General features: G+C 40.3%; 1 protein-coding gene and 1 long non-coding RNA gene across 2 annotated transcripts; one reads left to right on the top strand and one right to left on the bottom strand.

Annotated features, from left to right (window-relative positions):
- Window positions 1-64,630: 64,630 nt before the first annotated feature.
- Window positions 64,631-126,041, top strand: cdh2 (cadherin 2, type 1, N-cadherin (neuronal)). Its single transcript, XM_032531611.1, has 16 exons — window positions 64,631-64,948; window positions 66,561-66,669; window positions 101,273-101,493; window positions 105,507-105,674; window positions 108,187-108,342; window positions 109,463-109,607; window positions 109,947-110,119; window positions 111,343-111,480; window positions 111,945-112,130; window positions 112,568-112,821; window positions 113,511-113,653; window positions 114,749-114,982; window positions 115,815-116,048; window positions 116,286-116,425; window positions 120,411-120,575; window positions 124,510-126,041. Exons 1-16 carry the CDS (start codon window positions 64,889-64,891, stop codon window positions 124,714-124,716), a joined length of 2,733 nt encoding a protein of 910 aa, XP_032387502.1. The 5' UTR covers window positions 64,631-64,888; the 3' UTR covers window positions 124,717-126,041.
- On the bottom strand, window positions 108,437-129,725 carry LOC116699166 (uncharacterized). The gene is made up of 3 exons (XR_004334386.1): window positions 129,631-129,725; window positions 113,448-113,453; window positions 108,437-108,449 (listed from the first exon to the last, which is right to left on the bottom strand). It is a non-coding gene; the product is annotated as an uncharacterized LOC116699166 (long non-coding RNA).
- Window positions 129,726-133,444: the final 3,719 nt, after the last annotated feature.

The following is a 133,444-nucleotide window of genomic DNA, read 5'->3' as shown; positions in this document are numbered from 1 at the left end:
TACTGAATATCTAATTATAACTCTCTAAATATAAATCTATGACTATCTATGTAGACAGATATAGATGAGAATGTGCGCTTCTGAAACCCCACAGAACGATTTATTTGAGTTAACAATAATTACAGAATGTAATCAATTGCAATGTACCAGGACATGTCTGGTCTTTCTCCTACTTAACCTTTGACCTGCTGTCTCTCTGGTATCTGGTCCGACGTCAGGAGCCTTCACTAACACTTTGGATTCTGACCACATGTTGTCTGATGCTGCTAATACACTCAGACTTAAGAACAGGACGTTTTGATTAGTAGTGACCTTATTAATTCATGATCAATGTGTTATCTTGCAGTGTGTCTGAACCTGCCAAGCCAACTCAACTCAAAGGAATTGAAAAGGATGTCAAAGCAGTAAAACATTTGACTTGAAAGCTGGCCAATACAAACCCTATCACCTCCTATCATATTTTTTTTATTCGCTACTTCCTTCTACTAATTTCCTTTGTAAAGATGCTGTGTTAAAGTTCTTTTTTAAAAGTATTTTGGTGTTATTTGTTAGTATTGTATTATTTGATAAGGAATCCATTAAATAGCTCCTATATATTTCCAAGTGCACATCTGGATGTGGCTAAAGGCTTGTCTTGTTTAACACATCATATTAAATTGAACATACGCCTAGAGCCAAGAGTATAAGACATCCTCATGTACAATGGCTATGATGAAGCTCCTTTTAACTTCTGTTCCCAATTCAATTTAACTGGCCAGTTGTATTGATGGGTAGCATTGATTGGAATATATCTATCATTAAGAGCTTCATTTTAAAATGGCATTCTTGGTACTTATAAGTACCCACCTTTGTCTACAAAACAGCTGGGCATTGATATTTCCCAGAGTATTGACAACATCAAAAGGTTCTCTGGTAGCTGAGATTGTGGGCAGTGCAGGTCATGGGAGTAAACAAAAGTCACTGTAATGGTTCTGGACCTATGTTTAGTGGATGGCTTTTTCATGACATAGCACATTATCGGAATTCATTTGTCCAAAAACAGATCCACTCTGCCAAATTATGCTCAATTAATCACCTCCTAAGTGCTCAGTGATTCAAAAAGGTCTGGTGTTGTACCCATTGACAGCTGTTTGAGAAACGGATAAAGATTGGGGGACCTTACCTTCCTATAGCTAGCTAGCAAGCTAAATCCTTGTAGAATAGTGACAAGAAAAATGGTCGTACAAATATCCATAAACAGATGTATAGGATCCACACAGCTGTCCAGGTCGTTGTAAATTAACTCACAGAAATAATATCTCTAAGTCATTTTTGTTTTTGATTGTGAAACTGCTAATGCTACAGCATTGTCCGTGTGGACAGAAAAAAATGATGTCAATGGGACAGACACATCACTTGTTACTGATGGGTTGTGGCTGGGCAATATGATGGACATTAAATTATCATATATCTTTGACCAAATACCTTAATATCGATATTGTAGAGTTGACAATTAGACTTTGACAAGATATTTACACACTCAAAATTGAGATAAATAATCATCAGTAATGTGGAAATAATGATTAGGTGGGTAAAGGCAAATAACAGAAAAGCTAGAACAGCCCAGTGAGTTGAGAAGATGACATCAATTAGGTCTAACTGTAATGCAGCATTTAAAACCAGGAAAAGACAAGACTTAGGTCATATTACGATATCACAATATTCAAAATCTAAGACGATATTTAGTCTCATATCATTAAAAAAAATCTGCTAACATGCACTCAATATGGGACAGAATGAATGAATTAAAACAAAATAGCAATTCAGTCTAATTATAAGACTGCAAATTGACCTGTGGTGAGTATGCAGCAAGATAATATTGTGGCATGTTGTTCTATGTGTATGTTCCACAAAGCTCCTCTGAACATCCCTGTTGCATTCAGCTGCTGTCTACTTGCGGCCTACATTTAGCTTGAATGGCTATTGTTCTCGTCTGACTTCTCTAACAACAAAGCAGGACTGCTGCCGACTGGATGCTTTTTAACGCCTTTTTTCTGTAAAAACTAGAAGCAAAGTGCATGGAAATCCCTGGGGTGTTTGTGGTCACAGCGTTTCTGAGATGCTAGAGGCATATCAGGCACTTGTCAACATAGCGAGTTCAAATCACTTACAGTAGATCACATGCTGCCTATTTTAACATTTAGTCAAGCAGTAAATGTATCGGCCTAACCTGCCTGCATGCATTAGACTTCACTTTTCTTTTTTTTTGAAAATCACTGTTGAAAAGCAGACTAAGAACACATGGAAGCCTTCTGCAACCTTCATCACTTTGAGCCATTTTCATTGCTTAGGAAATTAAATCACCTCCTTTCAAAGCTCTATAAACACACACATTTTCAATTGCTCATTATGATACATTTACTATCTGATGTCTTGTCCTTGGATATGCTTATTTTCTGAAATGTGCAAAGGATGTATTGGATTTTACACAAGACTGAACGTGAATATCAAATGTGATGAAATTGCAATCAAGTACAAACCTTGCTGGGAACACACGAACACACACACGAACACACACACACACACACACACACACACACACACACACACACACAAACAAACACACAAGTTGTTAGAGAATACTAACTAGAAGCATGGCATCTGTGGGTATCCAACATAATACAAAGACCTTATCCAAACCATCCTTGTTTCATCAAGCAGTTCTCCACAGATGGAAGAGAAGGCATTCTTATTTGTATCAAATGTAGAATGTCCAAAAATATCTCTTTTTGAAACCAGTTGGACAAAAAATGTGCATAAAGACCTTTTTTCTAATAACACACAGGTTTACAGTAAATTATTTCTTTTTAATTGTATAGGCAGGCAAACTGCAAGATTAATGGAAGTTTAACCCACAGGTGACAAGTGCCAAATCACCAAGTGGGTGAAGCCTCGGCTTCTCCAGACTGCAGTAATTGTTCTGGAAAATCACAAAAGATTGTTTTCATATTCAAAACATCGGAAAAATCATGAGTAGCAATGCACGCATGACCAAGAAGTGGAAAGCAGAAACAGTCAGCCTAACCCCCTTCAGTCCAAGAACACATGCAGTTTGGTATGGCAAAGCTATTAACATAAACACTGATAATGACTTCTCACTGAGAAACAGGGGCCCACAACATGTTTTCCACAATAGCTACACCATCCAATTATCTACAGATGTTAACTTCACGGAATGCTGGTTCACCACATCTGTTTGTTGGTGGGAGATCTCATTATAACATGCCTCTTTTAAACCCCAGCATCAAGCACTGCTTGGCACATTTTATTGCAGCGTGTTGAGCATTTACAACAAACAATCCTGACTGCTGTAAAAGTTTGCATGTTAGACTCGATGACTTCCAACAGTCAATAAAATTCTCCTCATCGCTGCCGATTACAATCGACAGTTTCCATGACGACCTATCCTCAATGTTGTATCACTCAGTATCACAGAGTCACAATGATTCTTTTTCCTAGACATTGTCTTTCAGTGTATGAAATTGAATATCTTTTTTTGTTAAAAGCTGCAGTTAGTTGCTAAAAAACATTTTTTGGTTTATTAAAAAGACATTTCAGTAATTGCTGCTATGTGGAAATAGTGATCACTACAGCTACAAAGTCAGACGGGGAAAAAGCATGAACAAAAACAACAAACTGTATGTTAAGAATAGGTGAAGAAGAATAAGAATTTGAAAAGTTGAACCAGGAAGCTGTTCTTTAACCCTGGGGGCCCTGAGGCCATTTTTACAGTTTAATTTCCGTCTGGATTTATTTTATAAAAAAGCTTGTAAAACATCAACCCTGTTGTCTACAGTCAAGATATGAACATCATTTTTTTTAGGACAAACTGGGTTATTAGAATATTTGGGTTGCAGTGAGGCCACTTGCATGTTAAAAATGGTTGTAGGGCCTTAAAGATAAATAAATAAATAAATAAATAAATAAATAAATAAATAAATGAATGAATCGTCCAGATATGTATTGATATCACAGACATAAGTAAAACCTAAGCCATTTTCCTTTCTAAAACACTTCTTATATGTCTTGGGGGTCACACTGTGAAGAAATAATCATTTTAACTTATACAGTTGACAAAATACATTTTTACATTTTTTCCAAAAAAGTCAAGACGTTTTCCTCTCATGACATTTACTTATGCCAATAATAACATAATAATGTCATATTTATTGATATTACATCCACAGCAATGTTATACAAGCAAATATGTGTCTAAATAGTGCACCATTTGGCCTTCCATAGAGTATATAGGCATTTTTGTCCCCTCTGGCCTTCCATACAAGAGGGGTGCCTTTATCTCCCATATATGGGCATGTACTTCCTGAAACAATAGACGGGAGAGACAGGGCAGAGATGGAGGAGCAGGCCAGCGGCAGAAATGAGCCAAAACGCGATGAATTATGGACATATAGTGAATCAAACATATAGTGAAAGGGAAGTTTGGGGTCCCCTACTGGAGCTGCTGCCCCCGCGACCCGATACCGGATAAGCGGATGAAGATGGATGGATGGATGAATCAATCTTGGATATAACAGTATGGACTTAAAGCCCAAAGAGGCTGAAGTTCCAGGCTGGATAGAAAATCCCCTGTAGAGGATAGAAAGACAGGGAAAAGACCGCGGTAAACGCGAAAACGCCAGGATTTAAACGAAACCGAAAGTGAGTAAATCGCTTGAATGTTTCAAAAGTTATTAAACTATGAATCAGAGGTACTTTTTTTACTCGTGGGCGAGTGTCTCGGGCTCAGAGGGTTAAACCGTGATTGGTGTAAACAATACGAAAATCATTTTGATTTACATGTTCATTGTCTCTTAAAATACTACTTCCAAACTTCTTTTGAGCAATGTTGCCACATTTCTAGATCCCAATAATTTACTTAGTGGCTAAATTGTTATTATTAACAATAGGATTGATAAACAAGTCTGAAAATAAGACCCATGTTGCAATAAACTATAATCATCCTTTCATTTTCTGTGGGATCACCAGTACTAGTATTCCTCTCACATTACAGTGATTCTGTTGAAATTTAATGTAAAGAAATATGTCATAATGGAGCATTAACTGGTATTCAGGGAAATCCCAAGAGCAAGTTTCACAATGCAGTGTAACGTTCCCTGTTTCCCGTAAAAGAATCACCCCTTGAAATGCAAGATGAGGTTCCCTATCCCCTGTGAAGAACGTTTAACACCATGGAAACATACCTACATCTCACTTAAATTACGGAAAATTGCCAAGTAGACATTCCCGCACGTCAAGGACACAGTTGGAGCACATGTGTGAAACCTCTTTTATTTCATTACACCATCAGGACATGCGATGTCAAGCGGAGGTCCCATGCTGATAATATAATTAGCTCCTTCCATGGCAGAAGCAAAAGCATAACATTGTGCTCCCCACGAGAAAGATGAGGAAATTGACAAGTAGCAAAACATTTCAGATACTTGTAAAGTCAGTGTAATTTTTAAAAGACCTCTCAACTTGTGATAGTGCAGATCTCAAAACAGAGCCGTAGAGAGTTCACGCTGCATTTTACACTCATTTTTAAGCAAATAAAAAGAAAAAACAAACTGAGGCCCCTCAGGTTAACACCATAAATCACTGTTGAGTTGGAGGTTTGTGATGAATTTAGATACAGTGTTTGCAAACGATGCCCTCCGTAACGATCTTGTAGGCACGGAGGCAGCGGAAACATGACCTTTAAAAGCTGCTTTAGTGAGCAATCCATTCTTGCACACACTGCAGTACCCAGCGTCCGTGTCCCCTGTAGAATTAGGTTGATTGAGCATGGCCTAAATTGGATCAACCATATCTTGCATGCTGGAACCCAGGGCCCGTTAAATCGCCTGGACTGTGAGGCAGCCAAATACTTGGCTGTTTAGACGGCGGGACAGATTCCAACCCAAAGCCTGGGAGAGTTATAAACCCATGGGTCTTTGGGACTGACTGCTGTCATATGGCATTGCTCATTTTAGACTTTTGCCATTGTGTAATATTATTGTGATGTTCATCAAACAAATGTATTCTGGAGCAGAATCTACAAAATCTGCTTCTACTTTAAAATACTATTTTTGGTCACTTGTCAAACAAATAGTATCACGAATAACACACCGGCAAAATTGGCAAAATTATGTGTCTGCATATGAGATTTAAGAAATGACTTAGTTCATTAGGATTGGACATCCACAGTGTAAGAGAAGATGGACAGCAGTCGTGTATCAAAAGCTTTCAGCTTAACCAGCCTCAAGAGTCACATTACATGAAAGAGAGACAAATTTACAGTCTTACTTGGTGCCACACTAACAACTGTCTGCACCAATAAAAAAGCTACTCATAACCTCCCGAAATGTAACCGCTGTAGAAGCTATTAGTATCAATCAGATCTCAGTGGCCATTTGAGAGGAAAATGAGGCCCAAATCAGCTCTGCAAAATAAAATTGATGAGAAATAAGATTTATTGCTGCTCTTAACACACCTCCTTTTGTCTGTTGCATTTTTTCGTTTCGCTCTCTCACTTCTCCGGCTCCTTTCCCAAGTGTGCCCGTGTGTATACGGCGTGCTAGGCCTGGGTTGGGCAGACAGTTGCACAGCTGGGGGCTGATACAGAGAGGGATGGCTGATGATCCAGGCTGCAGATGGAGATGTGCCATGGGAGATTAATCCCCAGCACAGTCAGGAAGCTCCTGAGATTTTAATTATGCCCCAAAAAGTAGAAAACAAGAAAAAGAAGTGAGGAATGTTGTCACATTAATAATTTATAGACAACAACAGAGAAATGTTTTTTTATTTAAGCTGAGGGACTGTCATTTCCCAGCTGCATGGGAATTTTGTCAGACCTGTCCTCACTATGACTGGTGGATGGTTATGGGGTAATGGCGGCATTCAGTAATAAGTGCGGGGGGGGGGGGGGAGGAGAAGACAGAACATCACAGGAGAAAGTGATGTGGTGTATTAGGGGATAATGGCTGTCTCCTTCTTTTTCTCTCAATATTGACACTGTCTGGGTTCCCAAAATATGACTCTCATTTGACAGGGACAAACAATTACGTAACAAGATATACTGAAGAGAAGATTTTGAAAGAGAATATTGATGTTGACCATGTTTGATCCCGCTTTGTTGAGTGCGTGTGTTGGATAGGTAGGTAACTACTGAGCACCGAGGCAGGTGTGCCAGCTACTTGTGATTAATTATGGAGGGGGAAAGATTTTTATGTAAAAAACAACAACAAAAAAAACTTGCCTTTAGCTGACACAGACTACTCTCCTCTTCACTTTATCTCTGATTAATTGTCAGAGATAAAGTGAAGAGTAACTTTGGGTCTTTAGAGAGTTTTGTTCGGAGATTAAAAAAAAGACAAATATGCTGTTATGATGTTCTGTAAATGGCAAAGATCTGAACGTAATGGTGCATAATATGATTTGCTATGCAAAATTTCATATTACAACCATATACAAGCAGCTAATGATAGTCATTCTAATTGTTTCCATTATATGCTGGCTGATTACATTTTATTAAAATTAAATGCAAAAAAAAATTAAATTGGAAGACACTATAGGCGGCACATTTCATCCACTTTCCCACTTTGCTGTTTGGGAAAGGTTTGTAGAAGTATATTGCCTCTTGATGACGGGTAAATGCATGAATAAGTGCTATTTTCAATCCAGCAATTTGGAATATTGGAGTGAGGTTTTCAAGTAAAAAAGGGCTGATTTGTTTTCCCGTTGAAAAGTCACACAGATGGCTGCCTATGGAAACACTCTTAGCATGCCTCCAGTCTTTGTGACTCTACTTGAACCTATTTAGTAAAATTAGTAATCTATTTGGTCAACTGCCGATAACAATTATCTTTATTGCGTTAATAAACCATCATAATTTAGTTATTTAGTTTAGTTAGGAGATATTACTCATTGTAAAGTATGTGCGTTGACTGCTGTGCAGCCTTCTGGATGATTTATTCCAAAGGGCAATCATGGCAATAATGCTGTAATGGACTGAAGACAAATAGACAAATAATGAGTCAATCAATAAATAACAAATGGGCATGAAATAAGCGCGCGCGCGCACCACACACACACACACACACACACACACAACACACACACCACACACACACACACACACACACACACACACACACACACACACACACACACACACACACACACACACACACACACACACACACACACACACACACACACACACACCACACACACACACACCACACGTGAATAAAGAAATCAGGACTTTGAAGTTGGAGCTGGCGGACTGCCCTGTCCTGTATTCAGCCGAATGACGTGCAGACTGACAAAAAGAGACAAAAAGAAGCTGTTTAGTGGGCCTGACTCATGCACTTACGCATCTCTGCCTAATAGGGGCCACCATTATTCAACAAAAAAAAAAGGATGAGACATAAGAACCAGTGTTGGCTTTCGAGTTACCGTGTGAACAAGTCATCCTCAACATCATCCCTTAAACATAACACTACTTGTCTGGTCTTGAAAAAAAAAAAATACTTGACAGGAAGTATGACCATCTAGCCTTTTTTAAATTTCTTTAAATGATGGAAAGGAACAAATTTGACCTAATTTCACAACTGCTTATACATTTTTATTTAGTAACATGTGAGCAGCATCAGGTTTGGTTGAGTGAAAAGACCAATTTAAGTTTTAATGAACATAATGTGAAGCTTAGCTCTACAGAGAAATAAACGATTTTTTGTTTTTTCTACATTCCAACTGACACAAAGCCAAGTGGTGTAGCTGGTTTGCAGAAAGGTATCAAAGCAAAGCAGCAGGAAGCATATCTTTATCCTTCTTGTCTTACCAATCCCTTCTGATCTCAACATGTAAAAGGTAGTGGCAATTCATTTGTTTGGTTGGGATGACAGAGGGGCTAAGGACTTGTTAAAGGTAGGCTCCAGAATTACAACTGGTTGAGGGGACAGGATCAGGAGCAAAGCGATTGGTATGGGAGATAAAGTAAAGGACCACTAGATTGGATAGGATGAGGAGTCTGCCGTACAGGCTGACAGAGGTGATGGAGTGCTGTGCTGTGTATGATGGGGGTGCATGTGTCATCTGCCCTGGCTTCTCTCTCCACAAGGAAAAACCATTACCGTGATCTATTCTTCCTCGCATTGGCACTCTTATTTCCCTGTCTCCAAAGGAAGGGTGTTAAGAGGCTGGGAGGTGGTGAACAAAGTTGCTACCTAAACACATTGCCAGCTGAGGATGGTTGCTTAGCACTGTGTTAAAGACACATTTGCCAAAAGGACAGAAACAGGACTAATATCGTGTCTCCATTTAATTTTTTATCGACATCAGTGCTGTCATCATTATCCTCTTCATCATTACCATCAAAGTCGTCCTCTGCTTGTTTTGAAATGTCGGTGAAAAACTTTTATTAATACTAATCTCTCCATATTTTGTCTTACTTTCCACAGCTAACATAATATGCACATTCCTACTAAAGCACAGTTGAACCTTGAATTTCTGAAGGATAAAAGCTGCTACAAATTATTGCTGGCATGTCTGACGGATAACAATCCAGCATTGAATAGTGCCCATGCAAGGATGCGTGTAAATGCCTTAAAGTCAAGGTATTGTGCGGGAGTATTAGTCAAGGGCAGCATATTGTTGAGCTGAAAGGAAAAGGGAAACAAAGCATTCCAACAACTGGGTCAGGCAGACGCACCCTACCAATGTAAATTAATCACCATCCGAAGTGACCAAAGAAACGATTCAGAAGCATATACTAAGACGCACACTATGAGTGCTAGTTCTGAGAGTTATTTTTAATTAGGCCAGTAATTTGCATAGCATTACCTGGTTGTAGACACAAAAGTAGCCAACATTACATTTACCTCTATTCCCTGCTGCTATATTTCATTGATGCCTCAATCAAAAGTGGAATAATTACTTTGCTTTGGTATTCAAGCCCTATCAACACTTAATCTACTGGGAGTTGTGTATCAAATAGTGCTTGGCATGATGATTCACTGGCTCTTGGCGGGTTACATGAACTGATAAATCCCTTACATTTCGTTGTAACCCCTTGCTCATGATCTGTTCTCTTTAGACTTCCAGCACCACTGTCCTGCCTCTGAGGAATGGTGGGATCAATCTGTGCAGCCCAAAAAGGCCCAAGGAGATCAGTCTGAACAATGCTCCACTACTCACTGTGAGGCCCAGAGAGCTTTGGGTGTGGATTCAAAACACTTCATGTGATACTGCAGCCCACAAGCAATTCCTTTGAACTGTCAGAAATGTACAGTACATCGCTGTATGTATTTGTCTTTCTTCTTTTTGCCTCACTGTTAGGGTTGTGCAATTATAACATGTTTTATCGAGATTACGATTTTTGGCTCCTAACAATAAAAAAAAAGAAAAAAAGAGTTGTTTTGCACATTAGGCAGAGTTTTTGCTATATACACTCATTCCACCGCTGAAGGAACGATTGCCGCCACTCCAAATTGTAATAAAGTCGTAATTACACAACTCTGCAGAGGTGTCTGCTCCACAAACAAAGTCTTTACAAACATATACACAACAACGCGAGTACAGCATTTTTCTCCTCACACAGTAGTGAACCCCTCAACGCCGGATTTACCATGAAAACACGGTGAAATATGACAGCTACAGTCTCTTGGAAAAGAGCGTTATATATGATTTTGACTTTGACAAATTACTGTTTATCAGAACCTAGATGATACAAGAAACCTACGTTAGCAAATGCTGCAACTCCCCTGCGGCAGGAGACGTATTCATGCGACGCGTTGTTCACTTACCGTTTAAAACGTTGTCCAGGTTAATGTTGATGCGTACCACCCAAAACCTACATTATAAAAAGCGTTGTAATTAGGGTTGGGCGGCAATACGGTATACCGCAGGGTTTTAAAAGGTTTTAAATACTGTCATTAAAAAAATGCAATGCACTTATATAGGAGTCAAGGATTAAATATTAAATATCACTTATTGAATGCCTAAAAATGCTTATGTGTGGTTCTAATCACATGACAGTGTGGAGGAGAAGGGGGGGGGAGTGACCTGGTCTCGAAGAAGAACAGGACTTCTGCAGTTTGGCAGCCTTTGGGGTTGCGCCCTAATGAGAAGGGAGAGGTGTTTCAGTATTAGTGTTTGATATTCAGTTTACAGTGTAGGCCCAAGCCAACAGTTTGGTGACGCCGTCTGAGCCTTACGCCACATACGTCAATACCGTATACCGAGGTAAAATAGGGAGGAGGTTTGACGGTATCAAAATTTGGATACTGCCCAACTCTAGTAATAATGTTTCCTCAACATATTGTTTTGTTGCTAAACTGTATATGAAATAATTAATGATGTTACTTCCCCTGTTTCAGGTAACACTTCATATTGTGTTTAGTGATGACAGTAGTTTTGGTCATAGTGCGTGAATATGTGATATGACATGGGAAACTATGTTATGCATCTCGAACTGTTCATTAGCCAGCCCCTGAGGATTGCATGGCCTTTTTTTGTAGATTGTTGCAGCTCAAAATCATTTTTCTCCATAATCAAACAGCCCTACTCTGTGGCCTTTACAATCTATTCTAACAATATTTTGACACGTTGAAGTAGCTTGTCCAATTTATAAATGGGAATAACATGGGAGGTATTTCTGAGGTATTTTCTTTTCATTTTTATATTCCTATTGCTTGTATTTGTCCTAGTGGTGGAGAATTGCAGACTCTCAATACATGGCTCCTAAAACAGGTCTATACCACTAAGAATATTATCTATGGTGAATGAAATTTACAAGTACGAGAATATTGGTAAACGCCACAAAATCTCATAAATCATGTCTAGGTGCCACTTCAAAATGAATCTGTTCAGATGAGGTCCATTGTCTCTCTCTTGTTGAGAGATCCTCTCTGCTTATGTGTACCACTGTTTTCACATTCTTTCATCACAGCATGTGGATCCCAGTGGGCCTCTCTGCTTTATTTTTCTTGGATAAAACACAGGTTTGCTGTTTATCTGGCCCATCAGCATCTGGCACTTATTATAGAGGGATGGGAGCGCAAGCTTGGATTATTAGGATTACTGGTGGATTGGTAGAAGGACGGGATTCATAGCAAGGTTAATAACAGCAAACTTTCCTTTTACCCGCATAACAGCAGATAGGCAGGCCTGCGGGCTTACCCTACATCAGAAACGTCTGAGCCTACCCCCCCCCCCCTTTTGGAATACAGTCCATGAGAAAAATCCCTCCAGCAATCTCCTCTGAAGCTGCCTGAGCGAAGGCTAACACACACAGAAGCATGATAACACAAAGAAAAAACAGGTGTAGGTTTTTGCATTAAAATGAAGATGACTAGATTCACAGCGATTCCTTTTAAAATAGAAACATCCCGCTGTTCGTTAAGCACATTTACAGCTTAAACATTTCACTGTTACATTCGTCCCATCTTGCTATGCTGTCAGCACGTTTATCTGTGAATCCGCCATGGTGTGTGCGTTTGTGTTGATGGTGTGTACTGTACTGTATGTGCTATTCCTCAAGGCAGATATAAAAGGACCACTAATCCAGAGCGACAGAGGAATAAACACAATCCCTAATCTCATTGATCCCTCACAAAACCATTCAATTATACTCCACCACTGAGTATGGCACCATGCACAGAGGGAGAGGTAATAAAGGTAACAATTTCTTTCCCTCATTACAGAACAAGAGACCCGGAACTCAAAGAAACATGAAAATGAAATACCGCACACGAGCAGATAGAAAGGCAGCTCTTTTAAAAAAAAAAAGGCCTTCCATTCTGCTTTATGACCATGAAAAGATAGCAGTGCGACAATGTGCTATATAACCAGCAGCAGTAATGCTTGGTGGTATCACTGGAGAGGAATGTAGTTACTGTTATCATGGGTGGGGGATAGTGGGTGGCAGGGCTAGAGAGGAGTACAGGGGGCGTAGGTGCTCTGTTTGAGAGTAAGCAGTTTTTTAAAAGAAAGGTCTTTAGGGTGAGGAGCGAAGAGAAGAAAAGAGACAACGGATGTAAGAGGAGAGGAGAGGAAAAATCTAGAAAGCTCTGCAGATACAAGCACCACTAAGTGACCCAGTTTAAGAGCCTAAAGCCTGCTACCTATTATCACAGGGGAAGCAAGTTATTTCTCCTGCCGCTTCAGCATGGAGGGCAGACCCTCTCTCATAGCAGTGTGACAGCTACAGGGTTGCTGCTGCCTGCTCATTGATTTAGGGGTTGTGTTTTTACCCTGTTCATTAGAGCTTTCTAAGCAATTGGAGTGCTTGTAGGTTTTGACATTTCAGCAAGTCACATCAAAGGCTTTGTCAATGGGGGGTGGTTGGAGGGGGGTGAAGCAGTGGGGGGTATGAGTGCTGTGAACCTCAAGCTGGAATTGGTAGCATGCACACATCCAAAAAAATGAATGAACAAGCATTCCTACGCACTCTTTTTCATATATTTCCCCTAAATCCACACATAAAGTACAATTCCACCTCTTGGACTGACAGTGACCTTTCAAAAAAACCGGTACAAGAACCTGTTCTGCCTCTGGACCTTGCAGTCCCTTTTCCCCCTGTAAAGCAAATGTTAGTTTTAGAAGTTAGTTTGATCGGGCCAACATTCAATGTGAAGGAGCTAGTTTGATGTATGGCACCAGATGCCCGCTGCCAGATGTTGTACAGGCTGACATGCAGGTCTGGCATGAGGCTAGTTTTCAGGGCTGGCCGTGAACTAATTAATCTACTCTCGCTCTGGTTTCACAGAAGGTCACACTAAAAATACGTGAGTTTGTGAATATATGAATGTCTGAGTTATGTGCGTGTGTGTGTACAAGTCTGGTATGAAATGCATATTTTTACAAAAGCTTTTGTGTCTGAGAATGTGGCCATTTCCAGGCATGGCTCACTATTAATGTGCGATTGTGCGAGCATATGCCTAGTATCCTCTTTGTGGGAGTATGTTATGGCCGAAGAGCATGTCTGCCAGTGAGAGGATAAATTGAAACAAGATGTGCTGGCCCCTAGCTCCTTTGAAGGTGTTCCACATCATACCTCTGATTCTGTGGAGGGTAGGAGTACTACCATAAAAGGACACTCTGTTTACCTTAACCTGCCAGCGTCTGCTTGCCAGATGTTCCAAAGTTTTTCTTTCATCTCCTCACACGAACCTTATTTTTATTTTTTTTAAAGCAAGTTTGTTGCATTTAGCACCGATGAGAAAGAAGAAAGATCAACTTTCTCCTGTTGGAGAGAGGAGAGGCTAAATTTGAACATTGTTTCATTTACTTTAGAAGGCTTGCGGAGATTGAAGGATTTGGCTGGAGAGGCAGAAAAGATCTCTCCTTCAGCCTCCCTGTACTGATAAAGACATTAATACTACAGAGACTAGAGGCTGGGACCTATAAACATGGCCTCCATTAAGTCCTCCACTTTGGCGAACTCATTTACACATGTCAGACTTTCTCTCAAAGTCCCAGTTATTCTAACAGAAGTGTTTTCTTTTGGATTTCTTACTAGCTGATTGCTGACAACAGTTAATAAGTATTTAACATAGTTTTCTTTTCATTCAGCACAAGGACATTGCGAAAAGAAAGTGGAAAATGAATGGACATATACAGTATCAATGACACATCCCTTAACCTGGTTTACATCCTGCATTAACATCACAATTTCTTTTCTAAGAGAAAACAGTTATGAAAAATAGCATCTCTTCAATAACTTATTTAGCGATGAGCTATAAGCCAATGAGTACAATGTGGAGTTGATTAGGGTTGTGTTTCGGGTCAGCGGCGTTATTCTCTTCTAAGATGTTGCATGCTGACTGCTCTCTTTTTAAAACATATTACAGAGCTGATGGTTTATGTTATGATGCGAGACTTGGGTTACTAATGTTGTGAAGAGGGGACTGACATTTTTTATCAAAATTTACAATGATCGCTTTTGAAATGAAGGAACATGTGGTTTGAGGTACTGTATCCTAAATATTCTCCATATACAGAAACACTGGCATAACCCAGTAGTAAAAGACAGAGGTTGTTAGTCGGGCTGTTATTTTATATGTTGGACAGAAAACCTATGTCAAAACACACGCAATCCTAATGTAGAACAGATATGCCGTAAAGCACATATTGATCAAATTCGGCCGAAGACGCAGTTTCACAGCATTTCTGCTCTTATCAGATTGGTTAAGATTGTTTGCCTTCCACACATGTCCTTGGTTTTAATCTAATCAAGAGGAACACTCATGGACCGATTATGCTGTAATTAATTCTTTTATAAAATTCTTAACCTTGAACCTCGAGTTTCATTTCAGCCATGGAAATGCACTGGCTGTTAAGACCAGTAATTACAGGTATGAGGACCTTAACTGGATCGAGAAAAAAATAAGAGTAGAAGGTCAAAAGCAGAATAAGTGTTTTGAGTGAATGAAGGTCTAACAAAAATGTAGGTAGCCATTTTTAAACTGGCCAGGGACAACAGGTGAAAATTAGCCTGCTGAGCTAACTCCGGCTCATTTACAGTTGCTTTGCTGTTGATTAATTTATTAAATGATTAATTAAATAAATAAATGAAATAAATAAATCAATAAAAAATTTCCTAGCATATACGTTTACTGTTTAACAGGAATGTGTTAATATGGAGTGGATTAATAGGCTGCCTTGAGGATAAGAAACAAGTTCTCTTCAAGTAGTGAAAATGAACTGGTAATCAGCCCCCATTAATAATGCATAACATCTTAACAAGGTGGGATGTTTGGGAGAGAAGGTAATAGTAAAATGTTTTCCTAAGCTGGACACGAATATTTGTGCTGTCTGGTGGAAAGGTTAATTATTTTATTATTATGCATACAGAGAAGATACTCCAAAGAAAGGAATGTCTGACTGTGATCATAAATAGTTCTGCTTCGATTTAAAAGATAATAATTACAAGCCACTGTTAAAAGGCATGTCAGCTTTTAGAGGATAATTGGCCACCCAAGTTTGCTTTTGAATTTTCACACAGTACTTGCTGCTGATTTCTCACCACATAGGTTCTATACAGTTGGTTAAAGGGTGGTAAGTTCATCCTAACTGAGCTACATAGGCTATATTTACATTGCGGCGTTTTGAGTCCAGTAGAAGCACTAATCTGCGTCTAAACCAACACGCCCAAACCACAAATCTCATGAAGATTCTCGTATACTGGGCGTGCGTGTGCCGGTGCAAACAGGAGACAGTATGTATACTCTGCCCAGTGCTGGTAGTCAGTGCCATATTAATTATCCATTGGCTGTGGATAGTAGTATTATGGTACCAAGCAAGCTGAGCCAGTACTAGAAGTTGGGGTTAAAACACTAAATAGATCACTGATTGGTCAAAGAGAATTGTATCTTGTGTGACACAGAAGGTACTGCACACAAAGGTGCAGTATGGACACACCAAGGTGAGTTCAAATAAAAAAAAAGAAAAAATGTAAATAAGAAATTTTACTCTCCTTTTGTCTTTAGTTTGTTTCGGATACCACCTAAAACCCCACTCTCACCTCCCCTCTTTTTGCCAGGATAAAAGTGACAATCTTTTCACAAGGCTGCTTGATTAGGCAGAGTGCAGTAGTCGCTGGGCCCTGCGGCTGTTGTCAGGCTTGTCTCTGCTCCACTGCCTCTGCTGGTGAGATTTATCCTGTTTGTTTTGGTACAGCAGCAACATGTTTCTCTTTCTGTGCAGATATGCACCTTCGCTTCCTTCGAAAGAAAAACAACATTTTCACAGAAGCAGAAGGAGAGCGGCGCTGAGGTGGGTACCTGCACTGCTTCCAGGAAAAGATTTTTCACTGGCAGATACAGTACATAACATATTTGGTGTTCCTTTATCTGCTCTGCTTTGAAGGCACTTCCGCACCTTTATTTATGTAAACATCGATTTACACAGTAACACCTCCTGTGTGATTTTACGGCACGTACGCAAAAGGCTCTGCACCTGTACATCCTGCTCAGAGATCTCAGCTAAGACCATGGCACTTTAACTTATTACAATGTGTGTGTGTGTGTGTGTGTGTGTGTGTGTGTGTGTGTGTGGTACAATTCAGGGGCAGTGGCTGGTCTTTCAAAGAGGGGAAGCTCATTTTCGGCCTACATCATAAAAATTGTCCATTTATTTTTACGTAAATTCTGCCCTACAGTCCTTTCCAAGAAAATGCTCTGTGACCCTGTCGTACCAACTAGGCGTCTTCTCCAGTGACTAGACCAGTGTCCAATGGCCAGCAGAGCTAGGCTGTTCAAACGGCCTTGGTAGGGGTAGGGGGTGGGGAATTGATACAGCATAGTATTGCGATACTTTAGTGGAAATACTGCAAGTGCCAAGTATCAATTTTTTATTATATACTGTATGTGTTGGTCAGTTTGTCTGCTCAACAATCCCATTTTGCAGCAATAAAATTGAAGTGATATAAACAAACAGAGAAATGTTTCTTTTTAGATAAAATAGATATTGACAAGGTTTCCTTTTGGGGACATCATTTGAAATTGGGAAAAAATAGAAGTTGGAAAGAGGTTATAAATTGCAACATATTGCCAAATATATATTGCCAAATTGCAATATGTTTAAAATCGCTATAATATTGTATTGTGGCATAAATATCATGATGATATTGTATCGGGAGGTATCTGGTGATTCCCACCCCTAGGTCTAGAGTTTGGGTCCATTGTCTTTAAACAGGAGAAGCTCCTTTCTACACCTGCAGATGTAGCTCCAATTGTTGCCAATGAGAAAAGTTTGTAAAGCTGAGGCATTGCACTGTCCAATGCCATGTCTTTAAGGAACACCTAGTTATCACACAGCTTTCCCCTGTTATCCTTCAAGTCCTGATCTGAATACAGGACTTGAAGTTCAGACCTCAGTCCCGCTGAATCAAAGTGATGGCCATAACTTTTCAGGACACTTTGGAAAGCCTCCTCTGGAAACACTTGTCTCATGTCATCCAATTTCCCTGGAGTGACTAATTCTAAGAATAGCATACAGACCTGTTACTTTTCCCAGCTTTTGCTAAATCAGTCTTAGGTGTTGATCTGCCCTGCTGTTTAATTCTAAGTTTCTTCTTGAAGGAAGACTTTCAAATGGCTTCTCCAAAATCAGGTCAACAATATTAGCATTTTCTGCCATAGTGGGCAGTTTGCTAGCTGGCTAGTTCTGCCCTACGACACTAGCCTAGCCAAGTCTTAAAGAAATCGCCTCTGGTCCGGGGTATTCACACATACGTACAAGGCTGAGGCTCCACCCACTTGGTGATTTGGCACTTGTCCCCTGTGGGTTAAACCCACATTAATCTTGTGGTTTGCCAGCCTCTACAATTTCCAAAAAACTAATTTTCAAATAACTTACTGTAAGCCTATGCCAATGTCATGTTATTAGAAAAAAAGGTCTTTGTGCACAATATTTGCCCAACTTATACCATTTTGTTGGCTTTCAAAAGGATATAATTTGGAGATTCTACATCTGACAGTGAGAATGCCTTCTATTTCATCTGTGGAGAACTGCTTGATGAAATATGGATGGTTTGGCTAAGGTGTTCCTTTTATGTTGGATACCCACAGATGCCATGCTCCTAGTTAGTATTATCTGACTCTTGAATGATTTGAAACGTACTCTGTGTGTGTATATGTGTGCAGGGACATTCACACATATATACGAGTTGCGACGGAACATGAATGAGTGTATGCCTGTAGTTTTTATTCATGTTCACATATAATATTGCGCACATAGTATTTTGCTCACTATATATGCAGTCTTAATTAAGCAGGACGTTCCGGTGAAGCTTGAATCCATAGTGTTATGCTTTTCACCTTCTCCGGTGACAACAGGTTATTAAAACAGTGTTTGAATTGTTGAGCTTCAATGGTTGCGGATGGCTGTGTGGAAGCCTGGTGTTTATTTAAATCAGCCACCGCAACAACAACAACAGAAAAAGAAAGAGAAACCAGCTAGCAAAGCATGATATTTGTTCTCATGCAGCTTATTTTGATGCAGAAGAATACAAACATGGTTTGAAAGGTGTCACTTACAGTGCACTGGCTGTTAAGCTGATTAACAATTCTCAAAGAAACATCTCAAATCACAATAAATGTGCCTTTACACCATACAAATTGGTAATATAACAATCTATTGAATTACAGATTTATAGACATAATTGGCTGAAAATAATGAAAAATCCTAACCTAGAGCTGTAGTGGCCCTGGTGACAGCTGGACCACAGGATTGCATAAAACATGTGTTAACTCAGCGGGTCTGCTTTTTAAATACATTTTGTTGAAAGAACGTCAAATATTATAAAAGGCTAAAGCTGTATTCAGCAAGTGGAGCATTCTCCCTACCTACAGTATCTGCCATTCTGTGCATTTGTATAAGGATGACAGTTTTGGTGTAGATTAGAGTAGAACAGATCGTTTAAAGCGTAACTCTCGCCAAAATGTAATCTTAGGGTCTTTTCATGATTGTACCGGAGTCAAACCTTAGTTTAAAAGCATAATTTTAAACTAGGTTTGAACTTAAACTTGGTGGGCAGAGCATATTAGCAGCGCATGTGCAACAATGTCTGGAAAATTATTTAAATTAAATGAGCTGATTTAACCATCGAGAGAAAAATATGCACTAGTCCAGAACCTTCTACCTGTATTTACTTTTTTTTTCCGCCTCAGACACATCTGACCAATAAGCTGAGTGAACGTTCTTTTGTGGTTTGAAGTGATGCATTTTGGTTCCCTTGGATTTTCCTCTGTGTTCCATGTTCATGAACTCATTAACAAATTCAGACCAGTTCAAATGAGCTACATGTGTAAAAATGCCCTAAAACACCCTTGAACAGAATTACAATGGTCCAGCCCTCTTTGTGATTCACATCACACACAGCTAGTGTCCCTCATTAATGGTGTCACCACGGCTTTTACAGTTGAACTGCCATATTACCAGTGTTACCTGTAGGCCAGTGCCTGCCTGCTTACTGTGCAGGGTCAATAAGCAGTTGAACATGAAGTTCAAGTTTCAGTTTCCTTACAATGCCACACTGATGAATATAAATGAGTCACTTTAATATGTGGCTCGTATCGGAAAGGACGGGTGTTATAGCCTCTTTGCATGCATTCACAAATCCAAGAAGGGAGACTGAGGAAGGAAAGTCGAAAGTCTTATTGCTCTGTGTGGCTGATCTTGCAAGGCTGACAGTCTGTGTCCACAGAGTGTGAACTGTCATGGCACAGAAAGCTTAGCAGCTGCTTGACGCTAATTGTGGGCCTCAGGTGAGATGGCAGCTGATGCTTTCTCAGACACCTGAACGCAAGCTGAAGTAAAGTCACCATCAGAGTACTGAAGTAAAACTCAGAAACCAACATTAAATGCAAACTTGTACCAGTCTACAGCAGAATGGAAGATTGAGCTTACTTTTGATCTATATAACCATCATATGACATCATATTAAAAAAATACTGTGACAGAATACTCTTATCTCCTGTTGAGTCCTGTTTTTGTTGTCATTATTCTTCTTTCCCTTATGTCTGCTAAAAGTGTTCATGCAACAAAAATCGTAAGAACAAAGTCACAAAAATTGGCAGATTACGGTTAAAGGTTTCACCCACTACTCCGGCACATAAAACACTCAAAGTGGCACTGTAACAATCTATTTTTCGTTTCCACTTGGTTTGGAGTATGGCTGTGCAATAAATCAAATTTGTATCCCTTTGCCAAGGATCATTTACAGACTTTGATCTTAAATTGTTTGAAGAAATTTTGATAAATGTCAATCCGTTTCAATTGTATGAGCCTGTAAATTTTTATCAAACTATGTCGTTTTCAAACATTTTCAACATCCTATATGCTGATTATGTGGCAATTCAAGCTTGTTGTATGTCTTAAAAGGCTTGTTGAGTTCAATCTGCTTGAACCCCTTGCACCACTGCTGCTTGCAGCTATATTTTGAGAAAACATTTCAATCCTACAGTCAGACCTTATAAATATTAAAATAACAAATGTGACAGCAAATGGTGGGAAATATGTTCCAAAATATAATTTGTCTCCACATTTGTTACACCAACAATGTATGGTAGCATATATACACATGCAGGTGTATCCTCTTGTCACACACAAACACACACATCATTCACTGACTACCATTTTGTCAACTAATGTTGTGTTGTTGCAAAATAAATGGAACCTGACAGAGCAGGGGGTTTGAGCAGAAGGCAAAATAAAATTGTTTGCTTTCAGATAAATACATTCAAAACAAATTGCATATGGCAAAGACTGTGATGAGCTTTCTAATCGAGTATGACCTCTCCTGTGTGTGTTTTTGTCTGTGTGAAAAAGAAAAGAACCAAGGAACAGAAAGCGAGAGGAGGAAATGATACTGTTTTGTATCCGCTACTCTGTTGCCCTGTGGCGATGACATGGTCTGTAGGAGTTTCTCCATTAGTACATGCTGACCTAATGTAATAAACATCCAGGGCTGATTCCTCCCAGACTATGGGTACTTTATCACAGATGATAAACCCTGTTCTGGTAAGGCTTGAGGGAGAGATACAGGAAGGAGGGTGGGGGTGGGGGGGGAGCTTAAAGGGTGAGCACAGCCATTACAAAGGGCAGAGACGGACTGTCATGCTTTTGAGTCAGCCCCAGACCGCCTTTCTCTCTCTCTGTCTGCATTCTGCTTCAGTTGTCAGAAAAATTGGCAAGCAGAGGGAATGAAAAAAAAAAAAAGCGGATCAAGTTGAGCAAGCTCCCAACTCAGAGGCCATGCTCAGGCTTTGGGGGAAAAAAAGTAAAAGGTCCTCCCACTTGACAAAACAAGTGGAGGAGAAAAAGGAGAGAGGGTTATTTTTAGATCAGCCTTACAGCTGTGAACATTTTATACTCCAACAAAAGGTTGTCAGTTTTGACTGCATTGGGATGAAGCATCTGAACACTAACCATATAAGGAATCATGAAAGGGCATAAACTGGTTTCTGTGGTTAAATTTAGCGTAAATATCAGTGTCTTTCCAGCGTATTGCACAACAGTTGTGGTCAAAACGGAAAAGTATTGGCCAGGGGTGGGTGGTTCTGTTCTGTCCACGGAGCAGCTAAACTTCAGTGTAAACTCTCCTTTCAATGAATGCTAAATGAACTGCTCATCTCTCCTTGGAATCGTTCACTTCAAAAACGGGAGCAAAAGGAAGGTGCGGTACACAGTGTGTGGTATCCGTCAGGAGGGAAGGTGTTTATTGTACTAGGGATTTTGCCAGTACGTGCAGAAGAAGAAAAAGGTTTAAAATCAAAATCACAAACCTGAGGCACAGCCTGAACTTTATACACACACACACACAAACACACACACCGTCTACTCAGCCTTTGAGCACTGTATCAATATAAAAACGCTCAGCCAAGACTGACCCTTAGTCTTGTAAAAACTAGCCAGGTGGGCTCAGTATAAAAGCAAAAGAGGATTTTGTGTCCCTGTGTTGCTACAGCAACACTGAGCTTTAGTGATTAATATACCTCCCACAGTGTGCTCTCAATTATCAGACAGCTTGTGAGAACTGTGGGAACCTCTGTAATTGGGTCAAGAACTGTAGTGTATTTTCACTCTTACTGTGTTAACTTACCTTAAGTCCACTCTCAAGAAGACATTAAATACATGAGTGTTTGAACTGGGTCATCCAAAGTAACTTGGCTGTGTCAATTTGTATTTCTCAATGCGATTGCACTGCCATTTCTTGCAGCTTCGTTTCAATACTGAAAGTAACATAATTCCATGGAAAGCAATGGCAAGTAATTCACACCACCGTAATGTGATGCTATGCACAACTGGTCTGAAACCAAAGGTGGTCACATTGGTAGGATTGTCAAAAGTCTATTCTAGTATCAAACTAGGGGCACACCAACAGTGTTGCTGCTCTGTACAATGACATTGGAATGGAATGGGAAAAAAAACATTTGTTGGGAGGTCAGCTTGGCAGTGATCCAGCTGACATCTGCTGACAAAGAGACTGGAGCTGACAGTTGACTTCCACACCAACACCTTGGGGTTCCCCATTTCCTGCGTCCTGTATATGATCATTGTACCTCATATATGATCATTGTACCTCATGAAATTGGGTTTGAATGTACAATGATGACGTGTGAAATAAAAACGAGAAACGATGAAATGAAACTTACTGATGGAACTTTTCAGCACCTAAATGTCCAGGAGTTCCTGGATCAGCATCCCACATTACATTCCTGGACCAACATTGCGATCAACCAATCACAGCCCTCTGACTTTACCAGTGTCCTGCCTCCTTTGGTCCTGTATCAACATAAGCAAATGATCTAGGATCACCATAACGATGGCAGGCCTGGATCAACACAAACAAATTACTCAGTATCACCATGGCGATGATGATGCTGGATCTACAAAAACAACATCAACAACCTAATTCAAATATTAGGCCTATACAAGAGTAAAATCATTTGACAGTGGTATTACATTATCACTTTACTTTTACAATGTATTCCCACTGTTAGTACATTTAATGACAGTGGTATTACATTATCACTTTACTACTACAATGTATGAACACTATTAGTACATTTGACCATCTAATGACATGGTATTATACATCTAAAAACTTTAAGAAAAATGGAAAAAAAATATGTCTTTACCTGAAGTTAGAAAAACTATTACTGACTAAATTGTGATAATGTTATAGAGAAGAGTACACTTTGCATTAAAGTGTCCTTATTAACCAAAGACACTTTAAAAACAACCATAAAGTTGAATTTATGTTCTTGTCAGCTGTCCTGACAGTGTTAAGGCAGCCGTATGAACGTCCCTTCAAATGAAGTGTTGCCTAACAGTTCAGTGCTTAGAACCAGCTAAAGGCTCCCCACTTGAGCCACAATTTTTACTTCAATTCTATCAAATCTGTCTCCATGCCGAGACAGCTGGGTGCACTCCCTGCCGATATATTTGCATTTTCATACATCTTCTGACAAATCCTGGGGGATACAGGCCATTAGGAACCTGGGCTAAAGGTACGATACATGAATGCTAAATGATCCGTTAAATAAAATCACCCTCCTCATTTTTCCTATCTGCGGAGCTTGGCAAGCCCTGTCCCACTGCTAGCGGTGACATATTGCTACAAATGTGAGTGAGTGGAACACATGTCTCACTGTCGCAATGTAGGGAAGGCAGTGCTTGTTGTCTATGTTGCTCTATGTTGTGATGCATTATCTCTTAATGTTACTGTGATCATTATATATGAAGCAAGTATGCTTTATGTTTGAAGAAATAAAAGGCTTTTTTTGTCCAACCTGTTATATGTCATATGCCGAAGCATCAGAGAATATCTTTAACTGCCTATTGCACATTTATTATTTACGGTTACATGATATAAAATCCTCTATTCCAGACTCAAGCAACACAAAACAAACATACATATTCACATCCCAACATATAATTATTTCATAAAAACACATTAATTTCATTATTACATTTTTTTACCATTTCATAAATAAAATAAGCTTTATAATTAGACTTTTAACAGGCAAAATGCATCCAACCTATTCTTAAAAGAATTAATTGAAGGGGAACACACAACTTCTTCTGGAAGCTAGTTCCATAGTTTAACTGCACGGTTGCTCATTTGTTATCACTATTCATGTGTTGTTTTTTTGTAGATATATAAAATGAACTTTAATTTAGAGCTGCTCATGACTTTAAAGAAAGATTTCACAAGAAAAAAAAAAACACAGGAGAAGAACTATTTGGTTTAGGCCTGATGCATCCCTGTGTGAATTCCATTTGCAAAAACTGTGAGGCTGCCCTTGTTTTCAATGTGTTCAGTGTTGGTTGCTGAACATCAATAATTAAAAGATTATGGAAATTACCTTTGGCAGGATAAGATTTTTTTTAACATGGATGCGATCTCCAATGACTTTTCTTCAATGCTGCTCTCAACTTAACTAACTTGGCATTTAACTTTACACATGCTTGCTCTCTCTCTCTCCCTCCCTCTGTTAACAGCTAGGCCTACCCATCTAACCACACATCAAAGCGCAGACTGTTAAAGTCCTGTGGTGAGTGCTCTTGAGGTTCAGCATAGTCCGCATCCACTGAGGTGTCTGTATGCGATGGAAGTTTAAAGAATCACCAGGACTTTCAAAACCTTAAAATCTTGTAAAAGTGGGATTATGATTTCTGATTCTCTTTTATACCACTGAGTATGACAGCGCTGTTGGCCTAATACCAATCAAAACATCTGACTGTTGAGTCAAAGGATAACTTCAGTCTCTAGGCGGTATCACAGCCTACGTCTGAAACTGGATTTGACAGAATTTCCACAGAATAAAGCTATTTTGACACTGCTGCCAATGGTTGATACAGAGCTGTATCAACCTGTGCGGGAGTTCGCTACAGGAAATGTCAAACCCATCACGGCTTGAGGTGACTTAGAAATTGTTTTGTATGCATACAAAAGTGCATATAAATGTAACTGTAAGACATTAGAACAGGGTGTAAGAAATGTACAGTAATCAGGTATGTTCGTATGAGGATGTGATATTTTCTTCTTGCAGCACATTTAAGTTATACAATTACATGGATGTTGACCATTATCATACAGCGCATACTGCACAAATAACAGTGCAGCCTTTTTAATTTTTCATGTACTTATTGTAATTATCTTGACATGGTGGGTATGAAAACGTACGCGGGTAAAACAAGAGAAACATGGGATATGTTAAAGCTGCTAGTGTGTGCGCCTCGAGGCTTGCATAATTTCCATCTCTTTTAAAATATTCAGTTTATTGTGTTTAATAACAATTATTCTGCCACCTACACACTGGCAAGAGACAAAAGAAGATATAATGTATTACATATAACATACATTTCTGCCTACGACACATAATACCACCCAAGCGCTATTAATGTGTCCTTTAGCTACTATTACTACTGTATAGCACATCATGGGTTTGTTTGATGGCACAGCATTTCATCAGCTGAATGAATTTGCCTGTATATTTAGACAGATTAAAATAGCCCAAAAACCTCAGAATGCCCTTCAGACCTTAAAAGTCCCTGGGAGTGGATTATATTTTTAATAACATGAGATATGTTTTCTCTCTTGGGGGAATTCGGAAAAGTAACAAAAAGATAAATGATCTCAAAGACACCACGGTTGGCTCACATATTTTTCATCTGGTTATCTTGGGTTCACCCGTTTGTTGCTCTTGTAGTGACCAGCAGAATGTGCGTTCAGTGTCTATCCATGCAGTGTTTCCTCTATGTTGATATGTTGATGGTGGCCCGCCATGGTGAAATTTCCCCCGCCATGTTAGAGGGAGGACGCACAACATGGTTTCCGGTATGTACACTATGCTCGCCGCTCCTTCTGATGTTCATGAAAAGTCATAAAGTCGTAATAACACAAATCAGCAGCGCCGTCTTCTCTACTGAACCCAAGCGAACTGTCATCCGCTCTCTCTCCTCGAGCAACTAGAACAGTGACAGGACGTCATCGCTCGTGAAGTCACGGCAAAGAAGCAAACCACAGGAGTACGGACTACTTGCCACTCAATCTTAGGCAAAGTGACAAACAGCGACTAAAGTCGCAACATGAAATCTGCACTCACACAGGTCCGTGAAATATGACAGCTACAGATTATTGGAAATAACATTGTGGACACTGAATTTGATGAATTTACTGGTCATCAGACCCCAGATGAGACAAGAAGCTAATGTTAGCGAACACTGCGGTCCCTCTGCCCCCCCGCTGCAGAAGACGCTGTATTCCTGCGACACGCTGTATTAACGTTAGCTAGCAGTTTTAAACCTGTTTTCCAGGTTAGTGGGGGTGCATACCGCTCAAAACCCACATGACAAACGTAGCTAGTAATGTCCACTCTGCGTTTTGCTTTGATAAACTGTGTCTTTTGCTGCCTGCTGTAAGATCGTTTTACAATAATAGCACGGTGAAGGGAAAATCACTACTTTACAGTATTATCTTAATAAATAATGTTATAGTGCAATGATGAAATGGATTTCCATCAGATCAAAACCCGATTAACTCACAACCAAAATAAAATGTAAATAATTCATTTATACTTCAAAATTAAGGTCTGTATCAGCACATCTGCCTACTAAAATTTAGTTTTATGGAGGAAAGTCTACATTTTTGACTCTTGTGTTAACATGTGGCTGTTTTGTTGCTCATATTTTATCTATTTGCTCAAGATTACAACTTCATTTTCTCCCCATCTCAAAATACAAAGTAAGTGTGCATGGGATAAAAAAAAAAAAAAAGAAACCCTTCCTTAGACTGTTACACTGTCCATAGTTTTCTTATCTTATTTAGGCCACATTATGCAACATGTTCCCAATCTCCATGCAGGGATTGTTAAAAAAAAGAAAAGAAAGTGTAATCTAATTTAGTCTAGGACAGTTAGGGGAAATTTGCAAGATGCATTGTACATAACCAGAAAATTCTCTTTTTTTATTAATATGAGGTAAGAACATGGTCTTTTAAGTTTATCAGTTAAACTCACAATATGTTGACAATTAAAAGTATTAGAAGGCGTCCCTCATGAATTTCAATTAAAACGGACCTTTTATCTACCATTAACTACACTGGGTACACCAAATCAATGGCTTAGTTAAAGAAAACAAAAAACAAACAGAGATATTGCGGGCAAAGTGTAGCGTAAATTACATCACTGAGCAGATTGTTTAGGGCTGCACAATTACAGTCAAAATGATAATCACATATCATTTAAATTATTTTTGATCAATATTGAGATCACGATTAATTATCACGATTATTTGCTCATTTGAACCAAAACAAATTTTATAGTCACATAGAATATTTATAACTGCTTTCACATTCATATTGTGCTATATTCCTCTTGTGCTGAAGTTGTATGTTGTACATACTGTACATACAGCTGCAACACATGTAAATTTAAATTATCTAAAATGAATAGCCTAGAATATAATTTTTTTTTAAAGATCTATGAGATAGCTCCTTCACTTGTTTTCAACAATCACTGATTAAAAGAGCTAGGGAGAGTGGGAGTGCGATGGACGTATGCCTCTCCACAGAGTGACAGCTGACTCATTATGAATGCGTCCAGAAGGCTCTATCTCACACGCTATTACTCTCCAAACTGAAGTTAGTTACGTTCAATAACGTCTTCAGTGTTTTTTGCTGTGGCCGCCGCAATAGCAGAGTTACCAGCGGAAACACTGGTACAAATACAGGTTTCGCTCTCATGCTTAACAATATACAGCTGTGTTAACAACAATTAATACTGTGGACAAAAGTCAGAAGTGTGGACTGGTGCTGATGCCACTGTGTCTCTCCATGCTGCTGGGAGCCGTGTGTGAGTGAATGGGGGAGGGCTGCATGGAGAGTAAGAAGAGAGATCCAAACACAGGCACGGCTAAAGAAATGGGTCAAGAAACACAAAATTAAACCATATCGATATATACAACATTGCTTTGTTTGTAGAGAGGCAGCGGATGCGAACCTGGGAACAATGTTAGTTGCACCCTAGAGCCCTGTGAGCTAACAGACGCTAACTAGCACTGGTCACTGCTGATGTCTGAAAAACAACACAGACGGGACAAAATGTTGCGTTTGCTAGTAAACTGGTAAACCTTGAGACCGACGTATGACCGACTGCTATCTGTTATGGAATTTTCCTCATGTTACTCTGTCTTCTGTGACTGTCTACATCTAGAAACTAAGCTGCGCGGTGCAGGGAACAACTCTGACTGGCTCATGATCAGACAGTGGTTTACGGAGCGGTGGATTGGCTTTGCAAAAAACCCGGAGCGTTCTATGAACGGAATTACACATTTAAAATATTGCTTGATTACGCAAATTTGATCGTGGGATGCCAAAATCGTAATCGTGATTACAATTTGATTCATTGTGCAGCCCTAAGACTGTTGCAAAAAAAACTAACAGCTTATAATCCCTGCTCATTAATTCACTACATTAAGACTTTCCATAAGCCAAAGGTATAACCTCTGAAGCTTTTCAGCTGAAAATCACATCTTAATTTTTTTTTCTGATGTCTCATCACACCCTAAATTAACACAGAGCAACTCACTTATTTGCATTATATTAATTTGTTATTCATAGGATACAGCAAATTGGCAGGAGGGTTTCCTCCTGTCTTCTTCAGCACTTACATCTCAAGTGCTGCAGATGTGTTTCACTTCTTGATTGAATTGACACTTTTTATTTAAATTTCTCTGATTTTGCCAGGTCTGTCATATTTGTTCACTCCTACCAGTATTTATACAGATAGCATTTTTTTTAAGGTGTTTCCATGCTTGCAGTTCAATGACCAGGGGGCTATGGTTTGTTCCATTTTGCATTAATAAAAATTCAGAGACTCAGCCAAGGAAGCTTAAACATTTTGTCTTCGATACTTACTCTCTTTTGATTCCAGAGATTGGACAGAGGGAACTGATGGCTTTTGCCAAAAATAAGATGTGCTTGTCATGACTCAGTACCAATAGAAATCACTCTGCTTAGGGCTGTCAGCCTTCACAACTAAATTATTGTGGCAATGGTGTTTAGCAGCGTTCACATGAAACACATTTTTTGCCTTTAGGAAAAAAAATGTTGAGCATTTAAGTAGCCTCTGAAGTTCCACATCTGATCCTCAGATTTATCAGAGCCATGAAAAGCCTGGTTTAAAATTAAAATCTATAATAACACAAGATTATATTTGCACTGTTGTATTTTGTATTTTTTTTAAAAGGTGCGAAAACATATCATCTCAGGCTCCATGTGCGCTTATTTGCGTCTGTTGGGTTGGTGTTAGGTTCACATCTTCATTATCCATTCTCTGAAAAATTGGTTTATGTGGAAAATTAGGTCTTGCCTTTTTATGTTTTATTGATGCAGATAAATACCACCTGAATTTAAAAAAATGCAATACAATTTAAGTACAGTGGGCAGGTGCCCATCTTTTTCCACAGTGATAATTCCTCACTTCATACACATCAGAGCATTGCCTCAGGGGACAGGGACAGGAAACACAGAGCCGGTGTAGTTCTTTTAGCGATGGCTCGAGAGAAGCTGAAAATGGCACATCAATCATGGCTTGTGTTTGGTGCAGTAATATGAAGCAGTAAATCACACAATGCTATCTCATGAGAGACTTCACACTTGTATACTAACAATATACAGAAAACGATTGCGGCGTTTATATATGCACTGTATATACACAAAAATGTTTTGAACTCAATAACTCATATCCTAGGGATCATCAGTCTAACGTCTGATATACAAATATTGTATAAGCACAAATAGAAGCCTGGAGTTTTATTTAAAGAAAATAATCACAACCACATTTGCCAGAAAAAAACGTTAACGACTAATTATTAGTGTATACACAACATCACAAGCAACAGCTTGCATGAAACATCCACATCTATTAAGAATAGTATATCATAAGAAATGTATTGGTAAGGTAACAAGTGAAATTAGGCATCATTTTCAGCTTTCATTTTTTTGTGCTGCGCGCAGATACTGCAAGTCTAACATATCAGTAAACTAGAAACATTGTTAAGAACTTTTGCCAATGCTTTAAATTTGCCAGACTGGGTAAACCCCGCCCATTCTACCCTGCAGCTCGGTCTGGAAACCTGCCCGTTTAATTCTCCTGCTTCGGTTTACAATTTTGCGGGAACCAATCACAAACTGGCTTATCTGCCTTTGCGCACTATTGGCGGGATTAACACGATGACAATAGAAGCTACAAGCAGCTACTTGTTTCCATTCAACGTGTCGGATAGCAAAGTGCAGCAACAGCAACTCGTTGATGCCGATGTCACTGCTGTTTTAAAAGATTTCCACAGCCAGTTTTCTCTTAAAACGAAACAGAAACAACGAGCTCTTGCGGCTTCCTTAGAATTTCATTCTTATCCAAATCCGAGCAATGGGTCTCATCAGCACTGACTCAGAGATAATTGAAATAGTCATCTCTGACTACTGGTTCTACAGACCAGTGGTTTAATATCTAATCAATCTGAATGAATGATGAGGTCCTGTCAGCTCTATTAGAAATAAAGACTTGACCATTACATTTTTAATTAACCCCAAGTACAACATATTGGAGAGCTGTCCCAGATGTCCCCATGTAGAACTCTGGGTAATAGAATGAAATGGCTTCACATATTCTAAATTTGAAATGATATTTAAAAGTGAATATCTTTGGCCAGACTAGAGCAGGGCTTGTACTACTTATCAAGTGATTAAGGCAATCTCTTTATTCGACTCCAGTTTCCATGGAGACGTGGCTTGATTTGACGAGCACAATGTGTGTATGTGTGTGTATATAATTTGCACAAAGGTCTGAAGTAGGAAGGAGATACAGCTTAAAGTAAACTCCCATTTTTTTACTGGGGGTTTATGCACATCCTTTATAACTAGACTTCAGGGTCCTTGTAACCATGGCAACCAGGATTAAATAGTGAACAAATCCACATACTTTTAATGTTAAAGGTAGAACATCAACATTAAAATAAAATAATGGTGTGTCCATATTTACCAAAAACACTAATTGATTGAAGCTAAACACAACCTGAATTAGGCACATGGCGTAAACGGCCCAAGGTGATAAATATTATTTGGTAAGCCTGTGGGATTTTTAGTGATATAAGTTTTCAGTGCTCTTTTACACTAAAAAAAACAACAACTTGGAGAGCTGCAGGGTGGAGAGTTTTGCCAGAGGCGAGTCTTGTTTGATGAATAATGCAGTCATCTATGATCAACAAAGATGCAGCAATCACAGTGTGCACGTATGTCACACTTGCTGTTAAAAGGCAGTGCCTCCTAAAACGTTGTCCATTACGGTTTTCACACACAGAGAAACAAAATACTAGAAATATATCAATCCAATTCAACACCATAATAGCCTGCAGCCTCAAAAGTTCAAACACTTCTGTGAAAGTGTCAACAAACACTCGTTATCAGTTTCGGCAAAGATAGATTTATTGCAAAGCTGTTGTATTAAATTGCACTGTATGAGGGTTTTTAGAGAAAGGGCTAATTCGTTTTTTTAGCTAGTTTAGTTAGCCTAAGTTTAAAAGAAACTAATCAAAAGGTCTTTTGTCATGAATGAAAGGTCAGTTTACACTCCTAAAAGTAAAGCATTTTAGGTTAGGCCTATGTACACACTCATGCAAACATTTTGAACATGCACGTAAATGCACCGGCTTGGTTAAGACTGCGAGACAAGGAGGGTTTGGGGACTGCCTGAGGAGATCTGAATTTGCTTGATCTTAACTGCGGTGTCCTACTACAGAGAATTCGTACATCATTATAGCCATTACTTATAATCATAGCCAATTTAAGCCGGAGCTAGAAGGCACGTGAGCCAGTCCATATCAACAAACATGGGCTCATCCACTGCAGCTGGTGGCAAAATCGTCGTCTGTGACCAGCCGCTTCTTGGCCACTTTCACAGGGTGATGTGGCTGCCTTTCATTTCCTCACTCCCCAGTGGGATCGTATTGTAAGGTGTAGACACGGTATTGTTTCAGAGGATGTGATTCATGACAAGGGATGACTGGTTGATGGTGTCACAGGTTAATGCCCATGTATGATGGATAGTGACAACGCTAGGTCAAATTTCCAAAGCTTAGAATGTCTTTGAAGAATGACACTTTGTGGCCCTGACTTCTGTCCACGCTAAAAGATCCAAGCTTAAAACTGTAGCTTTTCTTTATTTCGGTCAGGTGATATCTTCAAACATCACATGCTACCTTTAGTTGCCACAAAAGGAGCCAAGGGTAATTCTCTGAGCACATCCGTTCTTCCCATGTACATCTATTGCATTCATCTCTCAGGGTAGACACACAGCAGCAACAAAGCCCAGAGGTCATCTGCAGTTCAGTCTGCAATTAACTCTAGCAATTAATTGCTGATTTCAGAAGAATAAACTCTTCTGAAAAAATAAGGCACACTGTGGAATTTGGAAGGCTATGGTTTGATTGGCTTTCATGGTGGCTTAGGCTGAAATGGTAATGCATAATGGATAACACTGTGCATTAGTATGCCATTAGGTCCCCTTTTGCATATGGAGATGAGTATGTGTTTGGCAGGAATATATATATAATCAAATATGCCTTGTGTATTGAAATTACTGTAGAATAAGAGGGCTCTTATTGTATTACTTGTCCAGCCCGCCCATTAGTTATCCTTGACTTTCATACAAATTAATTTAGCCTTCAGCACCCAGAGGAAGACACATCTCTTCAGTATTCATTGCCTGCTGCATTTTGATTGTACAGTTTGTGTACAAGCACAGGTCAAAGGTGTAGGTCAGTTACGACCTCCAGCAGCCAAGTGAAATAAGCCCTGAGTGAACCTGGGTTTGATCTCTGGGGGGAAGAGAAGAACACTAGAAGTGTAGAGCGGACTGTCACAGTCAGCGCCGCAATACAAAAAGGAGAATGCAGCCTCTTTGGCTATTAGAGGGAAAAAGACTTTGAGGCAGAGCCATCCTTTTACAATTATCTCAATGTCTAGGCTTTTTACCAGAAGAAGAAAGGACACTGTTCATTAATTTAGACAGAAAAAAGTTTGCGGCCTGTGAACCATTTTAGAAATGACATAAAATCCAGCCGGCTCAAAGACAAGAGAATAGAAATGACAGGCTAATTAGTTTGGTTTCAGCCTGGTTCAGGATAGAAAGTACTGATGCTGTGCTGTGAACCACGGTGTAATGATGAGAGAGCTGGAGTGCGATTGCCTTGCGTGTGGCCTTGAGATCTAGAGGTTTGGGAAGGCGTGGGAGGAACAGCAGCCAAGATTTCTCCGTAGGACTTGACAATGTTTGTTTCACGATGTAATATTTGACATAATGAGCAAAAGTGTGAGTGTGTGTGTGTGTGTTCATTTGTACACGTCTGTGCGGGCTACTACTTTGTAGTAAGCATAGAGTGGGAAGGTGTTACCAAATGGGAAAAAGAAAACAAGCGCTCTGTCTGGTGCTCGGCACTACAACTTCGGCTGTCAACAATCCCTAATCACAGGAGACAGGCCCTATTAAAGGAAACAGACGGAGATGTCCGGCCTACACCAGAGCTCCCTCTGATTGCAAATCATTACTCTCCGTATGTTAAATGAAAAGATAGCTGAGCCCCGTCTCTCTTGTCAATGCAGGCCATTAGCCAGAGTAAATATGCAAGGCTGTGACATTTAGGCTAGCAAATAGGGTGTAATGTCAGAGCAAACTTAAGCGTGGGTAATTAGGAAAAAGAAAATGCAGGGAAATTAAATGAAAAATGATCAAATAACTTAATGTTTTCCTGTTCAATAGAGAGAAAAGAACTAAACCTAATTTAGCACCAACCTTTAGCAATGACTGACATTCTAATAAATACATATGTGTTAAGGATCTGGGATGTATAATCAAATTCACAAAAGGTCAAATAGGATTCACAGTACATATTTAATTTTTCACATAACGGCCCAGTGATCATTTATTAATATACTGTATACTGTACGTCTTTCATCATTTGTCACCTACTTTGCTACAATTTAATTATGACAATCGGTGGCCACTGGTTAGGACAGAAGAGTTACATACTGTATGTGGTTGCTAATAATACCTTGGTGTATTCCTGTCTTTAGTACAGAATCCCCAAGGCTGTCTTGGTGACAGTCAGATGTTAGTACAGGAGACAGCTGATCACTGAGATCATCATGGCATAGTTGAAAAGCATGATCCCAACCAATTCGTTAAAAAAAACGTACTAATGACTATCAATTATATTTATGTGAGTTATGAGTCAAAATAAAGCTTTTTTTTTTTCTGTGGTGCACATGGACATATGTGATTCTGTTGTTTTACATCAGATTAAATGTACAAACATATTGCATTCAGTTTTTCCCCAACGTTGATCGTTTTGTTTTTGGGGGGGGGGGGTTACACTACTCACAGTGTAAAATTAGTCATAACGTAGACTCGTTCGAGATGAGCTAGGTCTGCGCAGAATCGCTCACCGGTGATCGCCGAACAATGAATGCCGGTTAGATCCCGACTTGCTCTGACGTCATGCACACGTGGGCAACGATAACCTCACGAGATCAAGGCGGCCGCAGGTTTGAGATGCAGGCAGCGCAGTTGCTTTTCACCGACTGCAAGACTTAGGCGGACCCAGGGCATGCTGGGAAACGCCGGCCTCTCAGCTAATTGAACATCTGATTGGTTCAGAATCGAGTCAACATGATGATGTTTTATATAAACTTTTTAATGTTTTTGAATCTGAAAGATTTTAACTACTAAGTTCAGGGTTATTCTTTACAGAACACATGTTGTGTGGCTGATAGTGACTTTTAGAAGTCAGAGAGACTAAATCCGTGCAGATTACAGTCTGTTAATTAATATCAGCAACAGATTGCATGTAGAGCATTTTGAGAATTACTCTATCATAATTAAAACAACTGGAGACTGTGTACAAGCTGATATATGGGTTTGATAACATTTTATTAAATCGGAATCGGACCACAGCGTGTCTGTCACTTCCTGTTCAGCCTGAAGGCTGCAGGAATCGGCTGGAAACTGTCCGACTTGAGAGCAGCTTTTTGTCACCACCCCCGGCTGCTGCCGCCTGCTCTCCTCCACTTAACAGGCAAGGCGCAGTTCATCTTCCTTGTGGCTCCACTACTCCCCCCCCCCCCCCAAGGCGATGGTGGGGGGAAACAGTTGCACTGTTTTGAAAATGTACAGAACAGAGAGAGGGTGATAGCAAGAGACTGAGCCAGTTTTGATTGATTCCACAAACTTCTGGATAAATGAGGATTTAAAGATCTGGTAATCAGTCAACGAGGCTGTATCACACATACCCCTCACTGCTTCACAGCATACTGCCGATGGCATGCAGTTGTGCAAAAAGATGATTTTAATAATCAAGTAAAAAACACAGAGCCGACAGTGGCATATTGTATGGTTTAATGCAAAATGTCTCTTAACACACTAATGTGGAAAAACTAAACAATGTAAGTTAGAGGTATTACTGCATGTAAACATCATCAACTGCTATTGTAAATGAATAAAAATATATATATATTTGAGTGATTGAATCTGTATGATCAACAAAGAATTGTATTTTCCAAAAGGACCAAGATTGTGTCTGTCAATACCAGATGAAGTTAGTTTTCTCCTCTCTCGGTCAAGTCCTCCATTTAATCTGTAGAGAGCTTTTACTTTAAGTTAATGTGTGCTGTTGAAAGTGAGAGCGTATTGGTTTGTGTGTAAGTGTTTTTTGCTGCGATGCTGACCAAAGCTCAGCACCAGAGACCTCTCACACAACACATTTGAGGCCAGAGAAAGCCGTCTCTGACCACCGGTCAACTTTAAAGCCATTAAAACAAACAGCACGGTGAGAGATGCAGGGAGAATATTGACTCGTACTTTACCCAGGGGAAGGCAGAGCACAAGGAAAGAGAGGAATGTGAAAGGGAGCTGAAGAGGGGAGACACAGAATGTTTCCACCACCTGAAATAGTTGTGGTTGTAAGGCTTTTGGAGAAAAATAGTAATGATGGCTTCTCCTCTGGGAGAAAAATGCCAGCCACCTGTAAAACTCAGTCATTACAGCTTCTGGTAACAGAAGGATTTAGTCTATTCCATTACTCAGAGACTCTACCGTCCCACGCCATGTCTGCTCTTGTCACTCACTCCATCCCTCATATCCTTTAATGCTAGCTTTGCAGGATAAGCAATTTAGGAGGACAAAAAGGGCAGCCAGTGTTAATCCCGCAAAACTCCAAACTTTTAATTAGGACAAGCCACAAAAACAACAACAACAACATTAACAATAGAATACAAAACAATAAAAGGGTTATTATCATGAAGCCATAGTCTGGCTGCCAAAACGCCATAAAACTAATTACCGATGTCTGACAGCAGATGGTTTGGGGGTGGCGAGTAAAACTAGGCAGGTATATCATCAGAGTATATGAGAGTATATGTTTGTGTATGCATGTAAAAAAAAAAAAAAAAGAGGTGTTGATTCCAAACAGAGCCTTACAGTATTTGTAGTTTGCCTGAGCCTATGTCTTTATTGCAGCAACAATTTATTAGAGATTGACAGAAAAGTGGAAGGATTGACAGTTTCTTGTTAGAATTCAATTAAAGCACAGTGCTGGCACTTGCAGGATGTTCACCGAGCTCTAACAAGACAGACTTTTTCTATTATTTGGATAGGAGATGAGAGAGCAGACCTTACAGAACCACAGAGCGCCGACACGATGGGACACTCATGAACTTCAGACTTCCCTAACTGGTCTTGTCCAGCACATTTTAATTGCCTCCAGATGTTTTGGAAAGTGACCATGCCGGTTCAAGTAGAGGTAACAAGTTAATGAAAGGTCACTTAATGTGTCAGCTAAAAGGGAAGAACAAGTAAACATAGCCCAGGCAAAGCAAACACCCAGGGAGTGATTTCTAGTTGACATAAAACAGTTTGATGTACACTATGTCAAACTATTAGGCCCTGTCGTGGTGACTCATGCAGAACTCTTCTCTAATGGAGAAACATATTTGTGTATGTCAGAGTAGACAAACAACACATTGACAGGTTGGCAGACATTCTAACAAAGCAAGTGTGTCATGTAGTTTGACGCTGCAGAGACTTTATCTATCTTGCTTTTAAACGTCTGTCTTTCTTCCTTATATGGCCATGTCTGCAGATTGGAATAGGGCACTACTTATTGAATTTTAGGACTGATCCTTTAGACCCATTTAAGAGGCTGAACCTGGAACATGTTGAGGACACCACTTTATATTCCTGAAAGCATCATGGCTGCATTCCAAAAGCACTGGAATAAATGTAATTAACAATTACGGCCTGCCCTGCTTGACATCTCATTATTTGAGCTTTCCTGATGTCCTTCGCCTCTCCTCGCATCTTTTCCCCCCTGCCACGGATATGCTTTAGGCAGTCAAAACACACAATGATGGGGAGGGGGACAGACAGGAGTCTAAGGAAATGCTTGTGTTTAAGTACATTTTTGGCTTATGCTTCAAAACCGGGGGTTGAAAGAACTTCCAGCTAACAAGTGGATTAGAAAATCCATTTGTGAGCCCTGACACTGTGCTGCCTGCTGATATTCTGACATAAAAAGAGTAGGTGGATATGTGGTATGCACACATCAAACACACACACAAACATGGCTGTCTGCGGCAAGCCATTAGGTCCAGGTGAAGTGGCTGATGGATGATATCTCTGTCTGCCTCAAATCGTTCACATCCAGCTTAGTCCAGAGCGTGACTGGATGAGGTCTTGTAGAACTTTGCAAAGTCATAGAGTGAGCCAACTGTCTCTAGCTCACCTCTGAGCACGGTGACAGCAACATAGCTTTTATTCCTGTGTTACTGAAATTGCTTGAAGATCATGCTTAACATAATTATATGCTTGAATTTTACATCAAACGCATTCAAGGAGCAAAAATGGATCTAAGCAATGTGGGATGAACACGTAAAGACATGTCTTCACTATGCGTCGAAACACTCCGCCCATGAGACAAAGACACGAGATTGGGTTCACGAGACGAGATTTTAACACTATTTTAAATGAAGAAATATGACTGGAAAAATTGTCACAAAATGAAAAATGAGCACGATGAAAGGTTTTGCCTAGTGCTGTCAAACGATTAAAATAGTTAAGCGCAAATAATCGCATTAATGTCGCAATGAATCTATTCTAAATTGATTTCTTTTGTCCCATTATTTTTTCTCATTTTAATGCTCTTATCAACATGGAAAAGTGGATCGTCTTGCTTTGTAAAAATGTTTTTTTTTATTGAAAACAACATTGGCATATAGCCTACAGTAGAGTTCAATTTCACACGTAACATTCTCACTTGGAACAGTCATTTGTACTTTTATTTTTCACACGATGTAACACTGTCCATCGATAGAAGGATGATGGGGGGTGAGAGAATTGGCATCAGCTGTGTGCTTGGCCATCAAGTGGTGTTTCAGACTGGACGTGCTGCGATGAGAGCTTAGTTTACAACGACAAAACATACAAATCACTTTGGTCTTATCAATGGAACCATTTGGGAACTATTAAAAAGTAAACTTTCCATTCAGAGTCTTATTGGCATCCATTTCGGCGTCTCACGCTTGCCATCCACTCAAAACGTAACGTTACTACTCTTTGGCCTTTCTGGTCTAGCTAGATCCGGTGTGGTGTTGTAGTTTTTCTAACGATACTATTTGTTGCAACAGCGTGTGAAAAAACTACAAAGTTTGCTAGTCCAAAAAGAACATTAGTCTCACGGTAACACAAATTGACAATGTTAAAATGGGTTTGTGTTAACGCTGTTACACATTTAACTGACAGCACTTGATTTGCCTGAAACTCAAAAGGCTTCTCTCCTGTATAACTAACCTCGTCAGACCTTATAACCGCGGTGCCCTTCTCTCCTCCCAGACAACCTATCAAACCTAGTCAAAAAAGTATTGATTTCTTACACTGCACTATAACCAGTTTTCTTGTATTTGTATCTTATCATTATTTAGCCTTTTATTTCCATGACCGTTTTTTAATTGCCCTATAATGTTTTATGTAAAGCACTTTATATTGCCTTGTTGCTAAAAAGGTGCCAAAGAAATAAAGTTGCCTTGGCTTTCCTTACAACCTCCAGGCTGTCAGTCCGTCACCAGGGCATATGAACACTTCTGTCTTGTGCCTGTCAGTCCGTCACCAGGGCAATAGAGACATCCGTCTGTTGCGGAACGGTACGTTAACTGCTCGGCGATCTCTCTATTAATATATTGCAGCAAACGCTGTCTGCGTGAAGGTTGGAAAAGTGTAATCACACTTGTGTCCGCTCTACTTACATTGCCGTTCTCTCCGCCTGCACCGCACCTCTGCGTGTGTGTGTTTGTGTGTATATGTCGGAGCTCAGCCGCACTCTCTGTGAAACATGCAGACAGAGAAAATCTCTCTCTCTCTCTCTCTCTCTCTCCTCTCTCTCTCTCTCTCTCTCTCTCTCTCTCTCTCTCTCTCTCCTCTCTCTCTTCTCTCTCTCTCTCTCTCTCTCTCTCTCTCTCTCTCTCTCTCTCTCTCTCTCTCTCTCTCTCTCTCTCTCTCTCTCTCTCTCTCTCTCTCTCTCTCTCTCAAATTTGGCACCGATTGATTTAACGTGAATTGATCCAGAGTAGTACTTACGTAATTCTGTAACGCAATTGTGTACTCGTATTTTAACTTTTAATGTATATTATATTAATCCCACAAAAATTATAATGTTTTCACTCTGTTGTTATTACACATAGGCCTGAGTTACACACACGCTCAGTACCTATACATGCACCAATGGAGAGATGTCAGACCTGCCCATAGAAAGACGCCCCGAGCAGTTGGGGGTTCGGTGCCTTGCCCAAGAGCACATTGGAAGTGCCCAGGCACCTCTCCAGCAGTTAAACACCATACTTCGGTCCGTATTGGGAACTTGAACTATCGACCCTCCATATCCCAACCCAACTCCCTACGGACTGAGCTACTGCCACCTCGCGGTTTAAACCTGTGAGCTCTCGTCACACCTCTAGTCTTCACTCTTAGTTTGCATTTTCCACTCTTCTCATTCAACAGTCAAACATATGATCCAATGAGACAAACATGAGGACACTGTGTTGTCTATAGCAATTGGAATGCTAAAAGGCTATCTACCTGAAGTATATGCAGCTGAAGAAACACCTTGTCACTCACATTAAAGTCAGGCAAACACTGCTCACGGTCCTGGGCCATGTGCTTCAAAGCAAAATTATGCATGACTGATGAAACTCTTGCAAAATGAGTTTCAAGCACACTACATCAAGTTGACAGAAAGCAGTTCTAACATGGTCAAACAGAAGAGACTTCATCGCTCCCTACAAGCTCACTCTTTGATTTCAGGGCAATTCCACTTAAAAACTAAATTATTCAGTCTGTTTTGGAAAAATGTGTGCCTTAAGTGTAAGAAAGGCATGGGCATTCAAATGAGGCCACAACACATGGTGTGCATTGCGATTAAAGAACTGTTAAAGGAATTAAAAATCCCCGCCCCTTATAGCCCAGAAAGCTAGATAAAAATGTTTGCTGAAGCCCATTTTAGACCGCAGGAACTTTCCTCAGGCAATAGGAACCTTTTGAGAAACTCATTGCATTGCATGGGGGTGACAGTAGCTCAGTCTGTAGGGAGTTGGGTTGGGAACCGGAGGGTCACTGATTTATGTCCCCATATGGACCAGAGTATGGTGGTGGACCGGTAGCTGGAAAGGTGACAGTTCACCTCCTGGGCACTGCCAAGGTGTTCTTGAGCAAGGCACTGAAACCCAACTGCTCGGGGCGCCTTTCCATGGGCAGCCCCAAACTCTGACATCTCTCCATTTAGTGCATGTAGAGGTACTGAGCGTGTGTGTAATTCAGGCTTGTGTGTAATATTTACAGAATGTAAATTGGACCAATAAAAGGATACATTCATCTTAATCACCAGTATCTAAATTAAGTTTTACTTGTTTGGGGGGGGGGGTCCTTTCTGGGTGGGGTTCTTTCTGGGTGGGGTTTGCAGGGATGACCATTGCTTAATGGTTAAGCACACACATACCGCGCTGGTGCTTCATCATGTGTGCCACTTCATTCATAAAACAAGGACAAGATCTCATAACTCCAAATCCAAAATAAAAAGTTGGGTAAAGAGAAATGTAAACACAGTACTATTCAATAGTAAATGTAGTCCTTCACCGTGGTGCCATGCTGCAAATACTTGGGATGCATCAGCTTTACACCGTTCTGCTGTACGATATCAATGTTAACAGCTTGTTTGGATGTTAGACGTGTGGTGAGTGTGGCCCAGATAAGTAGGTAGGGGAGTATTTTTCTCTTGCTCTTACAGAAATCCCAGCTAAGGGAGAAAAAGAAGCTACACTTAGGAGAAATCAATACCAGCTTTCACCAAAGTAAAATGGATGACACGTCTGACCCGCTGAACTTGTTGGAACAAAAAAGTCACCAGATCATTATCCGAGCATTCGTGCAAGATGCTCACGACAGCAGCGAGAACAAGGACAGACCTTCAAGAGCAACTTGTTGAGGACACATAGACTACACTCAAAGGCAAAAAAAACGTAGCAGGTAACCAGCTAAGAAGATTGACCTCTTCACTTGTTATGTGTTAGCAAAGATAATACATATCATTGAATTAGAAGAAAATTGTATTCAAAAAGTGATAACAATAACGTCATTGACTCTCATCAGCTCTAGAGTAAATCATTTTGTTATGTGACATTGTGTTAGGACCTTTTTTCTTCATATTATGCTACTGCAGTATTTCCCAGATAGGGAGGAAATCAGACATCACAATATTCTTGACCAAATACCTCAATATCCATGTTGCGGCGATACTCTAGGGTTGACAACTGGTGCTTTAACAAAGTATCTTCACACTAAGATTTTAGATAAATACTCATCAGTAATATGGACATAATGTCTTAGTTGGTAAAAGGCAAATAACAGAACAGCTAAAACAGTCTGGTAAGTTCAGAAAGGTACATCACTTTACTAGGGTGGTTAGGCTGGTCTTATGTGTACGTGTTTTTCTTTTGTTTTTTGTGATGCATTGTATTTATGAGAGTTGTTAATGCTTCCTTTTGTTGTGAAGCACTTTGGGATCTTCATCTGAGAAAAGTGCTATACAAATAAATTTTACTTACTTACTTACTTACTTACTGTAATGCAGCCTTTAAAAACCAGTGAAAGACAACACTTGTGTCATATCACAATATTATGATATCCAAAATCCAAGACAATATCTAGTCCCGTATCACAATATCGATATAATATCAATATATTACCCAGCTCTACTTGGAGATATATAAAAATCCGAATTACATTTTCTCCAAACAACAATGTAATTTTATAGCACACAGACCAGCAGCCTTCAGCCCCTCCCCCTTAACTTGCGCACGGCGAGCATGTCAGGCGGCCATGCAGCCAGGCAGCCAGGCAGTCAGGCAGCCAGGCAGCCAGGCAGTCAGGCAGCCAGGCAGCCAGGCAGTCAGGCAGCCAGGCAGTCAGGCAGCCAGGCAGCCGGGCACATATTAGTAGCGCATTGGTAGTAGCATGCTGCTTGTGATGTTGTGGCTTCCAGTGGGATTTACTGTACTGATGAACCATAAAAACACCAAGCCCACACTGCTGTGAAAGCTCCCCGAACGTCATTTTGCACTGTCTAGTTGTTCACCTTCTCCGCAGTGTTTTCCACTTGAGCTCATCTATATTTTTTAATAGTTGCTAACCGAGCCTTCAGCTAACGTTCTCCAGTTAACGTTACCGCGATGCACGTACCCATTAACTGTAACGATATTTATGCACTCGGCCCAAATAAAACCCAACATTTTTATGACGTGTGCTACAAAAGTCTTAGACTACAATCCAGAGATGTTTGAATGACAAAAATGTGTCCCTGAGAACAGATTGAGAATTCAATGAATGCAACACGGACATGTCAAGCCGTCGTACAAAACAGCGTGTTTAACGTCATTAGGTAACCCCAAAACTTGGATTAAAACACTGACTAACAATGATCAATAACCAAAATGAACAAGAATTACCTTGGGATAGCCTTAGTGTAAAATATGATTTAACAGTAGTTGCACATAGTGTTGAAATGTATAATAACACGTGACTTACTGCATGGATCATAGTATGGGTTTGAGGCTAAGTTGACAACATTTGTTTCACTAGTTTTACTGAACTCAGCCATGATGGCATGATGCCGCGCCGTCGCATCCTGGGCACCCCCCCATCACAAGTAAAATCTCAACCTGTGGGGAACACTCTACTGTAATGCATTGCTGCCAGTCTTAATTGATTAGATGGAGCCTCTTCATGTACCTTTTACTAAAACATCCTCATTGTATTGATCAGGTGAAAATGTAGAATTGCCTTGCTTTTCTATGAGAGGAAAAATCACTCAGGGGAAACTGTCCTATAATTAAGAACCTGCCCAAAACCATTAAAATGCTCAGTAGCTCAGGCCTCTTTAGTTTGGAGAGCACGGCCTCCAATAGTCCATTACTTTGATCTACAGGTTACAGAGGAACAAAACTCAATACGCCAGTTTAGATGATGTTATGATCTATATCAAGTACAGCTCGGTGTTGGTTGGAAATCCATGACTTTTCTACAGTATATCAGCTGCAATTTCTCCTACGATGGTAAAAGTAGATAAAAATAGCTTGAGACTGTCACAGCGCATCAATTCAGTAATACAGCTGAGCGGCTCGATGGTGGAAGAATAAATGAATAGGAAGGCCCAACTCCAAACAGCTCCATCTAAATCTCCATAAAAGTATAACTACATCTCACTACATTTAAATTTCATTTGGATGTTTGCTGATGGTCTGCCATATCTCTAACATTAGACTGAGGTTCTTGAAAAGCAAGGATATATTGGCAGAGCTCTCTGTGCATATATAAATTGTATAATCAACCATGAGTGTAAAGTGCAGAGTCAAGATCTACAGTACACTGAGAAAAAATAAAAATGCCAACAAATTCCTACAACGACCAGGTTGACATTTTGCAATATACGATGCAGCCATTTACTCCCTTTTCCAACTAGTTTAACTGACAATTAAGCACAAGTCAGAGAGAAAGAATTTAAATATGTGAACTGTAAAATTAACTAGAGCCAGACCGAGCCAGGCTGACATCGATGCGAGTATTTGGTTAGTTAAAAATCCAATATGCCAATACATCAGCAGATATATATTTCAAAAACAAATCCAGAAACAACAAAACATAAACAGATTTCCCTAACATTAGTTATTTGCAGTTATTAATAGGTTTTCACTAAAGTAATTTGATAATAATTTGTTTTATTAACAGAACAGAGGAACATCAAAACATAATAAATTTCTGATAAATAAAATGTATAAAAATACTAACTTAAGATATGAAACTTAAAGTCCTTTGAAGAAAAACACAATAACAAAAAAAATAATTAGTGCTGCCAACAGTGACGTTGTAATCCGCCCTCTGGTGGACAAACTATGCAACGTCAACGCTCATAACATGGTCGACTATCCGTTTTTATTTTTTAAATATTCATTTATCAGACTCATTTATTTGTCATTATAAATAATTCTGATTAAGGAATATTTATTTTAAATATATATATTAAGATTTTTTTTTGTAAGCGGCCATTATAAATGCCGATACCAATAAATTGGGAAATGTCTAATTTCGGCCAATAATATCAGTCGGTCTCAAACGTTGACCTTTTCAGTCAACCTTATAAAGTTGATTTCTATTGACAGAATCCATGACCTCTTTTTGTAGCACTTGATCTATAATTTACAAGGCTACTGTTTATTAAAGAGGTAATTTTGTAGATAGGCGATTACGCCAACAATTGCACAAAAGGGAGGTTTCAGCATTTTGCATTTAATTAGGACCTTGAAACTGCCTATTCCTATTTAAAATATCCTCTTTATATCCTGACCAAACAGCTCTGTCCTTGGACAACACTGCAGTTGTGAAAGACGTTTCCAGATCTTTTATTTAAGTAGTAACAATACTACAGTGTAAAAATACCCTGTCACACAAGTAAAAATTCTCCATTCAAAACCTTACTTAAGTATAAATACAAAAGTATTAGCACCAAAATAAACCTAAAAGTAAAAGTCCTCATTGTGCAGAATGGCCCATTTCAGAACAATGTTTATTATATTACTGGAATATAATCAGTGATGCATTAATGAGAAGGTGGACCTATATTTAATGACTTTCTGTTATGGGTTAGCTAAGCCTGTATTAGTTGATTAACAATCAAAATCTGCAAGGTAACTAGTAACTACAGCTTTCAAATAAATGTTGTGTAAAAAGAATAATATTTGCCTCCAAAAATGGCATGTAGTAGAAGTCTAAAATAGCATAAAATGGAAATACTCAAGTAAAGTAAGAGTACCTTAGAATTGTACAGTAATTGAGCAAATATATTCAGTTGCATTCCCCCACTGCAGACTGCCTACTGGCTGTTAATCACACATGCACAGCTCAGTTTAGTCCATACACGTCAGGGGATAGAACGTATGATTGGGTTTCAATTTATACGCAGTTGTTGGGAGCGATATGTGCTTTACAGTATCATTTCCTCAAAAAACATTCCACTTAACAAATAGTATGTGTTCACACGTCAAAGCTGCTATGGGGTAAACATAGGTATTATGTGCTGCCATGTTATGTGATGCAAGTTACTTGCTTGATGACATACCTAACCTACCACTGGGTTCCGCTAGCATTTTGTGCTAACAACTGGAAGAGTTTCTTTTAAAAGTATATTACCTTCCAAACAGCGGAATCTATTTGTCAGTAAGGCTGCACAATTAATCACAATTTCATCAAAATTGCAATATGGACTAGTGCAATAACCAAATTGCACGGGGGCGCAATATTTGTCAGTGGTATTCATTTGCCCGTGGGAACACATGCCATACAGTCTTATTAGGAGTTCTGTACGTTTGTGCTTTGGGAGTCTACACCTGCCGGACATGAACTGAAAGCCTGACTTTGTTTCAATAGTGAATACTAAAGAACACTCCAGCGCCACCCATCTAGGACGTCTTCTGCCTTATATGCACCATGCTGCTCAAGTCCTTTTAAGATGGACCTACTCACAATGTGTAAATTCTGCATATTAGGTTAAGTCTTCAGTGTATCATTCAGTTAGATTGCTTGAAGTTAGATTTACATGAAAAGGATGAGAGGAAGAAACTGCAAATGTTTGCAAAAACCTTTTTAGTGACTCATTAAACCCATCAGTTATTCAGCGTTTCTCATATCATTTCTTCGAAAGATGTTTCAGTCTTCTTCCCTAGATTGGCTGTTGGATTGGTAACAAGTGTTGCAGAACCATCCTTCTGCTGACTGAAAGATGTCCAGAAATGTTATGGACATTCAGAAATAATAGCAATAATTACACAAAAAGCACTCAAAGTCTGCATACTTGTTCAAGGCTGCCGAATTCTGAACAGAATGTGTTAATATAAGAAAATTCACAATATATCATTGTTAACATTACGTCCTTGGTCGGATTAATAAGAAGAAAACAAGGACAATATGAGCAGATAGGAATAATAGGCAGCGTGCAGAGTCTCTGCAGACACACAAACGTGACACAGTGCCAGGGAGCTATAAGTAATGATTGAGTAGTATCATTTAGGCTAATGCTGTTTCGAGGGAGAATATCTTTCAGTACTGTGGTTTACATTAACCTCCTTCTTTGAATAACCATTGATTTTTGTGTATTTTTACAGCACATTTTCATTAAATTGCACACAATTTAACTAATTCTAAAATTAAGTGTTCAAAACCTATTGCTTGCGGTGTTTCTGCATACCAACAAGAATGCTGTTGACGTTCTAGGGGACACTCGCAGCAGCTGTACATTGATTTTGAAAATGAGAAAAGTGTCCAAGCGGATTTTGGTCGAATAATAGGAGAGTATTGGAGTCAAATTGTGCTAAATTAAGAATAAGATTACTGACTTTACGTATTACTGAAAGTGACACCTATGATATTGTATCATTACATTTCTACAATGTCTTATAACAGAATAGAACATCCTCCTCGCATTTTATCAGGCTGAGATACAGTCAACATGTGTAATGAAAATCCTTTTAAGCGCCAATATTATGAAAAAAAATCACTATTTCTGGGATTTGGGTGTTATTTTGTCTCTGGTGCTTCCACACGTATATAAACTTGTAAAAAATATATACATTCTGTTTTGAGTTAGATACAGGTTTCTGAATTTCCTCTGCCTTCAGTCTCCGGGTGAGCTGTTCAAACGCTCTACGGCTTTCTACGTAACTAGCCGAGACGAGGTGGCTAACCGTAGCATGCTAGCTCGTTCTCAATGGCAAAACACTGCTACAACACTAGTTCACCATAATCTCCAAAAGAACTACTTCCTTGTCCTTGTTCTGCAGGTATTCTACAAGTATCCCTCGTTTAGGAGAAGTCTCCCAGCTAATCCTGCCTCGTACTGACCAAAGTTAGAGAAAGAGTTATCTAGCTGATGTTATCATTACCTAGCTAATGCGCTTGTGCGACTCCCAACAAAGATAGTACAGAATTGAGATGTCTCACTCTGTAGCTAAAACAGAGACCTAAACACACAGGGTGAAAACAGCATCTGCAGCAATGTGCAGCACAACAAAAATATGGTGCTTTTTGAAAATAAAACCATGTAAACCTATTCTGGTACAACCTCAAAATACAGTTATAAACCTGAAAATGAGCATATTATGGGCGCTTTAATGTGTTCAGAAGTTAGTTTTCTACTTCTCCCACAGTTAGGATAAGCTCAAGTGATTTGTCTCTGCAATCCCCACCCTAATTCTGCAGCAGCAGTTTGAAAGACCTGCTTGGCCTCCAGTGCAGCAATACCATTATAATATCTGATTGCAGTTGTCTTAAAACGCAGGTATAATAAGTAGTAAATGATGCAGTTAGTCTCCCTACAGAGGGGAACGCCCTGACTGCTGCAATTCATTTGCAGAAACCCCTTGCGAGCTAATTATGTTCTCTTTCAGGGTAAAGTCATCTAAATCAATCAGCACAAAAACAATAGCATCTAACAAAGCCTTTCCCTGGGTAAATGCAATCCTTTTGATCCATTTAATATTTTTACACATAAATAGAGACCATAAAAAATACCCCTTTATCCCCCATCTAGTAAATGTTGAATACCTCCAAAGTCCTGCTCCAACTTTGAATAGAGAGGTTGGATCCTTTATTTACTACAAATTTAAAGTTCTGATTGAATGTGTCTTCTTTGAGAAAATGTAATCATATAACTTATTAGGGGAGTAGATTTCCCATGTCAGGTGAACAGCAATATCCTTTTCGTGATAGCTTCCTCTAGATCCCAACTGTCATTGCATGTGACAACAGCACCGGTACCCACATCTTAGTCTGAGCGCTTAGTTTTTTGTAATACCTTAATCAGCGCTGTTCAGTGACAGTTTGACACCAAAAGATGCACTGTTTTTCTTATCAAAAAGTCCTTTTCTACAATAGGCCTCCTGTTATTGTTCCCCATATCAGAATGGCTTTGATGATAATCACGCTCAACTAAATTTAGGCATCAAAATGCTTTGCTGCTCTTTTGAATACGCCACACATACCCATTAACTGCAATAAGTAGGGGAGGTGTGCAGTACAGTATCTCTCTTGTATCTAACTTTGGCCATCCACTCATTTTAAACATAATCTATTCCAATTACTGTGACATTTTATTAACCCTATTCAACTCTTTGTGAAAAAAAACATTTTAAACATAATCTTTTAATCTTTACTTTAGAATAATGAGAGGTCATAATTCCTAGTGCTGCATACACATTTTTAACCAGGGATCAAATGCAAAACTCTACAGAATTGTTAATTAGCTTCTTATTATGTTGTCTTTTGAGTGTAATGAGGATACTGTTCAGTGAGAACCGAAGTGAGGCATTTTCATATAATTCTTAAAATGGAAAATGCTTAAAATACCACTGCTGTTCTGTATGTATCATCTGCCTTTGGTGTTATTTTATGGTGGGTTATTGTTTTATAATTTCTGCCATGATATTAACGAGATCCAAAGAGCCTTTAAACATTTTTTTAACACATATTTACATACGTTTTTCATCTCTCTTTGCTGTTTTATCCGTCTGATGTGTCATGTTGGTTTCCCCTTGAATAGTTTAATATAGAGGCTGTATTATCAAATGAATACAGTAATGTGTCGCTATAAGGGCTACGCAGTTTCCAAAAATAGTCCAAAGATAGTCAGTGCCTTCAATGCCATCCAAACCGATCTAGTACTAGAAACACAACAAAGTCGAGCTCCTTCACATCACAGGAATCAAAACAGCAACAAGGCTGACTAAACATATAACGTTCACTGAAAGCAAAGAGATGTAGATAATGGTTGTGCACACATTTACTGCAAAGCAGCACAAGAATGTCAGCGGGGGGAAATAAAACAAAACTTTACTCACAAGAAAGAAAGGTCCCAGGATAACTAGCTAGCATTCCAGTCAATTAATGCACTTGCACGTAATGGGCTTTCAGCTAGGTCCGCATTTAGGCCAACAGCGACACCTTCCCAGTGTGAAGTAGCGAAATGACACCACGTCAATTTTCGGTAAACATCTGTCCGAACTTGTTGCACTTTACTTGCTTTGGCCACAACTTATTCCTCAGCAGCTGCAGTTCCTGGTGTACCTAAAGCTGTTGTAAGCTACTCGGTCGGAAAAACAATTATCTAATGTCAATTTTATGACGTTACCTAGCTAGCTAACTCAATTTCCGCTCGTATTAGCCATAGACATTTAAAGAGGCACTCACTCCACAATTTAATGCGCGTGCAGATTTGAGTCGCGCATGCGTCACTTTGGGGCGAGTGAAGCTGTGAGTTGCGCATGCGTCACTTTGCGACAAGAAGCGTACAAGATGCTAACACGACGCTTCTGTAATGTCAGTACAGTAAAAGTGGGCTTCCTTAACAAAGTTAGCAATCAAACTCAACAAAGGCTGTCAGTGAATGGCGTTTTGAGCTAACAGTAGCAATCAAACAATCAAAGATAGCTGACATGTTTTTGAAATGATTCCCCTCTTCTGTTATGGTTTGTAATGAAAGAAAAGTTTATTATTTCATGGATTTCACAAATTTCAGTTGGACAATTATTTTGTAAATTGTTTAAATCTGAGCATGCGTGACTCAAATCTGCACTCGACTTACATCGGGAAGTGACAAAAGTATTAGCTAAGTGCCGTTACATTAATTATCACACCAGTGCACAAAATCCGCACAATTTTAAGTTCTGCTCTGTCATTATACTGCACAAAACGAATTAGTTTAAAAACGTGCTAATTATTTATGCATCACAATTTATCTTTAATTTATGCTTAGATACTTAGATATTTTTGGGAGGCAAAAATGTTTTTGGAAGGTCTGCCCCTGAGGCTTCACCTACTTTGTATCTGTCACCAATTGTTTGAGTAGGCCTATATGAGCTGTCCAAATAAATTGTCACTTTTTGTTTAGTCTTCAAACTATCCGAACATCACTTTTCTTAATCCAACATTTAAAAGGAGACTCCATTTCCTCTGAAAACTGTGTTATTGTTGGTTGTATTACTGTACTTTGACTGCTTATTTATCTTGTTTTCACTCCCCTCTTGTCATCATGCTGAGCTAAAACACATGTGGCTGTTAGCAAGGGTAGTGCCAGGTCAGGCAGGATGTGTGACTGCTGGCCCAAGGCATTTTCAGAAAAAAAAGGCTTTTAGGCCAAGGCCTTTAGAGATATCTCTGGGTGAAACTGAATTACTGCCAGCACCACAGCAGCGTCTCACAATCACTGAAGTAGTTTCAGGCAGAACTTGAGTGAAAAATTCAGGCCTGTAAAGATATTCCATGTGTTACGTATTTGTTCAGTCTATCTGACTAAGATTACTTCTGACCTTTTGATTTTACATATTCCCAATAGCTTTACCATTTCAAGGAAGTAAAGAGTGATATGAGAATGATATCTGCTTTTGACATCTGGGGCTTGTGAGTATTTAAACTACAGAAAAGTAAATACACACTGCAAAGGAATGTGCTTACAGTATTTGTATTTGTATGCTTTGCTTCAACTTTCACTCTATTGCAGTGCAAAGATGAATGGCAAATGTTGTTGTAGTGTTGCAATGTTAAACTGTTTGTTTTCCAATAGGCCTAAAGTGAAGTCAGAGTCCAACTATTGTTATTCCCCAACTGTGAAATAACCACCTGCAAGTTTGCAGGGCAGTAAACTGCAGTGCTCCATCTCAGGGAGGTCCTATAGGCTAAAAGAGGCCAAACGTGGGGCAACCTAATTTCTCTATTTGTGGCATGTTTTACCAAGAGAGCCTGCAGGAATAATGTCAGCTGGTAAAATTTGACCCAGCAGAGATTGAGCACTCTTATTGATAGCAAACATTGGTATTATCTCTCATCTTCTGCTAAAGCTATGTTGAAAGCTACATGAGCAAAGCACATGTGCAAGACACATTTTAATCAAATAAATAAGCAAAGGGCATGTGTGCCTTCCAATTATGCTTTTATAATGTGTCCATTTAATGACCACATATAGTTGCAGAAATGTGCAGAGGTGCTAGAGGTATAATAGAGGTCCGTCAGTGAGACGGGGGTGATTATTGGAAGCAATGATGTTAGCTGCAACCATATGCTAATTCACCAGGTAATTTGTTATTGTGCCAGCATTAGATATATCCCATTTAACAGAGCGGTGGGGAGGAGCAAAACAGTAAACAACCACAGACCGTTGCATGCTCCGACGAGGCAGGATCATCAACAGATCAGCATGTTGATGGCACCTCGGACACATTCCCACTAACAAGGATACAAATATTTATTTAGTAAAATGTGCAAATCTTATTATTCTTGCTGTAACCTGCAACCCTGAAAAGTGCTTGGACTTGGGCTCGCATGGGTTGATGATTCCAGAGATGTTGGCGAATCAATACTGCTGACAACCCATTTTTCAATTTACCTCATATGTACTGTCAACAGATGTGTAGCTGTCGTCGCTATAGAAAATTTATTTTTTGATGAAATGCTGGTTAATGGACACTCATCTAGGCATTTAAAGACATACTTAAATAACTTATAAATTATATAAATTATAATTATATACATAAATACATACTGTGTGTGTGTATATATACACACAAGTATCATATAATAGGTTAGTAATATGCCACTGGAATTAGACTTTGTTTTGTTTGATAGCACAGCATTTGCAGATGGATATTTATGAAAATTGGTCTTCAGCCCAAATTCTCAACATCAATAAATCAAGACAACAAATTATTTTTGATATGATTGAGGAGCTCTGTGCCAATACACAGGCAGCAAGATGTTTCCACTCTGTTGGCAGGATTAATGGTAATCATAAACATGAGTACGGCCCATGAAGGACACTGGTAGGAGAAGCCTGTTTAAGATGTCAGTATTCACATAAGAAATTTAATTATCTATTATAAGATAACACGTTTTTCCCTACTTTGCATGCAGGGAGATAACACATTGTCCTTTCAAATTGTACAGTGGGAATACAAATTATATTAACATCATAATATTGCAAGGACAATTTTCAGCATCCTATTCATAGCATTTGTTATTTTTACCCAGCGGGCTGAATGCATCTCAGATGTCTGATGCATTTGAGAAGTAGAAGAAACACAGTAATGCATGACATATAAAGTGGGTTTCCACGATAGATTTTGCAAATCTTCAGCCCCATGTGTGGCCTATTTCTCCCAAATTCCCAGTCACAGTTGGAAAAGCACAATAAAGTTGTCCAGCCTTTAGACTCAAAGCTTTGGCAGGAGCCAGATGATGAAGATGATGATGATGACGACAGGAAGCCGCAAAGTTCATTTCTCTGCCTGTTTGACTAAGTGGCATCATCTCATCAGTGTATCAAATCATAAAAAATATTAATCAAATCAATCAATCTTTTAATTACTAACACAGGTTGTAAGAAGGTTCACAGCATATAGAACAGCATTTTCAAAGAATACAATTGAAGTGCATTAAACAAGCTACAAAAATAAATGTCTATTCCCTTTAGTTCATTGAATTCAGAAAGGTAATTGCAGCATAAGAGCAAAAGCTTTCACAAGGAAACCATAAGTCAAGGCCGACAAGAAAAACAGAATAAAAGGATCAGAGAGATGAAATACAAAAATAATAATAAGCACAGATGTTACATGGACATTTTCATGGAGGTTTCTTAGAAGCTGGCACTAAATAAAGCAGACCAAACGTTCTGCGTAGGGGGGATAAATATGAAAGCATGTTCACCTGTAGTTACTTTTCATTGGACCCTGAATTGCTCAGAAAATTGCCATAAATACAATCTAGGTAATGGGAAGTGGTACATCCCAGCTGGGTTCCTCCTCTTTTTTACCATCATATTTTGTGATTCCAACATGAAGCCTTGGGGAGACTGAATGTTAGATTCGTTCCAAGTTTATACTGTGGATGTGGAGGTTTGATAAGCACAGGAGCTTTGAGCTTTTATCTGTTTCTGTGTGACATAAAGGTGCCTAGGGTTGGTATAAAACAATGTTTTTAGATTTAAAAGGCATATGGCACTTATATGTGTGTGTCTACCCTAATGCGGTTTACAGTGAGTAGTGCGAAACCCAATAACTTAAAAAAACGCTTGGCTACACCGGCTCTTCCTCTCAGCGCTTCAGCAGCCATCAGCAGGCTTGTCAGGAGTCAACAATGTTATGCGCTGACTTCCTCACTGCCACCTTGTTTAGCCTGATCCGCCAATCTTTAGCAAGCTAATGCAAGATGACACTTTGTCACCGGAATCCTAAACTGTACCCACAATACAATTTGTCATCACGCTCAGGAGCCCATGACATTCATAAGAGCTTCTCTGTCAGTATCAATTCCAGGCTTATTTTAAGGGGTCTGAGCCCTGGCATTCTCACCAACAGATGCTCAAACAGCATCCCAAGGTTCAATGCCATTGAGAACGCCAAGAGTGCCCATGGCCCTGACTAACAGCTGGTAATATCCATAGCCTAATATCTACATTTCCCCTGCATGTTCCGGCGTGTCACTGATTAAGAGACTGGTTTTGAAACAAACAAAAGAGACAAAAAAAAGCTTGTGTGTTTCTTTTGCATAATGTTGAAATTGGTGCTCCTGGGAATAGAATAATTTATACACATCAACACATGCGATGTAATTGTATAATCTTTTCTGCCGCATGTTTCACTGACCAATGAAGCTGAAACTTTGTAACAACAATGTCCAATAGAGGTGATGTCTATCTATTCTGAGAATGGATTTCTAACCCTAATGGAAACAAAGTAAATTAGGCACTAGTTCATTAACATTTCAGTTCTTGACGCAGCTAAAATTATATCAACATCCACATTACTGTTCTCCATAGTATGAGAAATGTGAAGAAGGTTTTAATTGAAGGTTGATGTAACCTTTTCATGTGTAGGGTTGGACAAGCAGTCTTAATGTAGTGTGTAATGCTTGGTTAAGCTACTCAGGTTACATCACGTCTAATACATCTAGCTTTTGCAAACCGCATGCATTAGAAAAGCAAAGTAATGAAGTGAACATGGAACCTAATTAAAAGTTGACTGTGAATCTGTAAGTCAAAAGGTCAACAATCTGTCAAACTGTACACTGGACCTCACAAAATGAACCCTGTCAAGTTAGATTAGGTTAAAAAATACTTGTGGCACATAAAGAAACACAAATAGAAGCAACCCCTCGATGAGATTGATCTGACTTTAAAAGGTGAAGCCGTAACCCGTTGTAAGTTACTCCTTACTGCCTGGCGAAGTGATTATTTTTTTCTATTTTAAGATCAGTTTCCTATGTATTTATTTCTTTATTTTCTTAATGTAAAAGGCAGACGGCGGCTCTGCCAACAGAAATACTTCGTCAGCAACTCAATTGCATTTACATGGTAGAGTGAAGCCAAAGCTGGAGCAAATTAGAGAGCTAAGCCATGGGCTCTGCTGAAATAACAGGAACTTTAAGAAATGCCATGTGAGGAGACTTCTCAAAATTAACACCTCGTGAATGTAATTTTTTCTTTTAACATGCTCTGAAATTATTTCTGTTTTCATGCACATCCTAAAGATGCTGTCACAGGAGAAGATAACAGGATGGTGAGAACTGTATACCGCAAAAGGTCAGTTTCGCCACCTAAATCTTCAAGAAAAGATTTTTTTTAGCTGGCTATAATATAGTAGATACTCAATATTTTAGGACAGTAATTCTTTTATGGTTTTTAATTTAGAGGTACTGTAAATACAGGTTAAGTACTGCTGCCAGTGAGGCTATAAGCACGTCCTAACTTTCTGATTTGGAAGGGCTGACGATAAAATGTTTAGCATTGATGTTTTAATGAAGCTTTTCCACGATGATGCATTTGCATTATTAAAAATCTCAAGGTGGCCTCATTTCAGTTTGCATCATTTATGACTGAGCAGTCCCTACACAATAACATAAAAACATCACTGAGCAAATTGTATATTACCAAGGACTGATTTTTAAGGTGGATTTGTCCTTTAACTGGAATATTTCGGCTTGAAGCAGTACTAATGGATTTATTGGCCACCGTAGGACAGCAAAATAAGCGGTAATCACAACATCGACAATTATTTACCTAATAACATTGCTGTGGCTAACATGTTAGCATACAGTAGCTCATTTACAAATCCCGCAGAGACCAATATTCACTCTCCATTTACCTTAGTTTTGGTTCTCACCAACTCCTGAGGGAACTGACTGGCTCTTTAGCTGCTAAATGCTCCTTATCTTCCCCAGCCAGTCGATCATTTTTTCCGTCATCGGTTTGGTGCTGGGCAGGTAGTGAAGTGGGTTTATTGGACATTTTTTTGCTGAAAATAGAAATACCAGCTGGAACTGCAAGAAAGGGCAGTGAGACCGAACTGAACTGTTTTGTTTACTTGTCTTTTGTTGTCAAAAATGCCTTTTGATTTCTGCTGCAACCTAATTTCCCCACAGGGACAATAAACAAACTAACTAACATTACCCATAATCATATGCACAGTTGGTAATATGAGAATAGTGCAGCTTTAAAGCTTAAGCATGTATTGCATTCATCACTTAGTACCATATCCTTTTGTTCACTACAAATTCACAAATCATCCTAGAAGTGTAAATATACAGTTTTTTGCAATTTAAGTAATACAGGGGTGTACTGTATAAATAATATAATCAGTTGGCTTCACAGTTCTCTTATGGATATACATCTATTGTAAGGTTTGGTTTTATGATTAAAGTCGTTTCAGTGTCCTCCTGGAATGCAAATCTGCCCATTTGGCCCACTAAAATGTATTAATATCTCCAAGATTAAACAAATCTGAGTTCACGAAACCACCAGTGGCCCATGGAAGTCTAAATCAAACAATAAAAGCCTAATTTAAATTGTGAGTCTGGATCATAGCACTGTGAATACAACAGTTGTGTGAGGCTGATTCATGTAATATCCCCCTCTCTCTGAGTCCCGCTGACACAGCAGCTGTGAGCAATACGTACGTGCATGGGGGTGTGTGTGTGTGTGTGCATTTCTGCTCGTGTGCGTGTCTGTTTCCCCGTGCAGGTGGTAAGAGGGAGGGACAGCAATGCCTGTGAGCTGAATAACAAATCTAGCATACTGAACACCTGAGGAGCTGTCACTGTCATAATCAGCCGTTTATAATGCATGGCAGAAGGGGGACAGGAGTCGAGTGGAGGAAACGAGGACACAGTTGGTATCAAAGCTCTGTCTGTATTATATCCTTTTCTTCTTATCCTCTCTTGGTGTATGCAGAATTAAAAAGGGGACTTTTTTTTTTCCTTCTTCTTTTTTTGGATTCCACTCGCTGCTCGAAGTTATTGCTTCTCTTTCTCTCATCCACTGAGTCACATTTGTCACTTGTGGAAAGCTGGATAGCTAGCTCTACTTCCTCTCAGCCTCCATCCTGCCTCCTTCTTCACACCCCGCCTGGCCCAGCAGGTTTGTGTCCGGACACCTCCTCCACAGAGCTCAAGGTGACACATGGCTGCTCAGGCACAGATGAGTGGCTGTGTCCCCGGGCCTTCTGACGGCCGACATTTGGCCCCGTCACTTTTTCCCCTCTACAGCTGTACCAGAGTCCCAGAGCAGTGGGTACTTCCCCCCCCCCCCTCCTAGAGCCTTCTGTTGTTTCAGTGCGGCGCAAATCTATGGTTCTGCTGTGAGGGCCACAGGAGCGGCAGGTTGACTCACTTCCAGCTCACTGACACAATCATTCACTCCTTGAATTGAGGGTGCTGGGTGTGTGTGTGTGTGTGTGTGTGTGTGTGTGTTGCCGGAACAGTGCCTGTTAGACAGCCCGGCTGATATTTTTCTGCAGGGTCAGCAGAGACTTGGCCAAGCCAGCATCATGGAGGAGTAAATCAATGAAATCCAATTAGACACCAAGAAAGGGGAAAAAGGAATTGAGCAGCTAAAAAAGCAAAGACTGAGACAAAAAGTGATTCTCGAGACTTTTTGTGAAAATACCTGAGAGTAAATCAAACATCTTTGTCGTGCTGACACATCCTTCTTTCGTTTAACGGTGCAAAAGCTGATATTGAAAACGACACATCTAAAGACAGCTTCACTCACAATTTGTGGGAGTTTCAAAGGTATTGTGTGGGACATGCTTTGTGTGTTGAAGAAGCGGGAATTGTGTGAGTCACACTGGTGCATCATTCTGCTTCCCTCTAACCAAATAAAGTTCTGCTTTGACTATGAAGAGCTTTTGATATTACAATTTCCATGAACAAACATTGGTAGATGCCTTAAATACTTGAACTGATTCCCTTCAGACGGTTTGTGTCCTACTGACCCTTTGATGCTACTCTGGCTGAATTCTCTAGCGGGGGAAGGCAGCAGTCATGTGTCTGTGAGGAGGGCGAGAGTGAAGGCAATATGTCTCATGATCACCTCCTGAGCGAGCCAAATGAGGCACCCTTCGCTCTGAGCAACCTGCCACTAACATCTGCTGCCATGAACGCAAATGCTCTTCAAAGTTATTTACATCGTGTCTGCTTATTGGTTTGAACCATTGTCTATCTATGCGGCATGGATAAAAACCTAAACTAAAACACTGTGCTTCTTTCAAATAATTCACCGTTTCTTCATTTATATTATTATTATTAATATTATTTTGGCTGCAGGACTTTGCTTTGAAGCACTACAAGCGGCAACAATGCCCTTGTTATGTGCACTGTTCCACATTGTTGGTATGCAGGTGTTTTTTTTATTTTTCAGCAATTCCTATTCTGTTGAGAAATGCAGCATTATTTTCTGAATTGATGAAAAAAATTAAGCATCTTAACCATTTGAAAACCTGCTGACGGCTAATGAGCCGTGGAGATAGCATTATGCACAAGATAATAATCCTGTTTATGTTGAAAAAATAGATACTAATACCCACAGGCAACTGTGTTGGAATAGGTGCTATGGGAATTATCATGAATTAGGATCATATTTTAATCTCATTAAGACACAGAATATTGTGTCAAATCAACAATAAAAAAACATGTTTTTAATGTAGTTGCTGTCTGTTGGGTTAGAGGTTTTTCATCTACAATGTTAACACATGTTATATTAATATAGCTTGCTTTTTTATCATATTTTTCATTATGAATTTAATTATTTTCATGAACCTTTAGCTTTTTATGGAATCTGACAAACTCAGCAAGCAAGCCAGCTCTTTGCCACCTTCTTAAGCCCACAGTAATTTTTCTAATCAGGCTTCTGTGCCTATTTCATGAAAGCAATCTTAATAAATTTGAAAAATTAAACTCTTCCAGCTCAAGACATTAACATAACCAAAAAGTCAAGCATTTATTAAAGTTACCTCTAATCTCATTACCTCTGTGATTACAAAAAATAGTGGTTTATTCCCTGACGGCCTACAAAATTAAGCTCACGATCAGAAGGCCCAGTGTGAGACAGAGGAAGGTGCATGGGTGCATCAGCAGCCCTCATATGAATCCCTCCGGGCCCCTGGGCTCAGACAGGCTGTTGGTCCATCCCTAAATCAGGCAGGCCAGAGACCTTGTCTCCTTGCAGATCAATAGTGATAAGGGGAAATACATTTTGGGCTGCAAATACTGAAGACACCAAGGAACTCAGGTTGTACGGAGCATGATAAGCACTGCATTTTATTGTCAGAGAGGAAATATTGCACACTGGACGTTTTGACAATAATTTGGTTGACTTTACTCAACATGAGGATAACAACAAAGATGAGCTTGTCATTTAGGTGATGTTGTCTTGTCACTTATGATTTTACTGTATTTGTTTGATGCAATGTGAAAAATGGCTGTGCACTGATTCAAAACCTGTGACTGATAACAAGAAGACATTCTAAATAACTATAAATTGTTTACTTGTAGCCTTCATTTAAAGTGCAAGTGTGTGTGTGTGTGTGTGTGTGTACGTGTGTGTGTGTGTGTGAGAGAGAGAGTACTTGAGTGAATAACCTGTCATGTATGGAAGATCGGGCTATTTATTAAAGCAAAACATTCCAGTTTTGCCCTGAAAACTCAGATAACAACCTCACAGCCATTAATAATTTACTCATTCTGTGCTGAACAGAGGAATAGAGATATGTTTAGTTGCTTCTTTCTTGTCCTATAGCTATTTAGCTAGTTTTGATCCATACTGAAATATGTCAACAACTGTTGAGCTTGTTCAGACATTCATGGTCCCCAGATGGTGAAGCTAAAGCCTTTTAAGTGATCTCCTGACTTTTCATGTAGAAACACCATCAGGTCTAACTTTTAATTTGTCCAGTTTGGTTTATAAAATACAACTGCAAAACTAATGATGTAAAATGGTAAACTAAGATGGTGAACTAAGATGCCTGACTAAACTAAGATGCCTAAACAGAAAACTTCCACAACAACACCTGCTAAACATAAGCATATTAGCATTGACATTGTGATCATGTTAGCATGCTGCAATTAGCATTTAGCTCAAAGCTCCACTGTGCCTCATTACAGCCTCACAGAACTGCTAGCATGACCGTCATCTTTGAACAAAAAATAACAATGTAATTTCTTCTAGTATAAACTGCCACATAATTGCTGTATTTCAGTGTTGTAAATACGACACAGACCTCGTACAAAACAACCCATAACATTCTGTTTTTGTTGTAAACATTTCAGTTATTTTTAAATATTTATTTGTACTGTTTTTTTAATATAAAATGATGAAGAAATTAGCAATAAACAATTTGCATGTAAAGAAAGCTTTTGGACATTGTTTTGTTCTAAAGAAAATACAAGAGAACAAGTGAAAAATGAATAATTGAGACAACTGCTTTTTTGCACACGTGCCATTACAAATCAATAGCCACACTTTTATTGCATCGCTAACTGAAGATGCTCTCTTCTCTCCTTGGGTTGCTCTGGAGTTCAACACAATTTGCCTTAATCAGGCAATCAATCACTATTAGATCCGTGTGCCGCACCAGCACACAGCAGGAAGATGTGGCTCCCAGCAACAAAACTACAATCCCTAAATTGGGCCAGAGCCCTGTGACTCGGTAGACGTTGTCGAAGCTGTTGCCTAAGCAGCATTTTGCCTTTATTTGTTGACAAGGGGTGGCATCAAGCTGCTTTACTGACATGTCTTTTCACAAGAAATTACAGAGAAAACGTTCAGCGGAAATGTTCTTGCATGTCACTGTCGCTGTTTGTCACCTTGCATACACAAGAGCATAAGCAGATCCTTTTTAAGGTTACACATTTTCAGCAAAGTAATCACGCAATATTTTTTAGTTAAAACACGTCATGCATTATATTTGTGGAGGATGACATGCTACGACCTTGCTGTAAAATATGTGTGAAAGCCAGAAACAAATTCAAGTAACCAGACAAGATTTAGACATGAACACCATTGATAAACACCATGCATTTACAGAGGTGTGTGTACGTGCTCCCTGATATATGCATAGCTCTATTTGGCACCATTGTTTAAATGGCATAAAAGATTGAATGAGCCGATTTGGCACAAGAGGAGAATAATCAGAGCATTACCGTGGTCCTTAGAGATCTTTTATTGAATGCATTACAATGAGCCTTGATTGGAATTGATAATGGCTTTGAGGAATAGGTTGCTCTTTTCTAGCCACTAATTTGTTCCAAAGCCACCTTTGACATGCAAGGGATTGCCAGTGACAAGATAATAAGAAAGAAAGTTGAGAGGGGTCACAACACGTGTGTTTATACCAATAGAGAATATATTCTCCCTTACTGATTGAACACTGAGTGTTATTTCAAAATACTGGATCTGTGGCTCTGTCGATTTACATAGGCAGCCAGTGAATTCCAAAGAAAGAGGCTATGTGCATGAATGTGTTGTTATCTATTTTTGGCTTTCAGCAGAACTGACTGAGCCCTGAATTACAGTATGTGGAAGTGGGAACTGTGTGATATTCCTGTATCAACACAAAGTCAGCATGAAGAAGTGCAGCGGATGAGAAAGTGCTGCTGACCTCGTCCATTTTTCTTCCAGTGGCATCAAGGCCACCGTGCTGCAGTGCTCCACGCTGCATCAAATTGTGCAGTGTAAAAGGTGTTGAATCAAGGGCCCCTCCAGGCCACCAGCCCTCGGACACCTGCGCTTATGAGAGTCAACAGCAGTGTCAGCAGCACGACCAACATGCATCATACAGCTGCCTCACACATGCCTGCAAAACAACGTTATCTCTCGACACACAGCACAGGCCAGAGAATATATTAACCACAGACTGCACAGGGACCCTGAATGGTACATTTCATCTTTGATTGCACATTTTAGACAACGCCAAATTCAGGTATATTCTGCACATAGAGTTCTCAGGGGGGAACTCTATGTTCATGCAACATGATATTGTTTGATTGAATGCACCAAGTCCAAATTGGATTCCCACTGTCGCCTCCTCCCCTCCCTGCCCAGACAAGTGCTGATGAAAGATAACCGCCTCTGCATTAATCAAAGAGATGGAGCATTTTGATCCCACTTTCAATTAGATTACATTACATCAATTTGTACAAAATGCGATATCAATTATCAACAGGTCATTTCATTTGATCTCTTTCCCAATTCTGCCAAAGTGCACGTTGAATCTGACTGCCTTTGGTGAAAACATGATTCTGTCATGGTTCTTAATAGTTGAATGACTGTGGGAAACCATGACCACAACTGTCTTTAACGTTATCTTAATTTTGTTGCACTTTCTTTCTTCTTTTGATTGCATTCATTTCCGCTGAAGAGACAGTGTAATTATTTTAAAACATGGACAATCAGGCGCGCTAATCAATGACAAGAGTGTGAAGTGACATGAGTCTCTTATGACAAGACGCAAACACTTTAAAAACTATTCATCCCTCTCTTCCCCTGTGTGTGTGTACTGACTGTAAGTGGTATGATGTTTAGTGCTTACTGTTTGTTTAGGATTACAACCCACTCTCAAGAGCGGATGGTTTGATTTGTAGGAGGAGGAGAGCAGGATCGCTCCCATCACATACTCACATGCGCCACAAAACGCCAATAACTTGAAAAAAAAAAACAGATTGCCCAGGAGAAGGTGAACGAAAAGTCAGCCGTTGTTTATCATTTGGTATGGAGTGAGTATTTTCTCTCGTCTACCAAACTGAAATATCTCTGCGTCACGGATGCAATCTATTCCATAGAGCCATCTCTTGATAGTTAATTAGATGTCAGTAGCACAACCAAGGTAATTTAACCTTCATCAGCCTGTATCACATGAGAAGATAATGTTAGGGAATTATTCATTGCATATTTTAGTGGAACATGAAAAAGCTTTACTTACGGATTCTAGGCTTAAGTGAAGATGAACGGATAGAATGCAAAAATTCCAGTGTTAGTAATTTGTGAAACACTGAGGTTATGTGGCAGCAACCCCCTTTCCCCAACACACACACACACACACACACACATATTTAGCACAAACGCTGACAATTAATAGTCATTCAGATCAAATGGGCAGTATACCGATAATACCTGAGGGCAATGTGATCAAAATCTCCTACCTAATGGTCAATAGAGTCTGGGTTTCTGTTTGTGCAGGCCGATAAACAACTGATTGAATCTTAAATTACTGATGTCCATGACATTCAGAAAGCATTTATCTCAGAGGAGTCTGGAGCTAATAACCATAGAACTGAAATGGAATACAACATAGATAGGCTATACATACAACCCAGTGTAACATGATCAGAAAAAAACACACTACCATTTTGATAACTTTGACTTAACTTCAAAATGAAACACTGCCGATGCATATAAATTGTAAAATAATCACATCCGACAATGCCTGTTTTGATTTGTCTCTGCTTTGCATTTCTAGTTTCTCAGTCTCATTTAAATAGTATGTGCATGAGTAAGTCAAACCAGACAATAAGCAAATAAAAGGTGACCTCAAATTGAGCTTAACATGTTGAACTTCTGCAATGTGTTTTAGGCTAATCTAAAATGGTGTGGCATTGTTTTTCATGTTAATATAATTTGGACTTGAAGTACAGCTTGGCCATATCAATAAGAACCATACTATAATGGGTTGGTATTGATATGATGTGGTTTAAATCAAGATACCAGTGCCTTATCATCAGTTTGCATGTCTGTAATATTTTTTCAAGCTGGCAGTTCTGGAAATAACAAATATAAAACAGCCTGTTTAAAAACTTAAATTTGAGTAAATAGCCTACTTTACAGATGCAAGATAATCGGTTACAAAAAAGTATTAACAACAGTAATTAAATATACCATAATGTAAGATAAGACCACCATAAACTCGACACTGACTACCCCACATTGTGAAGGAACAAGTGTGAATATTGTAATAGGCCTGCTCTGTCATTTGGGACCCCGCTCCGTCCCAGCAGTGAAATTGGCTGTGTGACCAGTAGGGAGAGACAGTGAGATGGGCGGTTAGACTAGTGGATGGGGCTTTTTTTGTGTGTGTTTGTGTTTGACTGGATGGGAGGGAGCAGCAGCCTCAGTACCAGGCACTGCTCTCCCTCACTACTGACTGGATAGTGGAGGAGGCTGCTACATGCTGCCGCCGCCGCTCCTGCTGCTCTTGCCTTTGTTGTAGAGGGATCTTTTTTCACCGCAGCAACACTTGTGCCAGACGGATATTCTTTTATATTTTGCCTTATTTCTTTTTCTTTCTTTTTTTTACTACACGGATTCCGAAGGGGGACATTAAGCAGTCGCGGGCGTAACAATGCACTCACTACACGAGGGCAGCGGTCTGTTTCTGCTGGCCGTCTTGGCAGGACTGCAGGTAATGTAATTTCAGAGCGGTTCCGAGCGGAGTTTCACCGGACAGTTTAGGTGCTTTTTGTTAGGTGGCGATGCTATATGTTGAGTTACGAGCGACAAGCGGCGTCGAGCTGCTAGCTTTCCAACAGGCACTTTACATAGCGTGCAGTTTTGATACATTGTCAATGAATATACCAAGAAATGTCAGATAAAGTAGGTCTAGCACGTGCTGTAATTACTGGCTAACGGTTATTAAGTATTCTCACGAGGTGCTGTGTTACACTACTACGCACATAAAAATGTATACTTTAATCTAACATAGTTCAAATTTGCAATGACGTAGACTGATTTATGAGTTCGTATAACGTTGGCTGAATATTTTATCGGAAGTTGGGTGATACAGGCCCACATTAACCTAGTTCTCACTTGGTTATATTTAGTTTAGATTGAATATTTATGTAGATGGCTGCAGCGTGTCCATGTCCCCCGGCGAGTTAATTGCCTCTCTGGTAAAAGCCGTTATGAGCAACAATGAAAAGTAGCCTACTGTAAAACAGTGTGGTTATGTATAGCCTAACTACATGGAACCAGTGATGGTATAGTAATTGTTGTTGAAGGAACATTACACTGTAGCCTAATGGAGTGTTTTGGACGAAATTATTGTCTTTTCTTTACTATGCTAGGCTACATTGTTAAAACCTTGTCCCTTTATCAACAAAATTATAGCAGCCACATAGTTAAATAATGTAGCTAGGGCAGCTGAAATAGTTTTTCAGGAATGGCGTCTAAATTAACACTTATACATACTCAGAAATGTACATCATGGTGCCATTGTTGTAACGTGCTAGAATTCCAGCTCCGCTCCCCCCCCTCCCATCTCGAGAAGCATTTTCCATTTAAATTCCTCTGATTAAAAATGGCAAGTGGCACGAATACCCACAATGCTCTTTTTCAGCAGGACTCCTCTCGTTTTACATTCTTTTAAGAATGCATGCAAAAAAAAAACAAGGCCCTTCTTAGGAGCTGAATCAATGGTGAGGTTGTGTGATGGAGAACATTTGGACATGCCTGGACATTTAGTTATCCTCTGCATGTAGTTGACATTATTCCCTCTATATTTATGTTGACACCCTAAACAGAGTTTTCCTTTTCAAAATTAGGCCAAGAAAAAAGCACTGTATTGATGACAGTGATCGCCTTGCAGTTTCTTTAGACACCATCAATTATGTATTGCCCATCAGACATGAACACTTACATGTTTATTCCCACAGTGGGTCGTTAGCATTTTTACTTTTCATTTATTGCTTTGTTCCTGTACTTCAAAGTAGAGTGTTTGTCTAGAGCAGTGTGTTGATCGTGGGGACAGAGTGAGAGAGTTGGTCATATAACCCTACCCTGTGCCTAGGCCCCTCCAGGGGTACAAATGGAGCTTGTTCTTGCCTAGCCATGCTTTTTGGCTAATGCTTAACCCTTTTGGCCTCATTATCCTAATTGCAGTCCCTGCTATAAAAACAACAGATGCTTTTGTACAACTGCAGGGACTTCAGAACGTGACCAATAGGTTTTTGGAGGCAACAGAGTGCATTTTGAAGGTTGATTTATGACTTATTGTTGCCCCCCCCCTAACATTACAGATTGCAGCAGAGGGCAGGGGCACCCCACCATGCAGGCCAGGCTTCTCTGAAGATGTATACAAGGTTGTGGTGCCAGATATCACAGAGAAAGGACATCCCCTTTTCAACGGTGAGTGGTGAAATATTCCTAGTGCTTGCTGTGCTCCATGCTCGTTATGTCTGTTTGTTTGAGTATGCGTATGTGCATGCTTGCCTTCATGTGTTACATTTCAGGGAGGATCAGAACAAGCCTGACATATTTAAACAATTAGCTTCGGTGTAGTTGTGTTGTATTGCAAGTCATGTAGCTTGCCTTGTAAACCAGCTCAAATGTGGTTCAACTTAGCTATACACGTAGCTCCTGTCAATTTTGCTTTCATGCTTTTTTTTTTTCTCAAAGCAGACACAAACGTTAGCAGATTGTTACTTAAATGCTAGATCATACATTGTGGCTAAATAGTTTGTGTTTTTGTAATTTGCATTTTGTGGAGATAAATATTAACGGCTGGCTTTGTCATTAAAAGTAGGAAAACTTTGTTGATTGCACTGGGGACTTGTTGCAAAAACTAAAAAAGTCAATTACACACAAATTTGAATACATAAGCAACTTTAATCAAGCAAATAACCTAGCTATTAAACATTCCATGCCTTGTGCTGGTGCATTCAATTATTCCAATTACCATATGCCATTATCTTGCATTTGGCTTCCAACTAATTCAACATCACTTCAGTACAGATTTGAACCATATGTTTCTTGGATGCCTAAAGGTTCCTGCTAGAATCATATGGTAATGTATCCATTTGCAGTGTTATACTGCTAAGCCTACTCATGGCAGTAATAACAGCTATTTAAGTATCTTCAAAAGTTTGTTTATAGCAATGGTCTTTCTGTGGGAAACTCAGGTGTGTGGTGTGTGTGTGGTGTGTGTGTGTGTGTGTGTGTGTGTGTGTGTGTGTGTGTGTGTGTGTGTGTGTGTGTGTGTGTGTGTGTTGTTTTGGTGTGTGTGGAAAGTGGAAACTATATATATATATATTATATATATATATATATTATTTATTTTTTTTTATTTTTTTTTTGCAGTAGCCTATTACATTGCAGCAGGCATGACCAATATTGCCTCTTTAATTTTGGTAAAAGAGGATGCAGCTACCATGAACGAGTACGCAGGCCTATAGACGGGTAATAAAAACTGGAATATATCACCAGTGTGCTATTAGAGAAGTTAGAGTCTTGAGGTCATTTGGACCAGAAAACATTCTCACTTGTGTTGGATTTCACAGTGTGTGCCTAAAACTTGCACACTGCTGTTGGTGTGAGTCAGATAGGCGGAGGGGGAGGTAGCAATGTCGAGAGAAGAAAGGAGAGAGGGAAGAGAGTGTTTAGATGGGTGGGTACAGCTTTCACTGGGCTTTACCTTGTGCACAAGTTTCCATTTGATCCTGCAGGTGATGGATTTCCCTCTTTTGGCTTGTGGATGAGCCGTGACTGGGGGTAATCAGGTTCCCTTTTGTTTGCCCCCCACCCCCCTACACACAGACACACACTACCCCCTCTTCTCTTTTCTCTGCCCTCCCCTCCCCCAGCGAGTTGTTTCTCTGTGGACTTTTCCTTGACAGAGAGGGGCACTCCTGTGTCATTGTAATGCAGCAGAGCTCAGCAGCGTGGGATGATGTTAATGAAACTGCATTCTCTAATGAATAGCTCCTGTGGCATGTTTTGAAAGACAAAGCCCCCACATTGTGGAGAGTATGCACAAAGTTTTTCAACTTTGCTTTCACCATGCTGGTTTGGGATTATTGTTTTTGTCCAGGAGCTGAGCTGAGCTTTTTATTATATTGATGCTTCTGTAGCCACATGTAGCAGGCTAATGCTTTACATTTCCTTGAATTTCATTAGCTTTGTCAATTATGCCCCGGAAGGCTTTAGATAATGAATAGAAAAGCATTAAGTAAATCTTGTTGGAGACTTTTTATTAACCATAAGTAAAAATCTGAACACATTTTAACAGAACACATACATGTTGTTGTGTTATAAATAACTCAGTCAGCTAATTCTAGTACACATAGCCTAAACTTCTCCTCTTGTTATTGGTTGGTAGTTTTAGCTTATTTAAAATAGGACCTGCTTAAATATCTGTGTAATATCATCTGTACAGAGTGTGAGGTGTCAGTAATATGAGTCCCTTGCTCATATTGTATTGCTTTTGACCCCAGTATATGCATGAGACACAATGGGGGTGAGCTGTTAAATATCTTGTCCCATTTAAGGGCATCACTCCTTTTGTTATTGATCAAGAGAATACACATCCTGCGTTCTGTAAAACCTGGAAATGGGGGGCAGTTATCATGTCAACAGCTGACATTGTGTGTGCTAAATTGAATACATCCTGTGGATTTGATTATGGCAATTGTGGCCAACCAGTTAACATAGCTACTTGATTGTAAGATTTAATCACTTTCCCGGGGGCGTAAAGTAGACGTTCACTGTTAGTTGGCCAAGTGAAGCCCCATCGATTTTAGATAGATTTGTTAAAATGCATATCTTCAAAGTTGCTTGGCAGAGCAGCACAGAGAAAAGCCAGGAAGGACAATTATTCTTCTAAGAGAACTCCTCTCCAATGATCCATTAAAGGGAGGTTACACTCATTGTTTGCAAATGGAAAACCACATCAGGATTAGGGGGTTACCCACTGTCTCCCCTCTGGGGCCCATATGACCTTGCTTTTAAGGTTGGAATATTTGCTCTGGCCTGGAACTGAGTGGAAAGAAACGACCAAACATAGTTACTCATTATCAGACCATCATACAGATAAAAGCGGCTGAAGGCTTTTAACATTTTAGCAATGTTTCCACTTATCTTGTTTAGTTGCTTGATAAAGTAACTTGTTTTACTAAATTGCATTTAATTTCAGGTAGGCTGCGCCTGCGGGAGGTTTGCCTCTGGGCGACTAATGCAATTCTGGTGGCTTTGGAGAGCTGACACACATTGTGCAGTTGTTTTTCAGATGAGGCCTTTAAAGCGGGGTTGCAAAGTGAGTCAGTCGGAGCATTATTCAGCAGAGGTTTCCCTCCCCTAAAAACTGGGTTAATGAAAAGCCCAAAAGCCTAATTGAGCTTAATACACTCTCTTATGCTGCTGTTCTGCCATCCCTACCCCCAACCATGTATTCTGCTTTCATTTTTCTTTCCTCCACCCCACAGCCTTGTGTCTTGCTTCTTTTTCTTGACAATTATGCGAGCTCTGGTGATGAAAGAAAAGTATGTCTATAGCCTGCTTTAGCCTTGGTTCAAGTGCTTTAAATGTGAGCGTGTCGAGAGGGTCCGGGAGGCCGGCTCCACAGATGAGTTGGTGGGAGGGATTTACAGTTGACCAGTTTAATAATGTGATTGAAACAATTAATGTCAACGTCAGCAGTGAGAACATGAACTGGAAAGCGCTCTTGGGCTATATATACATATATATCAGAATTTTTCAGTTAATCTATCATTATGCATAATTACCTCTCTTTGCTGTGTTTGTTTAAGGCAAACCTTTTAAACAAACTAAATTTCACCCGTTTGACAAGAAAAACATTGTTCATGAAATCCTGACTGAACACAGATTTATGTTGTTCTGGTTCTCTGCGCCCTGTTAAGCTTGTGATGGCTCTGGGTACAGCTGGGGCTACTCAGATGTGTTTAAGGGGCCCCAGTGTTTGGAGAGACGTGACCCTGCTCGACCCTCTCCTGTAAACTGGGCCAAGTACTCAGCAACATACTCAACCCCTTTTCCTGCTCTCAGGTTTGGGATGAGGCTGTTGGGGGTTTTCTGGTGAGGTATAGATGAGTGAACGACCAGCTAAAGAGGTCCTGACCCTTTACCAGGGAGTCACCACTGCCTCATGTTGTTCTGACCTACAAAGCTGATTGGTCATCACATGGAGAAACGCAAATAACAAAAACAAGTTTTCAGGCAGTTTGCATAGGGAGTTTGATAGTATTTTTCCTCCATTATGGCCTTTGTGTTAAGGATCAAAGACTATAAGGGACTGTCTCTAGAATATTGATGATTTTCAATTTTATATAGCTCTGTTGTTTATTGAATTATTCAGTATAGGTTGATAACTTTGAGGAATAGCGTGGAATAGAGTATCTGCTGAAGCCCAGTGTCAGCCATTGAGATCTTTGTGTTTGAGGTGTACAAGGGTCTGCATTGATGTCTGTACTAATGCTGAATAATTCAATAGTCAAACATGAATTTCTTAATATTCAAATCCTTGTTCAAGATGAGATCCATGAGCACCAAGGAGCCATCATACAGCAGATGAGAAAAATGAAGAGCCACATGAGACACTGTGAAGCTCTTCGTTTCTCATTCTATAGCAGCTGCTGCATGTTTCACATATTCTCATTGCCATTGTGGGAAAAACCAGAACTGATATAAGCTGAAGCTTTCTCTTTTTGATGGGGTTCAAAGTCCAGCTCTTCTTTAAATTTGTATTAGCTAAGGCAGCAGTTTTGGTGTAAGTTTGTTTGTAACAGTAGTCCATCCCCCCACCTCCCCCCGCTCTCTTTTTCTGGAAGTAGATCAATGAATTCAGGGTCTTTGTTTGCAGTGATCAATATGTTGTAATGAATGCTGCGCTCCAATTCCCATCTAAAGCCTCACTGGTGGGTTGGTGTTGAATTTGTTTTATTCTTTATTGTTATCAGCCTGCATACATTCATTTTCATCTCTTGTTACTGTGGATTTTTTTTCTCCCTGGGAGCGCCATGGCCTAAATAACCACCACACATTGTGACGTCAGATTGAACCTTGGCAGTGCATGATTTTGGGAAGTAACCTTTGATACGGTTTGCCTCCAGTAAAACAAGGCAGCGGCGGTCGAGTGCTAGTGTTAGGGCCACCACAGACGTTTGTCAGAGGATTGCTGCTCTGTTGCAGTCCTAAGGCCATATCGTAAAAATGAAATAATAGTGTTAGCATATTAAAACAAGTGCACCCATATGTGGCAATTTATGGGTGGGCTTTCTGAGCCTACTGGATGGCATGACAGAAAAAGACATTTTATTTATGTCTGACCTTTTAAAGGCGCTAAGTTCTTAACTAAAACAAATGTTAGTCTGAAAGAAATCCCTCCACATTTGGAGGCAGACGACTACTTGAGTAAGGCCTAAATGTAGATAAAGTATTTTGTAGAGGGCTGACATTATCCTGATGGCTCCTCATCACCTCTGTTCATATCGCTCTTATCAGCTTCAGGCCCTGCCCTCTGCTATTGGCACCTAACAGTGTGTGGCTCTGACATTGGGCAGTAGTTAAGGTGTCCCTCTTTCGTGCCTGTTTGAATGTGTGGGGGGTTGTCCTTGGAATATAATTAGCTTGTTCAACCCAGATGGCTCTTGGTCGTGTTGTTGAAGTGTATGAGCAGCTCCTGGTAACAGAGGTGTCAGTAACTAGCTGTTAGTAAAGCCTGATTTACCCAGTCTGCCTCTATCAATGCAAGATTTGACTGAAAGTCAGCATCCAGACCACGCTGTATTATCTGACTGTGACTACTTAAATGAAGATTGTAATTCATTTTTCACATTTGCCAAATCAAACTGTCATTGTCGATTATGATCCACAGAAACTGGATACAGATCAGTAAAGCAGACCTTTCACTGTATGGCTTCTTCACACAGTCATGTGAAGGTTAGAGGGGTTTTATGGGTTATTTGGTTCTAGATCACACCTTGGCCTCTCATCCGTGATGTTGTATTGCCACGGTTTTAAAATTGATGTGTGTGCTTCCGTCTAAAAGACTGTCAAAAGAAAAAAAAAAGAGTGATTTATTCTTTTAAATTAATAATTTCTGTTTGCAGTTTGTCGTGTGTGAGGGACCTGCATTCTTCATGACTGGTATTTTGTAGCTGGCACACTGGTTCTGATGTGTTTTAGTTCATGTGAAAAACACCCAGGACGTGTATAAGATGAGCCCACTATGTAATGAGGCTCTGTATAAATAGCCATATTGAACTGACTTTCTGCATATGTGCCTCCTTATAACTCTGCTAGTGTTATTTTTCATAACATAAGTGGAATGCTAGAAGAAGAGAGGAAACAAAAATGCCAGCTTGCACCCTGAAGACAATTCATCAGCACTATGGAGTGAATTGTTTACTTGGGACTGATTTGTGGATTTCGGTGCCATTTTTCTTCTGTGGGACAGCCTCTTTTGGCTGGTCAAGCAAACAGCTCCATATCTCTTTCCCAGATCCCGTCTCTACAAAGAAAGCTCTGTTTGCTGTGTTGCCCCAGCTGTTTATTGTGCAATACCCCGTTCGATTTTGCCCACAGTTTCTCTCTCACTTAGCTGGATAAGAGTATAGAGAGCCTTGGCTTCCCATTTTACATGGGCGAATCATTGAAGGGAAGCCACTCCCAGTCCCTACTACTTACTTTCTCTCTCACTCTCTCTCTCTCTCTCTCTCTCTCTCGTTAAATCTTTTGTTCTTAAGGCGATACGTTGAGCTTCAGCTTTGCTGCTTTTATACAAGAATGCATTCACTTACTGCCCAGACGTAAATTCAACAGCATTGAACGACAGACAACAGGCAGACTAACGTCTTTGTGTACAGGGTCAAACCGGGAAGCTAATGCTCAGATGAATTCAAGCAAACATAGAAAATAGAAACAGAACTAGTTTTGTGTTTAGCCTTTTACTGTATGCGAGTGACACACATAGCTCACATTTGTAAACCTCAGGCTGTGTTCAAGAGGCTACATGAATTGCCACACTATTATTCCTCCGCCAACAAAAGAGAAATTTGAAGCAGGGACATGCTAATTGACCCCGATACTGTAACCATGTTCACAAAAGCCAATATCCTGCCTGGGAAGAGATGTCTACCTCCCGCGGGCCACGCCAACTATTGTGTTCCGGCAGAGGCTTCAATTTCAACGCACCAGCGCCTCTCTGGACACTAGCCTCTGATGAGTTGCTAGGTCATATCTCGTGACATTCTCCATGCATCCTCCTTTTATCCAGCCTTTTCTTTCACTTCCGCCACTCACGTCCCTCCCTTCCCCCCTGCCACATGTGTGCTTTAAGATGGAAGAGCTCCCTTGGCTCTGTGCAATGATTGATGGGACTTAATTGAGGAATGCAAGGACAGTACTGCAGCATTTAGTCCCTTATTCTACAACTGAGTTTGTTTGCTGGAGTGACCTTGGTTGCTTCATTGCTTCAGTCATGAGTGTGATTTTAGTAGTGTTTTTGATGGATGACTTTCTGAGGTTTTGCGGAGATTGTGCTTTTTTTTTTAAATGTGGTTTCTTACGACAAGTTTCCTTACACTAACATATATAAATAAGGCTAAGTCCCCTTCACTATTGCATATCATTCCAGGGACCTGTGAGGTGATAGTTATTTCTATTTTTTGCTTGTCTTACAAAATAAAGAAAATCATTACTTTTATTGATAATAAATTAATCTTTTCATTTAATGTTGATTGGATGGGGGACTGGGAACATTGCTTTTCATTTCCCCCTCCCAACTGTTGGCTCATCAGATAAGCATATGTAGCCCGGCGTATTACTTGTCCCAAGTGATCTACTGTTACCGGGCCTTGCTGACACCAGTGTCTGCCATCACCACATGGATATTATGATTGACCTGCAGCAATTTCTAGCCTCCATTTGAGGGCACACTATGGCAGTGAGCAACATATCGCTCTGCGGCTTGCGTCGTCTGAGTTTATATTATCTCTGCCTCTGTCGATATTTACTGAGGCATTAAAGAGCGTGCAGCATGTCGCCACTTTATTTCCTGTAGCACTGCCTGCTCAGCAGGACTGGGGCTAGCGGGGTGTAGATTCTTACTGAAGGATATAACTGCTGCTACAAGATGAAGGTCTGCTAATTTCTCAAAACATGTTGAGTCGGACCTAGTCTCCACAAATGAGGTGGCTAAGTCAAAGGCATTTGGCGTAACAGTTTAATTGTGATTTTGATGAAAATGTCTCTTGTTGAAATTACTTTCTGCCTCAAGTTGTGAGCACAATGAACACAATTGTGTAAGAATACAATGGTTGTATTATCCGTTGCTACGAGTTGCTGTGTTCATTAATCAAGTTACACTAAAGATTGCAAGAACAGCAAGACTCACAACAATTTAAATCTCTTTACTAGTTTGTTGTTTTTTTTGGCTCTCTGCCATTTTATCCAGGGCAGGTTATATCGGCGTGTGTGAGGTTGTGAGCTGGGAGAACCTGTCTGTTAGAGCTGCATGATTAATTGCGTTAAAATCAATATTTGCATTCATAACTCTGAAATCTCATTCGTACATGTTGAGTTTGGATTAGCAGATCAGTTTTATTCAGCCAAAGACTGCCAATCTCTCCCTAAACTGCAAATTGAGATCAAAATAAGTCATAAAAAAGAACCCACTGGTGATGGGGAGGAAGAGGAAATAAATGAATCCAATCCAGTTCTAAGATAACATGCTTAAAGTCAATCAAATTAAAGGTTACTTTGTTTTGCATGAAAACTTCCAGAAGTAAGATGTGAGATGATGATGGTGATGATGATGAAAGAAGAAAGAAGGTCAAAAAGAACACTGCAAGTAAACTATAGTTGCAGCAGCACTGTAAGCTAATGCACACAAATTTGTTCAATAATAACAGTAATAATAAAAAGCGATCAAGGCCATGAAAGTACCAGAAAATCTCTGCTGCCTGGAGGATCTAATCTCTTGGTGTTTGGAGGAGAAAAACAAGTAGTCTCAACAAAAATGTTCAAGGTAGTAATGTTTGGAGGGCTGTTGCATTGCACTGGATTGCATTGCAGTGTTGGGTTACAGGCCTTGCTATTTTCTGGTAACTTTACTGTGCTTTTTAACCATAATAAATAAAGCAAGTATAACCCTTCCCCATTCCAAAGAGTTGTGATACAATGTTAATATAAAAAAGTTGTGCGCCTTAACATTTGTTTCTCCAAACTGTTTCTCTAAACAGAAATGCCAAAGCCCTGTCTAATGTTCTTTGGATTTTTTATGTCCTAACACTATGCACACTGTACACTCGGCAACATTAACACAGATTTACAAATGTTTACCAGCATCACACATACCTTCCATCGGATTCCACCTAAGTGCAATACACTCAATATTATATAGGTCCTGTGTCAGCCCTTCACTCTCACACTAAGTGTTCTAAGCACTGTGACCTTTGTAGAAGATAAGCTTCCTTCGGCTGACTTGAAGAGTTTGAAATAACGGCCTCAACCATTAATTTATGGCATTGCTAACCATATGAGGGCTATGAGCCAAGGTTATTGACCTTTCACGCCTGTCACTAGTGATAGAGGGAGCCAGGCCCAGGAAGAAAATGAATTGGGCTTATTAAGGAGCTGGGCTTTGAATCAAACTGAAGGGGCAACTTAATTCTCCAGTTTTCTCTTTCATTTAAATCATTACTTTTTTAAGCTGTTTGACCAATTGTCTTCTGTCAAAGCAGAAATTGAGAGCACATACAACAGGAGTTACACTGAATAATAATGCTCCCCTGAATGTGTGTGGGAGAGACCAGGGTGCAGTGCGTGAAATGCCTGAAGGATTAACACTTGGAGCACAAAACACATTACAGCAGCACATCTTCAACTGAGGTCATTATTATCAAATCAAGGCCTTTGTGGGTTTAGAATCACTAATCAAGGTTTGTTGCAAAGGCGATTTTACTAGACAGACATCACAATTTTAGTTCAGTCACAAATCTTTTTGTTTTTGTGGGTATTTGCTTGTGATTTACCTGTAGATGTTTAGCTGTAAAAAAGAGGAGGAAAGCTGAACCGGCAGAAAACCATTAGAATAAAATGAAGCATGTAAAGAATGTTGTGTGGACTGCAGAGAAACGGAGCCAAGGACAGAGAAGATTGAGCGCATGTTATTTCAGCCCCATCCTCCCTCAGAGCTTCAGTCTGTAAAACCTGGTGGGAGGCGAGGGAGGCATGCATTTATATTGGATCAACATGCTATGATGTTATTTTTCCAGCTCCACTACTTGTGTTTATAATCATACCCGGTCCCTTATGGGGTTCAACGAAAACCATTTTTATTGACTCTGGAGGAGCTTCTCTGTGCCTGATGCATTGTTTGTACATAGGACCACAATCATGTCCCAGTGGAAATAAGCAATAGCCTAGATAAAAACAGAATGTGTATTATAATGTGCTTTTGTTATTAGAGGATGTCCCCGGTGAGGTCAACTTAGAGGACATTTTTAATATTGTACATTTGTTCCGTTAATACATATAGGCTAGCTCAGATATTTCAAGTGGGCTTAGCTATAACCTCATTTGGAGTGAACTCCTGCTGCTTCAGCCACCCTCTCTAGTATTCATTTAGAGGAGCTTGTTGAATATTTCAAGTGTTTATCTGCAATGAGAGCCAAAGGAATTTTAAAAGAAATTTTAAGAATCATGAGGATTTTGTGTGTGGAAGGGTGGAACATTTGCATACTGAGGTGGACTACTTATCACAATGTAAATTATGGAAAAAAGTGATCTTTGCCTTTGGGTAACAAGGGTATGTATAAGTGGAAGGGCTATTTTGGACCTAAAAAGCTCCCTATCGCAAAAGCTTATACCTGGAGCTGGGATTGTGGACAAGTGGGTGCCAGCTGATTGGGGGGTAACATGCACTGAGTATGATCACACTGCAGCCAAATATAGTTGTCACTCTAAAGTGACATTCACACACAGTTCAGTTACAAAAGAGGTTTGACTGCAAGTCAATCACAAACTTTCAGTATGAACATCAGTCATTAAGGTTTCAGTCGACGAAGACAAGTCAAAGATTCATTCTTTCTTCGTCCCTGGGAATCCTTCAGGTAAATGATGTTTGAGAAACTATTTGAAAGATTTTGCAGTTCAATCATGTAATAGATTAACTGCTTACTAGTCGAAAAAGAAGTTTCTTAGCTGAGAACAGTTCTAAAATAAGAACATTAACACTCAGGTTGACATGGCATTATTACTTCTGGATTTAGTGTTTGTTTGGAGAAACTCCCCCACAGCCAGTGCGTGTGTACACACCCACACACACACACACAGTCACACAAATGTTTCCCCTCTGTCTTACCAAGAATGTGTTGTCTAGGAAAGCTGACATCAAAACACACAAACAAGGCTTTGTTCTGCATTTACTAGGGGTGCATGGATGTATTGTTCGGTTCATTTCAGATTTCAGTCAAAAATAAAGTTATTGGGGGGGAACCCCAGTTGCCATGGATGGGGTGCCGAATGTAGCTGTCTCGCTTTGCTGTGTAAGAGCCTTACAATTTTAGTGTAATTCACAATGACGGAAAAACGTGGTGGATAAGTGGCGTCTGTGGGCAAGCACTGTACACATGTGGCTAATCCTTCCAATAGGATGTCGCATTTACGAAGAAATAACACCAGTGAGTGTGTTGACAGCACAAGAAGGATAGAGTCAGGTAGGACACAGCAACTCCTTCTCCCCGCAGCATTTAAACAACCTCTACATGCAGAGTCAGACAGGTCATTCCAAACCATAACTAAAGCATTGGGCAAATTTATAGCGAAAGATATGGGGTCGTGGAGGATGCAGGTTTTCAGCATATGATTAAAGTAACGGTACACAAGCCGTGCTATAATATTGCCTATTGCTGACAATTCAGCAATTCAGTAAATCATGAATTTCTATTTTTCTGGTAAAGGAACATTAAAATTAGAATAACAGAGCAGTGTTGTTTTCAAAACCTTGTACAGTGTGTGTTTGGGTTATTTTGCACTTAATTCATAATGCACCGGTGTTCTTAGCCATTATTTTGTCAAGGAAACCCTTTTTTTGCCAAATAAATAAAAGTTGAAATTGGTGGTTGAGATTTTGTACTACATAGTACATGAGAAGATGACTTTAGACTTCAATATTACCAATTATACATATGGCAGTTTTCCACTGCGTGGTATCTACTCGACTCGCTTCGACTCTACTCGCCTTTTTTGGTTTTCCATTACGAAAAAAAGTCCCTGGGACCTGCTAAAAGGGACTTTTTTTAGTACTACCTCAGTCGAGGTTCCAAGCAAGCTGAGGCGATACCAAAAGGTGACGTGGAAACCTGCAGACTGCTGGTTGGTCGGATCACTACGTTGTTAGCAGACCAGAGTGCGGAGTGTGTGTCCAGAACAAACGGGACATTTAAAAAAAATCCAGCCAGACACCGACGGATTAACCTATCTACTCTCTGCACTATTCTCACTTATCAACTGTTCAATATTAAAGGCCATTAGGGGCTTTATGTCGTTTACAATATTGCACACTGTTATTTAAAAAAAAAGACAATATATCAAAGACAAGTTTTTATTTAGCTTTTCAAGTAGCGCATCAAACCCTCCCGTACACCCCGGTCTTCTTCCTCTGCACCCTGTGACACTGTCCCCCCCCCCCCCGGCTCTGCTGTCCCAGATGCATCCCAGTCGTTGTCATAAGCCTCTCCGTGACTCTCATAAAGATTATACGAAGCCCAGCAGGTCAGAACCAGAGATCTCACCGGTCGGACATCGCCCACCCGACGGTCTGCGGCGGCGATTTTGCAAAGCGTGAATGCTCTGAAACACAAACAGTACACAGCACACATGTTGGTGTGTAATCATGGTTGCTAAAGTTCATGTACTTTATACAACGCTAGCGTATAGTAAATACTGACTGCAACCCTGAACACATGCAAATGTTAGCTAACGTTACCAGGAAACTTAACTTACCCTTTTTTATCGGCGAACAACCGTCATATCGACGTCTGAACTCCGTCGGAATTCCCAAACTCCTGTTTTTTTTAGCGTGATTTTTGTTGCTTCCTTCAGCTTCTTTTGAAACAAAACATTTCTTCTGGCTGCGCGGTGAGTATGCGACGTGCTGTTGTGAGTCGCGTTGAAAATTACATCATCACGCGTAGCTATGGTGACCAGCCACGCTGAGACGTAACTCATTTTGCAATGGAAAACGAACACAGAGAGAGTCAAGGCGAGTCGAGTCGAGCTGTTACCAGCAGTGGAAAAACGCCAATAGTGTTTAATCCAGGGGCCAGTACTACAGTACATCTGCCTAACTGAATATAAAGTGATAAGGCCATTAAATCATCAAAGTTTGAAGATGATTTGTGCACAGTGTTGTGCTACTTCTAACTACAGCAGTACAATCTTACAGGAAAACAGCGTGGCCATTGTTGCTTTTAATGGTAGACAACCTAACAACCAGAGCCCTTTCACGCTGAGCACCTTATGAACAGGGCTGTTGCAGGCATTAAAGGGTGTGTGAGTGGCAGTAGGTGTTAGACCCTGCTGACAGCTGTAACTGCATTCTATGAAAGTTGGCCACAGCCAATGCAGTGTCTAGCCTCTCCTCAACCTATCCTCTGATCCCTGGCACTCATTTATTGGTGTGTCTGCAGTGCGCTTGGAAAATTCAATTGCACCAGCATTGATTTGCATGAATTTGAAATAAGGCGGTCCAGACACCGGGCATGTGCAAGTTAGAGTTTTGTCTTTTACCCTTTTTCTCTTGCATTTCCTTTCCATTTCCATCCCTATCTCTTTCTCTTTTCTCCATCTTACAAATCCATTCTCATTGTGCCACAAAGGCAAGGAGAAGGTTCCTTAGCCGCTTACCATGCCTTCCACCAGACCAACAAAAGGTCTAAACACGTGTACACTACACAGGCAGCTGTGCACCACTGTTAAACTCCATTCTGTGTGGGATAAGTGGGGATTGGCATGTACGCTGGCCGTCAGAGCGGGTTTCATCTGCTCAAAAATGCGACAGCTGGGCAGAGCTTTTTCACTCCTCCCTTATGAAAAAGACAGATATGAATGAGACATAGAGAGACAGGATGAGAGGAGGGACATGGAGAGTGGGGTAGCCACAGCTTCATGACTGTGGCTAGGGGCAAAGCAAATGTTGGCACACATGTTATAAGTTAGTGCTGACATAACTGTTTTTAAGAGTGGCCTAACACATTAAAGATGGCTGGCTCCTCTACTTTCTTTCTTTAGTCTTTATGCTGTAAACACTGCGCCGTAATGGGAGGAAGGGCATAAGAAGAGTAATTTATGTGAGGAGGAGAAGCCTGAGATGAGCTCTCCCTCCGGGATTAATGGGAGCCTCTGTCTCTGTTCACAGGAAATATGAAAGGCCCTTTGTTGGTAAAGGGCTTGCTGCTGCCAGCAAATAACTACCCCCGTCATATCGAAAGTCCCCCAACCTCTAAATTCATTGCCTCCTCTGCTGCTCATCCTTCACCCCTTTTTTTTTCTAAAAGCCTATGTGTTTTCTGTCAAAGTTGCTCATTTATGACTCTACGCTGTGCCTGCTGTACAGGAGCCCAGGACGTACTAGCTCACGTTGTTGGTATTCATTGTCACTTCTAGAGTTCTGGTCATTGGGTGAGCAGAGGGAAGAGTTGGAGAAATAGTGCTGTACAGGTGGTGATTCATATTTTCACCATGTTTAGTCTTTTCCCTCTCATGTTTTCTGTCTGATGTGTTTAATTCCAAGACTCACTATCATATCATGCATAGAATAACTAGTTTGCTGTGGTTAATGTGTGACTAGTGGGCTGGGCTGGTGGTAATGGTTTATTTTTAGTCTTGGTGCCGGTGAGTGTTGGTCTGCAGGGTGTCTATGCATACCACCTTTGGCTATGCTAAATAAAGACTGGCCTATCAGTAAGGGGAAATGACTGGTTGGCACTACACTAACGGTGTGTCTTTCATCAGGTCACACATTGGTCTCCTCACACCTGCGGCTCAGGACAGGAGGGTGAAAGGCTGTTAGCAGGTGTTAATTGCTAAAAAGACTGGAGAGAACAATGCATGATACTGTGTATAGTTTTGTATTGCCTCTTGCTCTCACTTGAGCTGATATTTCACACTGCTAAGAATAATTTCTGAACAGTTTTTTTAATTTCGCATCCACACCAAAATGAATAACATATTTCACAATTGATTGTTCTGTTCTTGGTCTGCCTTGCATATGAATTTCCTCTTTGCTCAGAAACTTTAAGGAAGTACACAAATTTATGTTAATGTACACAAATCTTCTTCAGTGGTTCTGATCTTACCAAAACTCTGATAAGAGATGTATTATTTTCCCTCACATGTACAGCCTTTTATTGCATTAAAAAAAAAAAATTTACTTGGACATTGCTAGGAAGAAAAACTCTTTACCAAAACATCTAACCATGTCACCCAAAATATTTAGAATAGACTTATATGTGAAGAAATAGCAGTTGAATTGATGTTGTTGTTTCAAAATACCTTACACCTTTCCTAAAAATATATATTCTTACCTTAGATTAAAAAGAATTGTCACAGTTGTTTTGAGCTGTCCGTGACAGTTTCAGCTGTGTTTGCCCTGCCTCGGGAGTTCCACAGTGAAAGCAGAGAATCTATTCGCTCCATATTGACTTCCCCAGGCTGTCTCCAATGGATTTGGCATGGATAACGTGGTTGTGTTTGTAACGAAAGGGGGGAGGGGACTTAATAAAAGCAGAAGACCCCTAACTGAAGTAAGAGGGAAGAAGAATGAAATGAAGAAGAGGGGGACTTAAATGAAGAGGGCTCAACTTGGCAAAGGCAATGGGTTGTCAGGGACAACTAAAATGGCTCTGCCTCTCTCTCACCCTCCTCTCATGAAAGCTCAGATGTATGTGTATAGTAGGACTGAATATGAGCCTGACATTGAAAGGGTGAAACTAAATACACACATTGGATGTCTGCCTTATAAATGATTTATAATTAAGTTTTCCTGGGCTTTGCTTGGAGTGTAGATGGAGTCGAGCTTTAATGAGCTTCATAGCTTCATGTTATTCTATGCTTTAATTGTAATACTGAGGACGCCATTCATTTGTTTAATTTACTAGACTGGGAGCCCATGGCTGAGCCGGCATGGTAGGGGGGGAGTTTAATGGCCATCTTCTGGAAAGGATAAGGCTTATTAGGTCTGATGGGCCTCCTGTCTCATATAACCTAATGCGACTATGATAGACAGAGGATTCTGGGTTTGGATACATTGGAACTATAAATCGGAGCATATTCCCAGGCCCTGGACTTTGTAATTGCCCATTAAGGGCCATGTTTGTAGATGGAGGGGCCAGATGTCCCTGATGTGGCTGAGGGTCCAACATGGGCTTTGAGGCAGCATGCAGTTAAAAGAGAGGAGGAGCATAGGCTGGACATTGCCCCTCATTAAAGTGACCTGCTCTCTGCTAGGAGACCCATAAAAAACCTTTAATGTTCTTACCAGAGATGCTCCACAATTTGCCCACAATTCCACAGCCGTAAAACAGAGAATTGAATTCCATATGAATTCTCTGCTGTCATAGCTCACGGCACCAGCTGTCTGTCCGTGTAAAAATCTAACCCTTGGGCGCCACTCCTTCTCAGTTTGGTGTATTCCATATGTTACATTGATCTTAAAAGCTTAGCTCCCACTGGTCTACTTGAGCAGAAGGCCTTAACCTGATTGAGTGGGACATATGCAAGGACAACATCAAACATTTCAGTATTTGGTGTAATTTCACATGACCCTGGTGATGTTATCCTGATTGATTTATGATGCAAATGGTCTTACTCATGTTACCACAGGCCTCATTTCTCATACGTATCCCCTCTTACTTAGTAAAAATATGTAGAGCTGTAATAATTCCAAATGTTGCCATACAATTAATTGTCTTACTTTTCTTAAACAAATTAAAGTTTTGAATAAATCCCAGAATACATATTTTGGATATATCACTGTTATGTGACCCAGATAATGTCATAACACAAACACACAGCCTATGAAGTAAAACATTTTTTTTCTGTCTATCCTTTTCATTTTTGTTGCTATGAACGTGTATAGGGTCAAGTACCAATTGAAATAATAATAAAAATACATAGTTCGACCTATAATCACTCATAGAATTACAATTTGGCATATCTAGAAAAAATAAACAACTACCATCAACAGCCGTACCTCTTACCACCTTAGCTAATGTTAGAAATCAACTGCGATTCAACAAAGTGATTATGTAAAAGAAACTGACAATAATGTAATAATTCTTACAGGCCTGAATATACCTAAATGTGTACTTGGTTCCATGGAACTGGCTTTCATGAAATGGTAATTTAATTTAATCCAGACAGATTGTCAGGAATAGTGTGTCAGTGTCACACTGTACATGCATGGCAGCACCCCTCCCTCTCTGAACACCCCATCTCTTGTTATTGTCTGGGCAGTGAACTCCCGTGCACAGCTGCCACCGGGTTACGTCTTGGGGTTTCTGTAATGCCGATGACCTCCTAATGTAGATTCCAGTGAGGCAGAAAGGCAAATGTTTGTGCTTCCAGGTCTTTCTGGTATCCCGGGTCGCTACAGCTGTCACGTTATCCCCTTCCTACCCAAACCTTCCAGCTCAGGATGCAACACAATATCTGCTAGTCTCTCAGCTGCAGAAACTTTAAGATATCTGCTGTTATTTTGACAGAAGCCGGCACACTTTATCATTAGGCTTTCGGCACAATATCCCTCTTTGAGGCTCAAGTCCCAACCGGAAAAAACAGCTGTAATTATCAAGGTAGATCTGATGTAATGCCATCATAATGCCATGCTCTCTTATTAATGCTAAATGAACTTTATATGAACTAGACGTTTTGAGAAATAGTACTCTGAATTTTATTCAGGCTAAAAGGTAGGAAACTCTCTGCTTAGCTACGTTTGGTTAATGTACAAAAATCCTCCCACCAGGTCTTTAATTTCATTGTTTTCTTCTGTTGAATGTTATGGCCTTGTTTGTATGCTGGTCATAATGAGTGACAATGGGAATCTTATTTACACTAGATGGGTTTAGGAGTGTTGGCCAGCACAGTGGAAAGTGTCCCCCCTTTGCCAGTCTGTGGAGACCACACTGAGCTCTGTTTCTGACGGATGGGTCTTTTAATGTGACAACTGAAAGAAGCCCCACAGTTTTTGCCATGGACCAGGATACAATAAAACAGCTACTAGTAGAGCTCTGCTTTTACCCCCTCCCCTTTCTCTTTGTTTCACAAGGTTGCCTGCCTTATATTTTTTCCGCTCTTCTCCTTTCCTCTCCTCTCCTTCACAGCTCCTACTCTTGGTCGAAAACTGATATGCAATAGACCGCTTCAGGTTACAGTGCAGGCTGCAAGATTCTTTCAAATGGTAAACTCGGGGAATAACGGGATGCAGTAGAGGTGCGGGTATATGGATGGAGGAACGCAGCACTAAGGGAGGAGCCGCTAGGCTAAAAGCATTCAGCTCTTGCCCATTGTGAGTCCTCACTCAAAGGGATTGGTGATGGGGCTGATCTTTGACCCCTCTACGCCCACAGTATGTAAATGAATGTACAAAAGAGTGGGTCGATATAATCATTTTCAGACACAAACACAATTTATTTTGAGTATGTGTGCTGATTTTATTGTGAGTTTTGCACACAATGATGTCATTGAAGCCAATGTGACACTTGCTTTAGTCTTAAAATGGACATGCCATATTTCAGTTGTCTCTTCTATACTACCACCTTAATACTCCGCTTCTCTCCCTGTATGTGTGTTTGTGTTTACTGCTAACCAATTAGTGTCCTGAAGCATCTAAACAGCGTGGGGAGAAATACAGGAACGTGGACCTGTTGTCGTGTACTGAGCTTCCTCCATATGTTGTTATGGCACTGGTTGGGAAGGTAACCGTATCCCTCCCCCCTGTCCAACCCCTTCCTCCCAAACGCCATTATTGTCCCTGTGCACAAAGGATAGGGGGGGGATGAGTAACACAAGATGGAGCAATACGCTGAGGATCATGGGCAACGCCCTTTCCCAGACTGTATCTCCGTGTATCAACTGACCATTTCTGGTTGTAGAAGTTTTACATTTCACACCTAATAAACAATGAAGGTAATATTGTGTTTGTCATTAGTTTGAATGGGTTCAACAGGAGTTTTCTGACCTGGGTCCTTGTCTGGTTTCTGCCTGCTTTGGTATAAACGGGTGAACACTGGTTATTATGCAACTATAGCATTGCATTATGGTTACCATAATAAACCTCTACCACAGTATATAGTGGTGATAATTTCTACGTATGTCAGCCAAAAAAGTAATAAGTCTTAGTTACAAGAGATTGTCCTCAAACCTCTACCATTAAAACTGAGGTGAAGATGTGACAAACCGGTTTTGCACATAAAAGGACATAATACAAGGTGAGAGGTGATGTAAGGTCAGAGCTGACCAAGTACTTTCACATGAATGATATGAATTAGGCTACATGTGGGTTGAACCTGTGTTCAGTATCTGCTTTTGAGTGTCAAAGGGACAGTAGTCCCCCATCAGTGACTAATTAGTTTTAACATGCTCGTAAGAAAAGAAACATTTATTTATCATTCTTTTTGTTTAAAAAGAGACTGAAAACCAGACTTCCCCTGCCTCTTGTGTGCAGGGTTAATGAACACAACAGCGCCCTTTTTTACAGTAATGAAGTCGCACAGCTGGACGAAATGGCTCTCAGTATTTAGCATTGTCTTTTTTACACCTTCTCTCTGCTTTTATGTTGATTTTTTCTTATTACAGTTATACGCTTTATAAAAGAAGGATGGCCTTCACAATCAATGAATTTCAAATGTTGTTGTACTTCTGTGTATGTGTAGCTGTAGGTTAGTGCGCGTCTAGGTCTAAACATGCGCAAGAGGAGCTGGGGAGTATTTTTTTATACTCTTGACAGCTTATAGTCTAACACTGTATGGTTTTATAAACCGAACAATTCCCTGTGCTGATGGAAATGGGCTGTGATAGCTGTATTCAATTTTAACTTTGTGTTCTTGAATATTTCCCGCCTGAACAGCATTTTTGGAAAAAATGTCTCTAGATACTTTAGCTTTACATAATAGAGTTAAATCGTTGATTTTAAATGCATAGGATTGTGCCGTTACAGTGAACCTCACTGTCAAATACTATTTAGATTTTAACTTGAAACAGTTGCTGAATTGCACTAAAACATACAGTTGGCCAAGTATTTATTTTCCGCCTTTTGAGTTGTGCTTTTGAATTATGTGGTCCCATAAGTACAGTGTCAGCATTTCTACATGTCAAGATGCATTTTATAATGTTTTTTTTTTTTTTATTGTTTTAATTAATCCAGCATCTGCAAATCCATGGAACCGTTGCTTGTTCTTAAAACACAGTATGCCTCTGATGTACTTGATTCAAACCATGTGTGGAAGGGGGTTGAAAGGGTTCTACAGCATCAACAGACACAGCTGGCTGGCGGTCTGTGATCTCATAACATGCCATGTTTGCCATATTTTGCTGTACTCGTCAGGCATGCCAAAGCCCTACCTCTGCTAACTTATAAGTTGCTCTCGGATTCCAAATCACATGCTAATGAATAACCGTCAAAAGTAATCAGTTTTATGCTTTCCTGAGAGAGAACAAGATGGTGAATCAGACAGTGTGGGGAGTTTTAGGGATACACACAACGTCATAGAACCGGTAAGCATACAAAAAGGTCACATCAATGTAATTCATGGGTGCCACAGTGGAATGTCTCTTCAATGTTCATATATAGTGTTAGCATGAGAATTACAGTCTGCATTGGCGGTAAGGTGACCGTGGACAGTGAGTTATAGCCTAACTGCCCTCAGCACTGATCATTAACAGTTCTAACACACTGGGATATTAAAGTTTGTTTTACTGCTCCCATCAACAACCATGCAGAACTATAGACATGTGTTATTGAATTCATATAATGTGAGTTATTAGGTCGTACATCTTGTGCGTCCATGTATATTGCCGGATCTGTCCTGTGTGGTCCTAGAGGAAATAGAGTAGCGGAGGACAACATCCTGGCTAATAAGCAGCTGTGCCATACCCTGACCACAGAAGATATGAACAAAAAATAAAAGGTTATTATTATTATTATTATTACCACCCCTGGACTGCTTGTCTAAATCCCTGCATCCATCTGAGCATGCTCACACGCCTGGTGCAGATAGACTTTGTTCAAAACAATAAATAATAAGCTTACATTTAGTGCAGGGTTTTATCAGCCAGTGAAAGTAATGAGATTAAGCTAGCAAAAACATAATTCCTGTACACACTCCAGTGAATCAGAGGCATGTGGATAAGTGGGGAAACAGCCTTAGATGAGAAGCAGTGTAAGTTAGAGAAAACCAGCCACAAACCAAATGATGCAGCCCCTATCATTCCTGTTGGTCTGTTCATGCGCTTTAAGAAATGAATCAATTCCAGTCTCGGGAATTGCAATTCTTATACTTGCAGGCCTAGCAGAGGAGTTTTAAAGGAGATAGGACCCCACCTGGAACATTTCATCATTCCAAGTATTTCCAACAAAGAAGGAGAGCTGCATCTATCCTTTGTCATGTGCCTATTGGCCAGTCGTTGCCAACTTTAAATTCCTGCAACTTTGATGATCAATGTCCATCGAAACTAAAATAGCATTTCATTAAAACGTTAGCTGTAGAATTTTCTGTTTGTAAGTAAACTGCAACAAAGGGACATCTCCCCAACTGTGTAACAGTCTTAATGCCACTTTCTTCTCAAACAGAACATCTTATTGTGGGATTATTTCTAAGTAGAGTAAGTTATCTCTACTTATGTATATGTGAAGGAAGAAAGCAAGACAAACATTGAGGCACATCAGGAATTGGGTGGTGGATTAGAGTGCAACAGTGTGGTTTGATGTTTAATCACTCCTTATGCATAAGCTGTTCTAAGAGGGGGATAGAAAGGCTTTTCAGTAAGCTCTAATGGTAGTGGGATGTCTTCCTGGTAAGTCTTGCCTCTGTTGGCATAACACGCTGTGAACCTGCATTTTGTTGTTTGCCTGAGAGGTTCCACTGAAGCACACTGATAGGACAGCACAGACCAAACATAGCACCTCACTTCTCTACCTCTCATCTGTCGCTCTCACTCCCTCTCTGGGTTGGTTAGGGTGACTCTAGTAGAGGCATTGTGATCGATTTGAAAGCCCACTTTACAACTGTGCAGATGCACTGTCCGGCCTGGCCTGAAAGCTTTGTATAATTGGACAACAATTACACTACTCAATGACCAATCAGGCTGTTTTTACAGCAAAGAAATAGACAAGTGGAAACCGCAGGAAAACAGCACATGCCATTCACTATAAAATTAAGGGTCACAATAAAATCATTACTGATTGTTTTTCTGAGACACCAGAAGCTGTCCACAGCGATTCACGTTTGTGCCACCTGCTTGTTTGTGCCACTACCGTCCACGTTAGTGTGACCCTGACAAACGTTGCTATCACTGTGAGACGACAGACTATTCCCACGAGTCCTCGCCTTTAAAAACCCAAGGTCTGGAAACATTTCCGCAGGCGGCTTTTCGAAGCGGAGACAGATTTGTACATGACCATGCTTGTGGTTTGGTGTTATAGCTGCAGACAAACTGAGGACAGATGTGTTTGGAGTCATTTTCACCCCTCCTTCCTCCTCCCCCTATCCTCTCCCTCCGTCCTTCCAGCTCCCCTAATCTGGGACTCATTGTGTCTGTAATAAAGCACAGCTGCACAGATCTTTCTCTGAACCCACTCAGTTCAGCTGATTACATGGGAGTAAGAGTCCAGTCACAGAGCCATGCTCCCCACATGGTAATGCTCTACTGTTCCCTTAATACAGATAATGCATGGGAGAGGAGACATTTCCGTGTGCTGGATTGATGCCAAGACTAATTGTTCACACCTGAGGTTGCATTTGCACTGGGCAACTGGTACAGTTTAGAGACTGTTGTATCCCTTTCTATTTATAAAATGCAATGCAAATTATGCTCACATAAGGACAACCATGTTCATTCTTTATCTCTACAAACTGTTAAATACCACATTTTAGCTTTGCAGATTTGTATCCATATTAATTAGTCTCTGCATATTATAATGGGAAAACATTTTTGAATTATCAAATAGTTTGTGTAGTTATGCCACTCACCCTGCATTATGTGAAGGCAAGACTCCAATGCAATATGTCAGTTTGTCAGGTTGGAATGTGTTAAATTGCTTCTGCTCAGGAAAAAAAAAAAAAGTCATGCATATGAAAGTGAGCAGCCTTAATAGAAAGATGTGCCTCTCTTACAAATTGATGCCGCATTGAGCGTCAGAGGCTGAACTTCTGCAATAAAGACAACACAAAAAACAGTAACAGGGATCAATAATGGCTCTGGATTGTGCACAAGATGTTTGTATCTCAAAAAATAGCAACTTTCCATACAACTCAGAGAAACAACTCTAGTTGTCATATATTCTCCAAACTGGCTGCGTAAAAGAAGCATTAAAATGGATTTATTTGCCTACTGCAAGTATCTAAGTTTGTGCTATCAATTTAAAACTATGATTAATTCAGCCTTAAGAAACAGTCAATGCTGGATTTTATACTAACATCCTTTTTATAGAATAGACTGCCTCCTCCCCATTTTCCATTCCACCAGGTTGATCTCTGTTGAGCACTAACCATGTGTGGGGGAGGGTCAAGCAGGTCAAAGTAGGTTAGTAGCGAGATGCATTCGACATCCCAGTTGTAGCTTGATAACTCCAGGAGCCAACAAAGCACAACGGAAAATTGACACAATAAGACAGTTTTTGTAAATTCATACAAATGCATGCTTTCCTCTCTGTTTGCCTTCTTCGACTGAAGCAGCACATAACAGGCTGTCATGCGTCTGAAAAGCTGTATATGTGTTGAATGTGAAAGCTTTTGAGAGGAACATTTGGCTTGTCTTTAATCTTGCTTCTGTGTATTTTCCGGCTTCTCTTTAAGCATGAGGCTAATTGTGTTTCAAGCAAAATTTGACACATATAAATTCTAATGTGCAATGGCAAGTGCACACACCCCATGTATTGGCAGCTACCCTAATCCCTCGCTTTGAGGAATCTTCTTTTTCCTTGCTGTCATTGTTATGCGGACAGATTTTTTTGTTTTGTTTTTACATTTTCTCTTCTCTCCAACCTCTAAGAAGGAGGCAGGTTTCTACACCCATTGACTCAATGACCTTGTTATGGTGGTTTGTTCTGGTCTCATGATGGGGTTTTGAGAGACATTTTAAGTGTCTTGTGATGTGTGGCATAGGGCAAGTGAGTAAAATGAGGATAATGGTTGGTAGCTGTGACTGTAATGGTCTGCCCACCACAATGACTCATTTGCTTTGTTTAGCTTGAAAAAGAGGCATTTACATAGTATTATGGACTCAACATATTTTCTTTTGTTCTTTATATTCTTCATATGTTTACAAATGTTGTCAAATGTACAAGTTACTGAGGTTTTAATGAACAGTATGGCATAATAACATTTTTTGTGTGTTTTGGGAAAATGACTCAGTAAAGCATTTTTCTTTACTTTGAGCGGGATCGCAGAAGCATTTTCTACTTCGAGAGAGACACCCCTATCTAACAGTATAATAGTCTTCTCCAGAGGCTGTCAGCCTCATCTTCCTTTGTCTGCCGCTTTGTTTCCTAGCCAAAGAGGATTCACATGCCTTCTCCTTGTTTCTCCCCATGCCCCGACTTCTCCAAAGGAAAAGGCAGAGAAGCAGGAATTCTATTAGCTTTGTTCTCAAAAACTCAGCATGAACTTATGACTGTGATACACATGCTATACTGGCCCCAGAACCAGATCCCCATGCATTTTTCTACTGCTTTTATTTAACATCTTATGCTGTAGGTAAGTGCATAACATCCTTCCGTGTCTTTTCTTTTCACAGACACTCTGTTGTACAAAATCCCTCCGTTTTTGAATGTGGCTCAAATTGCTGTGCTGTTCTGTTTTGCGCTCACAGAAGGATAAAGGGAAACTGTATATGCATGTGTGTGCGCTCACATCCACGTGTGCATGGTAAAAAGAAAAGGGGAGGGTGGGGAGGAGTGAACAGAAACTGCATGTTTGTGTGTGTGGTTAGGTTTGTAGTTGGATTCAGTGGACCGTATCAGTCTTTACCTGAACTAGTCATTGGCATGGGTTTGATTGACAGCAAAGCTATGTAAAGTAGGCCCAAGTATTATTCCCTTGCAAGGTAGAGATGATGTCCAAACCATACCCTTTTCATAGCTGTCACTTTATTGTTTGTAATGAGTCATTATTGCTAAGAAAATGGTTAAAATGAAATTGCATGAATTCATTTCATTTCAACTCTATCAAGCTGGGTTGTTTGTACTGGGTTGTTGGACTGTATTTTGGCAGATAAGCTCTCACTTTAGATGAACAGTGTGGGAAGTCATCAAACCTAACCTATTCCGAATCCTAATCAAGAACAGATATTCAGATAAATCTAAAAAAAAAGAAGAAAAATATTACCTTCTTACTTTGAATAAAGCTAAAATACACAATGGTTGTTTTTTTTCTGAATTTTGTTAAACCTCAATATTCCACACATTGATAGCTGGGTTGTAATTCTGATTGAACATTATGCTCTAAATCACATTCAGTCTCCTTTAAACTGCTGTGTGGACAACATTTGTCCATCGGTTTACTTGAAACTGCACAGGTCTCGCAAATGTGAGAATATGACTCAGGAAACAGATAGTGGGAAGTAGTTAGTGTAAATCAAAATATTATTCATATTACTCTGTTACTTTGTCTTGAATATCATATTATGTCCTTGCCATTGTGTTTGTCCTGGCTGATCACTGGTGTGCCACCATGTAATGAAAGTTTAATGTGTTTGACTATAGTGAAGCAATTAAGATGGTAACATTTATTACTAAACAGAAAGCACTTCAGGGTTAGTATCAACCATGTGCTGCTCTATAGCTAAGCATTGGGCATGTTACATTTGAAGAGGCCGCCTGTCACGCATGACGGTGGCTGAAACTGCCTTGTTTCAGCATTAAATTAATTCCATGTCAAGTAATAACACAGGAGGTTCGACAATTTGTTGGAATTTAATCACCTCCTAACATAACATCTGTTTTAATTTGATCAAAATAGATAACCTACAAATAGCTTCCTCGGTGGTCAATCTCCCAAGAAATGCATTTCCCCCCCGTAAATGTCCTGTCTGTCTTTTAACTGCCTTGGAACATATCCAATGTGATATGCACTGCATTTATGATCAAATTCTTATTTCTTAATTTAATGTTTCATTACCATTTCTATCGTTAAAAACTGACACACAAATCATTTTAAAACAAAAGTATAAAAAAGCTGTTGAATCTTTTCAAACCACTCCTGTCTCATAACTTGTTCCTCAGCTGTCCATCTGTTTGCCAAAATGTGGCTTCATACACAGCTTCCGCTTGTTACTCGTTCACTGCACAAATGACAAACATGCAAGTGGTCAGGATTTGATTGATACAACATGTTCCCACCCGTTACGAAAACATGCAAGGTTTGCACACAAACTGCCGTTTGAGCATTTCTGTCTGGCACCAGCCATCTTCAACCACTAGACACCAATAGTGTGTTTTCTCCAGTGATAACAGGTTTTGAATATTTAAATATAATACTTTAGTCATTGTTGTTATAATTTCCATAAACATGCACATGACTCAGTTAAAATGGGAGAGTGCTGAGCCATAGCACTGATAATATGTACTACAGATAGAGAGGCAGAGAAGTTGGAGTCTATGGCCCAACAATGTGTTATTGTAACACTATTAGTTTTCCACTTGGTGAAAGCAGAAGACATTGAAATCATTCCATTAGTCACCTATCCTACACCAAAAGCCCTGGATAATGATTGTCCCTGCGGAACAATGATTGGTACAGTTCTGGGCAGAGAAATATATATGTCTGCACCTTTTCTGTCAGCAACATTTCCGAGGCACAGGACCCACTCTGCTGCTGTGATTAAAAAGTCTTACAAGACCCAGTGAACATGTCAGCAGAGGTTACCTCATCACTGGTCACTGCCTCCTTCTTTGTCTCTTTGATTTTTATGATGGTATTTTGATGGGAATGATCAAGGGGAAGAACTAAATAGCTTTGAGTCTGTGCTTTTGAGATCAAAAGGACCTAATAATGTCACATTACAGGCTGCACTGAGGCAGTTTTAGGGCCCTGCCCTCGTGATCAGTCTCTTCAGAAAAAATCAGCTCAGCTTGGAACCCAAGGCATGGGGGCTCATAGTGATCAACTGATGTAGCCATTGGCTGCTGACTGGTCTTTTCCCCTTTCTCTTGAGTTTTTGTTTGAACATTAACCTCCAAATATAGAAAATGAAGAAAAACTATCAAATTCTTCACCGTATGTACAGAAAATAAAAGTGGTGAAACCAATGTGTTTTTTTAACTTAAAATATTTTGTTTTTTTAGGGAAACTGACCGTGCATTATACTTAAGCTCTTTCCTTTAAGTAGTATCTTTGTGTTGATAAAAGTAGATGCATAAAAAAACAATCAATATCTGATGTTTATTAGTCATTATTTCTCACCCAACAATAGCCTCAGGCATGTGTTTACTTCCTGTCCAGCTGAAAATGCCTGAGACGCAGTAGCACTGTAATGGCCCCATGGCACAACAGAGATGGATGCACCGTGCAGCGGAGCATTCTCTAAAATGTGTATTACTGCGGTGGATGGTCACTAGAGAATGACCTCTGTAATACAGGAACAATAAAAAATGATGCATGTGGCCGCCTTAAATGGCTTATTATTCACACTCTGATTTCTAAAAGGCATCTCTGGCCTCCAACCTCACACGGACTGCTTGTTTATCCCCTACCTGCTTTTGTTCTCCATCCTGTCCTCTTTCCCTCCATAAATCATTAAAGCTTTTGTATATTGAACAAAGTGACCAATACCAGCAGTTATTTGGTGAATTGAGGTATAGAGAGCAATTAAAAACCTGTGACCTTATTATGGGCGGACAGAAGGAGGTCAAAGAATAGCTGTTATGGTTATAAAGTTCAACACCTCATTTCATACAACTCATCTACATGTGAGATGTTCTGCCAACTGGGCGCTGTACACAGACAGGCTTGAAAGATTTAGAGACAGGAGACTACATTGCCATTACATGGTCACATTTACCTAACACTTAACCCAATCATAGTCTACAATAATTATAAGTTTTGTTCTTCAAAAAGTATCAATTATCATCCTTTGAACTTGAAAGAGAAAGGACCCTGACACATACTCAAAGGCAGATATTTTTGGCAATCTATAAATCTGGCAATCATTAGTCATTTTAGTAGTTTGATTTACCAGCACATTAATGTGATGCTTTTCATAATGAACTTCACCTGTAAGCTTTCACAGGGGTCACAGAGCTTTTCTGAAAGACACCATAAAGAGAGAGAGTGTTTGACATCCTGGTAATGTGGTCAGTTTAATACCCCACTAAAGCCTCTGTATCAAGCCGCTCGTCTCAATAACTCACAGAACAAAATCCCAGTAGCTATGCGCTGATAACTGCAGAAGGATGTAGCTTAGCCTTATCAGCCCTTGGCTCCAATGACACAGTAATCCACACAATGCTCGCCTGTCGTCGTACTGGAAAACACACAATCATTTCATTTAGCCAACAAAGGCCCGAGAATAATTGTTATGTCCCCCTGCGCTTCCCCTTCACTACTAACCCATCAAGATTGCTAATTTTCAAAGGCCAAATATTACATATTCCAAAGAGCCCAACTGTCAACATGCATTTTTTTCTTCACAGAGAAACCTGTTTTGCCACAGGAATAAGAGGCTGGTACTGAATGTCGGTTTAGGAAGATCACAGCAGCCGGATAACTTCTGCTAGCTTTACCCAGCAGGTATCAACTAAGCATGTGGCTGATGTGTAGGCATGGGACAGCCACTGGAGAGGGTAATGGTAGTTTCATAAAGGCAAATCATTGCTGAGACACAAGCAAGAACATTTGTAGCCAACAGGAACAGAGAGAAGCTTTGGCACTCTGACGAAAATGAAGGTGACTCTTGTCCAGATGGGGAGTCTGCTTACCTTGTAATTGTCCTTTTAAATACAATGGTTGTCAAACATGGTTGCAGTACCCTCTGAGAACAAATGACCATGTGCAAATGTGATATAAATGCAAGTGTAAAAAGAAAAGGAAAAACATGTCTAAACAAATTAGTTTCCCCTATCCCAAGGGCCAGTGTTCTAGATCAAGGGATCTTAAAAATGTCTGTGTTTGAGATTGAGCAAGCTCATATGGCTATAGCCGCTCAGGCATCCATGCTACTTAAATTTCTCAGTGTGTATACCCATGTGGGTGTGTGTGATAAGGGAAGGTAGTATCAATGCGTTTTTTTGAGGACCACTTCATAATTCTCTAATTGAGGCAGCAGCTTTAGGAAGGAAAAATAGCTCCAGCAGTATGCACAAACTACACAAACCAAGTGTTGGGGGAATGGTCACTGCAATCAAACTAGGGAAAACGAGCCAGCTGCTTGTTAAATGTGTTTATGCTCTGATGCAATTCCTCTTTAGTTTTCTTAATTGCTAGAGACACTGAACAGAGAACAAACACTGCATGTTTTTTTCATGCAAATCCCTTACATATTTTAGGCCCAGCTATAAATGCATGGAATGCGTTGCACGTTTGAAGTGCAGTGCATTAGTAAAACGCCTTCAAGGGCTTAGTCTGGCAAAAGGCAGTATCATCATTCCCAGACCCAAGCTTCAGCTGCAAACATTTTTACTTTCTCTGTAGAAAACCCTATTTTCTGTAAACATAAATATATCTTTGTGTTGTCTCTAAATCTTACCTCATTTGAATGCATGGATATTTAGAAATGTCTTGATTTAGTAGTATAACCTAGCATCACCTCAAGCCGCACAATTGCCTTTTTACCAGTTTATTTTATTAAAACGGATTGATGTTGCCTTCCCAACCCCACGTCTATTGACTTAATCCTTGACACAATTGATAATAGTTTTGAAAATATCCGTTTAAATGTGCATAGTTTAACATTTGCATCTTTATGGATTACATCCAAGCAGAGAGCAACAAAACAGTTTGGAAGACTTGGCAAAAGAGTTATATTTAAAAGGAGCTAGTTATGACATTCAGAGTGTGGGCTGGGATTGCCTCCACACGGCTCTCACCTCCGACGTCACAAGCAAACATGGAAGGCTGAGCCGAAATGATGGCGGCTAGCAGCGCTAACAGTGCTAACAACGGCAACAGTGTTACTGTACATAGCAAATCGTTGTTTACGGCTATATCAATGATCTGAATGATGTATATAGTACATTTAAAGCATCTACATGGAAATATCCATAGTTAGTATTGGATAGGGTGTAGTAAGTTGCACAATGGCATTTTTTTACTTACCAGCCTTGAAGCTGTGGAATTTGTATTCCTAATAGCATTTTTAAAAAAAAGTAGAGAGAGAGAAAATAATATATGAATGTGCAATTAAGCATAGCAAGCAGCAATCTTATTTTACAAAAAAACAAAAGATTAGTGTATTGTGCTTTCGTATCTGTGCAATAATTGGGCAATTACACATTATGCTTTGAAAGATGTTTTTTGTAGTTGGGGACAACGTGTGTACGCTGTTAGAAGATGCTGACCTTAATTTGGCATGTTCTGCCCAATTTTGGACTGGATTAGAATTTCATATCACAACAGTTTAAATTGAGGTACCAGAGTGTGAGATTCACTGGGGCTTAACAGGATCTTATAAACTGTGGGGGTGGCATGGATGTCTCTCAAAGCACATTCAGTTGGAGCCTCTGCTTCATATTGCATTGTCTCATCGCCAGTGCAGGCCACTGTACTAAACCTGGTCACATTCATTTGTGAATAATGCATTTTGTCAGGGGTGTTGTACCATTTACCAGGGTTGGGTGGAGGGGGGGGGATTGCCACTGGGGTATTTGCCTGGGTCTGCATTTATCCACGGCTACTGATGAAACACCTATGCTGAGTATTTCTCAACTGTCAGTGACCTCACTTCCCAGAAATGAATGATGGTACATTAGGATGATCTCACATGAGAGGTTTCAGTCTTGTCACATTTACAGCACATTAGAGGGACTTTCAGCATGCTCACTTGCAGCCAGTGTATTTGGCAGGCAGGCTTAAAAGCTAAAATTGTGGAACATTTTCTATGCCTCCGTGCAGTCACGGAGTCCACATTCCACATTCCAAATTAAATGTATTCCTCTCTGCCTCTCCGTATCTCTCTCTAACTATATGTGTCTGTCTGAGTTAGACTCATCACGTGATTGAGCAGACAATAGAGAGGCACTCCGGCACTACGGAGAGGTTAGCCGGGTTTTTGTGTTGTTTTCAGTGAGGGGGGAGGCATCTAAGCTGTGAATAGGATCACTGAGGTGGAGGTAATTTTGGACCCCGGTGCAGGGCATTAGTTGGACCGGCCTTTTATGCTGACAGGCCTGTTTCTCTCTCTCTCTCCTCTCTCTCTCCTCTCTCCTCTCTCTCTCTCTTCTCTCTTACTCCCCCCCCCTTTTTTTTTAACCCCCAGCCCCCCTCTGCTGCATCGACATTTCTGTCCAAACCCAAGGCCTTTATCGTTGTGCCCATGACGACATGTCTGATAGGGTGTGGCATCCGAGACCTGTTTTAGCCCTGCACCTTGGGGAGCCCATACATCTAGATATAGATAAGTTGCAGGAGCCAGGGTTTAACCTGTACCACACTACACATTTCTGGGGTTTTATAAGCCACCAGAGTGTGTCTGATAAATGAACAGACACATGCTGGACATTCTCATTCATTATCACTGGAAACGGTTGTGCCTGCTGGGAGTTTGTGTTGCAATTGCCGAGGGGGCTGACTGTTGAAGGGCCTCTCAGATGGCCACGTTTCAGACAATGTTAAAGAGCTGAAGCCCAGCTAAACAAGAGGCTTGGGCTAAAATAACTCACAAGGGGAACAGTGCTGTCAAGTGAACTGCTACACACGTTGACAAAAATATAAAGTCAAAAGTGCCAGTAGGACAGAAAATGGAAGCACATAAACTGCAGCTTCTGTGGATCCACAATGTGGAAAAAGTGCAAGACACTTATGCATTTTGTTATAGTTGTACTGAGTTATCAGCATACATATTTGTTTAAATTTTTTAGGTTTTGACAACTAAAGCCTATACATTAATATCTTAAGATCAGATGAGTCCGCTTTACATTACTGTTGTCTTCTTACTACATACTTATTAAATAATTACTAGAACGCCCCTAATCACTGCTATTTATTTGCAAGAGTAATGTGAAACTTGTGTACGAAATGTGAAAAACTGAAAAAAAAAAAAATATATATTTCCTTGAGCCAAAAGTGATGTCTTTAAATTCTTAAATTTGTTAATTTTCCAAGATATAAAACCGAGAAAAGCAACACATCTTCGTATTTGAGAAGCTGGAACCACAACATGATTAATCATTTCAGCTTACACTTCCTGAATTACATTATACAGCATAAGCGCCTCAGTCAAAAGAGTGTGAGTGAGACATTACCCAGCTTCACGTAAAATCCTTAAATGTATGGACTGTCTTCTGCTGCATTGTGAGTTATTTTGACAGTTCCTTATTCTGTATTCTACCTCTGTCTGAGTATCTGCTGACTTGGGCTGTCTGGTGATTGCCTGAAGGCTGTGTGAGTTTACAGGTGGCTGGCTTTAAGGCAAACCTTCAAAGAGAGAAGGTCATCTATCTGATGTCAGGTTTGCCAAGTTCAAAGAGAAAAAAAGCTAATTGGTCAAAGGTAATTGAACAAAAGCAGCCAGGAAGGAGATGGTAAATATCAAGTGTATTTCAGTATGGAAGAAAGATCTTGTCATCTTCTATCATCATCATTGGAACCGCTGGCTCTCCTGCAATGCTATTTTACCTTGTGTGCTGTTAAGCAATATTTAGATGAATTGCAATTCTTGAAGTAAAAAAATGGTTTGCAGTGATATTTTTGTGTTACGTCCGTGTTTTAAATCTTTAGCAGCAGCTGTAATGTAACGCAGCTCATGGTCATTGCACAAGATTTGTTCTCCCTGTTTTAGTTTTAATAAAGTATAGCAACATTGCATTTTCATTCACCAGGATGAATGACTACACTGCACGCCAAACTTCCCTTATGTGACGTCTTATTGTTGATTCATTCTCAACCTGTTACTGACATTCTACTTCCCACATTCAGAAACATGCTAGTTTGTATAGTACGCTTGTTCTGCTGTTTGGATTTATCGACTCTTTTGTTTTGCGAAATTTACTTTTCATTATTAGATTGTCTTTTTTAAAGGAATATTTTCCTTCTCATTCCTTCTGCTGTGTTGCTTCCAGCCATTCTGCCTTTAGTTGCTCACTAAAAAAAACAGGTACACCTGGGACCAGGGGTATCTGTGGGAAAACATCTGCCTTGTCTGCTGTTACAAGCAACAAGAAAAGTGCCATTGTCACCCTTGTCATTACTGAAAGATTTATTAGTAGTAAGGGTGTGGTGCACTTTAGGACAATTGATTGCATGTGTTTGGGTAATACTATTAAATTAGGCCTGGGGGCTAAACCTTTGGACCCTGAACGGAAGTACTGCATCCTTCTCCCCAAGCCCAGAGAAACTCAACACGCTCTGAGTGCAGAAGATACTCTGAGGACATCTGTGCGTCCCCAAGGTAGCAGCACAAAAGAAGATTAGGCACCCTCCTTCAAGGCTTTTGTTAAGTAATTCCACATCTCCTTTAATAATTCAAGGCTGCACCGGCAGAGCCTCCACACAAACGATATATGGTAACGTTGTGATCTCTGTAGCCGGGAGGAATTTCTATCTTTTTCTATGCTTTTTGTGTGTGCTATAAACATGAAGGGGGGCCTGCCAGGAAAACATTTCCACACAAAAGGATCACACAATCACACTCTTAGGTGTTGAGGTGTATAAGAGAGTGTGAGAGAGAGAGAGAGAGAGAGAGAGAGAGAGAGAGAGACGCGCGTGCGTGCGTGCGTACATGTACGTAGGGGCTATGTAGGCTGTGCTGTCACTCACTTGTAACATGGACCGGTGTTGTGCCACCGAGGCACCAGTGGGACTCAAGCCCCCATGAGCCACGTGTGTGTGTGTGTGTGTGTGTGTGTGTGTGTGTGTGTGTGTGTGTGTGTGTGTGTGTGTGTGTGTGTGTGTGTGTGTGTGTGTGTGTGTGTGTGTGTGTGTGTGTGTGTGTGTGTGTGTGTGTGTGTGTGTGTGTGTGTGTGTGTGTGTGTGTGAGTTTCTGTGTTTTTTTTCTCTCTGTGAACAACAGGCTGATGAAATAACATCACACACGCTTACTTCTGTCACTCGAGGAGCTGAGGACCGGTAGTCATCCGCGGAGGGCATCTCTGTATGTCATGGGGGACAAAGCTAGCAAGCGGCGGCCTTAGTTGCGAATAAAATAAGACTTATTTAGCAGAATTGTAGAAACATGTTTATACACACTGTATGTATTTTCTCAGACGCAAACACAGTGGGGTATTTAGACTAATTTAGACACCCGGTTTTAAATGTTAATGTTTTGGGGTTTTCTTTAATAGACCTTAATAGGCACCCTCCCCTTTTTTCTTTACTTTTCTCTCCCACCAACTCTCTCCTCCACGTCACCTGCTTTGAGCAATACCTTTGGGGCACAGCTTGAAGTGAATAATGTATGAGTGAGAAGGAGAATCAGAAAACCTTTGTGGACCCTCTGTGTCTGGCTGGCTGTCTGTCTTCCACCTTCTTTATCTCTATAGCTATTTTTTTTCCCTGGGTTCCTGTCTCACTTTTGGACTAATTTGACAAAAACAAACCTTAAATCTATCTGTCTCTGTCTCTTGCAGTGAGGTTTGTCGACTGTGGCCGAGGTGGTCTGGTGCGGTTTGAATGCAGTAACCCATCTGACTTCCGAATAGAGGCTGACGGAGTAGTTTATGCTACCAGGAGTATTGAGCACTCTACGCTCCCTGCGTCACCGTTGCTGATCAAGGCCAGTGACACCACCACTCAGCAGCAATGGGTGGCTCAAGTCAGGCTGAAATCCTCCACACACTCCAGCCAGCAGGTGAATATACCTTAACCACTTCCATAACATTTCTGACTTGTTTGTTGATTGTCTGACTGATGTTACTGCTGTAGAAAGGTTGAATGATCAATTCTCCCCTTGCTTCAAATAACTTACGCTTATTAGGAAAACTGCACATTCACAGATGACTAGTTCCCTAAATTGTAGCAGGTGTTCCGAGAGACTGGATGGATGCTTGCTAATTAAAACTTAATGTGTCAATTTACTAGGAGCACAAACATATACTCAACACGGTCAGTGGGTAGCTAGAGCAGGTGCAAAATAGCTCCTCGTAAAGTTGATTTCAGTAAGCATGCCTTGTGATTGTGAGGTTATTGCCTTATCATCCAAAAGGGGACGCACCTCTTTCTGCGCTTTGGAAGACAGGAAGCATCTGTTTGAGCTGTAGAGTACCGCTCTAACCGTTCCGCTGGACGTGTTGTGCAGTCATCTGCAATTAGTTAGAATGATTGCACGTTCATATGTCAACATTGTTGTTGGCCGAGGTTCAGAGGAAGTGCACAAAAAAGCACCGCACATGTCCTGTAACTTGTAACTCGGAAATGAAAAGAAGCTCCAAAGGGTTGTGTTATTGTAAAGGTTTTGGCTTCTGTGCCAGTGGATTATTTGATCCTGCTCAATTAAATAATATATATGTTTCCATAAACCTACAGGAGTGACGCCACACACACACACACACACACACACACACACACACACACACACACACACACACACACACACACACACACACACACACACACACACACACACACACCACAGAGATTATGTAGGGTTATAAGTGAGCCTTTATGTGCATATGTGAATAATACTTGCTTTCGGATCTTAGACCCTTAGTCTTCTGTTGTCTTAATGAACACTCCCAAATGCAACAATCGTGTTTGTTTTACAAAGACCAATGTGTGTCTCTTTTTTATCTCTCTAATACACTTAAGCAAATGGCCACAAGTGGCTTTTCCTAAATGGGCAGCATAGCAGATAATCTCAGGAAAGGCAGTGTTGTATTTTATGTGGGTGCAGATTAAAAGTTAATACTGACAGTTATGTGTAGTTAATGTCAGTGCTGCAGGCGCGGTGGTCTGCTGGGCTGAAATTAAACTTGTAGCCTCTAATGATTTCATTGCTTTCCAAAACACCATCGTCGGCCACTGACACTCATTTACTATAGGGACTCCTGCAGGTATGTGATTTTAATGGTACCATTAGTCACTGTTGTCAACTGGTTCAACGGCAAATACATACTTGTCCCAAACAGGTAAACATAGACTTTCATCAGTTTTTCTTTTTAAAGTTTTTAAATTAAGTCAAAACCCCACATTGGCTGTACCTTTTTATGCAAATTATCAGCTGTATCATCAGCAGCGGTACTCTGATTTGTATCTGCAGAGAGCTGTTGGGTTTGCCCTGATTTGTCCTTAATGAAATCAGGGATTGGCTTTCCTGTGTCTTGCACGTTTATGAGGTCATAAGCGGTTATCTTCCCTCCCAGCACAATTATTGTCATGAATCATCACGCATCTCTTAATCACATCAGCGATTACATTTTTTTATTAGTCCATGAATGCCGCAGCCTTGGGGAAACAATTTAATCAATGACAACCAAACAAAATTCTCATTAACATGAGTGTCCTCGGCCACCATCTCCACCTCCAACAGAACCTCAGCTCCACAACAGTCCGTGAGGAGGAAACGTGTCGGTATTGTAAAGGGAGAATTTTTCTAAAAGGCAAATTCATACATGCCCCCTCCTCCCCCCCTCAACACACACACACACACACACACACACACACACAAGCCATCAATCAGCCTAACACTCTCCTGGACTCTGAAGTAGACTCCTAGTCAGAAGATGGAGGGGGTTCGGAGAGTGTAGATAGGTGCAGACCTCCAGCACACCAGAGACAGATGCGTGATGGGCTGAACAAAAACCACCATGCCATTCATCATTCCAGACGCAGGTTGCAAATAATTACTGCTCTCACTCGCGCCCATTTCAATAGGGTAATAGATATTTCTGAAGCCTGCTCCTTTGCTATCTGTCTGCTTGCCTTTCTGCATTTCCAATGTGTGAAAGCAGTATAATCGGATTTCAAACGTGATTAGTGGAAGCTCAGCGACAGCTCCCCAGATGTTGGAATGGGGGAAGTGTGGGATATGGGTCACACTACAAGGTGACAAAGTGGTAATTAATTTCTGTGTTTGCATAGGGCACTTAGTAGTATATTGTAGGACTTGACTACCTACAACACAACACTCATCTAATTACAGGCAACAGTAGGGAAAATACTTCAAGGGATGCGACAGCTCCAATCAAACTCCAGCCATCATTCATAGACTTTGACGGATTTTACATGTTGTTTTTCTGTTTTCCTTCCTGCCTCGTTTTGTTCAAGGTTATTTTAACTTTCTCTGGCACTACTTCAGTCTCCTCAGTCTCTGGAGCAGCATAGGCAATTTGAGCCATCTGTGTGTTTAGTGTCTGGCTTGCAGGTACCATCCTCCTTTGTTTCAAATCTCATTCATTACAGCCGAGGGAGGATGGCAGATCCATTATAGAAGCTGGTATGTCTGTGTGGGTGCATTTTATCAGGACATAAGATGAGGTTTGCCAGCACTGGCGCTGTGTGGCTGCTGCATTAGCCACACCAAAGCATTTCAAGGCATATTGTCACATGTTTTACTGTAGATATTTTAAGCTACAAAGAAAGTCATATAAAAATGGATTGTTCGATTGAACGCACATTTTGAGTATGTGTTAAATGACATATGGAGGAGCATGTTACCGTAGTTTATCAGGAACTGGTTTCCTGTTTCCTTTTAATCACCACGTCAATTTCCTTTGGGATAACCAAAGATTAAACATAATGACAATACTAAGAGTCTATAGCAATGCAAGCAGTTATGAGTCTGTACTGCTGATGTTCACCACGTCCGCCATTTAGTTTAGCTTGTTTACATGCTAATTAGCAAAAAAATATGACATGGAATGCCATTAGTTTTACAAGTATTTAGTCAGGTATTAAAAAATAAATGTTACGGAAGCATGAAAGTAAAAATAATTCATACTGAGCAGGACATGAATTTGTGTGCCTTATTTTACGGTAATTAATTCAATAGTTGTCAAAACATTCCATGCAAAACCACTATTGTGGCCATCATGTTGTGGCCAGGTGTGCATATGCATACAGGGAATTTGACTGTGGTTTACAGTAGCTTCTAGTACTTGTGTATATTTCACTCAAAACAAAAAAGAGGGCAAAAAAAGTAGTTCATAATAAATAGTTTTTAGTCTGTAGACAACTGATTGAATGACCCACCAAGCATAGAGCCATGCCACTACTGCATGCAAGCAGCTGGATTTCCAAGATACCACCATGTCACTGTCGGGACTAAGTAATCGGTTGTGTCCGGAAAAACAGTGGTTTGGACCAATCGGCTTTTGGTAAAGAGCTACTGGCAGAAACAGCGTGGTTTAGGGTGTGTGTGTGTGTGTGTGTGTGTGTGGTGTGTGTGTGTGTTGTGTGTGTGTGTGTGTGTGTGGTGTGTGTGTGTGTGTGTGTGTGTGTGTGTGTGTGTGTGTGTGTGTGTGTGTGTGTGTGTGTGGTGTGTGTGTGTGTGTGTGTGTGGTGTGTGTGTGTGTGTGTGTGTGTGTGTGTGTTGTGTGGTGTGTGTGTGTGTGTGTGTGTGTGTGTGTGTGTGTGTGTGTGTGAGAGACAATATGGGGAAGCAAAGTTGTTGAAGTTTGCCCATGATAGACAGATGGTTCATACAATCACCTGTCAATGTATTTTGGAGTTTCAATGTGTTTTGGAGTGCCTGTCCCTTTCCATACAGTTTCCAATGACGACTTGTCAGATGGTTCTTGGCTACAAACCATCTGGCGCGTCAGGTTACCAATGCCGCTAGTCTGGCAAAAAATGAATGTACTAACATTTTTCAATAAATACATGATCACTATCCAGCTCTTGAACTAAATCATTCCCTTTCCACAGGTCCAGCAAGTTGCTGCCCCTCCAGTCATGTCCAAGGATTTGAAGGAAATAGTGTTTCCATCACGAAACTCAGACAGCCAACTCAAACGCATGAAGAGAGACTGGGTCATCCCCCCAATCAATGTCCCAGAGAACTCACGAGGCCCATTCCCGCAAGAGCTTGTCCGGGTAATCTATCTATCCATCTATCTCTCTTGCACTCCCTCACTCACTCTCTCACACACTCACTCACTCTCTCACTCACTCATTCATTCTCTCTCTCTCACACACACATACTCTCTCTCTCTCTCTCTCTCTCTCTCTCTCTCTCTCTCTCTCTCTCTCTCTCTCACACACACACACCCACCCACCCACCCACACACAAACTTGAGAAGAAGAAGAAGAAAGAAAAAGCCTTCTGCTTGATATGACAACATTGCAGGATCTCGTTCTCCTAAGCTCCCACTCAGAGGGTCACAGACATGAGACTTACGCTTTCAACAAAATGCTTTAAGACCAAGGTCAAGGCTCTTTTTCCCACTGTTTTTGCATATTTATCTTTTGGTTCTAGGGGTGGTAGGTACTAATGTAATCTGGCATTATATAGATGCAATGAGAAAAATCTGAATTGCCCACTAGGCCTGCACGATTCAGGGAAAAATATTTTTTTTGACCATAACAAAACAAATTGGCAGTACCAAACCAAGGTATAGTTTTGCATTTTATTTTTTATTTTTTATTTCGTTTTGACTTTTTGTTTCCAAATTCAGTTTAGTTTTAATTAGTTTTTAAAATTGGTTTGCTAGTTTACTTTTTTAGTTTTGGAAAATGCTTACTTTTAGTTTAGTTTTTATTAAATTTAGTCTTTCTTGTAATAGGGTTTATTTGTCGGGGGATTCGGAAAAGTAGTTTGTAATAACTCAACAAAAAACAATATACAATTTTAGAAATATATATTCCAATGCATTCAACAATAACACCAGTACATACAATGTACATATGACGATGAGCACGGATATGTAAACAGTCACAAGACGCCGCAGTGAGTGCAGAATGTGTTTGTCGTGTTCCACAAAAAAACCTAAACAGCTAACAGACTAAAGAAGACAGACATCAACCGGTGTTTAGAACTTTGGTTTGAGTAAAATGGCGAACGTTTTGAAGTCAATCAACTCACAGTTGTGTTGACATCCCAGTATTAATCCACATATTAACCCACGTTCCCTCCCACTTTTGATATTCCTGTGTATTTACTAACCAGCTACTGGGTCGCCGGTGAAAGCAGCCTGTAGTGTTCTCTGTCCTGCGGTTGTCTCCGCCGTGCTGCTGGCCCTACGTATCCATACATCCATACCCCTAACGTTACCGGGGTTAGCTTCTGTTTCAGGGAAAGGGGTCTTGGCGTTCTCCTTTACCTTGTTAAGGTTAGCCTCCTTGTGTTCAGTTCTCAAATGTAGACTACTTTTTTAATTCGTGGGATGTTTCCCTGTAATGAACTGTCCACATATTTGACCACCTTCCACTGCAAGGCACTTGCTTTTATCTGACACAGTCATTATCAAAAAGGATTCTGCCGTTTTCTTCCGACTTTTGTTACCGCCATGATGCCAGGCGAGAGGCACGAACTATGTTTGTTATGTTCAATTTTACATGGAATGTCAGAATTTCTGGGTTCCCAGTCGGAAACTATACACATCTACAGAAAACGTCACGGTCGGAAAGATATTACGTTATTTGCTCTATGAAACCCATTGACGAAGATGAAAACTAAGGACATTTACTCAGTAATTTTGACCAAACCTAGATTTTTTTTTGGCACCTATAGCACATCGCGCATCACCACAAGCCTGTAAACATAGAGGCCTCAGTGAGGAGAAGGGAGAGCATTGCAGCGCTTGGAGTGCTTTAAAACCTATTTTATACAGTCTGTTTAAAACTCACAGAAGAAAGTAGTAGCGTTTGTGATGCATTTGGCTTGTAAAAATACATGAGAATCAAAGTCATTTAATTTTTTAATCAAATTTATTTAAAAACTAAATTGTAAACAGGGTAAATCGAGATTGCAATTTTATAACAATTCATCGTGCAGGCCTAGTGCCCACCAGCGCAACTGTTCCTCAGTTGCCTGTTTAGATATTATACTCTTTTTATCATGGTTCAAGGACATGTATTGCCAAATCCTCTCTCTGGTCAGGGCTTGGTGTGGATGGCTAACAGAGGACAAGCAGTACTCAGGACAGCTAAGAAGTAGATCCTTTTTCAGCATATTAAGCTCACTTCCTAACAGAGTTTTAAGTCCTGTACATGCTATTTGTTTGTATTATATTTAATCCGGCCATATTAGAAGGGATGTTTCTGGGCTTTAATAGAGGATATCAGTATGAGGAAATACTCTGTTTGCTGAGCATGGATCCAGGGTGTAGGCACAGTGGGCCCCAGCTTACATGGCAAACAGGACAGACAGTCCAGCCAAGACAGAACTTTATACACACTCTTTATATGCACTCATTTACATAAACGGCAACCTATCTTACTAATACTATGATTTGTGTTGAAATAAACTTCACACGTACATAAACGTACAGTACAGAAATAACCAATTTAAGAGATCCTTTCAAGAAAATGTACCAATGTAAAAGAGAAATATGAGTTAATAATAATGTTATTTGTAGCTTTCATTAATAAATCTTTTCACCCACAGATCCGGTCAGACAACGACAAAAACCGGTCCCTCAGATACAGTGTGACAGGCCCTGGCGCTGACCAACCACCCAATGGCATCTTCATCATCGACCCGATCTCTGGAGAACTTTCTGTCAACAAGCCCCTGGATCGAGAGCACATCTCCAACTTCCATGTACGTCAGACTCAATAATAACAAAACCTCTGTAATGAAATTCTTACAATAAGCAAATGGTGTTTCCAGCCTGCTTTATCAAGATAAAGGTGTTCGTTCTGACCATACTGCACATTCCTGCCGGTTGGCATGTGCTCAAGGGTCATGTGTAGCCTAAACAGTCTCCTCAGACCCAATAAAGACTGGGTCTCCCAGGAAATCTGACTTATCCGTCTGAGAATGTAAAGGATTTTTAAGTGAAGTGTGTGTGTGTGTGTGTGTGTGTGTGTGTGTGTGTGTGTGTGTGTGTGTGTGTGTGTGTGTGTGTGTGTGTGTGTGTGTGTGTGTGTGTGTGTGTGTGTGTGTGTGTGTGTGTGTGTGTGCGTGTGCGTGTGTGTTAGATACATTATGATAACCTCCATCTCCTTCAGAGCTGCTTTATTCATTAGTGGTCTCCAATTACATAGGAATTGTCTTTACATTAAATAGCTTAGTTTTCATTGCTTTTCAAGCATGTGCTTTAAGAAAGAAGCAAGGATGTAATTAAAATGAAAAGATAGACTTCACTGCCTTCAGAATCTAGCTTTAAAGGTCACGAAAGACTTTCACAACAAAAACCCTTCACATTTATTTCCAAAACATACTGTTTTACCTATATTTGTCTGGATCATAAATGGATGGGATCCCAGTATATATGGATCAGTGAATCAAAATCCTGTGTACGCCACCAACCTTGTGTGTATGCAGAAAAGATGCACTGGAAGTAACTCTGTTTCAAGAGAACCATAAAAACACAGCTGAAATGCTTGTGTTGTTGTTGACTCAGGTATCCGACCAAATGAATACTATGTTTCTCTTTTACCCGGCCTTTGCTAGAACTTGTCGTGGGATGTATTAAATCTCTACAAAAATCGAATTCCTGTCTTGGTCATGCTGGTCTGAATAAAGAGGATTTTCTAAAACCGTTTGCTCTTCTACATACAGAAAATCTATTTCTAGTGCTGGTTATTGGGGTTAATTGTCACAGCAGTTGAATGGGTGACATTGCGTGAGTAGTTTGTCCCACTTTATTGTTTGCACAGTTGAGAATCATACTTGTTTGAACGGTTCTACAGTCCAGATGTGTTTGTGTTTCCTCCAGCTGAGAGCTCATGCAGTGGACCTGAACGGCAACCAGGTAGAAAACCCTATTGACATTGTGATCAATGTGATCGACATGAACGACAACAGACCTGAGTTCACTCATCAGATCTGGAACGGCACTGTTCCAGAGGGTTCCAAGCCAGGTAATATACCACATGAAGTCAAGCACAGCATCACTCTATAATGAGCAACCGATTGGCTGTAGTCGGCTTCACATGCTGCCTCCATGTTAGCAGATCAAACAGCTTTGCTGGCATTCCTGGGGTGGCCACTTCGTTAACTTTTCTTTTACTGCATGTAAGCGTTTGGGGGTATTTTAAGAGCACATTGAATTTCTATATTACAAAGCAATAAATCTAGTGTTCAATTGTGGCACTATTCACTCAACTTCTAAGGTATTTCTGATTGTAAATAAAAATGAAATAAATAAGAGACACGGCATGAAAGAATTTGCATTTTGTCTGTGTCTTTCTATTCTGTAGGAACATTTGTTATGACAGTGACTTCTATTGACAAAGATGACCCCAAAACAGCTAATGGAATGCTGCGCTACAAGATCCTGTCTCAGAATCCAGAGAGTCCGACCTCCAATATGTTCACCATCAACAATAAAACAGGAGGCATCATTACGGTGGCAGCAGGCCTGGACAGAGAGGTGCTGAACATGTCGTCTTTCTTTCCTTCTTTGTGGCATTTATTATTTCTCTCCTTCTCTTCTTGTTCCTCGGTTTATGGTTTTAGCTTTCTTTCCCTTGATTTCTTTAACCTTAATGTTGTTGCCATCACACCTATTTAAGTGAGACTTTCATTACCAAGGCCACACATTATATTTAATTCCATTTTGCATGTGCTGCCTGTTGTAGATTTACAGTATATCAACATATGCATTCTTCATGTTAACATAAATGAGCTAAAGTTTAATTTTATTTATTTATTTTTAATATGATGACAAAACACAGCTGGGGTATATTTGCTAATATCCAGACAGTTTAAGAACTAATGAGCCAAAGTGAATTTTGTTGATTACCAACTAAATGAGAAGTAGATATGGACTCGGCTGTTTCACACTTATTTACTCTTACAAGGAGGCAGTATGCATCACTGAGCAGCTGAATGTTTCCTTTGCTTCATTTTCGCCCTCTCTGTCTTTCTTTCTTTTAAGCAGAAGCTTTATTTGCATCTTGGGCTATTTCCTGTGCTGTAAATGCCACCACTCTGTCATTTAATTGTATCACATAGCTGTTTGAGAAAATAAAACAAATAATATAGACAGCTGGAGCCAGTTGGTGCAATTCTGGTGAGGGCAATCTGGCTAGGTGGCTGCTCAATCACCACCGCCCTGGGGCCTCCGTTTTATGTCCACCAGTTGCCACCATGAAAGTAATTTGCCCGACTCTCATTACCTAGCAACTGGTCCATCACCTGAGTGGCTTTTAATGTGAAAAAAAAATCATTTGTTAGCTTCACTATGGTGTACAAAGCAGAGGTGCAAGTTTCATACATGCACTCGCAATCTCTCATACCCCATAGAGAATAAATTCGATTTTTATAAAAAGCCACCATTAGTCAACATAATTAAGAAGCTAGCCAGTTCAGATTTGTTTTCATTTTAGTGAAACACATTAATACTGATGTACTAAAAGTTGCCAGCTTATTAGGGCCACTTGTGAAGTCTATCGCAAACTAAAAAAAGGTCCAAAATGTAATGGCTGTAATTTGGCAGAATTGAAAAGCATTATATTAAATGAAATCCTCATTTACATACAAACTGACATTTCAGTGAGGAAATCCACATTCTCCAAATTAATTATATTGCTCAAAGATCCAAAAATTGTTTGGTTTTAAACCTGCCATTGCTTCTCTTTCCTCTCCTTCCAGAAAGTTCCTCAGTACACACTGATCATCCAGGCCACTGACATGGAGGGCAACCCCATGTACGGCCTCTCCAACACAGCCACTGCTGTCATCAGAGTCACTGACGTTAATGACAATCCGCCAGAGTTTACTGCTGAGACGGTAAGAAACAATGTCATATCTGAAACGTCAACACAGCAATCTTAGTGAAAGGGGAAGCATCCCAAGGACCCCTTTTTCACCCCATATGTGCACTCACCCGCCAGTTCTGCTTACTTAGTTGTGCTTGACCATTTTCCGAAGCCATACAAATATACAAGTAGCCAGCCATGCGTAAAGTGTTATATCCCCCTCCAAATGTTGACACATGAAACTACTGGAATGTCTGCCGAGTGAAAAAGGCACTTACTGTGCCCGCGAATCACTGAAATTTGTGATGCTACTGTTGTGCTATCAGGGGAGGACAGGGAATGAGATGACCATGACGACATGACAAGTTACCTTAGATGCCAATTTACCCAAGATTGGTCCTGCTGGGCTGTGTGAGGCAGTAGTAGTATTTTCTGCTGCCACAGCAGTATCACTAACAGCTCGCTGTTCTGTGTGTTCATGGTTTATTCATGCAGTTTTTCGGCGAGGTGCCTGAAAACCGAGTGAATGTCATTGTGGCTAACCTGACGGTGACTGACAAGGACCAGCCCAACACACCCGCCTGGAACGCTGTCTACAAAATCACCGGGGGCGACCCCAATGGCAGGTTTTCTGTGCCCACTGATCCTACCACTAACGAGGGCCTGGTAACAGTCGTCAAGGTAAGGCCTTCTCTTCAAACTCCACCCATGTAATCCCTTGGAGATGCATAGTAAATGTATGGTTGCTGTACTGAGAGGTTTGTTGCCTCATCATTCAGTTAGAATATTTGTTATTTTGCCCCCTGGTAAGGATGAGAGCAAGTTAATATTACAACTGTCCAGTGCAGTCGTTGGAAGAACAGAGGCATTTTGCAACTCAGAGGAAAACCAGTACTGATAAAATTGAAGGTCACTGCAGGTGATTTGACACATACATTACAAATATCATTATTTACATTTAGTTTGTCTGACTGATTGGTATGGTGTAAGTGCAACTAGCAAATTCTCAGTTTGGATTATGACCAAACATGTAATGGGATTCCCATTTATTTAATTACTTTGTCCTGCATTCTGATGTGTGATCCACTCTCCATATACTCTCCCTTACTGTTTTCCAGCCTATTGACTATGAAATCAGTAGGACATATGTGCTGACAGTGGAAGCGAGGAACGAGGTTCCCCTGGCCAGAGGCATCCACTCTCCTCGCCAGTCCACCGCCACCGTCTCCATCAGAGTGATAGATGTCAACGAGAGTCCCTACTTTGAGCCCAACCCCAAACTCATTAAACTGGAGGAGGGAATGATGCCTGAGTCAACACTGACCACCTTCACTGCACAGGACCCTGATCGCTTCATGCAGCAAAGCATCAGGTAGATTCTTACAGTAAAAATGAAAAAGAAGGAGGTTTAGGACACACCTTCAAAGCTTAATTTCCTAGAATGTCTGTTGTCCCTTAAATCATGTTTTTTTACACATTTTGCTGAAATAATTGGCAACAACAGCAGTAAAGAGTCTGGCAGGTGTATCACTGACTATACAGTACTCTGTGTGAAACAGAAGTAACATGGTAGGTGAAGATGACTTTCTGCATCATTTCTGCTCAAATAACACTATTTGGCCAGCATCTTATTCGTGTTGAACAAACCCTATTTCTTCCCCTGATCATCTTCAAAAGCCTTACCTCACAGGTGCTTGGTCGTGGAAGAGTTGATCAGCCTGAAAACAGTCCATGTGAAATAAGCTAGCTTTGTAATTCCTCGGTTTGTCCTACAAATTAGTCTGAGCTGCTGATAACAAGCCAGTTTTGTCTCCCCTGTGAGGCTGTTCTCAAAACTTTGAATAGCAATGTTAAATGCATGACATCTGAAATATTTATTTTGTGTAAACAAATAAAAACAAAAGCTAAATTGAGACTAAATTCACCAGCAAGATTTCCTTCTCCAAAAACAAAATAAAACCATTTTAGAGTTTTTCACTGCTTTGAAAAAAAGGTCACTGATAACTTAAGTGAATACTTAAGATTATAAATCACTGTGTAAACCTCTTTTTCTTTTCTCAGATACTCCAAACTCTCAGATCCAGCCAACTGGCTGAGGATTGACCCGAACACCGGTCGTATCACAACTATTGCCATTTTGGACCGAGAGTCGCCCTTTGTGAAGAACAGTTTGTACAATGCAACATTCATGGCTTCTGACAACGGTATGTAACCATTCAAGTGGTACTGCACTTGCCAAAAATACCTTGTTGAGCTCCTGTGATGCATCTGCTGCATGGTCTAGATGCTTTAGCCAGTGTGTTACACAAGCACTCTATTCCTGGCCATTATTGTTAGAGCATTCAGGAGGAGATAATGCTGCCTTTTCAAAAGAAAGCCGAGCGGATGTCTAATGTAGCCTACCTCTCAAAGGTCAATCTTCCACCTAGCATCACTTTGACTTCCACTGTGATGTTTTTTCACTTGAAGCCAGTCCACAAACGCCCATATATGTTAAAAAAAAAAAATACTACCTCTCAGTTACAGCCACAAAGACATTCTCCATGCTTGAAGGTCAATATTGTACCAAGCACTTGGCATGTCTGGAATGCTGACCACCTTAGTTGAAGGTTAATGTGTGAGGAATCCCAAAACCATCCAGCATGTGGATGTATTCACCTCTTCCCTGCACTGGCGGGATTTACCTCTGTTCAGGTTTACCCTGTTCTGTGGAGCATAGCTTAGGCCAATAGGCTTAAAAACTCTACCAATAAAGAGGTTTCTCAGAATTAATGGGTCAGGATTGGATGACTAGCTCCTTTGAGCGTGGCCTGAATGGTAAAAAAGCCTCTTAGCTGAGTGAATACATAGAGGAGCCTGAAAGGAACGACAGTGGGCTCTGTTTGTCTGCTTTAGTATTCCCATCCCGTGTCCTTCGTCAGGAAGACGCTACACACACACACACACACACACACACACACACACGTACAAACACACACACACACACACACACCAAATAATGTTCTGATATATCTGTCTTTTGGTCTACCCTCTCACTTGAGATTAGATTCCCAGATCAGTATGCAGTTTTGATACGTCTTCTTCCACTAGAGTAAATAACCGTTCAGTGTCATATTATAGCTTGATATCCAGAGAATAAACTCCATACTTTACTTTTCTCTGTCAACTGCATAATGACTGTAAAATGAGAGCTGCCATTTCAATAGTATATATTCCCATCCATATGCACATTTTTAAAGAAATGCCTTATTCTATAAATATGCATGTGCTAAGTGTGGGTCATTTTATGGTCCATGCAGGTGTACCTCCAGCAAGTGGCACAGGTACTCTCCAGATCTACCTGCTGGATATCAACGACAACGCTCCCAAGGTATTCCCTCAGGAGAAAGAGATATGTGAAAAGCCAGAGCCAAATGCCATCAACATCACTGCACTCGATGGAGACCTGAACCCTAATGCTGGGCCATTTGCCTTTGAGTTAGCCCACCGGCCCTCTGATGTTAGGAGAAACTGGACCATCACAAGAGTCAGCGGTAAGACACAGAAGACACTATTATATACTAATCTTCATTTGGCTTTGATTTTGCTTCATTTGTATTTTTTACTGGAAAATGAAAGAAGAGAATATGCAATATCCCCTTTCAGCATTTTTCAGTTAGTCTCATTTAATTATTAGAAAGGAAACTGTAGAATATGTAACAATTTAAATATAACAATTGTCAGTCTCTTGTTTAGTAATTAAAGCTCGAAACCTTGATCCTTCTGAACAACACTTTGAAAATGTGTAAATAGCACACTTCAGAAGGGTCAGGTAGAGCAGGGAGAGACAATATAAAATTATATTAACATCACCATGCAGACATTAATTGTTTATGCTAATTTGAAATAAAAACATGAGTGGTAGGAACTCATTTGTTGTGTGTTTAGCTATTAGATAGTGTAAATTGAAAAGCAGTGAATATATCTTAATAGGATAATGGCATTTGGATTATTGCAGCTGGGAATTTAGCCTAAGCAGCATTATCAAAAGGTATTCAGTAGATTTATAAGCTCCAAATCTAAATCCCAACCATGTTTTGGATTAGATATGCTGATGCAACTTCCAGGTACAAATTTATGCTGCATATTTGTGGTAATAGGAGTGTAATCGTACTGTGAACACAGCCTATACAAACGTCTATTCGTAGTTTTGATTTAATCCCCTCTGAAAGACTAAAGAAACATGATGTTATTTTGATTTGTATACACATCAAGTAACTTAATCTCTTGTCTCACTACTGTGTCTACTAATGTGTTTGCTCTGACAAGGAGCCATCGTGGTTCACTCACTCACACTTTCTGTCTTTTGTCCTCTTCATCTCTCAGGTGACTATGCTCAGGTGAGCCTGAAGATTGGCTTCCTTGAAAGCGGTATCTATGAGCTCCCCATCATAATCACAGACTCAGGCAACCTGCCCATGTCCAACACCTCCTATCTGCGGATTAAAGTATGCCAGTGTGACATCAATGGAGACTGCACTGACCAGCAACACATCATGGCTGCCGGTCTGGGCACTGGTGCCATCATCTCCATCCTCCTCTGCATCATCATCCTCCTTAGTGAGTGTCTCAGTGCCTCTCTCAAACCGCACATCACACAAACACACACAGGGATTATAAAGACAGCTAAACGTTATCCGAGATATATCTCTAGATTACTGTAGGATTACCAAAAAAATAGCCTTGATCAGGCCCCCATCCAAGCTCTAAAACATCAGATCCGATTACATTTGTCTGAAAACGCGTCAAGTTATCATGTTTTGTAATATGAGATCCCTCTCTCTGTCTGTCCATCAGTTCTCGTGCTGATGTTTGTTGTGTGGATGAAGCGCCGCGATAAAGAGCGTCAGGCCAAGCAGCTCCTTATCGACCCAGAGGACGATGTGAGAGACAACATTCTCAAGTATGACGAGGAAGGTGGAGGAGAGGAGGATCAGGTAAGAATGACGTGGCAAACAGTGTGTAGACTAACAATTACGTTGTCATTTAAAAAAACAACTTTTCTCAATCTGCTTCCTAATAAGTGTTGTGTCCTACGTTACCAACGTTTTTGTTTTAAGGGTGAACCAGTTTTGGTTCTTTTAATTAGTTAGCTTTGAGAGAAAAAAACTCAGTCTGTGCTGTTTTTGTCTGTGCTCTTGTCCTTGGTTTGGATGCATACAATACATCTAACTGGCAATTGGGATTTAGCAACTAATTTTTATATTTTGCTTAAGTAACAGAAAATATTGTTTTGTATTCAGCAGAGACATTTAATACTGGCATAGAAAAATGTCAAACACCTAGCCCTACGTACCATGAAGCTGTGCAGTGTTTTTGAAAGGGCGAGGATGTGGTCTGTGTTAGGGAGAAACATTGAGGTCACGTTCACAGTATGCAGCAGAGTAGCAGTTTCTGTATAACTGAAGCAGTATAAGGACAGATGGTACCACCTAGACTCTTTCTGCAAGCAGACCTGCACTTAAAATACATTCTTTCTCGCATTAGACCTGGTTATTATAGACCTGGTTAAGACACACTTCACAGTCACAATGAGGGGTAAGACAATCCCTGGAAATAGAACCCCTTTTCTTAAAAAAAAGGGAGCTGTAAGAAATCAATAAGACAAACACATTTTGATCCAATCGGTTCTGGAAATATTGAAACTGGTTGCTCAACTGGAACTGGTTCCCGCTTCACACAAACACGCATAATAGAAATGCAGTGCCACAGACATCAATAAAGTATTTATCTCCCTGCACTGATCAGGCACACACAGACACACACTCAATTGTCCTAATGACCCATTGTTAGCAGTAAGGGAATCATTTAATAAAAAAGGTAATAATATACCAAATTGGTTATTTTCTTGCTGCTGGGTGTAGTGCTCCGGTGGCTTAGGTATAGCAGCAGATATGAACAGGAGACCCCCGTCTAACCCAGCATAGTGCCAAATTATCCTTGGAGACTTGTAATTGGTAAGCTGATGTCATTTGGAGATAAACATCTGCTGTGGCACAATAATGAAGCTCTGTCTAAGGTAACAATATGACTGGAAAGCCATTACACATCAACTAGTGATTAGGCAGGAGAGAGTAGACCCATTTGTGTATTCACGTTCTCATTTTCACACACAAACTGGTCAAACTTGTGGACCAGAACATGTTGAAAAGGAAACTGTTGTATGATTTAACACCCCTCAAAGACAAACAAGCGGGTGCAGCAATTTTTTGAGGGAGAACAAGCTCTCATTTTGAGTGGCGCCGAGGAGGGCAGGGTGCCAGGAGAAAATGGTCTTGTTTGCGGAACCGGGAGAGTCAGTGTTTGGTAAAAAACGTCCCTGACTTTCCCAGCGATATCGTCTTTATAATGCCCACCTCTGTTCTCCCTATCTCCCGCTGGGGAGGAAATTGAAGTGTCAGACCATTGGGTGCTCTCAGAGTATATGATTTTAGTTGCTGCTGCCATTGGCCTGGCTTGTATTGGTTTGTGAAGCACTCATTTCATCAAATGCAGACAGCTGATCAGGCCGCGTTTCCAGGACATGGAAAAAAATAATGCTGAAATGATAGCAAATCAAGTTGTGCTTAGGTTCACAGATAAAAAAATAAACACACATGGGAGAAAGGAATGAGTCATCTGCTTCTTCAAATTACCTCAGAATGATTTGATGTACACTTTAGAGGCATGCTTTGAAAGTATTATGATTTGTTTTTCAATCCCTATGCAGTAAGTGAAACCAAACAAATCAGACCTGCTTATGCAGATGGTGTAAGTGCCTTATGTTTTTGTCACCAGATACAAGACAGATTTGATCTGTAAGAGGAACTGTAAAATCTCTAATATTATCAAGATAATTCTGGTTTATCGCAACTTGGGGCTTATTTTTGCACTGGTCATTATTTAAATTATGATTAAATTATAGAAAAGGAGGAAATGGATATGAAATGGGATCAGGGTGACATTGCCACAACTAAGGCAACAGAGTGAGAAACATTAATGGTCAGATGTAAGGGAGTAGTTAGGCAATTTGAGAAATACACCTATTTGCCTTCTTGCTGAGAGTTAGATGAGATGATAGATACATTCCTCATGTCTGTACAGTAAATATGAAGCTTAACTTAGCACAAAGTCTAGAAAAAGGGGGAAGCTCTCCTTGCTTTGTCCAAAAGTTACAAAATCTGTCTACAAGCACATCTGTTTCCAGTTTTTGAGCTAAGCTGATCTGCTGTTGGCTACAGCCTTATATTGAAAGGACAGACATAGGAGCAGAAGAAAACTTCTCATGTACGTATGTCTCTGCAAATTTCCCAAAATGTCAAACAACAAGCCAGCACTGGAGCCACATTATTTATACCTCTTTATTTGGAGGTGAAGCCAAAAGTGTGCACATCCTAAATGTTGGAAATAATCCATCGATGCACAGGAAAGCTGTGTGTGCTCACAACGCCGCTACGTACGAAAGGTCAGACTTGTACCTGAAAGTCCTTCTATGAACTGCGATGGATCCTGTGTGATCATCTGACGGCTCGTGTTCCTTGCCCCATTGGAATTACCCTTAGTGATGTTGCTGCTTTCCCAGATTCCAGAATTGAGTAAACATGTGTACAATGTTATTATTACCAGTAGGAATGATGGCTTAGATTTAGTGTGTAAGGTTTAGTCTGGTTCTCCCATATTTGAATGTGGGTCATGAGGGCCAAGGGGCAGCCATTTCTTTTGGCCGATGTCATGTGAGGAGTCAATTCCCCGAAGAGGGCTGGCTTGTCATTAGACCTTCCTGCTGACTTCAGCCATTATATGTCTCTGTTGCAATTCCTGTCATTGCCTCCTGACCCCTCCGGTGGGCCACCTTAGAGAAGGTCAAACAGCAGTCTGAAAATGGCCCAAAGATGATGGATGGCGATACTGCGCGATGTGTGCTGACCATTGTTCTCCTCCAGCTAGCCTCGGGGTTTATTGTCATTCCCCATGAAATCAAATTACACATGGATAATCAATGTGTTTGTTTGAGATTTTAGATGATACATATTAGTGTCGAAATGAGTAGGTCTTTGTCAAGTGCCTGCATGCTTCGCTGCGTTTGTATATCTGGGTTGTTTATGCATCATCACAGGGTTTATATTTATTCTCATGTTTATTTTTACATTGGAGCGTCTGCCGTCTTTATGTTTTTTTTTTTTGTTTTTTTTTCTGGGATTGTGCAAGTGTGTGTAGGTACATGTGCAACTGAGCAAAGACAATTTTGAAGCGGGATATTAGAGATGGATGGATTACCGAAAATCTTCTAAAGAGGGACAATCCATCATGCACGCTTATTAGGCACACACCCTGATTCTCAAATGGCATTTTTTCTATCATATCTGCTGTCACCGTGATACCATCCAGTCATTCAACTCAGCTCTTCACCGCAGCCTCTCTCTCTCTCTCTCTCTCTCTCTCTTTCTGACTCCTGTTCTCTCTTTACTCTTTCTCCTCCTTCTCCTCCGCCTGCCCATGACTTTGCACAAACTGCGAGCCATTCAGGTTGCCTTGGTAATGTTAATAGGATTAGCAATGGCTTATGCATATCCGCCATCCCGTGTCTGGGCATTGATTAGAGCAAAACAGTCGCCTGCACATCCTTCCTGCAGCACACCGCTCAAGTACAAACACTCTTGCAGCATATGATGTGGTCCTCAGCGTGGACCCCCTCCATGCTGGCTCTTTTAATGTGTCGGATTGTCCCTGGGCTTGTGCTTCACAGACAAGAAGATTTAAAGTTTCCCTTGTGTACTCTCAACTCTTGCCGCTGCATTCTAACTTAAAATCTTCTCCTTCGCTCAGTTGAAATTCTTCTCCACTGTGCAGCTCAATATGTGTTTACCTATTTAGATAATCACACAGCGTTTGGGGTCTCGTCACGCCGCTTAGCTAACCCCCATCTGTCTATGTGTTCCCCAGGATTACGACCTCAGTCAGCTCCAGCAGCCGGACACGATAGAGCCTGATGCCATCAAGCCGGTGGGAATCCGTCGTCTAGACGAGAGACCCCTCCACCCTGAGCCTCAGTACCCCATGAGGTCAGCAGCACCCCACCCTGGAGACATCGGAGACTTCATCAACGAGGTAAAAGCATTATCCAGCATACACAATTATTGAAATCTCAGATTGTTTTGTTGTATGTGAAATTAAATCCCAGGAAAATAGCTGAAGTGAAAGGATTAGTGGTGTTGCAAAGCGTAAATTTTATTTTCAAGCTGAATGACTTTCTTATAATAAACTTGTGTATAATAAACAAATTTGGCGTATATGACTCCGTATCAAGCATTTGTGCACAGCCGTGTAGTGGGAGAAAATAAACTTGACTTAAAATTGAATTGATTATTATATGAATTGTTTTCATCTTTTTCCCTTTAGAAAGAACAAACTTTTCTCATCACACATATCCACTCAGACACACATAAAGCCCAAAAAGTACATGATGCTAACTCACTTAGATATAATTGTTTTTCTCCTCACTTTCCACCAAAGTAGAGTTATAGATATGTCAGCATAGAAACACATTGGCTTTCTATCGGAGTGCACTGTTCAGAGTGCCCTCGTTTGCCCGAGGCCATCATTGACTCCAGCATGAAAGGAGAATGTAAAATGAAAAGAGCAGTCATGTATTTTTCACCAGACTAACGCGCACAAGTTTCACAGCATTACAAATGGTGAATGCATTTTTCATTAGTTTTTATTTTTATTTCATTTAGACTTTTTGTTTTCAAATTCAGTTTAGTTTTAGTTTGCTAGGGTTTGCTAGTTTAGTTTTTATTATTTGAAAATGCTTAGTTTTACTTTAGTTTTCGATTAGTTTGTCTTTTTTTTGTAATATTGGTTATTTGTCGAGGGATTAGAAAAGGTTCAGAAAAAGTATTGTGTAGTAATAACTCAACAAAAACATGCAATTTAAATTTGTATTAGCAATGCATTCAACAATAACACCAGTACACACAATGTACATATGATGATGAGCACGGATATGTTAATAGTCAACACAAGACGCAGCAGTGAGTGCAGAATGTGTTTGACTTGTTCCAGGAAAGAACTAAACCGCCAACAGACTAAAGAAGACAGACATCAACCGGTGTTTAGAACTTTGGTTTGAGTAAAGTGGCGAATGTTTTGAAGTCAATCAACTCACAGTTGTGTTGACATCCCAGTATTAATCCACATATTAACCCACGTTCCCTCCCACTTTTGATATTCCAGTGTATTTACTAACCAGCTACTGGGTCGCCGGTGAAAGCAGCCTGTAGTGTTCTCTGTCCTGCGGTTGTCTCCGCCGTGCTGCTGGCCCTACGTATCCATACATCCATGCCCCTAACGTAACGTTAGCTTCTGTTTAGGGGAAAGGGGGCTTGGCGTTCTCCTTTACCTTGTTAAGGTTAGCCTCCTTGTGTTCGTTTCTCAAATGTAGACTACTTTCAAATTTGTGGGATGTTTCTCTGTAATGAACTGTCCACATATTTTACCATGGTAAAGTTGGTTTTATATTGGACATTGGATATTCAACACATTTCAAAGGTTTTGAATAGCCAACATCCAATATGAAACCAACGTTGCCACGCTACATATTTGACCACCTTCCACTGCAAGGCACTTGCTTTTATCTGACACAGTCATAATCAAATGGGAATCTGCCGTTTTCTTCCGACTTTTGGTACCGCCATGATGCCAGGCGCGGGGCACGGACTGTTGTGTGTTGTGTTCAATTTTACATGGAACGTCGGAATTTCTGGGTTCCTAGTCAGAAACTATACACGTCTACGGAAATGTCCCGGTCGGAAAGATATAGCCATTGACAAAGACGAAAACTAAGGACATTTACTTGATCATTTTAACCAAACCTTGATTTTTTTATTTTTTGGCACCTATAGCACATTGTGCATCACCACAAGCCTGTAAACATAGAGGCCTCAGTGAGGAGAAGGGAGAGCATTGCAGCGCTTGGAGTGCTTTAAAACCTATTTTATACAGTCTGTTTAAAACTCACAGAAGAAAGTAGTAGCGTTTGTGATGCATTTGGCTCGTGAAATTAAATCAAAATCAAAGTTATCAAAAAAAAGAAATCTAATTCATGCAAAAATTAAATCGTGAACAGGGTGAACCAAGATTGTGATTTTATGACGATTAAACGTGCAGGCCTAGTGCCCATGTTTTTAGATTAGGACTAGCTCTTTCTGCTCTGCTCCCCGAACATCTATCTCTCAGGTCTCTTTACCACTCATTTTCAGTCTCGGCGTTTGTCACGAATACACAAAATATATTAGATATTGAGTTGAAATTTAATATTTTGCACTGCTCAATAAGTTACAGTTTGACAATGCACAACAGCCTTGATCAGACTTTTTGAGATTTTACAAGTCTGAGCATCCTGACCCAGAAAACACTCAATGCAACCAGGCAACGTTGATCTGTTTTTAGTCCCAGATTTGACTGTCGCTAAAGCTCAGTCATGGTAGCTCCAGCACTCACATGGAGCTGGAATCTGACCTAACTGATAAGGGCTAGCTGCCAGAGGAGCAGGGAGACAGAGAGGGGCGGGGGAGGGCAGGGGGTCTGAGCTCCATCCTGCAACGTGCACATGCCCGAGGAGCTTGTGGCTCTTAATTGAATTTGAGGGACAACAACAAAAATTAGGCAGAGGTTTAGCATAAGGACATTAACCTCAAAGTTGGACAAACAAAGGTCTATCAGTTAACTTCTGGTCTGTTCCCACAAGGGGGGGGGAATATTGGACACATCAGCACCAACTTGACATGACCTCTGTTGGCCATAGGTGGTCAAAGTGCCACAGAGGGAGACAAAGCTGACGTGCTGCGATTGAGCCCAGGCAAAGTTGGTCACAGTGGATGACTCAGTTATTATAAAATTAGGCTAAGTTCTGTGATTGACTAACCTTATGAAACTGCCAGTGGGTTTTTGGATGTAGATGGAGGGGGCCATAACCAGCAGAGCGATTATGGTTGTAATTGTAATGAACGATCCATCTGTCATATTTCCTACCACATTATCAGCACCGCAGCCCTGAGCAAATACTTAACAAAAGCTAACAAGTGGAAAATAATCGCTAAGTGCCCAGGCACTTTAATTCAATCCATCTTTTTATTTGAGAGCATTTCAGCGCTATAATGGCAGCAGAAAGGAAACTATAAATCTTTGACAAGTTCCCAAAGAGCTGAGGTTTTGTTTTTTGTCTGTGTTATGCTGCTCCACTTCTGTTAATCCTCTATTCATTTATTATTTGTTGGGTTACCTCTCTTGTGGCGATAAGAGGGAGAAACCAGGCTCAGATCCAAAGTCAATCATGGCCAAAGCACATCTCAACTCCTAGACCCATCAATCTATCAAGTCTCCTGAGTCTTGTTGGGGAATGGGGCTGGAAATCAGTAACCATCCATAAGGACCTCTCATGACGCTATGTGGAATTCTGGGAATGTTGCAGACAATCTTTAAAATAGAACCAACCCCACCAGTATCACCACCCACACACCCACCCACACCTCTCATCCCTGGCCCCAGTTGAGCTCAGTGCTTACTGCTACTGTTTAGACAGGACTCAGATAAATATGATATTAAAGATGTTGCTATCTAGATTAAAAGACAAAGTATCAGCGTTGGAGTTGTACTGCCGCTGTTAAAGGGAGAGGAAGGGGGCTTGCACAGGGGCCGGTGGGGGAAGGGGACATGATTCCAGTCATCTGAGGCTGCTGGACATGCTCAATCTTGGCTTTTGATCAAGCAGCAGATAATCCGACATCCCAGAAACACCAGGAGAGTTCCAACCCAAACACAGAGGAAACTCCCAGGAACACTAGAGCCTGATTAATCAGATTTCCTGAGCAAGTGGAGGTAGAACCACTGACTGGTTTGAGGATAGATTAGTCTTTTTGAGTGCAGCAGTAAGGGGGAGGGAGTTGTGTCGATGTGGCTCACTCCTTATTGTAGACAGTGTTGCTGAGTAGACGTGGCTTAATCTTCTCATCTAACCGCGGTTTTATTTCCTTCTGTACAGGGACTTAAGGCAGCAGACAACGACCCCACCGCTCCTCCCTACGACTCCCTGCTCGTGTTCGACTACGAGGGCAGCGGCTCCACAGCTGGCTCCCTAAGCTCCCTCAACTCCTCCAGCAGCGGGGGCGACCAGGACTACGATTACCTCAATGACTGGGGCCCTCGCTTTAGAAAACTGGCAGACATGTACGGTGGAAGCGATGACTAGGACACACAGCCACTCGGTGAAAGATGAAAAAAAGGATGGAAAAAAACACATGAAGAAAAGGAAAGATTTCCTGTTGATGGACATGGACAGCTTCTTATATTCCCTAAGAGAGTGACGGAACTGTGACAGAAAAGAAACAAAAAATAAACACTGATTCAGAATTTTTTTTCAAAAACAACCAACCTAGGCTTATTGTTGTAGTCTACGCATACATATGCTTGTTGAAAGCTTAGGCATAGGCTGTGGTCCAGTTATGGAGGTTGTGGGAGGGAACACTGGTGGACTGTCGCCACTCGGATTGTTGGTATTGAATGCGCTCAGTTACACTTGAAATTCACAGTACAGAAGCACTGGGATATAATGTGCCTTTTGTACATTTTTTTGGATCTAAATGATTAGTTTTATGTTCAAGGCTTTAATGGTACTGACTTTTGGAGTGATTTCAAACAAAGTATGTTACACTCTGGTATGCTTCTACATGCTTTTTTTCTTTGGTTACACAATGCTCCTGTTTGTTGAAGATTATTTAAATAAACTACAAAGACGAAGAAATGAAGGATCATCTGTTTGCTTGGATGGAAAGAAAAACAATTAAGAACAGCACTGTACAGTACGCTAGACTTCTAGACTTTTTCACTAAAAAATTAAAATTATGCAGCTGGTTGCAAATAAAGGGAGTTATGAATCATACATTTGTAGCAGATTTGTTTTTCTTTTTTTCTGAAGTGATGTAGTATTTTACAAAAAAAATGGTTTTTGGTCTAATCTATGTACACTTCATTTGCCTTAGTCATCATCTGATATTTTCAACTTCACTGTAAAAAGATGTGTGTACATAATGTTTTTCTTTTTCTTTATCTTTTTCTTTTGATGTAGTATATGAAGAAGTGCAAAAAGTTCCAAACCTGTAAATGTATAATTTGGACTACAAATTCAAGTTTTTTGCATGTTTTTATCTTTTCATGACAACAAAAACGAAAACTGTTTCCGAAATTTATTTACAAAGTGAAAAAAAAATAAAAAATCTGGGTGACATTAAATGTGTAGAAGTTAAGAGAGTTTTTGTATAAAACGTGGGGGGGGGGGGGGAAACATTGATTAAAAAAGGAAAGTAGTGATCTTGTCAGCACAACTGTTGAATTTGTACCAAAAAGGGGGGGGGGGGGTGGGATGACATGCTAGGCACTAATTACTGAATCAGCTTTAAGACTGGAAAATGTTTTGGACTTAAGCCTTGAGGATAACCATGTGTACTGGAAAACAAATTATCCATCTCTGACCCCAACCATCCAAATAAAATGCTAATTTTGGAGCTAAAAACTAAACTGCCTCTTTATTTATTTTGTTTTTACTCAAACTCAGCATTGTTGCAGAGGCGTAATTAGGTTGCGAATTGTGCAATCTATCTCAAAGGACAACGGCATTAAACAAAAAAAAAATATTCATTGTACAATGTTTTACCAGAAGGGGAGAATAAATCATTTATACCCTTATTTAATTATTTGCAAACATTGTACACAAGCGAAATGCTTTAGGCCCTTACAATTCTTGATAAGTTGTGTGGCTTGCAGGCTAAGAAGTAAACACTAAGCTCATTCTGTAACACTATCTGTTCTAAAGCCTAAAGGAAATACCGACTCCATCCTGCACCTGTCTGCTATCAGCCATCAGTATTGTAAAGTACTGTGGGTCAGATTGGACTTGACCTCAAAAATGAAGAATGCCTCCAAAAAGTGCTTCTAGGGGCTCTGCATGTACCTGCACTCCTGGGACATGTGGCAGGATGGAGATGAGATTGACGTGGGTGTGTGTGTGTGTGTGTGTGTGTACTGTATGTGGTGGTGCGGTAATGATCTGTTCAGCCGTCGTGTGTGCGGTGACTCTGGATGATGAAAGTCCCAAAACGTGGGCCGTTTAGCCTTCGCCTGCCCTTTTTCCCGCCCTCCTCTATCACTGTGGGACTTAGAATTCACAGAGGCACCACTTGCATCCAGTTGAATAGATATGGACATGGCTTATTAATTCAACCAGATTAGACGGGACCAAGTTTGGTTTTGTAGTCGTCACACAAAACGCAATGAATGTCTATTAGAGAATAACCAGTGAACCGTACCTGCCTTTTGTTTTTCAGCTGGTGTAATCAGTGTCGCTGCTCTGTGTTAATCAGTTCCACATCCTGTACCGCTTTAAGACCACCAAGCCGTTTTCATACGTGCTCCCGCGTTAGGAGAGGAGTTATTTATATAGAGTAGATTTCAAGTGACCTTGTCTGGTACCTATCACTTATCTCAAAGAATGCAAAGCTGTGCATTCCATTTGCCAGAAGCAACATGAAATTGTCCGTCGCCCAGTCGGGTGAAATGTTAAACAACACACTGTCTGACCTCGAGGTGTTGTTTCAACTGCAGCTGAGACTGATTTGTTTTGCCAAATCACTTCCTTTTACTTTGAGGTTTTCAATGTTTGAATGTGCTTCCTTTTGTGTTGTACTTAGCCAATAGGAGCGCCACACAACTTAAACCTAACTGTTTTCTTTGCTTGGATCTTTTGTCAGGCACAGATGTGGTTAGTGACTCAACATCTCAAAAGGGCTTCATCAAATCCTTTTTCTGGCTTAGAAGCAGGATGGATTTTCAGTGGAAGATTTTACAACAGAGTAGTTAGACAGTTGCCAGCCGTGCATTTAACAGACATGTTGAATGTTTTCATCCAATTCTTAGCCAGAAAATCCCAAATGTCAAACTATCTCTTTAAATGATACGCAAAAAAAGATAGATTGTTTAAGAGTTGAAGCATAGTGCTACAATGTACACTTGTCCAGTTCTTCATACTGCCGGCTCCCCATCTAGAAGTCCTCTGCAGGCTCTCCCACCCGGCCGTATTGTCATCTTGATGTTCAGATTGCTCCAACGGGTTCATCTCCACCAAGCAGTCAAGTCCTGTTTCATTTTTAATCCTCAGCTAGGGGAGAAAAAAAATTTGATATTCCAGTACTGCACTTCAATTTCAAAACATGGATTATCCTCGAAGGAAAGCTGGCAATCTAAGAGAGCCCAGGACATAAAGGCAGCCGCTGCACAGCTCCTCCACTATCCACACCCAAAACATACAGCTGTGTGCCGACATGGAGTATTGTTAAAAAATGCAAGAGAGTCTACATCAGCTCGAGTGACGCTGGAATATACATTTTAAGGGAAATGTAAGGACAGTGTATTTTCAGGATTATAATCATTGACTTTGACTTACTGAGTGGTAATTGGAATGACTATGTTATGAAGAGCACATTTTCATCATTTATCTGCCATATGGTCCAGCAAGGATGAGTGAAATAATTGCTCAAAAAAGTATCTCATTTGCACATTTTAGCTAGCTGACAAAAAGGGAATGCGATTATGCAAAACAGTATTCACAAAGTTAATTAAGTTGGATGGGAATGACATTGGTTTCATCTGCCAGTTGATGTCTTTGACATACTGTATGAAAAACACATTTAAAAAAAGACCTCAGAGCACTCAGTGATACAAAATCAGAAAAATAAATAATGCATGTGCTGTCATTTGTTGGCTAGCAGTGTGGGCTTGGTTGTATCCTGCTGCTTATCGGGTGCACATTGCATTCCAGTGACTCCATTCTGTTTTTTTGTTTGTTTTTTTATCCGCAATATTAACTACAAATGCGAGGAGGAACTCAACTTATAGCCTCTGAGTACTCCCAATGTGTTCTCTTTCGAAAATGGCTGCAGATTGCTGTTCTTACAAGCACCCCAGGGCCCTTTTAATGACTGTGAAACAATGCTTTCACCAACACCCACTCCCCGTCGCAGATTTACTAGACACAGCCATCCTCAGCTCCTCAGTGTGTGTGTGTGTGTGTGTGTGTGTGTGTGTTTGTGGATGGCTGAGCAAGTGTCACAGATCCACCCAGCCACCGTGGGGGGACTGTCAGTAAACATGCAGAATACAGACTAGAATCCGATGCAAAACCAGCATCTAAGTTATGCTGCCCCTGACCTTTGGTGGACATTGGGAAGATGGATGCTACCCAGGTTATCGATAAAAAATTTCTGGCCCGCAGCAGCAAGAGCATATGTCTTACGGTTTCCCAGTCCCTGCATCCTACCTTCGAATGAATAAGTAAGTAGGGTGGATGACAGAAAGCGCAAACACACGGCACGTGCAGTCTTCAACGTATTTGTGTATAGATCTAGTCACTTGCAAAAAATCAATCAATTTCATTTCTACGCTGTTGCCCTCTAAGTGTAATGTCAGATCAATTTGTTTGGATTGCTTCACCCACAGAGACTGGAAGGGACTTGTTTTTTTGAGTCCCAGGTCTTTGCGTGATGATCACACCAACATCCAGCCTTGATCTACGGCTCCCTGTGTTCTCACTGACTGCAGGCAGATATCTCTCGAATGGCTCACCCTCTGTTTCAGCAGATATTGTTCTGCCTCCGTCCGCGATACTGATTTATCAGCTCTCATTTATCAGGCCCCATCCTGCCATCATTCTCGGTCCACGCACAGTAGTGACACTGTGGCCACAGAACTGGGGGAAGGGCGAGGTGGGAAGGGTGGGGTCGCACTGAGACAAAAATAATGAACGCTCTTTCTTTCATAAGATGCGTATCGGCTGAGCATGAGACTTCGACTTGTATGTGAGTGCTCAATGTCACTTTCTGCTGCCTGCGAGTGCACGGAAGGAATTCCTCATCCCGCTGTGATTTCTCTTGCATGAATGGTTGATGTGTTCCACAAAAGGACATGTAATCATAAACCATGCACACACATTTACACACACCCAGGCCATCTCTCGCTTTTTCTCTCTGTTTCTATTCCACTGTCTCACACACACACATGCACTTATCTTCTTTCTCACAACTCGAAAATGCCAAGAGCAAAAGCAAATGGCAACTAAAGCTGCAAAGATAAATCCATTAGCTGTCAACATTTAAATTAATCGCTTAAACTATTTTGATAATTGATTAATTGGTTTGCGTGATTTTGTCGGAAAAAAAGACTATTTTCTATTTCTTCTCATCTGTCACAGGGAACTGAATATATATGAGTTGTGGACAAAAGAAGACACTGAAGGACGTCATCTTGGGCTTTTGGGTACACTTTTCACCATTTTCTGACATTGTGTAGACCAAACCACCAATCGATTTATCGAGAAAACCCCCCACAGATTAATCAAGAATATGAAACTCCTTGTTAGTTGCAGCCCTAATGGCAACTGTGCACTCTAGAGAACTGTTTTTTATTGTCCTTGGAAATAAAAATTTGCAAAAATAAAGTGAGGAAAATAGAATGGCACAGAAAAAGTGTGCACACAAAGACCCCCGAGAGCCATTCATGCTTTTAAACACTTGACATTCCATCACCCTCTTGTCATTAAGGCTTAATGTCCCTCGGCCACTTCCACACAATAACTTGATAATTTCTTCCAACGGACTAGTGAGGGACTTCCATGATCAGTGGCTAATAAATGTGCTGAAGGATGGACGGCCCCGAGATCCAGCTGATTGTACAACTGGGTCGTTATATTATTGTCTATATGAAGGAGAAAAGAGGCCACTGAGTGGGCCGGTCTTTCCTGTCTGCTGACTCCATTGTAGTCACCCATTTGTATGGATAGCCGATGGCGAGGGTGACAAGCCATCAGCCAGGCAGGAGCAAAACTCCAGAGTCTAAAGAACATCAGCTTTCATTCACACATCGTCAAAGAATGGGAGATGTGAGCGCACATCCATTATTGTTATTATATGTTTTAATCAGCCTATTATTTGTAAGACATGTAAAATGCATAACATACATGAATTACAGCTCATTACTGCAAGATGAATTAGCAGCTGAAAATCATTAGTCAACACACTGTACAATATGTGTCAAACCATCCTCTGTGATTGGCTAAGTGGTGATGAACAGTGATTATAAGCTCCCTTTAATCCCTTTTTTTACACTTTAAATTCAATTGACAAATTTTCCCATGATATACTAAACAGCTCAAACTGCCGTTGCGGCAGAAACTCTCAAAAGGTGAAATACAGATTTACACGGCGAATGGATGATGTTAAATGAGTTTTCATCTTAAACGGACTAATCTCTCTATGGGCCATCGTTTTTTACAAATGCCTTTTTCTCTTGGTTTGACCCTTTACCCTCAATTCTAAATGGAGAGGAGCTTCAAAAGCAGGGTGGCTTATACTGGGAACATCTTTACTCTCTGTCACAGAAAGTTTTTACAAGCTGTGTCCTTTTGAAGTCCATAGTCCAAGCACAGATTTGACTCAGGGGAGATTTTAGAAGTGTCACATTGGGCCTTATTGCCAATGAGTCATTGCTTGCCTCTTTTGCATGTCTCTTGTGGAAGGAAGAGATATATATATATATATATCCAGTTATTGCTGCACTAGATGAAATCAGAAAGGTTGATTTATGTTGGTATGCAGTCTGCACAATATAGAGCTAAATGACTTTTTAGGCTGCATCCATGCAATACGTTTCAAATTTCTTTTAGAGCTATAATCCCACCGTAATAACTCCCACACTGAAGGAGTATGAGAGTGGGAATGAAGCCGTGGATGCTCCACAGTTTTTTTGGATGCTTAATGTGTCGCAGGAGAATATGAATTTCTTTTTTTCTTTTGTTTTCTGTTTGTCCACGCAAGTATTTTTAGCACAGAAAAAAGAACAGGGCTGACTAGCAGCACAAAGAAGGACCCGAAACCAAAGCAAGCGAGAGGACTGCCTCACTCGTATTGTGTGCAATCTCAGACACAGACGGGCCAGATGCTGCCCAGTCCCAAAATGCCGAGGTAGGAGTGCAGCTTGAGGAAACTGAGATTCTTTTAATAATAAAATTAATAATAATAAATTGAATTTGTCAGCGCTTTTCAAGAACCCAAAGTCGCATTGGCACAGTTTACTGTCAAGAATAAGGTTACTACCTACAGTATGTTTTCTATCATCTTATTGGTCCAACTGTTTTTGGTACAGCACTGTCCAAAACTGCTGCCAGCTCAGTAGGGTTGGGTCTTAACCTTCTGATACACAACATATTCAAAACCTCTTAGTGCACAACACAAGTCCAAAAGTATTTTCAATTGTATGTGATACATAGAAGATATGTAAGATATTTTAGACTTAATTATTTCATCACCCAGAGTTTTAATTATACATTCTTTAGTTTTCTTTATTATTAATATATACATTTTTCTGGCTTGTTATAGATCATATACATCCAGTTGTAAACAGAAAAAACGTAATAATAATTTCAACTACTTTAAAGTAGGATTCTTTTCTTCTTTTGATAGGGGGGGGGTTAGTTACATGGTTTAGATTGGTGCATAGACTCGCGTACTCTCTGTTACCAACAAGACTCAAGAGAAATGCAGTTCAAGTCCCTCTTGTGCCCTTCTAGTGGAGAAAATGTGATACAGGGCCCTCTAGGGCAGAGGTTCTCAATTTCTTCAGGCAAAAAAAACCCTAACAAGATAGAGAATACGACCCCCTCATGGATGTCCCTTGGAATAATTTGACGTACTGTAGCCTATTTCTTATACACCTCTTATAGTCTTCGTTGTGTAAAAGAACACAAGAGAAATGTATTAGAAAGATATATAGTATGTCATGGAGTGCACCAGACGGACCTGCATCGAACATATGTCAGATTCTAGGAGTTATAGATTTGTTAGATTAGAAAATAATTCTGATGTACAAACCCATGTCCTTCTTGTGAAGAAAACACGTTGCAGTGCTTTACAGTCTGCTCTATATGCTCCACTTTTAATGCTTTCTTTGTGCTGCTGGTACCCTTTTTATTTTTTTGCCCTTTAGACAGCCTGAGTCCACCACTGGATCCATTCAGAACCACAGCAACAGACATCTGTTACAACAGGTAGTAGGTGAGAACTAGTATACTGTGTATATATACTATTATATTGTAACATCTTTATAGCCATAGAACCACATCTTAACAATATGATGTATATGCAAATGAGGTTTCTGATGTAAAAACAACAGCATTGTGATAAGTTTTGTAGAAAGGTGAAATAGGGACCTAGAGTGGAATGGTCTGCAAAAGATATGGTCTTTATAGAAAATATGTAAACTAATGAGTTCCCTATCAAAATTCTATCTTTTTTTCACCCCCACTGTTGCACGTTATGGGATGGTGATACAAAAAATGGGTTTTTATTCATAACTTAAATAATCTAACATTTAAACAAATGTGTGTGATGTTAAATAACAACTTAATTGAGGAATTCTTGAAACATTAAGTATTAAATTGCATGACAAAATCATTAGCTCGGGTCACTTTTGACCCATGTTGTGTATCAGCAGGTTAAAGCCACTGGCTTTAAGAAACAATGTTTGGATGTTTTTGTTATCCTGCAGTGTAGAGACTATTTCTAAAGGAAAAAAAGAATAAATTAAACTAATTTCTAAAGGAAAAAAAAAAAAGTAACAAAAAGACAGATGAAGACAGCAGTGCCAAAGCTAAGAATCCATAAACTCTTCACATTATAAACAAACAGAAATGTATGCCAAGATGGATAAATCATCTTCATTAAATCCTTAAACACAGAACTACGAAACCACTTCATTATCAGTATGCAGAACATACTGGAAGTGGTTTTGGTCAGGTGCACAAACAATAACAATGCACAAGACAAAGGCACAACAATGCAAGGGTGCCTTTTTATGTTGCTGTTTGAATATTGTTG

This window comes from Etheostoma spectabile, chromosome 12 (genome assembly GCF_008692095.1).
Source record: "Etheostoma spectabile isolate EspeVRDwgs_2016 chromosome 12, UIUC_Espe_1.0, whole genome shotgun sequence".
Lineage (NCBI taxonomy): Eukaryota > Metazoa > Chordata > Actinopteri > Perciformes > Percidae > Etheostoma > Etheostoma spectabile.
The sequence above is the reverse complement of the archived record's forward strand: the minus strand, read 5'-3'. Positions and strand labels throughout refer to the sequence as shown.

Excerpts from the sequence above, each read along its gene's own strand:
- cdh2 (XM_032531611.1), top strand. The coding sequence starts at position 64,889 with ATGCACTCACTACACGAGGGCAGCGGTCTGTTTCTGCTGGCCGTCTTG. Across the intron at positions 64,949-66,560 it reads CCGTCTTGGCAGGACTGCAG|ATTGCAGCAGAGGGCAGGGG; the intron begins GTAATGTAATTT and ends CTAACATTACAG. Across the intron at positions 116,426-120,410 it reads GTGGAGGAGAGGAGGATCAG|GATTACGACCTCAGTCAGCT; the intron begins GTAAGAATGACG and ends TGTGTTCCCCAG.